Source organism: Pinus tabuliformis, chromosome 7, assembly GCF_031772625.1.
Source record: "Pinus tabuliformis cultivar Carrire ecotype Pingquan chromosome 7, CPIR1, whole genome shotgun sequence".
NCBI lineage: Eukaryota > Viridiplantae > Streptophyta > Pinopsida > Pinales > Pinaceae > Pinus > Pinus tabuliformis.
In genome coordinates this window covers 1,658,019,947-1,658,164,125 of record NC_142293.1, presented here as the reverse complement: position 1 = coordinate 1,658,164,125, position 144,179 = coordinate 1,658,019,947, and the positions used below count along the sequence as shown (strand labels likewise).

General features: G+C 38.8%; 1 protein-coding gene across 1 annotated transcript; it reads right to left on the bottom strand.

Moving 5' to 3' along the window:
* Positions 1–36,162: 36,162 nt before the first annotated feature.
* On the bottom strand, positions 36,163–131,913 carry LOC149254819 (thiol protease aleurain-like). The gene is made up of 8 exons (XM_089457124.1): positions 131,665–131,913; positions 131,323–131,441; positions 38,432–38,547; positions 37,899–37,972; positions 37,486–37,750; positions 37,197–37,328; positions 36,698–36,836; positions 36,163–36,443 (listed from the first exon to the last, which is right to left on the bottom strand). Exons 1-8 carry the CDS (start codon positions 131,853–131,855, stop codon positions 36,406–36,408), a joined length of 1,074 nt encoding a protein of 357 aa, XP_089313250.1. The 5' UTR covers positions 131,856–131,913; the 3' UTR covers positions 36,163–36,405.
* Between the last annotated feature and the right edge of the window lie 12,266 nt (positions 131,914–144,179).

The window sequence follows — 144,179 nt, the reverse complement described above, 5'->3', positions numbered from 1 at the left end:
AGGTAGATCAAGAATTTCCTTAACCTTCAAGGGGTCGAGTTGAATTCCTTCTTTGGACACTATGAAACCAAGCAAATGACCAGAACCAACACAAAACACACATTTATGTGGGTTGAGTCAAATTTTTTAGTGTCGGCACCGTAAAAAGATGGCTCTCAAATGTTGCGAGTGATCAGCCCATTTCCATGAATGAGAAGGTAAGTCATCTAGACACGGTTGAATGATGTGTTTCATGTCGTGGAAGGAATAATTCATTGCCCTCTGCAAATTTTCCCCAACACTCTTCAAACCAAAAGGGAGTTTCCGATATGTGAATGTGCCCCAAGGACAAATAAAGGAATTTTTAGATTGGTCTTCTGGGCGGATATTGATCTGATTATAGTTGGAAAATCCATCCATAAATGAAAATATTTCACATCTGGCACATTCATCAATTATCTGGTCGATAAAGGGAGTGGGATAGTTGTCTTTTGGGCAAGCATGATTAACATCCCTATAATCAACACACACTCGTATTGTTCCTTGTTTCTTCATAACAGGAACAATATTGGAAACCCAATCAGTTAGAGGAACATTGTATATGAAACCAACATGAAATTTTTTTTCAACTTCTGCTTTTATGGCAATAGCCTTCTTCGGATGAATAGGGTGGAGCTACTATCATACTGGCTTAACATCAGGATACATTTTAATCTCGTGTTCAACTATACTAGAATCAATACCTGGCATTTCCTCATATGACCAAGAAAATATATCACGTAATTCACAAAAAAGAGCACAATAAGTTTCAAGTTTCTATGGAGAACAAGATTTGCCAACATGGATGTTTTCTACAATTCCAATTTTGGTCCAAATATCGATAGAAATGGTTTCTTCGATATTCAATAAGTTTCATTCGGAATCGACTATGTTTATAAATACATAATTTGAAAGGAAATCAACAATTGAAGGGTGATTTAGTTCATTTGGAATATCTTCTATGTGATCTGGAAGATGGGATCAATGATGATAATCTACCCATGGTTCTTCTTCTGTCATCATTGATTGGATGATTCCTTCATCAATAGAAAATGTACGTGAAAAAGGATCAGAGGAAGTACCATATTCTAACGAATGATCAACCCATACAATCGATGCTGATGGATTTGGATTTGTTGCGCAAGCCAAAAATATTTATTGCTATGTGAGCTCAATTGGGCTTAGCACATGGTTTCATTACGCATATCAACTTCAAAATTATTGGAAATATTCCATGAGTCAGATGAAGTGGAAGATATCATGTTACAGGCCTCAACTTTTCTAACTTCCACCATTTGTGATGGTGATGGTAGTGAAAAGGTGCCCATTAGGGAAGAATATTTGAAGAGTCCTACTCCAATGTTCTAACGAGATAGCAGACATCTGTGAACTAACGAAACACTTCTAGTTGCCTATGAACTAGAGGCGAATAAGGCGAGTTGATCAATTACTCTGATTCCACCTTTTTGAGGGAAAGCAATCATTCGAAAGTATGTCGAAATGACAGTAGCCATAGCGTAAACCCACGATCTTCCTAGTGAAATATTGTAGCCAAGTGGCCCGTCAATGACCTCAACTTCAACAGTTATAGTTTTTTCCCATAGTTCTATTTGCAGGTTACTTAAAATTCCACAAGGTGTATAAGTGCGACCGTCAAAAGCTTTTAACGTCGTAGGTGATCATGACAAAGGTGGCGAGCCAAGTGTTTTCTAGCAATTCATTGACATGATACAAGTATATGCACCTTCTTCAAAAATGGTTCAGTGAATGAGGTGATTCAAAGCATTTACTTGGATCAAGAATGAAAACTGTGCTGGTAATTGTGTCGTATAACCTGCATGGTTAAAACCTACGAGGTTGCAATCCGTTGGATCAATTCCACCAATTGCTGACAATTAAGCATGATTTTGGGAGGAACAATTTTGAAGCACCTCAAGCGTCAACATAGCAGAAGGTGATTGAACCAAATCTTATACTATATTATAATTTTGCATTGCTCGAGCTCGAGGGTTGAGTGTAGATTTATGAACAACTCCCTTATGTGGTTTATTGTTAACTCTGGTGCAATGGGTGGTGGAATGGAGTCATATGAAGTCGAAGTCGAAGTATTGGGTTGATCTATAACCTGGTTATTCGGGGATGATGGTGGATTACCATAATATTTACTTCATGTAGTCACCAAAACATTAGTCTTAGGATTAGTGGCAGATATCATAAGCACTTGTGAAGTGGAAACATGATCTATAGGAACCAAATGAGTCTCTGGGTTTGGAAAAGGGTTTGTCAACATAGCGGAAGTACTCGAAGTCTTAAGGAGTTTTGAGACTTCAAAGCAATGAGGACAGTCTCGCATAAAGTGCTCCTCATTACAAATTAAACATGGGTAATGAGGTTTCCTAACTAGAGAAGAGGAATCAGATGATTTCTCTTGAGGGGGAGAATTTTGTTTCTTTTTGGTTTTCCCCTTTTTCTTGCTTCCAAGTTGCTTTTCATTTTTACCTTTGTCAGATGACACGGCATTTATTTCAGAACAAAGTTTATTAGAGTTTTGATTTGAAATAGCAAGTTTTTGGCTAGATGGTCTACTTGTTGTTTGAGTGCTTGAAGAACCTATCACACCGTCACCGCATGAGAGTCCTTATTGGATGGAGGTAGTGGAATAGTAAAATTTGGTCTAGGTACATTTGGAATCTTATCATAGAGCATGTCAAACAGGGTGTAAATCAATTCTAAGTATTGGGCTTCAGAAATTACTTGCTCTTCAGTAACAAGTCCTCCTTTAGCCACATCCTCAGTGATAGATGGCAACAAGGATTTAATAAACCACTCGGCTAAAAGCTGACCAGGAACAAAAGTTTTGACCATTCGACGACAACGACGCCACTCATGAATATGATCAGAAATGTGAGTAGCAGTGGTTTGTTTAAAGTTGGTCAATAGTTCTGTTCCAGTTTCATATTTGATGGGTAACTAGAAGTGGTTTAAAATGTAGTGGCTAAGGATGTGAAGTTGTCAAATGAAGCTCGTGGTAATTCAATATACCACTTTGCAGCCGAACTAGTGAGCGTTCACTGGAAAAGATGTAGTCTTACTGAATCATCATTTAGGGAGTTGGATGAACACCATAAATGAAAAGTCATAACATGATTGGACAAATCTTCTCCAGGGTTTCCATTGAACTTAGGAATATCATAAGGCAATTTGTGTGGAATCATCGACCACCAAGCTGAATAAATAATGGGATCATTGGTAAGCTGATTTAAATATGGTAATTCAAGTGTTGCGACAAAAGGAAATTGTCGGTTTAGGTCGGGTTGAGTGTAACCAAGGTAAGATGGAATTTCTTGGGAAATAGGCCTTTGCATACCAGCATAAGGAATATGCTGTTGGTAACCTTGATAGGGGTAGGTTTGTTGAGCATATCTAGTATAAGGTTGTTGTTGGGAATCAGGATAGATTTGTTGTTGACCAAACCCAGCATAGGCTTGTTGACCAAGTCAAGGATAAGTTTGGTACTATTGGAATTTTTGTTGTTGGTATTGTGACTGCCACGGTTGTTGATACAATGGTTGTTGCCCACCAGTATAAGTTTGACTAGGCTGTGGATAAATTGGGCCAGTATAAGTCTGAGTAATCCCAGTTAATGATAAACTAGCCTGAGGTTGATGGATTTCAGACACAAACGGTCATTGTAAAATGGCCTAAGAAGACTTAGTCTGTAGACCTAAAACTTGAGGGTAAGAGGTTAAAGGATTGGCTTGCAAAGGTTGAGATACAATCAACTGAGCTTGCGACTATGGTAAAGTCGTAACAACAGGTGTAATACATATGGATGAAACAGGTTGTATTGGTTATGATGAATACACAAGCCTTGGTTGAACAGGTATTGTAGGTTGTCATTGACAAACAGTCATTCCAGAATAAGTTGGACCTAAAGGTGATAGTATACTACCATATGGTGGCCCCCCAGAGTATGGAGAATAAGCAGATTGGGCATATTGTTCTCCATATGGAGGTAATCTAGTGTTAAGTGGATACATTGGATGGTAACCAGATGGACTAGCTTGATATTGACTTGATGGATCAAACTGTTCAGTATCCGTAAGTGAAGAACCAGGTAAAATTCCTATGGACGACATGGGTGAAGACCATGGACTAGAAGAAACACTGGAGTGAGTTCCAGATAATGATTGGTAACCCAATGGGATGGATAGACCACCATACAGATGTGACTCAGGTGTTGTGGTAAACATCGAAGAAGTAGTGACAGTAGATGTTGTCGTAGTTGTAACAGATGATACAGTCTGGGATGTTGTTTCAGCCATAGTCAAATGACCCAATAAATTTCCTAATGAATCTATGGGAGTTTGAAAGTAAACAAGATCAAGAGGAGTAGTATAAGTTAACCAAGGAAAATAAGGATAAAGATAAAGCCCTGGTCCAAAACGAGTTGGAGTTCTAGGTGAAGTTTCTTCTTCAAATTCCTCTTCAATAGAAATCAAACCGGGTGGAAGGATTTCACCGTCAGGTCTGTAATAAATTTCTAGTTCTTGACTCTGTGGTAAAGGAGAAGTCTCAATAGTTATAGATGTCTAAGGATAAACCGGTCGATTGTCTTCTAGTATGGGAACAACTTCTGGTTGTTCAACTTCGGGATCCAAGTGTTCTGGTAAAAGAACAATGGGTTCAGGATGAATTTCTTGAACAACTTTTGGTTGAGGATCAACTTCTTGTTGGACAACTTCAGTTACCATTTCACTAAGTTCACTTTCAGTGTCCTCAGGTAATTGTAAAGGTTCCACTTCAGTAGTAGATAAACCAATAATAGTAGGAGTAACTGGAATTGTAGTATGTACTGGTATAGGTGACTCTGGTAAATCAGATGAAGAACCAGAAGTTTGTGATGTATTGGACTCAGTTAAACGAGACCGCTTTCGCCAACTAGGTGTAGCTTCAAGCGGTAAAGGTAGTTTACTCACTGTCCTATGTGAACAATGAGGTAAAGGTTGATTTTCTTCTGTGATTGCTATTTGATTTTATTATAAAAAAAATAAACAAAAAGAGGGTAATCTAGGCAAAAGAATTACCAAGTAACTGTGAACTGTAATATACCTTCTTAGAGGAGCGAAGGATTTAACATACATGCAAGCAATCTCCCCGAATATTGTTTTCGGTGTATCATAGTATACAAGGTGGCCGACTCAATTACATATAGATGTATAGAAACCTAATGTAGTCCTCCCAAATATACCCGAAAGTACGTGGAGGCCCAATCCGTGTTAGCGCTTTCTAATGTGAAACCGCATAGTGAGAGCATTCCCTTATACTTTTCATACTATAACATCACCCGATATACCCGAAAGTATGTGGACAAGCTACGATATACTTATGTACATGGAATGAGGTATCACACTCAGAATGTATTGTAGACCATTAGCAACAGCTGCTATGTTTAATGATGCCAGAACATGTCTCTAGCCTAGACCTCTAAATGTTATGCGTTAAGTTACAATGCTCCATTAGGTTGATTGAGATAAACTTTAGTTGATATCATTTAAAATTTTACCTTTTATGTTCACCACATGATGTTTCTAAAACTCCTAGAATGCAACTAAGACGGAAATATTCTTTTCATTTGATTTAAACAATGAAAACTGTAACTAAAAGGGATAGAGCAATCAGAATCTCTAAACAAAGAGCATAGAGAACATCTAATGCAACTTTCCCTATACCATTCCTACAAGCACACACAAACTTCTAAATGCATTATGCATGTTTTTATTTTCATTCCTTTAATTTTTAGATGAACATAAAGAAACTAAATTCACAAACGATCAATCAATGTTTTTCAAAAGAAACAAAGACTTTACAACAATTTCTTTTTCAAAGAAATGAAGACTTTACGACAATTATTTTTTAGAAAAGTAAAGACTAATCAATGTAAGCTAACTTTGGGATTGATTCGACAATGATAAAGAAACATAAAGAAACATTGAACAAACAAAGCCAAAGTGGGCATGGAAAAGAAATGCTAATTTGGACTTCAGGGACAGAGAAACATTGACCATTCAACAAACAAGATGTGAAACAGTTTGGAAAAAATCAAGAAAAAAGATGGGTTTTTGGCTTGATAGGGACTAGCACAGCCCTGAGTGGGAGATAGTGCATTGCAGAGCACTGTCTCTAGGCTAAGGCTACTCTGAAACGTGCTGTGTCAAAAACAACAATACATTGATGTCAGAGAGCACTATCAGCACTCAAATAAGAAGACATTTTCCCAAACAAGCTTCAAAATGACTGAATATAGGTAAATGAACTCAAGAAATGTCTATTGGTGCTGATAAGACAAGGGATAACTACAAGGAACAACGGTAGTTCCCTAGCGGAGTCTCCAATTTGTTATACAGAATTTATACCTATGGATAAGTATGTCTTCCCTAAGTGGGTAGTTACACTTAGAACAATTGAAGTAAAGATGTTTAACCTTTTCCCTACTATAAACATATAAGATAAAAGAACCTACTTGTGATCCTTTGCTCCCTTTGATCTCCTTTGAGTTGCTCCTGTCGCTCCCACTCAAACTTAATTCACTCAATTGGTAGTTGCCAACATAAATAGAAGATGACAAAAATAAAAGCATATGATATATTTATTGTAAACAAATGGAATAGACAACATTTGAACATACATTCATCATAGATATAGACAAAAGTATTGGAAAAGGAACAAACAACTTTATTGATTGATAGAAGGAGAAGTTACACCCAATGTGGTTCGATCTCATCTCACTCATCCAACTTAGTCCAAGCCCTCATCACACCAATAGAAACATCAATATAGTAGCATAACATTACTTTGACAATGATTTCAAGTCTCTAAACCAACAATATTTCTCTATAATATCCTAGCCTCTTGGCTCTATGATGGGAGGCTAATTTATAGATGAATGTAAGTGGTTTTGTCATTAATATGGCATTGAATGGTTTTCCATAATTGGATGATTAGTTTCCATGTTCAAAGGGATGAGAGGATAGAGGATTAGATGATCCAAGGCTATCCAAAGTTGAGCTCATCTTGATAGGATAGGAGTTGGGTTCCTTCTAGAAGACTCTAGAAAGGAGGAATATACTTAGGATCCAATGGAAATTTTGAGGATTCTAACCCAACGCAGGCTTGAGTGGGCTTAGGTACTTTGTAATGTAGCCTTTAATGGGGCTACCTACTCTGCATAGCACTTACCCCTGACTAGGGGTGTGCTGGTGACCCAAGGAAGCACTTCAGCAGGGTTTGAAGTCAGGAAACTCTCATGGATGAAAGCACTCAATGAGGTGGCATGTCTAGGGCATGTAGTAATTGAATTAGAGTTTGATAGCCCCTGTTTACACTGATTTGATCGTCGGGAGTGATGTGCTCAAATAGACTTGTAAGAGACAGGTACCCAGCATGATGTGATACCATAGTGGCGTGACATGTGGTGGAAAGATATGGCATTTTGATGTGGCAAAGTGATTCAAATTCAGGTGACACAGGGTGCTCCTAAAAGATGCCACATGGATAGGATGACATAAGCATGACATCATCTTAGCAGTTCAACAAGGGTGGAAATGATAAATAGATGAGGTTTTGTTCCAAGATGAAGAAGTTTCCTATCAGTTAACATGGAGATTTCCTTCATGGTGATGTCATCTTTGGTGTTTCCCCTAGGTACAAAATGAAAATGGTGATATTTTTATGTCCTAAGACGGGAGAAGAACTCATGCCAATGACGAAAAATAATCAACATTCCATTGACTAAAGAGATAAAGTGTCATGTGGGAACCAAGTGGGTGTTATGTGGTAGAGCCTCATGACATAGTAAGAGGTTATTGCTTGGATATTTAAATGGGAATATCTTTTGATCTAGAAGTCGGTTTGAGGAAAAATGTATATCATTGTAATTCCCTCTACGAGACGATGTAATGGTGATGTTTATTTTAGGTTTTGAGGAGTTTGAAAATGGAAAATTTTAAGACCCCATTTCTGTGATAGGACTATGGAGGTCGAGTCAATGATAGTAACACTTCCTTAGACCCTTAGGATGGGCTAGGTGGTGGAAGAGGGTATGTTACAATTGCCTCTACTAAGAACCCTTTTTCTAACTGTAAGGGTATTGATGTAAATAGGAACCTTTCTTGTACCCCAAATGAGAAAGGAGGTTTAAGAATCATTAAGCTACATATACAAGACTTGGAACCTTGCATGAAATGGATTATTCAATCTAAGAAAGGAATTAATCCCAAGACCTTATTCTATGCAACTAAATCCTACTTAGGTACACCATATGAAACCCATGTTAGAATTGAAGATTCACTTGCACCTAAAAGAATATGGAAGCCCTAGGAAGCCATTAAACCTATTATTTTTTGGAGAGACCAAATGAGAAACATATGTTTCATGAATGAACATTCACTTTGGTGATCTCGTGTTCTTGAGGGAGAAAACATTGTAGGGACCTTCCCAAGCTAGGAAACCTTTTCTTGATGTAGGTTGCGCCAAGAGGTGACCTAGCTTGGGAGGGTTCCAATGATAAATCATGCAATCAAACGTTTGCCTCTATCCCTAGAAAATCATGTCATAGAAACAAAACCCTTAGGATATCTCTTATAGTGAAAATCTATACAAAGGCCATCTATGGAATTCCTCAACCTCGGAAAAAAATATTTACAATTGATTAATGGTATTTCACTGATTACCTCTTCTACACTATTAAAGAAAATGAAGTTTAGCATGTGAATATCATTGAGGGCTTATAAAAACTTTCTAGCTTTCCTTTAGTTCCACCTTTTAGCTGGAAACAACTATCAACAAACCCTTGACCTACAATAGATAGTTAGGGAACATTATTTCTTAGATATTCCTTTTGGTTTTGAAAATTCTCTTAAATATCTCTAGTAGCTAATGGTGTAAAGAGTAGAATGACATGTGGTTAAATAGATTACCAAAACCCTTTTCTTACCAAGCTACTACCACATATGCCCCAAGGTACTAGAAATCACCCAATTTTATTATTCCACCTATTTAGCACGATAAACTAAAATACAAAAAAATATAAATCCTTGATTTGAGTGAACTTTGAGGGAAAAATCAATTTCACTGTGAAAACCAAAACCTTTGTTCTCAACCAAATAAGCAAGGAGTTTTGAGAATCATTAAGGTACATGTGGAGACCTTAACACTTTGCATGCAATGGATGTACTTGATCTTGGAAAGGAATGAGATCCATTGCTCCTCATATGCATAATATGTGACCCCATATTAAATTGAAGGTTCACCTATGTCCAAATGTATGCAGAAACCTTGGTAAGTCATTAAGCCTTTCATTTCATGGGAACGAGATTTTTTCATGAATGATTATTCACTTTGGCAGTTTCAAGTCCTCGTTGACAAGTGAATTATTGTTGGACCCCTCCCAAGGTGGGTGAATTTCTCTTGTGAGAGGATGCACCAAGAGGTGAACTAGCTTGGATTGTTGTACTTTGAACAAGGAGGAGCACCATGGACAAGTCAACCAACATTTTATTGTATCAATATGAAAATTTAATAGCCACCAATGTTTTATTGTATTAGTGAAGAAAATATGACACGTAGCATACATCACTTCATCTATTAGCTATATATTCTCATTAAAGAATAGATATGTGAAAACAACTAAAATAGTATTGAATGGTTTTGCACTTGAAGTTAAATAGCAATTAATTTTGGAATTAAGATCTCGACAACCTTAATGGTGAGATTCATTATGCATAGAAAGGGAGATATCCTCATAAATGTGAAAAAATTGAAAACGTCAATTCAACCTTATGTATATCAAGGCCACAACTACATAAGTTATTACAAAACAAGACAAGACGGTATATTGCAAGAAGTATCTCTCTTGAAAGAGAATCTTATATGCCTTCAAAAAAAGGTGGTCAAGAAATTTTACACAATTCAAATGAAAGTGTTTAGGATAAATTCACATTATCTATTTTTATTTTGAGATGGTGAAGAAAATGTCTCAAAAATAACTTGGTGCTTATACAAGCATTCTCACCATGGCTAGCAAGGTCTGCTTGTCACATACAAAATTTTGGATTGTTGCAGTTAACTCAGTCACAATTCCATTCATCATAGTGCAAGTGACCAAGTCCATTGTCCAAAACACCTCTCTTATAAAATGATGAGAATGTTAAGAGCCATTTATATAACCACTATGTGCCCTAAAATAAGCTAGGCCTTACCTCTATGGGCCTCAATTATCAAGTGTCCAAATCCTTAGGGCTATTAAGAAAACCATTGAGGAAACACATGGAAATGTGTGGGTATGTTTCAACAAAATTCAAATAAATTATTGCAAATAATAAAATAGTCCAATTCCATTTGATTTGACATGAATTTTTTGTTAATAAATATATCATTAGCCAAGTTCCTACTGGACAGATCCATAAGGGATCTGCAACAAACATTCCCATTGAGATATTGAAGCTAAATTGTATAGAAAAATAATTCCAAACTTGAAATGGTTGCAAGAATATATAGCAGAGGAAATGAATTCTCTTTCACATACCTAAGCACAAGTTCCCTAATCCCTATTTCAAGAATTGGGAAACTTCAATTAAATTTTTTAATTGTGAACATAGTGCAATTCCACTAGATTTCCCATGATTTTTTTAAATAAATATATGTTAAGCGTTATATATTCCCCATGTTATCCCAAAAACCCCTTATTAAGTCCTAGATATTGAGTGATTACATTTCTATTGTTATAATGTTATGTATGCTAGAACCTCTCATGGTCCCAGTTTATTATATTTGTATCCTTTGTCTCTGTCTCTCTTTCTCTCTCAAACACAAAAAGAGACCTAATCTTAGGATCACAAAATATTGTCTTGTTCATTGTATTTATTTTAAAAGGAGGATTCCCCCTCAATTTGAACTATAATTATTGGTTTCTTATCATTTCTAAGGGTGCAAGGATCATAAAATTTGGTACCAGAGCTCTTGATCCTAGGGTTTTTCTTTCTCAAACAGGTCACCTTGGAATTTTCATTATATCTACACCACACACACACACACACACAACACACACACACACACACACACACATATACACACACATATATATATATATATATATATATATTATATATACATATATACATATACATAATACATCTAACACACACCACACACACACACACACACACACACACACACACACACATATATGTATGTATGTATGTATGTATATATAATATATATATATATATATATATATATATATATATATATATATATATATATATATATTATATATATATACATTATATATATATATATATCTATATATATACATATATATATATATATACATACATATACATATACATATATATATCTATTATATATATATGTATGTATGTATGTATGTATATATGTATGTATGTATGTATGTATGTATGTATGTATTTTACTGGAGGTTTCAGATAGTGAAACATGGAGAATATTCAGAAAACATCTCAAGAAATATCTGGTTCAAGTTTCAGATCTTGGTTCACTATATTTTCAAAGATATGGTCGAAGGAAGTTAGGATTTCTAAATGCTCCCAAATTTTGTCTCAAGCAGGTTAGTTCAAGTTTTTGTCTATAAATTTTTTTATGTGAGGCTTAAGATCATGAAACTTATACCATGTTGAGGAAAAATCATCATGAACATATGGTACAAGTTACATAATTTGGTTCACTGTATTTTCAGATATATGCACCAAGGAAGTTAGGTTTTTGTATGCTCCAAAATCCAGTCTCAAACAAGACAGTTTAGTTTCTGTACTATAATTATATATATATTTTTCCCGTAAGGCTTCATAAAGTGAAACTTGGACCATATTAAGTAGAAATATTGGGGAATAGTTGGTTCCATTTTTAGAATTTGGTTCGCTATACTTTTGAGAGCTATGCCCTATGGAAGTTAGGGTTTGTGAACAATCATGAAATAAATTTTAAATAGGCCATATTGGTATTTTTTCTATATCTTCTTGTCTGTAAATTTTTAGACCGTGAAATCTTCAAGAATTTTAGGAGACATATAGAAGTACCTTAGGTACAGGTTCCAAAATTATATTTCAATAATTGGACACATGGAACACTATATACAATTTTTCTCGTGGGAAGAGGCAAAAAATCAATAAGTTTTGGGAAAGTTATTACAACTTTCAGTTGGCACATCAAACTTAGTTTACACTTTTGAGATTACAGCAAAAACATATTGTAATATCGCAGAACAAATTTTTAGTTCAATAAGGCCTCAAATTTTATAGATATATCAATAAAGCTTCAGTCGTTCTGATAATCTCCAAATTAAGGTACAATACTTATTAGTGACTTAATTTTTCATTAGAAGATGCCATATTTTTTGTTGAAATAAAGAGGAGGAATATTATTAGTTTCCAACATGCCTCCAAAGAAATCTATTGCACCAATTAAATCTAATGAATGCCCACCCTTGACTCATGAATAAAGTGAAGACTTATAATTTAGGTTGTCTCAATTAGAGAAGATAGTTAACGAAATTGATGGTAGTATGTTGAAAAAGATGGATTTATCAAGATCTTGAGAAAAACTTAAAAGATAAATGCAAAAGAAGATGAATGAAAATAAGGAAGAAATACAAAAATCCGTGATTGCTATGGAAAATATTCTCTTGGAGAGGCTTCTTAAAAGGCATGTTGAGATCCAAGGAAATCATGAAAATAAGGAGAATAATGTTGTTGAGAATCAATCTCATATGGGGAGTATGCTATCATAATTGGAGAGCACAAATGTTGAATCGCATAACCATAATTAATAATTTTCAATCCAAGATCCATATCATCAGGGCTTCAAGTCAACACCAAGGAACTACTACATTTTGAAGATTGATATGAGGAAATTTGATGGTAATGATCTTGTAACATGGATATTTCAGATGGAGCAATACTTTTATCTACACCAAGTGGCATTCTTACAAAATGTAAGTATTTACATCCATGCTTTTAGAATAAGTACATGTATGTTATCAATGGTTTTGTGAAAGAAAAATAATTATGTTATATCTTTGTCCATTTTTGTATAATATTTGATAGAACATGATGGGAATATTAAGAGCAGAATATTCTTTAGTCAATTAGTAAATATTTGACAAAAAGGTCTTGTTACAGAGCACATTCAACAATTCCAAAAGTTGAGTCTCGGAATAAAGAATATTTCATAGGATAACTTGTTAGACCTATTTATGGGTACTTTAAAGGAAATAATCCAACATGAGGTGTGTCTCTTTGAACCTAAATCTCTAGAGCATGTTTTTAGTCTGAAAAGGAAAGTTGAAAGTAAAGATATGACCACTAGAAAATTGGTCACTAATAACTATAGAGAAAATCATGCACCCTTTCTTAAACCAACAAAGTTGAATCCTCAACAAATGGAAGAAAGAAGAGAAAAGGGAATATGTTTCAATTGTGATAGAAAGTATAGTAAAGGGCATAAATGCAATGAGAAGAAATTATTCTACATAGGTTGTGAAGATCAAGAAGTGAAAACTTCACAAGATCTAGAGCTAGAAGAAACTACTCCAACAATCTCTTGTCATGCATTGGTCAACATCAATACTCCACAAACCCTCAAGATAAAGGATATATCAAAAGGAAAAGGGTAACAATATTGATTGATTCAGGTAGTACCCATAACTTCATCAATTACAAATTGGAAAAACTTCTTAATTTCTTTGTATATCCAACACCAAAATTTCAAGTGATGATTGCAGATGGAGGTACCATAAATTGTTCAAGTGTAATAAGATTAAGCTAAATGGGGGATTATTTATTGGTTATTCCCATGATTTCAATCCAAATGGGTGGTGCTAATGTTGTATTATGGGTCCAATGGTTACAATCATTGGGAATAATGGCCCTTAATTTCCAAGATCTTTTCATAATATTTTTCTCAGAAGGAAAGGAAATTGAGCTTATAGGTATCCAAGGGAAACCTAGTAAAGTGATAAGCTCTAATAACATGAAAAAATTGCTAAAAATGGACACAAACATCTATGTCCTTTTCTCTAGTACTGGACTTAAAAAAGTTATCAACAATCATGCTAAGGTATTTGGAGAAATGACTAAGGGTCTTCCACCTGTTTGAGATCATGATCATGTTATTCATTTGCAACCTAGAAGTGTACCACCTAACATTAGGCCTTATAGATATCCACATGCAAAAAATAGTGAGATTGAGCATATGGTTCAAGAAATATTAGAGGTGAGCATGATTCAACCTAACCAAAGTGATTTCTCTTCACTAGTGGTAATGGTCATAAAAAGGATGTTTTGTGGCATATGTGTCTAGACTACAAACAACTTAACAAAATGAAAATCAAAGATAAGTTTCTTATTCCTATCATTGATGAATTATTAGATGAATTGCATGGAGCAATTTTCTTTACTAAGTTGGATCTCTGTTTTGGATATCATTGAATCAGAATGAGGCAAGAAGACATTCCAAAAACAAAATTTAGAAACATAAAGGTAATTATGAATTTTAGGTTTTTCCATTTGGACTTACAAATTCAACTTCAACATTTCAAAGCTTGATGAATTTTTTTTTCAAACCCTTAGAAAATTGTGCTAGTATTTTTTGATGGCATACTAATTTACAACAAATCTTGGGAAGAACATGTACAACATGTTGACAGGGTCTTGACACTATTGGAAGAGAAACAACTATATGCAAATCCTTCCAAGTGTGCCTTTGGAGTTCAAGAAGTGGAATATTTGGGTCATATTGTATCACATATGGTGTCAAGGTGGAATACAAAAAATAAAAGCTACGAGGGAATGGTCAATCCCAAATACCTTGAAGAAACTTAGAGGATTCTTAGGATTGATAGGATATTACCACAAATTTGTCAATAATTATGGTCAAATAGCAACACCTCTAACAAAATTATTAAAGAAGGAATAATTTTCTTGGACTAAAGAAGTAACCAAAGCATTCAAAGAACTTAAAGAGGCTATGTGTAAAACTCCCAAGGCTTGGTGACACCTGACTTCACAAAAATAAAACTGATGTAGTAGAAATATTTACATGGAAAAATGATTTGTTATGGTATAAATATCGCTTATACTTATCTAAAAATTCTCAAATTAAACAAAAAGTCCTATTGGAATTACACACTTATTCGAAAGGAGGACATTTAGAGTTCTTCAAGACATACCATAAGATCAAGAAATATTTTTTTGGGAAGGTCTTAAAGAAGATGTGCAAAAATTTGTGGTGAAATGTGGTATGCCAACAAAATAAAGGAAAGACTATCAAGCCCCTAGGGCTCCTTCAACCATTAATCATACCAAGTAGATGTTGGGAAGAAGTTTCAATGGATTTTATTATAGGTTTAACCAAATATAAAGGAAAGAGTGGCATCATGGTAGTGGTGGATCGAATGACAAAGTATGCCAACTTTTCCTCTCTTTCTCATCCTTTTAAGGAAATTGTTGCAGTAGAAGCATTCATGGAAACAATCCAAAATATACATGGAATACCAAATATTATTGTAAGTGACAAAGATCCAATTTTCACTGAAAATTTTAGGACTAGATAATTTTATTGTTTGGGTACTTACTTGGCTCACAACTCTATTAATTTTGGCAATTGTGGTAAAATTCTACTTTGGACATCTCAAATTACTGTTACAAAATAGCTTGCTTTAGGTGATTGCTGTTGCTGACTGTAGCAACTACGGAGTTGCTACTTCTGGTGTTGCAGCAACTGCGTAGTTGCTGTTTCTGGTGTTACAGCAACTGCGTAGTTGTTGTTTTTGGTGTTACAGCAACTATACATTATAATTCCTGCAAGCTTAAGGCAATTACTTGACAGTTTAGTCAGCGTTTCCAAGGATAAGTATAAAGATATTCACGAATATGAAATAAACAATTAAACATAGATATGCGGGAGGTTACTTCGTACCTTGGGGTCATTATGTCATTATAAAATAAAAGCTTTCAACTTATGACTGCAAAAGGATAATAATACGGCAAAAAGATAAGGTCAAAAATAGGTCAATTCTGAGTCCCAACATCCCCCCCAACTGAAGAAATTGCATGTCCCCATGCAATGGCTACTCTGAGTCTGAGTCGGAGAACTGGGACGAACAATGCAGATTACTAAGACAATAGCTGTAGGGAGTAACATCAAACTTCCTTCTGAAACCACAAACAGTTTGTATATGCTTCCATGCTGCCGCTTCTTCTCTGTTAGAAAGTCCAAATTGGCCCTTATACTGATCACCAGACAACCATAAAAGTGGGAATTTAAATTTATAACCCATCCAATTTTCAGCACAACGCTGCATGCATTCAACATACTGAGGTACCCTTGAAAGTGCTACCTGTAGATTTGATGGGTTATACGGGTGATATTCCTGCCTTTCTGCAGGGCAGTTTTCCCAAAACAGTTTATTTGCTTTAACAGCCAAGGATGCTTTGGTCTTTACATAATGCTGACAGTCTGTTAGGACCTCTGTTTGCAGTCTCATGACATGATCCTTCATATCAGGATCGCTTACCATTTTTAAGTGTTGTGAAATGAAAGTGGCAGCGTTCTGTGGTTCAGCTCGAATCCACAGAAGACAATTCTGTTCGTTCTGATGGGCTGAGACATAGGCATTCTGCCAGGTAAGTTGATTAGCCAAAAAGGAGATGAAGGCTCTCAATTGAATGTCACCAACTACAGGTATCATGTTCATGTTCCTTTCTTCAGACACGGCCTCATTATGGAGGTATAATTCACATAGCAGGTTTTGATCGTTTTTGGATGCCTCTGCAAAGGTCTGCATAAACTGCTCTGCTGTGACCACTTGATGAGGCCTCCCTTCTTTGACAGCCTTCAGCTGTATGAATGCAAGTCTTTCCCTCAAAAATGTAGCATAGTTAAAAGAGGGTTTCCTTGTGGCAAGCATTCTTTGACATAACTCAAACATCTGGGACATTCTGTTTTTCAGTTCCTTGATTTCTTTATACTGGGCCCTACACTGTTCCAGTGCTTCCCAGTTCTTATAAGCATGATCAAACCAGGTCCCCTTTTGTTGTTCGAATGCTTTGCCTTGAGACTGCTGATATTCTCTCCACCACCTACCTTTTAATTCCTGTAAAACTTTCTGTTTCTATACATGCATCACTAACAGTGGGGAGTTCTGTTTGTATACAGGCGTCAATCAGGGTCATCTGCTCTGTTGAAGTGGGCTGGGATGATCCAGCATCTTTCTCTTCATCTCTGACTAGAGTTTCCTCCTCCTGTTGGACTAATCCATTTTGCTCCAAAGTAATTTTGGTGGACCGGGGCGAATCTGTCCCTTTTTCTTCGACTTCTCCTTGCTCCTTGGCAGTTTGACTGAGGCTGGGCGAATTCAATTCTTCTTTGTTCCCTTCTGAAACTATTTTCTCTTCCTCCATAATAATCTGGGTAGGCCGTGATGAGTCTGTATCTTTTTCTTCTTCTTCTAGCTCCTTGGCAACTTGAATAGGGCTAGGTGAGTCCAGTTTTTCTTCATTTTCTCCTGAAATTATTTCTTCTTCCATAATAATCTGGGTAGGCCGTGATGAGTCTGTGTCTTTTTCTTCTTCCTCCATAATACTCTGGGTAAGCCGGGGTGAGTCTGTACCTTTTTCCTCATTTTCTTCTATGTCTTTTTCTTGTTCCATAACACTTTCAGTGTTTCTTTCTTCATTTCCTGGTTCTTGTGTAGCTTCTTCTTGCATAGCAGATTGGGTAGGCCGGGGTGAATCCTTGTTCTCCTCTTTCTTTTCTTCCTGTGTAGTATCAGCAAGCTCCTCTGTTTGTTCCTGTGCAGTCTCTGAAGAACTTACTGGTTCTTGTGTGTCAGTAAGCTCCTGGTCTTGTGCAGTTTCGGGTGAACTTACTGGTTCTTGTGTGTCAGTAAGTCCTTGATTTTGTGCAGTTTGAGGTGAACTTACTGGTTCTTGTGTGTCAGTAAGTTCTTGATCTTGTGCAGTTTGAGGTGAACTTACTGGTTCTTGTGTGTCAGTAAGTTCTTGATCTTGGTCCTGCATGTTCTCTGGATGGCCTGTTGGTTCTTGTGTAGCAACAGGTCTCTCTGACTGCACTTCTTCTGAAGATCCTGTTGGTTCTTGTGTGGCAACAGGTCTCTCTGTCTGCACTTCCTCTGAAGATCCTGTTGGTTCTTGTGTGTCAACAGGTCTTTCTGACTGCACTTCTTCTGAAGATCCTGTTGGTTCTTGTGTAACAACAGGTCTGTCTGTCTGCACTTCTTGTGAAGATCCTGTTGGTTCTTGTGTAACAACAGGTCTCTCTGTCTGCACTTCCTCTGAAGATCCTGTTGGTTCTTGTGTGTCAACAGGTCTTTCTGCCTGCATTTCTTCTGAAGATCCTGTTGGTTCTTGTGTGTCAACAGGTTTTTCTATCTCAGCAGAGAATTGTGGGATTTCTATTTCTGCATCAGCAGACTCCTTTGTTTCATTTTCAGCAGCGGAGGCTTCCTTCATTGGTTCTTGTACTACCTTATATCCTGCCTGAGTATATATTTCACCACAATTTGTACACATATATTCGTTATCTTTACTTTTCTCTGCTGCAGACGCTACTCTTGCTAAAACATGCAGGCTGAATTCTTTCTGATATGCTTCCCTGACCCTTATTATCTCTTCCTGATAGTCCTGAATCTGAGATTTCAGAAACTCAATTTCTTCTTGTAGGGCGGGTATAGTAGGCTGATCCTGTGGGACAGTAGATTCCAGTGGAGGCAGAGGTTGTGCTTCGTCAATTTGATCAGTATTCCCCACAGGTGGTTCTTGTGTATCACCTGGGGTAGTGGCTGTTTCTTGTGTTGCAGCCACTTGGTCACTATCACTCTGGGTGTTGGCAGCTGGTTCTTGTGTATCAGCTGTCTTAAGATATGATGCCACGAAGCTATGAACACTCTGCATCTCAGCCTCTGTGGGTGAGGGAGAGGAGTTTCGAGGAGTGGCTGGAGTGCGGGTTCTTAAAGCGATGGGTGGTGAACTGGAGGAATTAGGGGATTCAACTACTACCGATTTTCGTTTTGGTAGGGAAGCAGGGAATTGAGGTGTTTTTCTCTTCCTGCTGGCCTTTAAGGTAGGGACAGTAGTCGGGGTAGTAGGTGCTTTGGTTGAAACCCTAGTTCTTCTTTTTTTGCTGGGGTTTTCTTTACCTGCTGCATTTTTCGTTTAAGCTGAGTAATTGGGATATTATCGTCGGAATCATCAGTAGAAATACTGAGTATGGGAGCAGAAGGATTGGTTCTTTTGGGAGATGTGGTTAATTCCGCTGCTGCTTGTTCATTCTCAGTAACATGCAGGGGTGTTTGCTGGGGTTGTTCGGGAATATGCTCTGTTTGCTGAGGGTTTTCCAAAGGGGTTTGTTCAGGCATGTCGTCCATTTGTTGAGGAAGCTCTTGGTCTTGCTGAGGTGTATCCTCAGTTTGACGAAGAGTTTCCTCTTCTTGATGAGGACCTTCATGCTCAGGCTGTGGAATTCCTTCCTCCAGATGGGGATTAATGGGGGGTGGAGGGATGTTTAGAGCGAGAGCTCTGTTAATCAGCAATTGGGCTAAGCGATGATGTTTTAGGGAGAGAACTGGATGCTTCGCTTTCATAGCATATCGTGACATATTTTTGAGACAACCCAGCAAATAATATGGCATGTTCAATAATTGACCATTTCTTAAGTGATTTAACAGGACGAAGTCGTGCTGGTAAATTACCTGGTAACGACCTTCGCATGTCAGATATTGCTTGACGAATTCCGCGACTTTTGGCCATGGTTGAGGTAACGACCGCAGTGCTACACCTCTGCCCTTGGTTTCTACTTCCTCGCCCGGTCGGAGAAAGTCTTGCTGTGCATTCAGAATCAGGTGCTTTCTGCTGAACCACCATGTGCCAGTGGCTGGTAATCCGGTGACCTCAGCTATGATTTCTTCCGTAACTGGAACTTGAATTCCTTGGACGACAGAGAATCCTTCTGTCAAATTGCATGTGAATTCCAGGACTTGCTGCTCGTCAAAGTCCGGAAGTCTCTTGAAATACTCTATCCATCTAGCTTGTAAGAAAATTTGGTAAATTTCCGGAAAGAGTTCCAGGACTGCTGTCGTGCCTGGTTCATGAGTAATGAGGGTTCCTCCCATCGCTGTTGTCTCAGTGAATCTTCAGAATTCAGAGCCGAGCTACCGATTTCAACTCAGAGTATACATCGCAAATGGTAACATGCTGTAGCTTTTACATACGACCGGGAGAATTAAGGGTGGCGGTGGTTGGCGTGGTTTGTCATTATGAGAATTGCTTTGGTAATCCCCCCCCTTCCTACATGTAAATGATATGATTGGGAATGCAATCATTTGATGGACCTATCAACCTTTTTCCGCATTATCTATTATTTAATGCTCATTCATAAACGTGCGTACCTTCGTACTTTACCTTTTTGATCGCTGCGTCAAAAAGTCTTTTCTTGTCTTCTGTCAAATTATAATAATTACCGCGGATCTGAAAGGGAATATGGGTGATTTGTAATGATAATGACGGGAAGTGATAGTAAGGTGCTGTAATCATCACGAGAGGTGGTATATTTTATCAGGATTTGTTCGTGAGGGAATTTTGCTGGGAAGGATATTTCGTGACCGGGAAGCAATATCGTGGCACCGGGACTGGTGTTGCAGCAACAGAAAATTACCGTTGGGGCAACAGGGATTGGGGAAAGATGTTTGTGAAAACGGGGAATGTGCTGGAGTAATGGAACTAGTGTTGCAGCAACAGAAATGGTGTTGCAGCAACAAGGATAGTGTTGCGGCAACGGGAAATGGTGTTGCAGCAACAGGGATGGTGTTGCAGCAACGGGGAATGGTGTTGCAGCAACGGGAAGTGGTGTTGCAGCAACGGGAAGTGGTGTTGCAGCAACGGGAAGTGGTGTTGCAGCAACGGGAAGTGGTGTTGCAGCAACAGGAAGTGGTGTTGCAGCAACGGGAAGTGGTGTTGCAGCAACAGAAATTCGGAGTCCACACAGTAATTCCTTTCGAGACTTTTGTTCTCAGCTATTTCCCAATGCTAACACCTGCAAAATACTGAGATGTAACATCGCAATCCTTGGCAGGATTTATTAGTTTCTAAGAAAAAAAAAGAATGTCTAATCCTAAAGATTACATAAATAATAGAAATTCAAGTGCTTTGAGGGACAGCAAGTTCCCCTGGAAAAGAATACTGTTTTATTGCCATGCAAGTGGCTTTAAAGTCCTCTTTGGAAACCGGCCGCTGATATAACCGAAGTCGGTAGCCATTCACTAACAGTGGTGTTCTGCTTCCATCAATTGTTAAAAGTCTAACCGTTCCATTTGGGAAAACAGTATCCACTTCGTACGGCCCTAACCATCTTGTTCTCAGCTTCCCTTGAAAATTCTCGAAACGTGAATCATAAAGTAGAGCCCAGTTACCTTTCTGGAACTGCTTTTGCTTGATGGTTCTGTCATGCCATCTGCTCCTTTGTTGCTGTATCATAGTTGTTTGATGGACGGCATCCAATCTTTTCTCATCCAATTCCTGCAACTGCTGCAACCTGGCTGTCTGTGATCAGTTAAATCAAGGTTAACAGCTAAGGCAGTTCTTAAGGTTTTAATCTCAAACTCTATAGGAAAAATAACATTCTTTCCAAAAACCAATTCATAGGGTGAAAATCCTGTTGTGTTTCTCCAGGTAGTTCTGTAGGCCCAAAGAGCCTCGGGCAAGCGCTGGAACCAGTCCCTTCTATTCTCCTTTATCGTTTTTGTTAAGATAGCTTCTATGACCTTGTTGGTGCTTTCCACCTGCCCATTTGCTTGGGGGTGGTATGGTGTGGTCATCTTATGCTTGATATGATATTTTTGGAGCGTATCTTTGAAACCATGAGAATTGAAAGGAGGTCCTCCATCAGTGACTAATTCTCTGGGTAGTCCAAATCTAACAAAGATTTTCTCAAATAAGAATGTTAGTACTGCTTCTTCATTAGCTTTAATGAGTGCTTTGGCTTCTACCCATTTAGTCATGTAATCTGTACATACTAAAATATAAACTCTTTGATTAGATGGAGGATTAATGGGACCTACGAAATCTAATGCCCATTTCTCAAAGGGTTCGAGAGTTACCTGGGGATTGAGTGGCATTTCATCCCTATGATTGGGCTGGCCCATTCTTTGACAGATGTCACAAGCCTTCACATATTTTCTAGCATCTTTAAAAAGTGATGGCCAGTAATAACCCATTCTAAGTACCTTGTGAGCTGTTCTTTTATCTGCAAAATGTCCTCCACAAGGACCATCGTGACAAGCTTTCAATATATCATAAATCTCGTCTTCCCCAACGCATCTCCTAATTTCTTGATCTATTCCTGTGTGGAACAGACACCGCTTATCCAGCTGTACCTAGCACTTTGCTGGATGATCTTCCTTCTTTCCCTGTGTGATAGGTGTGATGGTAATTTTCCTGCAACTAGATAATTGGCAATGTCTGCATACCAAGGTGAGTGAGCAGATACTGCAAATAGATACTCATCAGGAAAAGAATCATCTACTGGAACATTTTCATCAGTTTTTAAACGAGAAAGAAAATCAGCAACTACATTTTCTTTTCCTGGCCTATCTACAATTGTGATATCAAATTCCTGTAATAGTAATAACCACCTGGTGACTCGAGCATTTGTAATTGATTTATTCATTAAATGCTTGATGGCCGAGTGGTCAATATGCACAAAGGTAGTATAGCCAGTAATATAATGCCGAAATTTATTAATAACATAAATAACTGCTAAAAATTCTTTCTCAGTTACTGTATAATTTAGCTCGGCTGGTGTCATGTTTTTGCTGATGAAATAGATAGCATAGGGGAGATTGTTTTTCCTGACCCAGGACAGCTCCAATTGCCGTATCTGAGGCATCAGAGGAAATATGAAAGGGTAATGCCCAATCAGGTCCTCTCAAAATAGGAGCTACGGACAACTGATGCTTAAGTTTATTGAATGCATTCTCACAGTCATCAGTCCACTTGAATTCAACATTTTTCATTAACAACACAAACAAAGGAGAAGCTATTTTAGAAAAATCCTTAATGAATCTTCTGTAATATCCTGCATGTCCTAAAAAACTTCTCCTTAGTTTGTGTTTTGGGGATAGGAAGGTTCTGAATCACCTGAATCTTGGCTGGGTCGACTTGAATTCCTAAAAATGAAATGAAATGACCTAATACAATACCCTGATTCATCATCATATGGCACTTTTCAATGCTTAAAGCAAGGTGTGCTTCTATGCACCGCTTAAGTACTTTTTCAAGGTTTTGCAGAGCATCTTCAAAGGTCACTCCATAAGGAGTAAACTCGTCCATGAATATTTCTAATGAATCATTTAACATATCAGAAAAGATTCCTATCACCGCTCTTTGAAATGTCGCTGGAGCGTTACACAACCCAAATGGAAGTACTCTATAAGCAAAGGTTCCCCATGGGCTGGTAAATGTGGTTTTGTCCTGATCCTGGGGTGCAATCCTAATTTGGTTGTATCCACTAAACCCATCCAAGAATGAGAAGAATTTCTTACCTGCTAAATTGTCCAATACTTGATCAATAAAAGGTAAAGGGAAATGATCTTTCTGGGTTGCTTTATTTAATGATCTATAGTCTACACATACTCGCCATTTCCCATTCTTCTTTGGTACAATTACGAGTGGAGAAACCCACTCACTGTCAGATATTGGATATATAAATCCTGCATTTAAAAGTTTTTGGAGTTCCTCCTTCACAATTTCTCTAAGGTTAGGGTTCATTCTTCGCTGGGGTTGACAGACTGGCCGGGATCCCTCCTTAATATAAATACGGTGAGTACATAATTCAGGGGAGATCCCTTTCATGTCTGTGTAGTCCCATGCAAATGCCTCTTTGTTTGCTTGGAGTAACTTTATTAATTTCTGTTTTTCATCATCAGTCAAATCAGGATTTATATTCAGCGTTTTACCAGGTTCAATTTCAACTGTTGTGCTCTTGGAAGGGTTGCCTAATGCTGTCTGGCATAAGTTTTCATCTTTCATATTCTGCTGGGATTCAGGTTCTAGGATTGCAGCGAAGTGGTTAAATGTTTCTGGATTAATCGAAGAGGGTTCAGAAATAAAACTGCTAATTAGTTCATCTTCGGTGGAGTCTTTAAAAGTCAAAGCTTGTCCAATAGTTAATATCGGTTGGGTTTCCTCATCCTCATAGTCTACCCATACAGAATTGTCGCTATTAATCATGGGAGTGGCATGAGGATAGAGGGTCAGCTGTTTAGTTTCTTGTCCATTGGAGATGGTCATTGATCCAGATCTACAGCTAATGAAAGCATCTGCTGTAGCCAACCAAGGTCTCCCTAGAATCAACGGATGACCCCCCAACTTTGTTTTAGTTGGTAATACCACAAAGTCAACTGGGTAATTCCAGGATTCTACAGAGATTATAAGGTCTTCAATGACCCCTTCAGGTTTAATCGTAGAACGGTCAGCTAATTCTAAGATAGTTGGAGTTTCCCTGATAAAGTTTTTTAGCTGGAGCAATTGAGCTGTTTCGAGTGTCATGATATTTATTGCAGCTCCTAAGTCTACTAAGACTTTAGAGATAAAGGTTTTTCCGACCTGGACTGTTACTGTAGGGTGACCAGGGTCACCATACTTCACAGGATAATCTTTTTCAGTCATTAAGGCAGTTAATTCCCCCATCACATGAAATGTGAGGGGATCTTTAGCCTTCCTTCCAGGTTTTTTTATACAAATGTCTCTAATAGTTCTAGCATATATAGGAACATCCCTTAGTGCTTGCAATAATGGGATTTTGACATACAAGTTCTGTAGCTCTCCTAAAAGATTGAAGGTAGGTTGTTTAGGTGTTTTAGTGAGAGTCAGCCTTTCAGGGAATGGCGGATCTATTGTTTGATCATTATTGTTAGGTGCTGATTCTGCTGTTTCAGTACTATGGTTAGCTGGTTTCTCTTTTCTAGCCTCTTCTTTGTCAGAGTCCGTGATATCGTCTATAATAGGTTCGACTATTCTCCCTGAGCGAAGGTGAATATCATTACATTGCAGGGGAGAGATAGGCTGATTTTGAATGTCAATAACTTGCAGGGCTTTATTATTATTTGGATTGGGGTTAGGTTGTACAGGCAGTTGCGGTCTCATTGCCTGATTATTCGGAGGATTATTAGATGGTAAGGAAAGAGATTGTTGTTGTTGAGGAAAAGGTATCTGTTGGGCTGCCCAGTTTGGATTCCATTGATTAAAGTATGGTTGCTGGGGAGCCCAAGGATTCCATATAGTAGGGTCAGAAAAAGGAATATTTGGTTGCTGCATAAGTGGAAAGTTCATTGTGTTGAAGGGTGGGTATTGCATTTGATTCATGGGTGGGTAAAAAGGAGAATTATTATTCCAACGATTGAATGTTGTATTAGAGCTCATACCTTGTCTTTGCGGCCATTGCCTCCTCTGTGTCATCAGGTACACTGCTTCAGCTTCTTCTTCAATTGCCTTCAGTGCTGTTTTGATTCCAGGCAGAGAGGGGCATTGCTGTGTTTCATGATCCTTCTCGCAGATTGTGCATATAGGTATCTTGTCCAGTGGGCATTCTCTGAGTGGATGTTTTTCTCTGCATTTTGAACAGAAAATTGCCAGAGCAGCTTCTGCTTCTGCCTGTTTTTTCTTAACCTGCAGAGCATCAATTTGTGAAGCAAAGGAACTTAGCATTTCAGTTTTAAATTCTTCTAATAAGTTACCTATCTCAGCTCTTGTTTCTCCTCCACTGGCTGACTTCTGAACCCTTGAATACACATTATCTCTGCTTTTTGATCTACCTGCCACTCCCTTGAACACCGCATGCAGAGCTTAATAATTTCATCAAAGGGTTGTTTGGAAATGTCCCCTTTCCCAAGCATGTTCAACATGTCCAGGCAGTCATCTCTTACCCCTTTCAGCAGTATGGTCTTCAAAATATCTTTACTCATATTAGGATGATCAGACCGCTGCAAATTATACTGTAATCTTTCCACGAAATCTTCCAAATTCTCGTCCTCCTTCTGGACCATTTTAAACAATTCTTCCTTCCTTTCTCTTGTCTGGCAGTAGTCTTGATACTTGGCCAGAAATCCCTCTTTCATCTGGTCCCAGGTGGTGATTGCCTGAGCTCCTAAGCTCATAAACCACCTCAATGCGTTCCCTTTTAGTGTTGCTGGAAACGGCTTCAGCTTCTGATTAGGACTTATGTAATCATAGCTTCTACACAGTATGTCGAATTCAAAGAGGAATTCGTCCGGGTCTTCGGAGGATAACCCATGAAAATTGGGTAATGCCGAGAGTGGGATGTTTTTCATGGGGGTTGTTCCTCTCGGGAGCTCCCCAATAGGGAATTCCAGGGTAGAGAGCGAGTTTTCCCCTCTCCCTTCTGTTCTGTTATCCTCCATTGGTCTTTTCCCTGAATCACTCGCTTTATCTTCTGTGTCTTCTGTTTCTTCAGGTTCTTCTACCAGTTCCTCAGTGTACTCTGGTGCTTCCAGCTTCCTTTCAGGTCCTATTACTTCCTCCGTCTGTTGGTCTGTTTGTGAGGAGTATTGGATCTGAGGTCTCCGGGAACTCGTCCTCTGTGATGCTTCGGCCTTAGAGATGATTTCGTCGATGTAAGTCTTCCTTCCTCCTTTGCCGCCTGTAAAATTAGGTTTCTTGCATCCTCTCATACACCTGTTATTTTCATAAAGAAACCATTAATGCTTTTACAATTCTTTAGTTGCCTTCCCCGGCAACGGTGCCAAAATGTTGGCTAGTTGAATTGTTTATGAATTAAACATTCAAGTACTAGATTAATTGTCAACCAGGGAAAGTCTTTTTATTCCAAAGGCTACTGCGTATTGTATGTACTTAAAATCTAAAAGCATTGAAAAGCTGTAGTATACGTGATTCTTACGCTATGTCATTACAGTACTTGTTAAAATAAAAGTAATTAATTAAAACTACAAATCTGGAAAGCGAAAGGATGGATGCTCTGTTGGCAGAGGATTAGGACCCTATCCTCCAGGTGGGGACGTTCAACACCTGCCCCTGTAATCAGATTACTAATGCACACTGCACTCTCATTCACCGGTGAGAAACAAACTCAAATGATTAATGAAACAGAGTACTAGCAAAACAGAGAATACCAGAGGTAATGCTATCAAATCCAAACAGAGTACCAGAAAGAAACTATTGCACACTTACACACTTGACAAGAAAGTAAATGGGTGAATCTTGTGAGGAAGGTGGGCCCTGTCCCTCTCACAAGATTCCCCAGGAAAACGAAGACTGGATTAAGTGCTCAAAACAGTTTTATATTCATCTGCCAAAAAGGTTTGAATACAATAAAGTTCAGACTTGCTGATGTTCTCAAGATCTCTTCTTACAGACTGACCATAGACACTGACTAATCCCCTTTTCATGTAGATGTCTCCTCTTTATAGAGGAGACATCTATTACAATAAAGTATTACAGCCCATTCAGTTAACCCATCTTATAAAAAATAAGCAATTCAGAATGCTGTTACAACAGTATGATAATACGTTCTTTCTTGAGCTCTGGCTGTTACACAGCGGGTAACTGACTTCGACCGTCTTCTCGGGATCTTCATATTCCTTTGCCATTTCCCCATGCTGTTCCTGATTTAGGCCATGCTGACTGTTTTCTTCTTGCTTGATTATGCCATGTCAGGGTTCTTTAAATAGTTGCCATCTGTTATTCGCGGCTGTTACAAAATAGCTTGCTTTAGGTGATTGTTGTTGCTGACTGTAGCAACTACGGAGTTGCTGCTTCTGGTGTTGCAGCAACTGCGTAGTTGTTGTTTCTGGTGTTACAGCAACTGCGTAGTTGCTGTTTTTGGTGTTACAGCAACTATACATTATAATTCCTGCAAGCTTAAGGCAATTACTTGACAGTTTAGTCAGCGTTTCCAAGGATAAGTATAAATATATTCACGAATATGAAATAAACAATTAAACATAGATATGCGGGAGGTTACTTCGTACCTTGGGGTCATTATGTCATTATAAAATAAAAGCTTTCAACTTATGACTGCAAAAGGATAATAATACGGCAAAAAGATAAGGTCAAAAATAGGTCAATTCTGAGTCCCAACAGGTGTGACTTGATATAATATGATATTGTGTTCATAATATTTGAGATATGATGTTGCATCTATCTATTGCTTTGAGCATAATCACTTGATGAAATATTGATGTCATGATGATGATAACCATAATAGATATGTGTTTATGATCTAATAGATCTAGGAGATTTCGTCTCTAGTCACACACATGCTAAGGCCTAGACAATGTCCAAGTAGCTAAGGTCGCTCCCATGCTAACTTGAAGAGAGTGACCAGAGGTTTGACTATTTTTGACCATCATTTGAAGTTGTCTAAACTCTGAATCATGATGTTCCTAACATATTCTGCCACTGATAACTGATTTTTGAAGTTATTGAGTTAAATTGTTGATCATATAATGAAGTATTGTGCATGAAATGAGATAGTCACCTAGAAGATATCAGGACCACAGATGTATTGCAGATAACAACAATATCTACTAATAGGAAAAGGTTGAATGTTTTCCATAACATGAACATGTAGACTAAACTTGTGTTTGCAGGTGACTGGGACATACATATAGATATATCACTATGTTTGTGCTACAAGAGGTTGGCATGATTTGGCACTACTAGTATATACGAAAAGTGTTTTATCATGATGTTTGATAATAACTTTGAATTAATGATTGAGATGTGCTTTGACTATATATCTCTCTACGATAGAATTTGGACTTGACCTGATGTCTAGTGATTTGACTTGACGATTGTTAATTTTCCCTGATATCAATACTATGTGGGCATGATGACTTATTTGGAGATTGGCCTCCTTATTCTTATCACAATGGTTTAAATAATGATAATTGTGATTTGGCATGAAAAATGGAACCTGTATGACTTATCCTTAATGTATGAATTTGCACCTAGTGACGAGATTACTTATATTATGATTCTGAGAATTATTTAATCAAGTTCGGATTGATAATGCATGACTTGTTCGCATGATGAAGTCATGATTTGATATGAGCTACACCTATCCCCTGGTTGAAAGTATTAATACTATGATACTGATGACTTTGATAATGGTCATGATTTGGATTATAAACTTTGATGAGTTGCCCTTGTTGATTGTTGGTATAACATTGAGTTATGTAAAAGATAATTATGGTGGCTTAGCAAGGCATGTCACCTATAGAGAGCTTTGCATGAAGAAAGCTCCCCAATCCAGATATGTCAAGATTTGACAATTATCTGATGAAGTCTGGATGATGTGTTCCAAGGTATGGCTTTGAAATTGATTATGGTTTTGGTTTTATATCTTGATGATCTACTTGTGACAGGTGATGAGCATCTGATGTTCTAAATCAGAGGGAGATGACCTATGAAGCCCAAAATGATGTATAATGGCATCTGACGCTTGAAGCATTGATGTTCCATTTTGAAAATCCATTTGTATATGTATGATGTGCATAGAACCTTAATGAATTCATGAGTGAGTTGCTTCACTCACATAGAGTTGCCACCAAGAATGCTTTGAAATACCTTCATGGGATATTTCTCCTATGATATGTATCTGCATAGATGTATTGTTGATGTTTGATATTATTGTTGATAAGCACCTTTGGATGTTGCTTCAGTATGCGATCTACCATGATATCTTGGACGAGAGTTCCATTACATGACCGAGGTTGATCATGATGTTGCTAGCATGGCTAGTTGTGAAGCATGATACAAAAGCTCCTTAAAGAGTTGTTTGAGCATGATCTGGATATGACATGGATACCATGGATATATTGTGATGATCCAATTGGCAGTAAGTTAAATATTTATAGTTGGGACCAAGATACTCTCATATATTGAGATAGTGTAGATGTCTGAAACAAGCTTAGGCTTGTGGTTGGTACCTCCTTGAGAGGGAGGATGATTATGGTATCCTTTTGTGATTTATGTGATTATATATGATCTGACATGATATTTGATGCTCTATATGAACAAGAAACAACTACTATTGAGACAAGCAGATGGAAGATATTCTCTCAAAGGCATCTTGGTTTTTAGAGAGCATCCCCTCCAAATGAGTGACAACACTGATCAAGGACATTGAGCGAACTCTTCCTACCCTGTTTGAGCTCCCAAGGTGAGGAATTGAGGGATAAGGGCTCTTGGAGTTGAGGGAACTCTAGACAATAGGGTGTTACCCCTATCTGTTACCCATAGGGTTGAGGGTTTTACTCCCCTTTTTGGTCTTCGTAGAGTATACCCCAGTTGGCATCATAACCACAAGAAAGGCTTGTTGGGACTATTACTCCTTGTTTGGCCAACGAGTTTAGGGTGTACTTCAAGGTGTACATCCCAATGATATTATGATGCAGGTGTTCTACCACATGACTACTGAGAGTAATTGTTAGGAAGATTGGTAGGCGATAGGATTCTGGGTTGAGGGTAAAGCTCCCTAAAGAAATTACGGGTTGAGGGTAAAGATGCCCATTGAAATTCTAGGGTCGAGGGTGTACTCCCCTGTGTGATCCAAGGTTGAGGGTTTACTCGCCTATGTGATGAGTTATCCTATTTCTTGGTATAAGTGGAAGCTATTTCTCCCTGATATTATCCAAGGTTGAGATGTGCTCCCTGATTATATGCTCTCTGATGATGATTGATGATGATCCGGGTAGCAACCCACCAACAGTGATTCCAGATAGCATCTTGATGAATATAGGGTGGTAGCTTGAGCTCACCTTCGGTATCAAATTATTCTTCTTCTGGATCTGAGAATGTTCAGCATATGAGCAGGAATAATGAAGAGATAAGCAAAAATATGCAAAGGATAGATCAATATGTACAATGATGATTTTTTATCATAAGACACTTGAGATGGACATGGCACAATGACTACATTACATAGATGATCTGTTATGATACGTGATGACACTCTAAGATTCCAGAATGGCATATTGTTTGATAGATATATATTGGTAGGTAGAATTCTTCTTAGTTGAGAGGGAGTGATAATTTTGGCAACTGCGGTAAAATTCCACCTTGGACAACTCAAATGACTGAGATAATGATTTCACTAGATTCGTCTTTTCAAGAGGACCAAATACAACCTAAAGATCACCTAATTCGGTTAAACAGAAATTAATTTTTTAATTATTTTATTCACGCATACATTATGAAATGGGTCTGCTCTAACCACATGAGTAACTACTTGGGTCAATCTTAATCCCAAGTAAACCCTCAAGAAAAAACTATAAAAGGAAGAGAACTCAAGCTCATTTGGACACATTCAATCAAAGACATGTTTTGTTGTTCTATTTTGTTTGGGCTCGCACATGTTCATCAATAGAAATTTGTATTGAGTCTGAAAGTATAGGCATAAGGTTCACTCTAGGTTTGGGTAATCTAGATCTTGGCCACTGTCACAGACTAGAAGTTTTTCATCCACAGTAGTAGGCATAGAGTGGTCAAGAGAGCGCATTTGGCTCTGTAGTCACTCAGACACAGTTTAGAGGGAGAGAACTTGAGTTCTGAAGGGTTCAATCCTTGGTTGCTCTCACCAAGAAGCCCTGGGAGTGACTCTGATAGTACGGTCGCTGGTACAGTTCAACCAGAGAGTAACTTTTCCCCTTCTGGTCACTCGCACAACTCCTTAAGGGTGCGAATGTGCATTTTTACAGTCCGGAGCCAAGGTCACATGCACAATGACCTCCTAAGAGCGATTGAGTAGTTACAGTCGCACACATAAAATCTTCATGAGAGAGATCATGAAGTTTAAGTCATTCGTAGACAATGTTTATAAGGGAAACCTAGTCCAGATCTAAGTTTTCGTCATCTCGACATCATTTATCTTCAGTGATCTGCTAGATCTGAGTTTCTTTGTTGTTATTACAGATCTGTAGATATGTATATCTGATATATTGTTTTCCACTGCAAAACATATGTATTAGGCTCATTGACAATGACAGTAGTACTCAACAGTGTTCAACACAGTTATAGAAAATGAAATCAGTTTGTGATAGCAGATTATAGTCATCAGTATGAGGGTTCTGATTCCTAAATTTATTACAACTGTTTCATAGATATCATTATTGTGTTGCTGCATAGATAAAGTGATGGATAATTGTACTCTCTTTTGCTGCATCATTTGATGATGATTTAAGAAAAAGAAGATTTGCAAGGGTTTTACCCATAGTGAGTTTTGCCTTGGTCTCAAACCAATCTAGTGTCTCTATGTGTGTGCACACTTTCTTCTATTGTCCCTTTTATATTCCGTTGCATGAGTGATGTTGTTTCTTCCTATGTAATTGCATATGTTGATGTATAATGGCATAGATCTAAATAATGTAATGATGAAATGGGGTGAAATTAATGTATTAATTATGAAATGCTTGGGGAGCTTTTCCTAATTCTCAAATAAGGGGGTACTAATTCCCTTATAAGAGGCTGATAAAAAAAGCCAATACTAACTTCCAAAAGGTGTTGGCGGTTTGGGTCAAGGGCCTACGATGGGTGATTCGATTTCGAAAGTCCCGGCGGCAGTCAACTTGAATAAATGAAGGGAAAGGCCAAAAATAGCATGGCCGTGTTGGGCTGGCATTTGGGGAAAGGGAGCCTGCCTGCTCGCTAAGAACGAGAAAATGAAAGAAAAAGGTTCGTAGGTCTTGTCCTTCCTAGGGCAAGCATCTTTGGTAAGGTTAGGGGATGTTAAGGGCAATCACCTTACTGTACTATCATAGCAAAGAACAATGTCGCCTTAAGAAAAATTAACAAACTTGTCTTACCATCCTCAATCCGATGGGAAAATTGAGTTTGTGAATAAATGTTTAGAAAGATATCTATGTTTCTTTGCATCTAATAAAAAAACACAATGATTCAAATGGTTTCCATTAGCAGAATGGTGGTACAATAGATATTTCCGTACTTCATAAAAAATAACACCATTTATAGCACTTTATGGATATCTCCTCCATCCATCACATTACCTTTGTCAAAGGGACTATAAAGGCTCAAGAAATAAAGGACTGCATCCAACACCAACAAGAGGTTCTCAAACTATTAACGAAAAACTTGGTTATGGCACAAAATAGGATGAAACAACAAGCATATCAATATCATAGTGAAAGGGAGTTTGAAGTGGGAGATTGGGTATTTGTGAGACTACAATCATATAAACAAATGTTCCTCAAGCAACAAAAGAAGGACAATAAATTAGATCCAAGGTATTATGGCCCCTATAAGGTGTTGCAGAGTATTGGAAGTATGACCTAAAAATTGAAGCTACCTCCATCTTCACATGTACATCGAATATTCCATGTTTCTTGCTTAAATAAGGTAATTGGTGATAATATCCCAATCTAAACTCTTCTACTAGAGATTAATTAAGAAGGAAAAATAATACTATAACTATGAAAAAAATTGAAACAAGGACTAAGCAACCGAGAAATCAAGAAACCACCGAGTACCTCATCAAATGGAAGAAGCAACATGGGAAGATGATTTTTTCATGTAGAAACACCCACAAATAGTCAAGTGTTGAGGACACCACTTGTTTGAAGTGGAGGGGCTTGCTAAGCCCTATATAAGCCCCATGTCAACCCAAGAAACCCTTATTAATCCCTATATAGTGAGTGATAACATTTATTGTTATATCGTTATGTAGGCTAGAACATCTTATCTATATATATATATATATATATATATATATATATATATATATATATATATCTTGTTCATTGTATTTATTGTAAAAGGAGGTTCCCCCCTTGAAGTAGACTGTAATTATTGGTTTTTTTTCATTTCTAAGATGCAAGGACCATAACAATATATCATTGGCCAATTTCCTGTTGGAAAAATTTGTATGGGATCTGAAACAAACCTTCCCATTTAGGAATTGAAGCTAAATTATATAGCAAGATAATCCAAAACTCGAGATGGTTGCAAGGATATATTCTAGATGAAATGCAATCTCTTCATGTCAATTCATCAATTGTCCATCAAGTTCAGGCAGTGAAAGGTAGGCTTCACGAAAGTGGTGTACTTACCAATGTGTGCCTATTGTGGGACCCTTGATAGATTGAAACATATTTTATAGAATTCCCTGCTACAAGGAATTTGGGATGTATATATAAGCATATATTTGAAATAGTTTCAATAGAAAAGTCAAGATCTAGAACAATAGGTCCTTAGTTCTAAAGAAATAGTTCCTTGGTTCTAAAGAAGAATATTGGAAAGATCCATATGGTATCTGAAACAAGCCCTCCCATTGAGGAATTTGAAGGAAATTAGTATAGCAAGATAATCCAAAACTAGAGATGGTTGCAAGGATATATTTTAGAGATTTTATATCAATTCATGAATTGTCCATCAACGTCCAACAGGGAAAAGTAGGCTTTATGAAAGTGGGATACTTGCTAATGTTGCAAGGATATATTTTAGATATTTTATATCAATTCATGAATTGTCCATCAACGTCCAATAGGGAAAAGTAGGATTTATGAAAGTGGGATACTTGCTAATGTGTTCTTGTTGTGGGACCCTATATAGATTGAAACATATTTTATAGATTTCCCTGTTACTAGGAATTTGGGATGTATATATAAGCATATATTTGAAATAGTTGTAATAAAAAAGTCAAGATATGAAGCAATAGTTCCTTGGTTATAAATGAGAATACACCATTCAAGTAATAATGCTGTGACATATTAAGAAGACATCTTATAAATCTTAGATAGACAAAGTTCTATGAATTTTCTAAGCTTGAGATATATTGGTATCTTCTTCTAGAATTGATTTTCAGTTTATTGTTTGGGATATGTTGTTTATTTAGTCAAAAATATGATTATTTTGTCAATGGGGTTTCCATGGTTGAAGAAAGCAGGGCATTGTTAATGCAACACTAGCGTCAAGTCTTCCCAACACGTTTCTCTTTATGCTTGCACTTGTGTGTGTTTTCCTATGGAAAAAAATATCATTTAAAAAATACAACAATTGTTTAAACATTAGGCTTAAACAACAACATAACATGGAAGGCTCACAATCATAAGACTTATCGTTCTTAGTATACCTATTTCATATGTGCATACTTGTCCATATGTATACATCATAAAGATTATTATCATGAAGAAATTGTTATTATACTTAGAGGTATGTTTCGAAAATATAAAGCTTTTGTTCTTAGGAGAGGATTCACAATGTACCTATCAATTCTTCTAACTAATATATTTAGTAATTTTAAATAAAAAATTGAATATTTTCACACCCAATAAATATCCTTATAAATTAAAATGCTTTAAACTTTAGGCGATCATTATTTTTTAATTATTAGAAATGAGAATCTATAGATTTCCTTTAAATTTACTTTTATAATAACAAATCTATCAATCAATAAAAGAATCCCATATACATAGGTGCTAAAGAATGGAGTTCACCTATAAATTTTCAAACTATGATAAAATAATAGAGAAAAAAATGAACACCTAATTTTTCTTGCGATAGAACATATTTTTTTTCACCAACACCACATTTTAATTTCTACCATAAAGCATAAAATGTTTCATGCACCAATGGTATAATGTTTACATAAACAAAACAAATGGTTGTGTTAAGCCCCCATGTTAACCATAAAATCACTTATTAAGCCCTAGATATTGAGTTATTACATTTATATTGTTATGTAAGCTACAACATTTTATTGTACTCATTCATTATAATCATGCATTTTGTCTCCTACATACACATACACACACCAAGGAAGCTTAATCTTAGGATCATCATATCTTGTTTTGTATTGTATTAATTGTAAAAGAATGTTTTGCCCTAAAAGTGAATTGTATTAATTGACTTCTTATCATTTCTAAGACTCTTGATTCAAGACACATTGATTCACCACTATTCCTCCATCACTTAGAATATATCAAAATTAATTAAAATACAGTTTTCAAATCCAAAACATGTATTCTTTGCATTTTATTCAGCATACATAAAGCAACATTCAACGGTATAGAACCTAATCATATGATTACTAACAACCAAACAATCTTGATATAAAATTTTCAAAAGCAGTCATGGCTCTAAAAGACTGAAACTTCCACAAATAATTCGGATATTACATATGTTCCGCATTACTTCACAACCTTGAATGTCCATTCTTTCTTCTTTTGTATATCCTACCTGAAAAACCTTTCAAATCTTGATCAATACATATTTACTACTCGAGGCTCTAAGAAAGAATAGGGTATGAAGCACAAGTTGCAACACCTGCAGAAACACAATCCAAAATTGTGTTATCACGTTTTCTTTTTCATGTGCAACCTTTCAAATCTTGATCAATACATATTTACTACTCGAGGCTCTAAGAAAGAATAGGGTATCAAGCACAAGTTGCAACACCGGCAGAAACACATTCCAAAATTGTGTTATCACGTTTTCTTTTTCATGTGCAAAGCCTTTGAAATGCAGATTCTTGAACAAAAGAATACAATATATAAACAAAAAGGCATAAAATAACTTACCACACATATTCTTCCCCATCTCTATCTTGAAGAATCCATCAGCACCCCAACTCTCTCCCCAAGAATTCTTCATGATCCAGTATGGAGTCCCCTCCTCACTAACACCATACCCAACGGCCAAGACTGCATGATTGACATCCTGCAAATAAATTTCACACCCACTTTAATGCTTTCACATACAGTGGCCCCGCAAGCATTTCATCAAAGCCTCACGAGGTAAAAAATTGGGAAGTTTTAGACACAGAGACAGTCCACAAATGCTTCGGACATCCTTTATTTAGATCGAGGATTTCACATCAGGATTATAAACTTAACAATTGATCATCCAATGCCTATTTTTGTTATAGTTTGGATGTTTCAATAAAATAAAGCAATGGAAAATCAGCTTCGACGTATTTAGTTTTCTCTAAATTTGAATCTAGAACTATACTTTGTTTGGAATAATCCTTTTGAATAAAAAAAAATACTTTTTAAACATTAGCGATGAATTTCCCCGTACCATTGTGCTTTGACCACAAGTTGGGTGGGTGAAGACTCCTTCCTTGTAAAATCGAATTTCATTAATAGCATTGAATGCCACACTGACAGGGCGAACTAGACCCACAGCGGCTTTGAGTTCATCCTCTGCCCCCTGTACATCATTTTTCCAGCATAAAATTCATTTACTTCACCAAATGTATTAATTGAAATAGTTGCATATATTAGCAAATAGAAAGTTTGAACAAAATGTAAAGCAAAGTTACATTCTCAGCAATGAAGGAAAATCTGATGAGGGAAATAGAAGTTACCAAACTGATGTTGACACTATCAACAACCTTTACACCGACATTGGTTGCATCATATTTACAAACACCGTCTTTAGCTTGGTAAGGATAAGCTTCCTCAGTGTCAAGCCCTCCATTGTATTTGATATACTCAAATGCTTGGGATGGCAGACCACCACTGCAACCAAAGTTGTTAAAATCTCCAGCACAATCAACCAGTTGTTGTTCAGACAAGATGACAATCTTTCCTGTAGCCTGAGTATAGGCAGCCTCTAGTGCTCCAGTAGTGCTGCAATATTCAACCAAATGTCAACTTGATTTTGGTCTACTAGAGTTCTGAGTGGATCATAAAATTAAGTTGTGGATCATAAAATTAAGTTGTTTCTGAATCATTAACTTGATCTATAGAAAGTAAAAAAATAGAGTGGAGCATCTACCTGAATGTCCAGCAGGATCCACAACTGGCTTGGTTTTTTATAGGACTCACTATGCCTTCTTCTCTCCAGTCTTTCTGTTAGCACAACAGTACAATTAAGAAATAACACATATTAAAATATTAAAAAAAAAAAACACTTAAATATTTTTATGATTCCTCAAATTACAATTGCCAAAGAAGGAAGAGAAGATTAATCCAATCATCTAATACATAGTTGAAAGGGTGTATCCAGGCATAATAACATTTTATTGACCTTCTTGTGCAAAAAAAGATGTCATATTTTGTATTCACCAATATCTTGAAATTCCTTTCCTTTATATCCTTTTCCCATGGGGTGAAATTATTTCCTAAAGAAATAGGTTGCTTAAAAAAGGCATGAAATTCATGGAAGACTGGAAAATTCTAAACAGAATTGTATGCTTTATATGTCTACACAAAGTTAGTAAGACTGAGATACAAACATAAAGAAGCTTTGAAGACTTTCATTACTCGCAATGAGTTTATTTAGTATCATTAAGAGGATTATTGTATTACCTTCGCAGGAGGCTTGGCAGAGGTCAACTTATGATTACTGTAGGCAGCAGCTGAACAGTTTTGTGAAGCACCCAAATATTGTCCATGGAATTCCTCCCATGATATGTCAGCAAACTCTGCAAAACATTGTTCAACCTACTTTATCAGTTCCAACTCCATTTCAGCTTTAGTGTGATCAAAGGTAAGCCCTGATGAACCCAACAAACAAATTTCATAGCATGAGTGCATTGTAAAATTTTATATTGTTCCACAAAATCTTTTTTTAAAGTTCCCTTATTTCAAACTTTGATTTTTTGTAGTGTCTTTTCTAATGACCTACTCATTATTCTTCTTTTGTTTGGTTGTCATGTGTTACCTCTATCAAGCATGTTCAACTCTTTCCTTCCATCTTTCGCAGACTTAGGTTCGCAGATTTTAATACTTCCCCTACTTACATCTACTAAATGTTGGACAGCTTGGAAATAATGTCATGGTATCCTAGCACTCGAGTGAACTGATATTCTACTTATATATAACCTAGAGCTTTGAGAAAAATGAACTAGGGAACTAGTTAAGCCCATTGTCATAGTCAGTGAAACCCATGGAAGTATTGATAGAGACCATAGATAATTAAAAATGGAAGGTGTGATCAGTAATAAAATATAAAATCTAAACAAAAATTCGTATTATAAGAAAAGATGAAGCCACGTGGGTGTAACAGTGAAGCAGTTACAAACCCATGAAGCTGCTGTCACAACCAGACATAGGCAACAACTGGATATGACATCCTTGCTGCCACCAGCCTGGGCAAGATAACTGTTTATCTCTGTAACTAAAACTCTGTATATTGTTCTCCAGTTGAATTAATTTTAGAGCAATTTCTGAAATCTTCTTGTGATGAATCTTATTGATAAAACTTCTGATTTACACCGTTTATGACTCTTAGAATTAAAATTGCTGATGTAATTACCTGTTTCATTTCGATAGAATTCACTCTTAAAAAATTAGCATACTAAGACTTTTAAGGAAAATTGTAAATATATTTAATTATTGTTAAAAAAAGGAAACAAAAAAATTGATTCACTTTATATTTATTAAAATAGCAAAATTACATATCAATTAGTTTTAGATCACCAAGAACCTGTTATTTCATACATCATTAAATAGAGAAATTGAGCCCAAAACACATCTTTACAAAATGTAAAAGAGACACTGCAATTAAGACTCAAGTGAAAAGCACTAAGAGTTTTGATATGAACTACACTGGATGGTTTGAAACACGTCTACAAAATTCTGATGATGTGATTTTTACAGAAAATTTTCTCACTTTTTAAAACAGCGTATTTTCAAAAAAATATTAACATAAAATTTCAATTTTCAGAACCGTATATTTTCAAAAAAATATTAACATGTAACATCCCTACCGCGTCATAATAAATCATATGAAATATTTACGGGTCGGTTGTAAACCGAAGTTACATAGTAACTCAGCGTGATTAGCAGTTGTGAATGGTTATTCAGTTTCGGAACTGATCTTTAACCTCCGGAACTGATTCTTGATATTAGAATGGGATAAGATCGAATGGGGGAAAGTTTTACTGGACAGCTGGTTAATTCTCCATTACCAAATCGCTGGAACCGTTATTAACGGAATCTGTTTAACCGCATTGGGATGGGTATGCGCAAGGGGAAAGATACCTTAGTCCCACGGGCCTAGGTGGCAGTTGTTGGGAAATATGAGTGGTTGCGAGCAAAACAAGAAAAGGGTGTGTTGCATGGATTAATGGGGTGTAACTGTCGCAGACCAGGGATGGAGATTGGGTGCCAACCAAGAACGTGAGACGGAAATTATCTCGACAACGATGACGATTATCGTTCATTCATTAACGACCATGGTTTACGGATTATCTGTACCTACTCTTCGCAATTTTCATCGATAATGGAGGCTCGGCGAGGAGCTTTAGGATTATAGCTCAGAGGAAAATTCTCTCATCTGTCATCCTCATGCTTCATGACAGCGATAATTATTCCTGCTCGGCTAGCTTAGGGTTAGTAACCTCTGTTAAATCATCTGAATTGATTTGATCCATGGCATTCTCCGTCATTGGGGAATTCCACAGTAAACTTGTAGGTTGAAATTGAACTACAATTCTGCGGCTGTTCATTGGTTCTAGTACGAGGTAGGATTTGGCATGTGAATTCGTGGCAAGATTTAGAGATCCGAGGATGCCGTCTTCTACTTGAGATATAGGTGCCTCCTAGGCACATTTTCTTCACTGGTTCTATCAAGCGGGGAAAGGAGTACAACAAAACGCTAACCAATTTGTTTTGTGGGTCTATCGTTACTTCACCGGGCTTCCTTTCCTTACCACTCGGCATTCAAAATTTTGCTGTCAATAATACTGTTCACAGCCAAGAGTTTTAAAATTATAAAACCCTCAAGTTTTACATCGGCTCTCGCTCGCCCAAGGGTTTCTGGGCTTGATTTGTTGCAGTTCTCAAAACGTAGAGTTCTTGCGTGTTATATTTGTTGCAGTTCTCAAAAGATTTACGATACATCGATGAGGATCGTCATGTGGGCTCCAATCCAAGTTTTAGGACCTGAACATGCGCTATGGCGACGAAGAGAGATAAGTTGACCTCACGAAATATTCTTTGTGTGTGTGCTGTAAACATTCTTGTGTGTGTGCTGTAAAAGAATGTTTAGATTATATGTTTTCTTAGTAGAAAACTTGTTAGTGCATGCAGATAGAAATGCTTATTTGATATATTCTTCTTGGTGAAGAAAAACATACGATATTGCATGCGGTGAAAGATTAGTCAGCTTGTTTACTTGAACAATGGTCTTAGTTCCCTGCTCTTTTAATCTGATCTATGGCTACTCCTGTAAGGAGGTGCTTCGGAAAAGTAACAGAAGCTTAGCCCGAAAACACATGCATGTAGTTATGTTGATAACTGCTTTGACAGGAAAGGAAACGATGGCAGATGGTGCCAAGGAAAGTGATGTTCGGCATTATGGCACGAAAAAGGATTATTCGTCCATGCAGATGAAGTCAAGCTGCAGTATTGTCCAATGCTAGAACAATTATGCCACAAGGAATGTTGCATGTGGCGGTATGTAAATAAGAGATTACATGTAAGCTGTATTAGCTGTTAGCTAGTTATGTGATAGCTTAATAATAATTCATTGTAAAGATTTTAAGACAATGGTTAAGGGATGGAATCCCTTATAAACCATTGAGTGAGGGGTGAAAACCCTCACGAGCGTTTAATAAGAAGATTAAACGTTTGCTGGTTTTCACCCTACGGGGTTTCCAGGGTATATCCGTGTTCAATGGTGTGATTGATGTGATTGCTTTATGTGTCCATTGTTGATGATGGGTCCTTGATGATGATGGTTCTTTATTTGTTGTTGACAAGCATAATGTCTTAGTGCATGATTATTTAATATGGTTAAGGATATCAAGTAATGGATACAGGGATTCATGAGACAGCTTATGTCAGAACACTACCACATGGATGGTTAACGGTTATGAAAATGGATATATAACTTATTGTCTTTCACTGCAATTTACTTGATGTATTAGTAAATTTTATATCCAATGGTTAGTGATGATTTGTGGAGTTGTTAATTGATTAATTATTCGTGGTAATTGTATAAATTAACTCTAACTCCCTACTTTTACCTGCGAGGTTACCGGGGTATGTGACAAGTGGTATCAGAGCTAAAGGTTGCAGCACTGGCGCCTTTGGGAATTGGTAAGCGGAAAGGATATTGAGGTACGCCATCAGTAGGCATTAACTCAGGTATGAGTTTAATCATTCGCATATTCATTTATGTCGTACACTACTTTTGGCATGACGGGTGTGATTCATGTTTATAACTTCTTTGAGAAGTAGGTAATAAGTTGTTGCATAACTACATTCATAACATTGGATTCCTGATGAGGAAAAGACAATGAAAACTTTTGTCGCACTTAAGAACAATATTGAACACTCATTGAGGAAGTGACAACCAACTACCAACTTTTGATTTGCACATATGGCAATAACAACAATGCATATATTGAACTAGATTGAAATTACAATGAACGAAACTTAATAAGCCAATGCATGAATATAAATCAGGGGGAACATCCTTGAATAGGATGAAAAATTGTTTTAAAAAGGACATTAGAAGAACCCCTTTAGATATTGAAAAACATGCAATGAGTCAAGCAGCGAGACTTGATCGTCATAACTAACTTTGATTCGGTCTTGTCATGGATGCATGAAGACGATTGGTAGTTGAGATTGGTTAGTGTTGTATGACTAACCCATAGAACTTATATGCATTAATTGAATTGGACTTAAGATTATTACAATTTGTAAACAAGTGAAGGTTGGTTGATGTTACGAATGTGTGTATGAAGATTCTTACTCTCCTTGTGCTATAGTTCCGGTTGTTTATGAGAAGAGTTCTTAACTTTATTCACCATGAGAATGCATGATGAATAGTATATGCTTATGTCTTCATAGATTTAATGATGTTACCCTTTAATTAATCGAAATTCACTAGCATGATATGTGTTTATGTTAATCATTACTTGTCGGGAGATAAAAATCATTCGAGCTTCGATTTAATGATGGTTGAATTTATCTCTACTATGGGAATGATGGATTTCTTATGCATGTTGCATTCCAGTGTGAAGTTAATTGTAGAAGCATGTTCAGTGAGTAACATTTCTTGGACCCATTCATGGTATAATTACATGTGATAATTATTCATAAATAGACTACCTGTGTTAATACAGTTGTCAGTAAACTCTAACTACCTTCCCCAGCTATAGATGCTTCCAAAGGAAAAGGAAGCAAGGAGAAGGAAGAAGACCGTGCTGCAGGGACAGACGGAGATGGGAAAAGAAATCGCTAAGTCTGGTGATGACCAGATAGCGCCAGCTTTGGGTGTCAGAATCTTGCAAAAGACTCTAAGTCTGGGAATGATTAGATAGCGCTTGATGTGCATGTGAGTATTCCCTTGACCATGCTTAAGAAGTTGGAAAATGATAACTATAGTGTATTGATGTTAATGATTTTCGTAATGTCTCCTTGAAGTCATTATTCTGAAATGGATACATAGTAGTGTTATGATATTTGTTGCATCTAGCATCAAGTGGTAACTCTGGTGCATGTGTGACACTTAGGAGATTATGTTTCTAATTGCATAAGTAGAGCAATTGCTTCCGGTAAGGGTGGTTTAATTTGTTAGTTATGCATGTTGATCCAAGGATAAGATAAGTATCTTGCTCACTTTCTTGAAGAATACATATGAATGTTTATATGATTTCTTAGTAGAGGAAGTATTTGAATGCATGCAATGAAAGAACAGTTCTTTTCTAGATTTTCTTGGTAAAGAAATGTGTTAATGCATGCAATTAAAGATTGATTATTTTGTATGCTTTCTTAATAAAGCAAATAAGTAGTTCTTATTGGGAAGACTCCACGTGAGTCTTGTATGTGAAATGCTTGTCTCTTGTCTATAAAATCCTTGCTAAATATGGCCAAAGTAACTTCTTGAGGAAAGAGTATATTACATATATACATAAATATAGTCTCATCCTAAGAGTATGCATGCTTCATGTATGAAGATGCAGGATTTTATGAGAATTTTTTGAAAATAAAAGTAGAGGTTCTTTCCTTAAAGACACATTAGAATAGTGTTCATACAAGAACCAAAATCCTTACTTGTTTCATGAAAAGAACTATGTGCATTGAAGTAAGTAATTGTGTTAGGAGAACACATGTTGCATATTGGTAGCTATTGTGACTTTGGAATTATAGTCTGTGTGTACTTAAAGAAAGTGGTCATGTTAGCTTCCTCGAAAAATAATAATCTCTTGGAGAGATTGTCTTGTTGGATGAGCTGTGTCGATTGCTTGATTTTGATACATAAAGGATAAGTAAACTTTGTTTTTGTATCTTGATTTTTATGCCTAAAGATAGATATCTTTAATAATTTCTTGAAAGGGAATCTGGAGAAACCCTCACATCGGAAGATAGAGAAATGAGGATTAAAATGACTTCCTTTAAGTAAGAGGTATGTGGTTTGTTGTATGAAATGCTGGTAGTATTCTAGTGAAAGGAATATGGGTTGTATACATTAAAGAAAGGCTTATATGATAAGCAATGGTATGCACAAAGATTAGTCATTATGATATAGAGTTATGATCTTTGTATGTTAGAGAGATTATGTTTAATTACATTAACAATGCATGACCCAAGCTAGCCATAGTAAACGTGAGATAATACTCCACTAATGATGGTTGAAATTGGAACAACAGACTATGGAAAAATTGGGAATGCTGAGAGTATTAACTCAAGTGTTGTTGACATTTATACATTAATGAGTATTTGCATATGCTTTTATACATGACAATATTGTATGCATGAACATTCTTGGAAATGGAATACGTGTTAACTGATGTATATTTATAACTAACGTTGCTGATGGGATTAAGTAGTGGTAGCTTAATGGCAACAAGAAAACTCATTACATAAATTGCTGCAATGTGAAATGCAATTATAAATGAGAAAGAATGATGTTATATGATATGCATGAATTATGTTAATTGGAAAATTTGCATGCATACAACGTGTATGATGGATATGTTTCCCATCAATCTTGATGTTGTGGACCCATGTTGGGGGTTAAGTGTAAATGCATGGTATACATGCATGTTTGTTGTGCTAATGATAATGTTCATATGGTTCATTGTGTAAATTACTTTGAGAAAGAGTATTAAAAGAGAAATATTCATGCTATGTCTGGTTAGGATCAGATGGCATAAGAGGAAAGAATTTCCTGTGTACGCTATGTCTGGTTAGGATCAGATAGCGTTTACTGGCGAGACCAGTGTAATTGCGGTCGAGTAGGACCTGCAAGTGCTTGGGTTGATGGCAGTACCTGCCCGGAGGGGTTGATGGTACTTGTCTGCCCGGAGTTGGGTTGATGGCAATTACCTGCCCGAAGGGGTTGATGGTACTTGTCTGCCTGGAGTTGGGTTGATGGCAGCTACCTGCCCGGAAGGGTTGATGGTACTTGTCTGCCCAGATCTCCTCTCCCTAGAATTCTTGAGCTGGTTGGCCAGTGGGATTCTATGTTAGACCTGGTAAGGTCTCTATCGAAGAAACTGTCTAGATGTGAAAATGACTCGGTTTGGTTGTGGAAACCAGTTCCCATGGGCTGGGAATTCTTTAGTCCATTGTGGTCTCATGGCTAAAGAAATGAATGAATCAGCTATATGATATGTTGAAAATAAATTCTATATATAGTTGTGTGAAATATGTTATGCACATTTAACAAGAAATGAGCTTAGTGCTCAATAAGGAGCAACTGGAAATCTTAATTCCTTTATTGTATTATTAATGTTGTAAACATTTTAGTGGGAACTAATACAGTTTTTGCTTGATGCAGTGATTGACTGTTTTGATGATTAGTATTAGTGCTCTTTAAGTACTGGTAAAAGTACTGTGATTTAAAAAGTATCTAACATTGCACAAATGATTGCTAGTCAAAAGTATCTCATTTGACTCGAAATATAGTGACTAATGTGATTGAATTTGTTAGTCATATGTTACAGGAATTACTTACCGTGGAGGAATGAAGAGTTTCCAACCGCTATTAAAAATACTTACATGAAAGTATTCATGGTTTTCAAAATAGATGGTAAGTAATGGTAAGTTGACACAGAGAATTGATTATCATGAATGAATAAGGGCCAAGTGGTGGCGATTAGAAGTTGCATATTTTTGCAATTACGAATGCTTATAACTGATGATATTTCTTATGACTATATCATTACTATTTTGGTTGTTGTCCTTAATTTGAAGGGAAAGGATCACATTTTGTGTGGTTTAGATGGTATATCAATGAGTAAAATCTCAAGTTCTCAATGAAAGACGAACACCGAGGACGGTGTTCCTGTTAAGGGGGGGAGTATGTAACATCCCTACCGCGTCATAATAAATTGTATGAAATATTTACGGGTCGGTTGTAAACCGAAGTTACATAGTAACTCAGCGTGATTAGCAGTTGTGAATGGTTATTCAGTTTCAGAACTGATCCTTAACCTCCGGAACTGATTCTTGATAAGATCGAATGGGGAAAAGCATTACTTGACAGCTGGTTAATTCTCCATTACCAAATCGCTGGAACCGTTATTAACGGAATCTGTTTAACCGCATTGGGATGGGTATGCACAAGGGGAAAGATACCTTAGTCCCACGGGCCCAGGTGGCAGTTGTTGGGAAATATGAGTGGTTGCGAGCAAAACAAGAAAAGGGTGTGTTGCATGGATTAATGGGGGTAACTGTCGCAGACCAGGGATGGAGATTGGGTGCCAACCAAGAACGTGAGACGGAAATTATCTCGACAACGATGACAATTATCATTCATTCATTAACGACCATGGTTTACGGATTATCTGTACCTACTCTTCGCAATTTTCATCGATAATGGAGGCTCGGCGAGGAGCTTTAGGATTATAGCTCAGAGGAAAATTCTCTCATCTGTCATCCTCATGCTTCATGACAGCGATAATTATTCCTGCTCGGCTAGCTTAGGGTTAGTAACCTCTGTTAAATCATCTGAATTGATTTGATCCATGGCATTCTCCGTCATTGGGGAATTCCACAGTAAACTTGTAGGTTGAAATTGAACTACAATTCTGCGGCTGTTCATTGGTTCTAGTACGAGGTAGGATTTGGCATGTGAATTCGTGGCAAGATTTAGAGATCCGAGGATGCCGTCTTCTACTTGAGATATAGGTGCCTCCTAGGCACATTTTCTTCACTGATTCTATCAAGCGGGGAAAGGAGTACAACAAAACGCTAACCAATTTGTTTTGTGGGTCTATCGTTACTTCACCGGGCTTCCTTTCCTTACCACTCGGCATTCAAAATTTTGCTGTCAATAATACTGTTCACAGCCAAGTGTTTTAAAATTATAAAATCCTCAAGTTTTACATCGGCTCTCGCTCGCCCAAGGGTTTCTGGGCTTGATTGTTGCAGTTCTCAAATCGTAGAGTTCTTGCGTGTTATATTTGTTGCAGTTCTCAAAAGATTTACGATACATCGATGAGGATCATCATGTGGGCTCCAATCCAAGTTTTAGGACCTGAACATGCGCTATGGCGACGAAGAGAGATAAGTTGACCTCACGAAATATTCTTTGTGTGTGTGCTGTAAACATTCTTGTGTGTGTGCTGTAAAAGAATGTTTAGATTATATGTTTTCTTAGTAGAAAACTTGTTAGTGCATGCAGATAGAAATGCTTATTTGTTATATTCTTCTTGGTGAAGAAAAACATACGATATTGCATGCGGTGAAAGATTAGTCAGCTTGTTTACTTGAACAATGGTCTTAATTCCCTGCTCTTTTAATCTGATCTATGGCTACTCCTGTAAGGAGGTGCTTCGGAAAAGTAACAGAAGCTTAGCCCGAAAACACATGCATGTAGTTATGTTGTTATAGATCTGGTTGCAAGACCATGTATTTATGTTCTGGTATCTATGCTAGTTAGCTAGTATGTTATGCGTGCTCATGCATATGAGTAGATGTTAAAAGATCTTTTTAGATGTTGATTATTGTTGGAATAATAATGTAACTAATCTTGTTGCCAAGATTGTTGATAACTGCTTTGACAGGAAAGGAAACGATGGCAGATGGTGCCAAGGAAAGTGATGTTCGGCATTATGGCAGGAAAAAGGATTATTCGTCCATGCAGATGAAGTCAAGCTGCAGTATTGTCCAATGCTAGAACAATTATGCCACAAGGAATGTTGCATGTGGCGGTATGTAAATAAGAGATTACATGTAAGCTGTATTAGCTGTTGGCTAGTTATGTGATAGCTTAATAATAATTCATTGTAAAGATTTTAAGACAATGGTTAAGGGATGGAATCCCTTATAAACCATTGAGTGAGGGGTGAAAACCCTCACGAGCGTTTAATAAGAAGATTAAACGTTTGCTGGTTTTCACCCTATGGGGTTTCTAGGGTATATCCGTGTTCAATGGTGTGATTGATGTGATTGCTTTATGTGTCCATTGTTGATGATGGGTCCTTGATGATGATGATTCTTTATTTGTTGTTGACAAGCATAATGTCTTAGTGCATGATTATTTAATATGGTTAAGGATATCAAGTAATGGATACAGGGATTCATGAGACAGCTTATGTCAGAACACTACCACATGGATGGTTAACGGTTATGAAAATGGATATATAACTTATTGTCTTTCACTGCAATTTACTTGATGTATTAGTAAATGTTATATCCAATGGTTAGTGATGATTTGTGGAGTTGTTAATTGATTAATTATTCGTGGTAATTGTATAAATTAACTCTAACTCCCTACTTTTACCTGCGAGGTTACCGGGGTATGTGACATAACACCAAATTTCCGCACAATCCAAATAACACAGAGAAATGAACCATCAATACACAAGAATCCACAAATGTGTTCAGAGAGAAAAATCTATCGTGAGAAATTTTGTAGCAATTTCTGAAAAATATACCAGTACATTATGTAAGTATCATTATATAAACCAGTATTTTTTCATCTGAAAAAATAAATATGTTGAAAACCAAAATAGACCATCACAACAATAACAAATTTGATTTTGCCATTAAATAATAATTTTAAAAATAAAAGTTTTATACAGATGGAGATGTAGCTATAAGTAAAAGAGTACCATTTTATTTCCATGAGTTATGAGTTTTTGGAATTATTGAAAATCCTTGAAATTTAAAAATTTGTGTAAGTATTTAATTGTTTTATTAAGAAAGATTATTTTTATTTTATAAAATAAAATATTTTATTTTGATGTTTTGTAATTTTTAATGTTTTTTATAAATTATATAAAATAAAATAAAATTATAAATAAGATAATTAAATATTTTAAAATTAAAATAAATTTTATTAAAAATTTAATATTAAATATAAATAATTATAATTTGGTTAAGCTAAATTATACATCAAAATTCAATTTACCAGAAAACATAAATAAAATACTAAATCTAAATACAATATTTCCTAATTCATATATCAATATTTAATTTCTTTGGAAACAAAAGATTATTGCAAATAAAAATTATAATTTCTATTCCAATAATTTTTTATATATATTTAAAATATTCACTAAACTTTTATATCAAGTATAAATTTTTGAAATTATAATTTTACAATAAAAACAATATCATATTAAATTATATATCAAAATTCAATTTCCAAAAAAATATAAATAAATAACTAAAATTAAATATAGTATATAAATTTTAAATAATTTTAATTAAAAAATACACCTCTTATCATAATAACTTAATATTATATCAAATTATTAAAATGTGTTTTGTTTTGGTAATTGTATCTTTTTTTTTCACATGTAAAGATGTTTTTACAATGTCTCTATATCATACTAAGTTAGAGAGTACCTCAACTCAATAATTCAAAATAATATATATTAAAAAAATGATTTTTTTTTTTTTTTTTTAATTTCTAACCTGGGGAATAGCTATATACCCTCCCTCAACAACACCACAACAAAGTTTATGGCATATGGGGAATAGCTATATAGCCTCTCTCAACAACACCACAACAAAGTTTATGGCATATGAAACTGTTAGACGTACATGGAATCTAAAGAGACATGAATGATACAACAATTAATTGCCTTTACTATTAACATAGATTTATATTTATAATACATTATTATGATTGTTGGATTCATCTTCCAATGTTTCTTGGGCTCCTTTGACCATTCATCTCCCACACCAAAACCCTTGAAGGCTTAGGTGTCCAACATTCTCCCCCCACCGCCCTTTAACCCGAACGGGTATGTATGAGTCTAACAAAAGAGTTGTAATACAAAATGTGCAAAATTACATGGCAACCCTAGGCTGAATGTGCTCCATGAAATGTTGGTATAAGGGGGTGGTTTAAGGATAACCACAAACACTGTAATGCTTAATGCAGTTCCCGGAACTCTTCCAAGTCTGGCAAGAAGTTGAAATCTTCTGCTAGAGGAAGTGTCCCTAATGCTTTGGAGAGGGAGACCTTCAACTTGGAGAATGGGACATCTATAACCTACGGTGGTTTAAGGATGACCAGCAACTCTGGAATGTTTAATGAAATTACTTGAACTCTTCTAAAACTGGCAAGAAGCTGAAGTCTTCTACTAGAGGAAGTTTCCCTAATTCTTTGAAGAGGGAGAAGCTCAACCTGAAAAGGGAGGTCTCACCCTGCATAGATGGTTTAAGGCTGACCACCAACCAATGGCATGCTCGGGGGCATCTTTGTCTCTGGATACAACTCCAAAACTGATATGATAGGTTGTGGCTCAAGCTCGCTTGATGTGGCTTTCAAGCTTATATATGACCATCACTTCCCCCCTGTCAGATACAAGGTGAGAAGTGTTGGAGCAATCAGTGGGCAGCTTAACAAAATACAAGCAACAGCAGATCAAACACATCACAAAAGAGACACAGGAGTTTTACGTGGTTCACCCAACCATTCTGGGCTACGTCCACCAAACATAGGCATCGGCAATCTTATTATCAAAATAGAAGATTACAAGAGAATCAATTTCCTCTCAAACGCTCACATTCTCAACCCAATCCGTCTGGACACCTGTTTTATAGCTAAGAGGATCTAACTGCCTCATAAATCCTCCTACAGCAAATATAGGATGCATTAACTCACTCCCAACAAAATAGAGCTAATATAGCAACCAAATCAGATTGTTGTTACCTACTGAGATTTTTTCCTATTTTATTAAAACAGAAAATCTCAACAATCTCCACCTTGACAATAATTAGCCTGATGCCCTATTTCTTTATTATTTACTTTTTTTGCAAGCCAAGAGAATCCAAACACCAATGCAGCTTCTCCAACAAAACTGGTTTCGTGAACATGTCTGCACAGTTTTCCTTTGTATGCACCTTTTCAAGAGAGACTCCCCTTTCAGTGATAACCTGTCTTACAAAATGGTACTGAATTGGAATATGCTTTGATTTACTATGATAGGCCGTTTTCTTAGCCAAATGTATTGCACTTTGACTATCACAAAGTAACCTGATGTTGTCATGTAACCTACCAAACTCACCAAGCAAACCTTTCAACCAAACCGCCTCTTTGCAAGCATGCGAAGCAGCAATGTATTCTGCTTCAGTAGTGGATAAAGCAACAATGTTTTGTAGCTTTGACATCCAGCTAATAGCTCCACCGGCAAGAGTAAAGACATACCCTGAAGTTGACCTTCTCTTATCCAAATCACCTGCAAAATCAGAATCAACATAGCTACAAACAGATTCACTACTCTTATTGTAAGTAATACAATAACCACTTGTGCCTCTCAAATACCGAAGCACCCATTTCATTCTTGACCAGTGTTATTTACCCGGATTTTCCATATACCTGCTGACAACCCCAACTGCATGTGAAATATCTGGTCACATACAAACGATCGCATACATTAAACATCCTACTACATTGGCATATGGAATTCGAGACATATAATCCTTTTCTTCATCTGTATTAGGACATAAACTGAAAGAAAGCTTAAAATGGGAAGCTAAAGGTACTGACACAGGCTTCACATTGTTCATACCAAACCTCACAAGTATTTTCTCAATATATCTTTGTTGTGATAGCCACAGCTTACCATTTCTCTTGTCTCTAAAAATCTCCATGCCCAAAATCTGTCTTGCTACTCCTAGATCTTTCATATCAAATGTCCTTGCCATCTGAGTCTTTAACCTGTTGATTTCTTCAATGCTTTTGCTTTCTAAAAGCATATCGTCAACATACAACACTAAGATAATGAACATGCCATTACTTAACTGCTTAAAGTAAACACAATGATCATAATCACTTCTTATATATTTTTGAGTCAACATGAAAGAATCAAATTTCTTGTACCACTGTCAAGGCGACTGCTTCAGACCATACAATGACTTCTTGAGCCTGCAGACAAATTTCTTATTGCGATGCTGAACAAACCCTTCCGGTTGTTCCATATAAATTTCCTCATCTAAATCTCCATGTAAAAATGCAGTCTTAACATCTAGTTGCTGTAATTCTAAATCAAGCAAAGCAACTAACGCTAACACAATTCTGATTGAAACTATTTTAACAACTGGTGAAAAAATCTCATGAAAATCTATGCCTGCTTTCTGAGAAAACCCTTTTGCAACCAGCCTTGCTTTGTATCTGTCCTCTGAATCATTCACACCCCGTTTCACTTTGAAAACCCATTTACATCCCACAGTTTTCCTGCCTTTCGAAAGTTCAACCAGATCCCATGTGCCATTCTTACCTAAGGCCATCATTTCTTGCTTCATGGCTGATTTCCATTTGTCACTCTTTGAACCTTCTACAGCTTCCTGATAACACAAAGGTTCATCATTGTTAGCGGTCAAAGCAACTGAAGTAACATAATCATCATACCTTCTCAGAGGGCGTTTGATCCTTGTAGACCTCCTTAAGGATGTTTCTGGTGCTTCCACAATTGGCTAACTACCATCTGTAGGAACTTCTTCATGATCACCATCTGAGACCTGTTCATGACCTACATCTGAACCCTGTTCATAATCTGATTCTAAAACCTGTTCATGACTAGAATCTGAACTATGGTCATCATGACTATCATCAGAAGTGCTGTCAAACTGAATGTGCTGGAAATCAGATACATCATCTTGTTTCAATTTATTATCTACATCTAACTATACAAGAGAGGATTCATCAAACTTTACATCTCTGTTGATGATGATTTTGCGGGTAGTAGGATCCCACAACCTAAATCCCTTTGTTCCATCACCATACCCAACAAAGATATACCTTTTTGATTTTGGATCTAATTTAGTTCGCTGATGTTTAGGCACTAGAGCATATGCATCACAACCAAACACTCTGAGTTTAAAATAATCACAAGGGTGACTTTTCCATACCTCTTGAGGAATCTTGCAACCTATTGCTGTCGAAGGTGACCGATTTATCACATAACAAGCTGTAGTCACTGCTTCTATCCACAACTCCTTCTGCAAACCAGCGTTACTCAGCATACTCCTTGCTCTCTCCAAAAGAGTCCTGTTCATGCGTTCAACAACTCCATTTTGCTGAGAAGTATAAACAGTAGTCTTATGTCTCTCGATCCCTGCATCCTTGCAATAGTTTTCAAACTCCTTGGAGGTAAACTCACCACCATTGTCAGTTCTTAAACATTTTATAGTTCTACCAGTGATGTTTTCTACCAATGCTCTAAACTGCTTGAAAACTATAAAAACATCAGACTTCCTTTTCAACATGTAGACCCATACTTTCCTAGAAAAGTCATCAATAAACAACACAAAATATGATGAGCCACCATATGAGGTTGTAGGTGCTGGACCCCAAACATCTGAATGGATATAATCAAGTATTCCTTTACTAGTATGTTTGCCTGTTTTAAACTTTTGTTTACTTTTTTTGCCAAACAGACAATGTTTACAGAAATCTAACTTTCCAGACCTTAGATTAGGAAGTAACTTGCGATCAGCCAAAATCTTTAACCCTCTTTCGCTCATATGGCCCAACCTCTGATGCCATGGGCGAATGGAACTACTATCATGTTCAGACACCGTAGACACATGAACTGACCCTGTTCTTCCTTCTAACTGAAAGAGATTTCCTACTTTCTTAGCTTTTATTACTAGTAAAATACCTTTGTAAATTTTCATTACTCCACCTTGAATGACAGTTTTATATCCATTTGTGTCAAGTTCCCCCAGTGAAATTAGATTTTTTCTTAAATCTGGTACATGTCTTACATCAGTTAACATTTTGGTTGTCCCATCAAACATTTGCAGCTGTATACTCCCTATTCCCACAATATTAGATATGACATCATTACCCATGTACACGACTCCATCATTCACTGATCTATATGTCTTAAACCAATCTCCATGAATACACATGTGGTTTGATGCACCAGAATCTAACAACCAATGTTGATCATGATTTGAAAAATTAACTGATAAGACTTCGTCACTCATACCTGAACCAGATGCTGAACCTGTATCAGTCGTGTTCGCTTCCTTATTTTCTGTCGATGAAGCTTCTTTAGAAGTTTGTTGTCTCTTCCAGCAATCCTTCTTCAAATGCCCTGATTTGTCGCAGAACCAGCACTTTACTTTACTCTTCTTTCCTTTCGACTTTGAACGTGAATCGTTGCGCTTCCCAGAGCATCTTTCTCTAGAACGACCTCTAGCCGTCATTGCCTCTGATGTAGAGGTGTCAGCATTCGACTGCTTCCTGGTCTCCTCAGACAACAAAGCTCCGACGACATCATCAAATTCAATGGTTTCGGATGAACTAAGACTTATAGAAGTAACAAAATGATCCCACGACTCAGGCAACGAGCACAATAAAGTTATGGCTTTATCCTCGGCTTCAATTTTACTTCCATGCTTTCTAATTGTACCATTAGAGTATTAAAAACATTCAAATGATCAGTAATGGAAGTACCTTCCTTCATTCGCAGACTGTATAGTTGCCGCTTTAGGAGAATCCGATTTGTCAAGGATTTTGTCATATACAGCTTCTCCAACTTCGTCCACAAACCAGCTGCAGTCTTCTCTGACACGATGTTAAATAAAACATCATCAGCAAAACACAGTCGAATTCCTCTCAAGGCTCTTCCATCCAATTCATTCCACTCATCATCTGTCACGGGGTAAGGCAGTTTGGATCTGCCCAACAACGCCTTCGCCACGCCTTGTTGTACCAACAGATCATGCATCTTTACCTTCCAGATCTCGAAATTATTTTTGCCATTAAATTTCTCGATTTCAAATCGGGCACTCTGAGTTTTCGCCATCTCATCTAAAACAAAGAATCTCCAATTCCAACTTTAAAAAAAAAGAGGTTAATATATTACACTGCCTTTGCTTTAAAAAAAACTTTTTGTTGTGCGAATTACAATACAAAACCGAGTAGCAAATTTTACCAACAAAATTGGTGCATTGGCGCTCTCATCACTCTAGCAAATCCGCGCCGGCAGCAAAATCACTTAGAGTGACAAAATTGGCGCGACTATCACCTTCGGATCCGCGCTAATGAGGAAATGGGCGCATTGGCGCACTTAATAAAACTTTATCTGTGCCTTTCTGATTGTTGGCGCTACTATCTTACCATATTCCGCGCCAATCCCAAAACTTAGAACAAAAATCGTACTCAGTCAACACGCATCAATCTCCTGCGTGTTCTGGCAATCAACACGCGCCAACACTCAATTATTGTCGCAGATTCTATTATTACGCACCAATTTTTTGCCGCACCAATTATCAGATTCACGTGCAGGATTATACGCACGCTAAGGACTATACGCCACCGATCCACAGTCTTCGTCAATACCTGAACCAGATACGCCACGCATTATAGTAACTATTCACTGCAGACAGTTTCAAAACAGGTCTGTGCTTTATAACTAGCGCGTGCAGACAGTTGGGTGCGCGCAGACAGTTTCACGCTGTCACTTATCATTTGAAGCCCCCCACGCAACAATTATTCGAACCACCGCAGGTCCACGCACGCAGCAAAGTTTAGTCCACCCGGATTTATCAACAAACGCTTTCAAATACAGGATGTCCACTGTAAATTAATAATATAGCGTTGAAGATCACGATCACAAACCAGACATAATCACCTTGTTCCGTTGACAACGAGGTAGGTTCCCAATCTTGAGAGACGGGTCAATCCTTTTTTTGGACAGCAAAAAGCAGGACGAAAGTGAGAGCTGCAGGTCCACTGCGCCACGCCGAGCCACCGTATTAATGTGATCAACATGCAAATCGACGTGATACCAGACCACCGCCACGCAGGTACATTCAGTGCGCAGGTAAATTGGCATATGCCAGTTCCAGATTACGCCACTCCTCTGCTGCGCCACGCCTCCAACATGCTCTGATACCACTTGTTGGAGCAGTCAGTGGGTAGCTAAACAAAATACAAGCAACAACAGATCAAACACATCACAAAAGAGACATAGGAGTTTTACGTGGTTCACCCAACCATTCTGGGCTACGTCCACCAAACATAGGCATCGGCAATCTTATTATCAAAATAGAAGATTACAAGAGAATCAATTTCCTCTCAAACGCTCACACTCTCCACCCAATCCGTCTGGACACCTGTTTTATAGCTAAGAGGATCTAACTGCCTCATAAATCCTCCTACAGCAAATATAGGATGCATTAACTCACTCCCAACAAAATAGAGCTAATATAGCAACCAAATCAGATTGTTGTCACCTACTGAGATTTTTGCCTATTTTATTAAAACAGAAAATCTCAACAAGAAGATGAAGAGATCTCAACTGCAAGACTTTTTAATAGTCGAGAACAAATCATGTTGCATGAGCGAAATATCTTCTTGGTTGTTGAAGCCCATCACCAAGAAGTGATCCATCCAAGATTAATCTTTGTTCTTGCAAGAGGCTTGTTTTTGAAGCATTTGTTTGAAGAATGAGTACGCTGACCAGAATTCTTGCACGGATGAAGATAAAAACAATGATCTTTCATATGGCCATCTCTGTCACAATGTTGGCATCTGACATTTTGTTGTTGTTGCTATGGAAGAGGAGTAGAATCTAGAACATGTGAAGGTGAGTTGTCATGAAGAATTCCAACACTCTAAAATTTAATGGGCTTTGAGTAATATGGAATATGAAAGGACACCTCCTTATCATATCCAAGACCAGTTATGTGCTTGTTATGGACAAGCTCTTCCCAAGGTCTGATGATGTGCTTGGGAAGTGAAAGTTGAATTTCTGCATCTGCATGTAAATCTGCTCCTAAAATGGGCAAATGATGGGATTCAAGTTCAATGTTATTGATTTTTCCACTTGTTGGTTGTTGATGGGTTTCATGATGCTTGTGTTGTTGTAACTCATCTCTCTGTAACTATGATTCAAGTTGCAGAAATTCTATCTTTTCATGCGCATTTTGCATACATGTTTGAATGTCTCAGAGAGAGGCTTTGCTTATTTTTATTGTATCATCAACAATATAATGCAACAAAGTTTCCATGAACTCTAATACTTCAGCAATTCAAGCCATTTTCTCCATACTTTATAAAAACATTGATCACAACTATGAACAAATGAAGAAGCAGCCCCTACTCACAATACTATGTCAAGAATCTTCTCTTTATCACTGGAGATTTGGAACTTTGAGTAAGTCAACAGTGCCATCGACTAAGAAATTTTTAGCTTTGGAAAGAGAATAACTTACAGTTCAAGGTATATAATTCAAAGCAGAGAAGACATCATCATATATATACCTCAATGCACATATAATTTTTCATTTGTCATACCAAGCAAGTTGTCAATGCAAAGAGAAGAGCCACCATACCACATACTACTTGCAAAGAATACCATGAATTACACACTCTCCAACATATACATACCACGACCTTCAAAATATATGCTCCATTCACCATCGCACAAAAATAATGCAACAGATAAACCAACACCCATCACAACGCATATATATGGCTTCACCATATATAAAATAAATGCAGCAAACGAAGTTTAGATGACACTAGTACTCACGGAATTGTAAACACATCAATGCACCTTCTTCACCTTCAAACGCACAACACACCACCACATTCCAACACATATTCAATGTAGACAGACATGATTTTAACCAACACACGGTTACGATTGAAATGATACAGGAGTTATCAGTGCACATATCATGCATAAATACAACTGCAAGAAGGTAAACTCAAAATGCAACAACAATACTCGTAGGAATGAAGGTACTAACCAGATGGATATGCATGGGCCATATGCATTTCTAGTGCCAATAAAAGTCTTGCAGTGTTGTTTTAATCAACCTTAATTGACTTAGACTAAAACATTAATTGTCAACCCAGGGTAGGCCTTGTTGTTTCAATGGAGTTCACACTGTCTGTTCCGATACAATCCAACCAAGCATAAGAAAGTGCAGAAAAGTTGTAAAAGATGTCGTTGATCTAAATTGCTAAATCAAACCATGCGTGTAGATACAAAAACACTCTACAGAATTAAATCACAACTCGCAGCTATTGAAGTAAAGGTGCGCCACACAAGAACTAACATTTATTCTAGTTGGTTACTATTACTATGTTGTTTAACTCTGTGTAACATCATAAGATAAATAGAAACAACAGCGAATGCAATCCATGATTTGTATAACAACAATGAGAAACCATAAATCAATGAACTGAACTGAAATGTATACTACATAATCATTGCAATCCCTGCCAAAGAGGAGGGCCCTTCCTCCTCAGCAGGGCATAGGAAGAACACAAAAATTGATTAACGAATCAGTTGGAAAGTAAAAACATCACCATGCCAATTGATATTGAATAAGTTCATGATTACATAAACAGAGCAACGATACTCTTCTATATGTAGTTTGCTAATACATTAAAAGTCGAGTCTTTTATAGTTATTACAACCCAAAAATTAGAAAATAGATCAGTCATGAGAATCTCTCGATTCTCATGCTGATAAAAAATAAAGAAGTTACAACTTATTACTAAATAAATATACATCAGTTGCAACTGCTTGAGTCTTGTTGCTTCAAAAATAAACAATCCTACTACCGACAGTTGTTATGTGGAATAGTACCCACATTTCCAGCTTTGATGCAATAACATTGAGCAAATGGTGGTTTGGGATGACGCAACATAACTGACGACAGCACCGTTGATGTGACGGTGGATCCACGCGAGGTGTAATAGCATTTGATGTGTAACAACAATCTGTAACAACAGCAACCTGTAACAACACCTAGTATATAGCAACGATCTGTAACAGCACTCAGGGTGTAACAACGAACCGTTCTACCCTTTTCTTGTAGTTAATCCTTGCTTCTTGCCTACTTCATAGCTTCATTAGCGTGAGCCAACACCTAAAAAAGATGAACTTCCCAAAATACTCCTTCAATGCTCTCCCAGTTAGCCACAAAAAGGAATAAAGCCTCGTATTATTCGGTAAAATACAGCAAAGTAACATGACACTAAAATGGATTGAAAAGGTAAGAAAATTTTGTGTTTGGTCATATAAGGGCATAGGCTTGGAGGATAGAAAGGTCAAAACATGGGAAAGAATGTGTAGAAAATAGGTAAAAAACCACACCCAACAAGGCTCAAGTCTCAAATATAAAGATGACAATAATATGTGAGCCTTCAACATATTCAAAGTAGCATACAACAGATCTGAGCCGTGGAATTTCAACCTCCCCACTCAATTTCAAAAAATACAATGCCAAGGAGATTGCCTTATGCAATTCACAATGCTCAACATTCAAATTCTCATGCCAATGCACCAATACCCTATGGAGTTCCAGGTTATTTAATATCAGGATATTTTATTCTTTAGCAATTGACAGGTCAAATCGATCCCCCTATAGGAAAAGTCGCAGGATTGTTGCTGCTACATATAATCATCTCAATTTGGTGCTCCAAATGTGTCATGTTTGAATCTCCCAAGGCACGAAAAAGTCGCAAAATTTTGAATTTTTGACCTCATGTTTCATGCCAGGATTTGTGCTCATAAGAGCATGAAAACTGGGGTAATATAAGTTTTTTTTTTTTTTTTGTAAGCACAAGATTTGGAAGAGGATGAAACAGAAAGAAGTTTCCTTTAAGTGGAGCTTTCTCTGGGGAGAGTATCAAGTGCATGTACAACTTCGGTGAGAAGCTCATCAACAATGGCCTTAAGCCACATTATACATATATCATCGCCTGTGTCTGAAGCTTCAGTTAAAAACCTCTCAAAAATGACTTTAGTTTACAGGGAAAACTAAAATGTTTCAGCTAAAGGAGTTGAGCTGCATTTACTAAGTTGGTAACAATTCAAGAAAATGAGACGCAGTTGATAGGTCTGGAGAGATAAATAAAAATGCAGAGGTGTTATTGCTATGGTAGGAAGGTGACAGAGACGTTAGAAAGAGTGTTGGCAATGATCTTTGTGAGGGAGAGGAGTATTTTCTTAACCAACAATCAGGTATGCAAAGAAATGAAACGGTCAAGTGTGCAGATGTTCTCTTTTCGCTGAATATCCTAAAACCTACATACAATCTCCAAGCCAACAAATAAATTGCTCCAATGACAGGATTTCAATGCATGTAAACTATGCAAGGACTTCAACACAGAGAAATATATTTACAACACAATCAACTAACCAACACAGAGATGTTCACGATCCCCCAGATCCATTTTTCAACAACCTTCCATGGGTTTCACAATTTGGATTCCCAACTAGTATACATTCAATCGTTCAAATTGTATACAATTGATGCACTAGTCCTAGAATATAGCGTACAAGTGAGGAATTTAATCATTGTAGAGAATCACATAGGAATCTCTCCAACCAATGCTCACACCAACAAAGAATTAACGCTCCAAATTTTGCATAGGAAATAGCATAGACAACTCTCGGTGGGAGTAGAAACTAGCAGAAGATAGGAGTTACAAAACTAAAATGGGCCCTGTGCTCTGATACCATGTTAGACACACATGGAATGTGAAGAGACATGAATGATAGAACGATTAATTGCCTTTATTATTAACATAAATGCATATTTATAATACATTCTTGTGACTATTGGATTCATATTCCAACATCTCTTAGACTCTGACCGTTCATCTCCCACACCTTAACCCTTGAAGGATTAGGTGTCCAACATAAACCTTTTTTAAAAAAAAACCAAAAATATTGAATTTAAAAAGGTTTTTTTGAAAAACAAAAATCAAAGAATATATTAAAATTGATAACTGAAACAACTTAAGAATTTCCAAATTATTTGGAAATAACTATAATCCTTTGTGTAATAACACCACAACCGAATTAATAATATTATAAACAATGTTACAATTCCAATAAATTATTAAATTTTTTCTATTGAAAATAATATAATTCTTTAATCAATAGAATTTGTTATTAACATGATTTTTGTTATTTAATATGTGTTTTTGAATGTATAAATAGATTCAGTTCTTTAAAAACTTTTGGAACACTTGCATTATATATATTTCCCAACTCAAACTTATGATTCCAACAAAACCAATGAATCCCTATAAAATTTTGGAGAAAATTTATCAAAAATATATTCCCAAAAAAATAAAATTATGAAAGAATTAAACTAGCCCATAAGATTTTGAATGCATGGTGAATAGGTGCATTACTATAGGAACCAATTTTGAGAGAAGAATCATACATTCTCGGCTCATAGGGTATTCTTAAACCAGATGCCGAATATGTTCTTAGATACTAATAACCTATGAATGGGGGGACTACTTACGATGGAGGAAGTTGAAGGAGTTCTGAATTTCAGTGCCAAGGACAAGAGCCCCGGACCTGATAGATGGATGCATTGAACTTTTTATTCACTTTTTAAGGATCTGATGGGGCCTGACATTCTGGCAGCTACAGAGGAATCTAGGACTAATGGATTCAATACAAGGGCAATCAATGCCACAATTATCTCTCTGATACCCAAAAAGGAGCAACCTTCATCTTTTGTGGAATTCAAGCCCATTTCCCTTTGTAATGTTATTTATAAACTTATATCTAAAATAATTTCAAACAAAATGAAATCTTCCTTAGTTAAACACATCTCTCCAGAAAAGTTTGGCTTTCTGGACCATCAACTAATCTAGGACACAGTTTCAATCACTCAAGAATGCCTTCATTCCATCAAGACCCAAAAAATAAAAGTTAGTCTTATGAATATCAATATTAATAAGGCATATGATTTCATAGATTGGGATTCCTTACGATTGGCACTATACAATATTGACATCAACCACCAAAATATACAATGGATTATGGCATGTGTAGCGATTGCAAACTTTTCTATCATCATCAATGGGCTACCTACCACTTGTTTCAACACTTCAAGGGGGTTGTGACAGGGATGTGCCTTGTCACCATTACTGTTCATAATTGTTATGGACGGATTGAGTTGGAAATTTTCAGAAGTAAGGAATAGGGGTTTGATTAAAGGGATTAATGTATCAGAGGACATATATATTACACATTTGATGGTCGTGGATGATCTGCTATTGGGTGGAGAGAATAACATTGAAAATGGAGTTAGATTTATGAGATACTAACTGCGTTTGGTGGGGCTATAGGTTTATACATGAACAAAGGTAAATAAACCCTTATTACAGATTCATAGATGAAACGATTAGTATGGAAGTTTTCCACATCTTTTCAATTGCAAAGATACAAATAGATGAGGGATTTAATTACCTCAGATATACATTGAAACCAAAAAAATATGGAAATAAAGACTGTGAGAAGATTGCTAAAAAAATTTGGGAAGAAAATATTCTTTTGGAAAAATAAGTGGCTTTCCCTGCGAGGTAGACTCGCCCTTATCAAAAGTGTTCTATAGAATATGTTAGTCTAATGGATGCATTTGTATATATTTCCAAAGGAAATTATACATAAGATCAATAAAATATCGGCTAGATTTCTTTGGGCGGGTAAAAGTACAGAAAGGAAATATCACCTAGTTTGTTTGTCCTCTATAGCTTGACTTATTCAAAGTGGCAGATGGGGTATATTGGATATGGAACGCTTGAATAATTCATTGATCACAAAATCCCTTTGGAGGGAACTATATGGCACAAGTATTTGGAAAAATATCATGAAGCGGAAATACCTTTGTCATATTGAATCTACACAGTGGATTAGAGAAGGGGCTAAGGAGTATAAGGGTGCATCATACATTTGGCGCAGTATGATGAAAAATAAATAGTGGGTCTTTGTTGGGATGAGATGGAAGATTAGTGATGGTTATTAGATTCAGGTGGATTTGGATGCTATCAAGGGTATGAATGGTCATCATCCACTTTCTACCCCATTGTTATATCATTTATCCCATATAGGTATTACTTATATCTGGCAGGTGGCGACTGAGCTAAACAACAATTTGGGTACTCGAACATGGCAGAATGCAGAGACTATGGGCTTGTCAAGGAGATCGGGTATAGAGTGGAAGGATTACATCCATTGTTTAATTCATATGAGAACTTTTCTCTCCGACGTAGACGATAAAATGTGTTGGGTGGACACACTTAAAAAGGGATAGATTGCAATCAAAGACATATATTCCAGATTCCCTTTAGATACATATGATGAAAGACTCTAGTGGTATAAAAAAACATGGTATTGGGACATTCCCATGAAGCTAAAATGTTTTAATTGGCTAGTTCTTCACAACAAAGTGCTTACTTGGGATATATTAATCCATAGGGGATTTCAAGGACCAGGCATTTGCTCCCTATGCTTGGAAGCCATGGAGGACACACATCACCTATTTTTAATATGTCCATTTGCAACAGCTATTTGGGATGGAGTTATGACACTACTCAACATCAAAGGAAGGTGGCAACAAGGATCGATTGAGGGATGTCTATCCTCCTAGTTCATCTCACATAAGAAACACTCAACATTACCCTCTATATATTCCGGGGGATACAGAGGTGCAGAAACAAGAAAATATTTAAACATCGAGAACCAGATATCAAGGAAACAATAATAAAGGCTATTAAATACTTCGGGGAGATTGGACCAATTATTAAAAAAGGCCATAGAAGTATCATCAAGTATATCAACATTTGGAAGGAACTCCCAACTAGGTTTTTTTATGGCCGTGTGTGCAAATAAAATGTGGATCTGGGACATATATTGTAATGGAACCTGGCACGTTTTACCACATTTAGTGGGAAGGAGGAAGGGGCACAAATAGCTTGGCATAAGTTATTGCACTATGGGGGACATTACTATGTGCAAAATGGTTGGGTATTGAGACTTTAAAGATTTAATGGGATTCAAAAGTGTCATAGAATGGGTATGTTGTCACTCACTGCATTATGGGTTTCAATTGGTCAAGGTTGCCCAAGAGAATTGAATTTTGGAGCCACTTTCCTAGGCCACAGAAGATCTCAGAGCTTAATCAAACCCACTCCAATTCCTAGTGCTCAGAAAGAGATTTCCAATGGTATATAAAAGTCCAAAAAAATGACTCTTGGATCAGAAGTTAGAGCCTGTTGAAGATTACCTTTGGAAATCCTATAAAACCAAGAAAATGGCTAAGTATGAGGGCATCCCGCAATCCCACATCCTGCAAATCAACAGCCATGTAGTCATAGCAGTCTTGCATGGCCCCCGCAATACCTGTTGGGCCATCCTTAAGGAATTGCGGGGGGGAGGATCGTCGATAGTGTTAAAGCATCGGGGAGGACAGAGGCCAATTTACACTGAAAATCATTGAAAAATATGTCGGGCCTCACCCTTCTCACTCCTCCACGTGACGAAATGTGGTAAATCCCACATCCCACAATCCCACAATATCTGTGGATCAGCAGGGTTCTGACTTAGTAGACCTTGCGGGGGCCGATTCTGCGATACAATGTAAAAGTCCTGAGGGAGGCCGAATTTATTTTACATAGGAAACCTATGAAAAAATATGGATTTGTCACCCCCCTTCTCTCTCCTCCATGTGGTAGTATGATAGTATGGAAAATATCACATGCCACAATCCTGCAATATCGACGGACCAGTGGGCTTTTCATTCCAAGACCATATGGGGGCCGATTTTGCAGTATAGTGTAAAAGATCCAGGAAAGGCTGAAATTCATTGACAAAGGAAATGCCTGCAAAACCAAGGCAGGCGGCCCCCTTTCTCTCTCCTCCATGTGGCAATACGACGAGTGACGTGGTAGTATGAAGGGTGACGTGGCCATACAGAGGACATGTGTCACCCAGTTTCGACGTTTTTAGGGGTGAAATGTCGCCATTTCCAGGTGCCACGTGTCATCACTCATAGGATGACACATGGTAGCAATGACGTCATCTTGCAGATCATCGATTGAAGCCATTAAGGGGAAAATCTAAAGGTAAGGTGCCTGCGATTGCGATATGCGGGGGATCCCCCCAGATACAATACAACATGTGTTATATTGTATAAGGATTTCACATCTAGACTATCGGGCTCACACTAAGGAAAACGGTAAAGGGCCCCCCTCTCCTACAGTGCGATTGTGATGTCCTAGGTAGGCCTAGTCCCGTAGATCGTTGATCGCAGTTGTCTAAAGAAGAAGCTTAAGGTAAAGCACAATAATGGGACAATATGCGGTATTTTTCTTTACAAAAGAAAAAGGCTCCCAGACACGGGTATGATGGCCTTACCACCTAATGGATATGCCCCTAGTTCTATCCCTTGGTCATCTGAGGAAAGCCACACGAGGGGCTATAATAAAGGGGGGCTAAAGGGGAAATCAAAAGTGCTTGTTTCCCTATTTTAGAGGAAAAAAGCCCGCACCTGAGAGACTGTGTTGTTACACTGCAATACATATCACCCACTACATCAAGGCACCAATAGTGTGGGACAGAGTTTTAATGGGCAGATGGGACAGAATCTAAAGAATTAAATGGAGCATGGCACAACAATGGAGCAGTACATGAGACTCAGGAAGATTAATGGCTCAACATGGAGCCCCATCCCTCTACATAGATAAAGATCACAAATACGGGCACTTACAGTCGACCCAAACCCTACTCCACAGAACAAGGCATCCGAGCCATAAAGGCAGAAGTGACGGGGTCATTTGAGTAGCATAAGAGGCCATACCGTGAGAAAATTACAGCCTGAAGTAGAGGCGATCATAGGATGGGCACAAAGACTCTTCATTTACTTTTTTGTCTAGTTATTTACTTATTTTTGTCCTGTAACATGCCTTCCTTTCAATGAGGCTTTTAATTCTGTAATGTTTTGGGCCATAGAGCCATCTCTAACTGAGACAGCTAGTCGACTTGACAGCTGAGTCTAGACTAGAGATATTTTTCTATAATGAATGTTCTTGCTCCTCTCTCTAGATAAATAAGGGAAATCAAGTCTTAACAAAGGTTCAGAAATTCTATAGAAAATAGTACATGCCATTTTCAAAGTATTTTTTCTTTGTAATTCATATCTTTTTCAGAATATCAAGTATATGGTGGAGATTCCCCCTTCAAGTATTACAGTATGTGTTCCTTCTGTTAAATCTCATTTTATGTTCATCTTTCCTCTCTGTATTCTTGAAAATTATAACTGCTAGAAATGTTTCAAGCTTCCTCGTAGATTTATTTGTATTGATATGTGAATGTAAGTGCATGTAATTATTTCAGAGATTCACTTGTCTCAATACTATTGATGTGTATACCCATGTGGGTTATGGAAGTCATATATTTAAATCTGCAACACGTGAATCATAGCATTCTTCCCCTCCTTCACCCATTATTTATGCTTGTAACTCAAATAAGTATAGAAATCCTTAATGCCTCAGGCTCTATGAGTTATGTGTAGAATGCTTGAAGCCTTATGCTCCATGTGATGAGTTTCTCCTTCTCCTTGTCCTCTCTTATATGCTCTTGCAAAAGCTTATTAAATTGTAAGCCCTTGAATTACTCGGCCTCCACTATTTTCATGCATATTTCTAAGATCTGAACTTGTGAGGAAGTACCAAAAATTCATGTTTTATTTCTTTGGATAAATGAACCAGCCCATTTCCTATATATGTGTGTGTGTGTGTGTGTGTGTGTGTATTTAGAAAGCATAAGTGATGTCTCCAGTTTCTTGTAAATAATTTGAGACACACCAATTTAGATGTGCCTAGGCACTGGTCTTGTAAGAAATCCAAGGTTGTCTCTGGGAGGTAAAACATCTTTTGGCATCGTTGTCAGGGGATCTTATTGAAGGATTTTTTCCCTGGGATACAACAAGTTGAACACTCTTTTTATAGGTGAGCAGAGTTTGTTCTAATTGCATTCACATCACCTTGGTGACTCCACACACCCTTCATTATCATTCATAACCCTGTATTTTAAAAGGCCTCATACTCACTCAAATACATCCCAACAGAAAGCCCCATTTGTATCTGACCTAGAAAAGTTAATTTCCAAGAAAATCTAGAAAGAGAAACTCCCCCTGACTATGTTACCATCTCACCAGCCTTTTAATTTCTCTCATCTAGTTCTCAGCCTATTACTGCTTATTATTCAGGACTTAATTCGAAGGCCCTGACATACCCTCCTTCCCCTCCAAACATTGTGGTCTTGATGCCAGTTCCTCAAGAAAACTTTAATACCCCTCCACTAATCTAGATGGATCTTCTAGTATTTTTGCTAAACAAGTATGCACCTATTGATCTACCTCAGCCCTTAAGTGTCATGCCCCAAGATTACCTAAAGCTTCTGCCTAGATTCAATGGGGAAGATGACAACACATCACAGAGACACATAGAAACCTTTTGTGCCTTTGCTAAGAACCTGAATGTGGAATAGCTGGATGTGGTCATGAGACTTTTTGTACAAAATCTTGATGGAGAAGCCAGAAAGTGGTTCAAAGGCCTACAAAATGCCTCCATCACTACTTGGGAGGAGCTGGAAAATGATTTCACCCAGAAATAGGGAGAAAAGAGGAATCATGAGTACCTCTTCACTAAGTTTAATTTCCTAAGAAAAATACCAAAGGAGGATACTTCAGAATTTATCAAAAGATTTAATAAGAAGTACAATAACCTGCCAACTGACATAAAGCCTCCCCTAGCTGCAGCTCATGTGGTTTTCTTGGGAGCCTTTGAGTTTGAAGTTGGTTTTACCCTGAGAGAAAGGAAGTCTCTCACTTTAGACCAACCTTAGATTGATGCTCTAGAAGTAGAAGCAAATATGGCCTCGACAGTGAAGTCAAGGGTAAAGCAAGAACCTACTAAACCCAAAAGAGGGAAAGAAGAGGCATCCTCCTCTGGTCAAGATAGAGAATCATCAGACCTGAAGTGGGATGATCTGGACAAACTCATCAAGAGTTTATCACAAAAGGTTGGAAAGCTTGAAATTGAGAACAAGAACCTCTCCAGACATAATGCTCAAGTCAACAACCAGGGCTATAACCCGCAATATAGAAGACCTCCACTGCAACTACTTCCAAGGGAAAGAAACAAATAACTTGAACATATCCCTCACCCCTTATACTTGGAAGATGGTCCTAACAAACAATCATCAGATACACAGGAGATGCAAGGAAATATATATTCTAGTTTTGCTAAAGAAGAACACGAGAATATGGCTCACTAGGAGGCCAGTTATGATAAAGAAGCAGCAACAGATGAGGAAGATATGGATTATTATTGCAAATAGTGTGCAGAGTTCATGCAAACATAGCCCCAACGTAGGTATAATCTAATATATTCAAGGAAGAGGACGATAGAACCAGAATGGCAAGGGGAAGTTGCTCCCCAATTGGTTCCTCCAACACCAGACAAAGGGAAAGGTAAGCTCCATCCTGACCCACCCAAGATAGAAGTCTATGCAGATAAGGAAAGCAATGGTCCTAAGGGGCACACAGAAAAGGAGGCACCTTTTCTGCTAACAACGGCCAAAGGGAAGGGAGAAGGAATAAAGTTGAGAGATACAGAAAAGGTCCAACCCACATTCAATCTCTAGAAGGAGCTTGAAAAGGTAAAAATTCTTGTTCCTCTGACTGAGCTTCTAAAGCAACCTCATTACAAAGCTCAAGTCTCTCAATTCATGCATCCATCCACCTCAACATCATCCCATGATAGTTTGAACCTCCAAGAGGAGAGGCCCATGGTTGTTTTTGGGCCGCATGTGGAAGAGTTGGATCCTTCTACTGCGCCTTTCTATGTGACTTTCGTGATCCATGACCTTTTGTTGCATAATTTCATGTTGGATTCTAGGGCCTCACACAACCTCATGCCACTATCAATAATGGAACAACTGGGTTTAGAGATCACTAGACCATATAAGGACCTTCACTTCTTTGACTCCAAGAGATTCAAGTGCTTAGGCATGATAGAGGATCTGGTGGTAAACCTATCTCAGATCTCGGTGAAGAGTTTGGTAATGGATATAGTGGTGGTTGATATACCTCCTTGTTTTGGAATGATATTATCCAGATCTTGGGGTCCCAAGGTGGGTGGCTATATCAAGCTAGATCTGATTTATGCCACCAATCCCACTTTTGGAGGTGAGCAAAGGAGGTTGTATAGAGAATCCAGGTTTGTGAAAACCGTGAACCCAGCTAAAGGCTTAGAAAACTCCCCAGTGCCTGGGAAGGATATCGACATCTCCTTCCTATTCTTAGAAGAAGATGAGAATCTCTTAGAAGAAGAATCAATACACTTGACAGGGAAGTTGAAATACCAACACTTAAATGAAAATCAAATATGGAAATTGTACTTCAACGGAGCAAACTAAAGAGAGGGAAATGGAGCTGGAATATTGTTGGTATATCTGGAAGGTAGCATGATACCCCTCTCAATCAAGCTCAAATTTGAGGCGACCAACAATTTGGCGGAGTACAAAGTATTTCTCTCGGGGTTACAAATGGAAATAAATATGAACATTGAATGCATATCATCCTATTGAGACTTTGAGCTAGTCGTAAGGAAGATCCAAGACCAATGCCAAGCCAAACACCCCAGGCTGAGGACATACTGAAATGAAGTGTGGGACTTAATCAAAAATTTCTTCCTCGCCTTTAACATCTAGTTTCGGCCCAGGGAATAAAATAGGATGGCTGACTCTATTGCAGTAGCTGCAAGCACCTTCATGCACCCACAGAATCCACTCCTCAGATATGAGATAGAAGTCAGACATAGACCTTCAATACCTGATAATGTCAAACACTTGCAGGTATTCAAAGATGACGAGTAGGTAAGAGGATTCACAAAATTCATTGGGGAGTTTTCCCACTCCACCATCGATAAAGAAGAAGAAGAAGCAGAACAAGAAGCCACTTCGTGGAAAGACATAGTGGCTAGGTAAAAAAAATTGCAACTAAAAAGGAACACCATCCCTCGTGGACTTGTTCCACTAGAAATACTATTTAATAAAGATTACATAGCTTCCAAACAAATGGCCCTAGATAAGGATGAGCAAGTTGAAGACTGCAACATCGGATCAGAGGAGGAACCCCAGACTATCGAGTTGTCCAAAGGAATCCCCTTACAATACAAACAGAGGTATTTAGATCTATTCAAAACTTACAAAGATTTATTTTCTTGGTCTTATGATGATTTGAAATCATTTGATACTAATATCATTCAACATAAGATTCCTTTGAAGAGTGGGATAAATCCATGCAAATAGAAACTCAGACAGATAAATCCACTCTTACTCCCCTCCATTGAAAAGGAGGTAAGGAAGCTACTGCAAGCCAAGATCATAGTACCTTTAAGGTACTCTGAGTGGGTGGCTAATTTGGTCCCTGTCTAGAAAAAGAGTGGAGAGATAAGGCTATGTGTGGACTTCCAAAATTTAAATAGGGTGTCTCTAAAAGATAACTACCCTCTTCCCAAGATGGATAATATATTGCAGAAGGTAGTGGGTGCAGCCAGAATGTCCATGATGGATGGATTCTCCAGATATAACCAAATGGTAGTCCACCCTGAGGATCAAAAAAATATTTCTTTCACCACCCTATGGGGAACATTTATGTACACCTGCATGCCATTCGGTTGATAAATGTAGGGGCCACATTTCAAAGAGTTATAGACATAGCTTTCGTAGGCAAGAAAGACAAATTTGTGGTAGTATACTTAGATGACATCACAATCTTTTCTAAGATTGATGAAGAGCATATCCTCCATTTAAAGCTCAACTTCAAGAAGTGAAGAAGATATAATCTCTCTCTGAATCCTAAGAAATATCAGTTCACCTTGAGTGAGGGGAAGTTGCTTGGACACATAGTAGGACAGGAAGGAGTAAATATTGATCCTGAATGAGTCAAAGCCATCAGCCATATTCCCTTGCATAGAAACAAGAAAGAAGTCCAAGCCTTTTTGGGGAGGATAAATTTCTTAAGGTGATTCATACCCAACTATGATGAGATAGTCAAAGGTATTACAGACATTCTCAAGAAGGATAATGAAGTCAAGTGGAGCTTTCTCCCCGTGATTCTTTCACTAGAATCAAAGAAGCTTTTTTAGAGGCCCCAGTACTAGTCAGCCCCGACTATTTAGTGCCTTTGTACATCTTTTCTTTCGCCTCTCCACATACCATTGCAATTGTGTTGTTACAGAAAAATAAAGAAGGTTACCAGTAGCGCATTGCCTTTTCAAGCCAAGTCCTAAGGGACGTTGAGTTGAAGTATACTATATTGGATAAATACGCCTATGCATTGGTGAAGGTGATGAAGTCATTTCATATGTATGTGCTGCAATAAAAAATCACAGCGTTCGTCCCAACGACTGCAGTCAAATACATCCTAGTGCAGGGAGACAATGAAGGAAAGAGGGGCCGATGGATAGCTAAAATACAATAATATGAGCTAGAAATAAAGCCTACCAAGCTCATTAAAGGCCAGAGTTTGGCCAATATTTTATTTGAATCCAACTACCAAGCTCTAGGGATAAGCTTGATCACAGAGGAAGGCAAACCATAGGATCACCAGATCGTAATTAAAATAGTTTAGCAGAAGATCTATGCCAAGTATGAGGGATTCCCTAGGTATAAGAACATTGTTCATTACCTCTTATTCCTAAGATGCTCATTGGGACTGGTTAGATCTAAATACCAGAGTCTAATATTGCAAGCACAAAAATACATCATATCCAATGGACTTCTCTACTAGAAGGACCTGGTGGGGCTATTACTGCTATTTTTGGTTGAGGGAGAAACCCATGAAGTGATCGAGGAATTCCATGGGGGAGTCTGTGGAGGACACTACAGTTGGAAGAAAACAACACACAAAATCCTCAAGGCGGGATTCTACTAGCCCACGCTATTTGGATATTTTTATTCTCAGGTTAGGTCGTGCCAGAAATGCCAATTGTTTGCTAAGGGAAAGAAGTTTTATCCTATCCCCCTGATTCTTGTGCACATAGAGGATCCTTTTAGATAGTGGGAATTGGACTTCATTGGAGAAATAAACCCACCTTCTAGTGGCCAACACAAATGGATTTTAACAACCATTGACTATTTCACCAAGTGGGTAGAGGCTATCCCAACTAGAAATGCTACTGACTCAGTGGTGATAAAATTCATGGAGGAGAACATACTATCCCACTTTGAGTGTCCTTTCAAAATTATCACTGATAATGCACAAGCCTTTAAATCTGCCAAGTTCACCAACTTCTGCCATAAATTCAATATCATTATTGGACACCCCACTACATACTACCCTCAAGGGAATGGCTTGGTTGAGTCTTCTAACAAACTGTGGTGAGGGTTCTAAAGAAGACCATCACTGAAAATCAAAGGAACTGGGACTCCCAACTGAAGTTTTCTCTATGGGCTAACCGTGTAATGCCCAAACAATCCACTAGGAAATCACCTTTTGAGCTAGTATATGGCAAGGTTGTTGTCTTCCCGATCCAATTAGCAATGCCAATAGCTAAGTTGCTACAAGTATCTAAGGAATAACTAAGTGCCTTGACTAGAAGGATAAATCAGCTCGTGGAGCTTCACGAGAACAGAGAGCAGGTGGGGACCAAATTGTAAAACTACTAACAAAGGATGAAATCTCTATTTGACAAGAAGGCTAAGAACAAACCTCTTCAGCAAGGAGATTTAGTTCTCTAGTGGGATGTCTAATGAGAATACAAAGAAAAACATGGGATGTTTGACCCACTATGGTCCAGCCCCTTCAAGATTACAAAAGAAAGGGGAAATAACACTTACATGCATGAAAACTTGGATGGTGAAGTACTAGAACTGCTTGTAAATGGTCAGTTCCTAAAATTTTATTTTCAAAATTAGAAATATATGTCTCTTGCTCATTGTAAATATCAGGTGTGTGTGTTGAAATTGTTATTTGAATTTTTCAGTTTATTATAAAAAAATTCCTTTTTCACAGAATTATATTTTGTTTAAGAATAACTCCATGCCCAATGGAAGGAAAGGCTACTAGTCTACAGGTCCTCAGCACATTACCAGCAAGGCGTTGTCCCCAGTTGGAGCCCGTGTTGTCACTCACTGCATTAGGGGTTTCAATTGGTCAAGGTTTCCCAAGAGGAGTGAAGTTTGGAGCCATTTTCCTAGGCCACAGAAGATCTTAGAGCTTAATCAGGGCCTCTCCAGTGCCTAGTGATAAAAAATAACTTTCCAATGGTATATAGAAGTCCAAAAAAAGAACTCTTAGATCAGGTGTTAGAGCCTATTGAAGATTGCCGTTGGAAAGCCTAGAAAACCGAGAAAATGGCTAAGTATGAGGGCATCCCACAAATCGGTAATCCTACAGTTATAGCAGTCGCACATCCTGCAGTCCTGCATGACCCCCGCAATACCTAATAGGCCATCCTTAAGGAATTCCCAGGGAGGGATCACCATTTTAATAAAATATCAGGGACGGAAGAGGCTGATTTACACTAAAAATCAATGAAAAACAAAGGTTGGGCCGCCCCCTTCTCACTCCTCCACGTGGCAAAATGTGGTAAATATTGCATCCCACAATCTCGCAATATCAGTGATCAACAGGGTTTTGACTTAATAGAACTTGTGGGGGCCAATTCTATGATACAATGCAAAAGTCTTGGGGGAGGCCAAATTTATTTTACAAAGAAAACCTATGAAAAAATAGGGTCAAGACGCCTCCCTTCTCTCTCCTCCACATGGTTGTATGGTAAATCCCACATCCCAAAATATCGGTAGATCGGTGGGGTTTTCATTCCAAGACCATGCAGGGGTTGATTTTGTGGTATAGTGTAAAAGTTCCAGGAAAGGCCAAAATTCATTAACAAAGGAAATGCATGAAAAACCAAGGCAGGTGGCCCCTTTCTCTCTCCTCCATGTGGCAGTACAGAGAGTGATGTGCCAGTACGGAGGGTGGCATGGTCGTACAGGGGACACATGTCACCCAGTTTCGATGTTTTTAGGAGTGAAATGGGGCCATTTCAGGGTGCATGTATCATCACTCACAGGGTGACACGTGGTAGCAATGATGTCACTACACAGATCAACGATCGCAGTTGTTAAAGGGAAAAGCTAAAGGTAAGGTGCCTACGATTGTGATATGTAGGGGAGCCCCCGGATGTGATACGACATGTCTTATATTATATAAGGATTTCGCATCCGGATTGTCAACTCGTGCTAAGGAAAAAGGTAAAGGGTCCCCTTCTCCTACAGTGTGATTGCAATGTCCTAGGTGGACCTGATCTTGCAAATCATCGGTCGCAGTTGTCTATGGAAGAAGCTTAAGGTAAAGCATAGTAATGGGCCGATATGTGGGATTTTTCTTTACAAAAGAAAAACGCTCCCAGACACGGGTCTGATAGCCTTAGAGCCTGGGTGCTAAGCCTTGGTTCGAGCCCCCAGTCATATGAGGAAAGCCACATGAGGGGCTATAATAAAGGGGGGCTAAAGGGAAAATCAGAAGTGTTTGTTTCACCTATTTTAGAGGAAAAAATCCTGCACCTGAGAGACTGCGTTATTACATTGTAATACATAGCACCCACAACATCAAGTCACAAATAGTGTGGGATAGAGTTTTAATGGGTGGATGGGCCGACAACTAAAGACTTAAATGGAGCATGGCACAACAATGGAGCAATACATGGGACTAAGGAAGATTAATGGCTCAGCATGGAGCCCCATCCCTCTACACAGAAAAAGATTGCAAATATCAGCACTTACAGTCGACGCAACCCCTACTCCATAGAACAAGGCATCCAAGTAGTAAAGGCAGAAGTGACAAGGTTAGCTGAGCAGCACAGGAGACTATACCATGAGAAAATTACAACCTAAAGTAGAGGCGATCACAGGATGGGCACAGAGACTCTTCATTTACTTTTCTATTTGGTTATTTACTTACTTTTGTCCTATAACGTGCCTTCCTTTCAATGAGGCTTTTAGTTCTGTAATTTTTTGGGCCATAGAGCCATCTCTAACTGAGACAACTAGTCGACCTAACAACAGACTCTAGACTAGAGATATTTTGTTGTAATGAATGTTCTTTCTCCCCTCTCCAGATAAATATTGGAAAGCAAGACTTAACAAAGGTTCGAAAATTCTATAGAAAAGACTACATGCCATTTTCAAAGTATTTTTTCTTTGTAAGTATTAGAGTATGTGTTCCTTCTGTTAAATCTAACTTTATGTTCATCTTTCCTCTCTATATTCATGCAAACTATAGCTGCTAGAAATGTTTCAAGCTTCCTCATAGATTTATTTGTATTGATATGTGAATGCAAGTGTCTGTAATTATATCATAGATTCACTTGTCTCAATATTGTTGATGCATATACCCGTGTGGGTTATTGAAATCATATCTTTAAATTTGAAACACATGAATCATAGCATTTCGCCCCTCCTTCACGCATTATTTCTACTTGTAACTCAAATAAGTATAGAAATCCTTAATGCCTAAAGCTCTATGCATTAAGTGTAGAACGTTTGAAACCTTATGCTCTATGTGATGAGTGGCTCCTTCTCGTTGTCCTCTCTCATATTCTCTGCAAAATATTATGAAGCTGTAAGCCCTTGAATTACTCGGCCTCCACTATTTTCATACATATTTTTTAGATCTGAACTTTTGAGGAAGTACCAAAAATTCATGTTTTATTTATTTGAATAAATGAACTAGCCCATTTCATATATATATATATAGATATATATATATATATATATATATATATATATATATATATATATATATATATATATATATATCTGTGTGTGTGTGTGTGTGTGTGTGTGTGTGTGTGTATGTACTTATAAAGCATAAGTGATGTCTCAGTTTCCTGTAAATAATTTGAGACACACCAATTTAGATGTGCCCAAGCACTAGTCTTGTAAATAATCTAAGGTTGTCTCTAGGAGCTACAACAGGGTACATGGATCTTCTCAATTTAATCCATTCATTCTTACTACATAGATGAGGCACATTTGGATTCTGGAGCAAACCATTCATCAGATCACATATAGGCATGTGTACCATGAACAAAATGGGGTTGCAGAGATGTCAAAAAGGGGAATTACAACATAAACATGTATGATTCACTTTTATGCATATCAACAAGGTTCAGTAGTAAATGAAGGAACTATAGAGATCTTGTAGCACAATGTATACATAATATGCATTTTGTATAAGTTGTAATGATTCTAATTGAGACTATGACATAGATACTATAGAAACAATCAAAGGTTTATACTAACATATATTCAAGTGGAATCATAAGTAGATTTCGATGATATGTTATGTAAATAGAATATTGTATTACACTTTAAATGGAGGTACATCGATAGGAACAAAAATATTTATTTGAGGAAGCAAAGTCTCGTTGCTATACTCACAGGGCCATTTCTTCTCCACTCCCTCTTATTTAACCTAAAAATTTTATAAACTTCACCAACCCAATATATGAATCTATTTATGTTTTACAAACCAATGAGGATAGACATTGGTTCAATTACCCTCTAACTAAATTGTTGCAGAGTCATATATCCATTCTCTGTATGCATATTAAATGGAACTCAAGGGCCTAATTAAATATCATAGTTTGGTGACAACTTATGTTTAAAGTAAAAAGACAAGGTCAAATCTATTTGCGACCTCTGTGGTAGTTACCTTTGTAAGCTCACACCCAGGATTAAAAGATTCGTAGGACCTCTCAAGTGTCTCCGCCTTGCAATCTCAATTCTACACAAAGGATGCATGCTTATTAATGGCCTCATCCGGTTTAGCTATACTGACCAAAAGAATATTCTCCCCTTTTCTGCCCTACTTTTCTAGGTGACAAAGATGGTCTCTTGAATGAATAATGAAGTGTTAACCTCAGTTTTAGTAGAGAAAAGATAAACTGTTTATTTGGATACAACCAAAATTAGCTATCCAAGTGTTAGCTAGTTCATATTGGCAGCTGTGAGGATTCACATGCCATTCTTCCCTGTCCACAAGAAAAAAACACAGGTGGGATTACTACAAATCGATTCCAAACAGCAAGATTCCAGAGGATGGAGTTGGTGATGGGAATTGCTTTCATATTGCTTGTATCCTTCTACACTATGGTCATATGGGTGATGCCTCGAGGGTTTGAACATCGGTGGGATTATTGAAATCGATTCCAAACACCAAATATTCAGAGGCCGGAGTTGGTGATGGGACTTGCTTTCATATTGCTTGTATCCTCCTACACTATGGGCGTATGGATGATGCCTCCAGAGATTTGAACACTGGTGGGATTAGTGAAAATCAATTAAAAACACCAAAATTCGAGAGGTTGGAGTTGGTGATGGGACTTTCTTTCATATTACTGGTATCCTCCTACACTATGAGTGTATGGGTGACGCCTCCAGAGATTTGAACACGGGTAGGATTACTGCAGATCGATTCTAAACACCAAAAATCTAGAGGCTAGAGTTGGTGATGGGACTTGCTTTAAATATTCCTTGTATCCTCCTACACTACGCCCGTATGGGTGATGCCTCCAAATATTTTAACACGAGTGGGATTACTGCAAATTGAATCCAAACACAAAAACTCTAGAGGCCAAAGTTGGTTATGGGACTTGCTTTCATATTGCTTGTATCCTCCTACACTACTAGTGTATGGGTGACGCCTACAGATATTTGAACACGGGTGGGATTACTGCAAATCGATTCCAAACTCCAAAACTCCAGAGGTTGGAGCTGGTGATGGGACTTTCTTTCATATTTCTTGTATCCTCCTACACTATGGGCGTATGGGTGATGCCTCCAAAGATTTGAACACCGGTGCGATTACTACAAATTGATTCCAAACACCAAAACTCCAAATGTCAGAGTTGGTGATGGGACTTGATTTCATATTGCTTGTATCCTACTACACTACAGGCATATGGGTGATCCCTCCAGAGATTTTAACATGGGTGGTATTACTGCAAATCGATTCCAAACACCAAAACTCTAGAGGTCGGAGTTGGTGGCGGGACTTGAATTCATATTTCTTGTATCCTCCTACACTACAGGTGTATGGTTGACGCCTACAAATATTTGAACAGTCGTGGGATTATTGCAAATTGATTCCAAACATCAAAAGTCCAAAGGCCGGAGTTGGTGATGGGACTTTCTTTCATATTGTTTGTATCCTCTTACACTACGAGTGTATGGGTGACGCCTCAAGAGATTTGAACACAGGTGGGATTACTGCAGATCAATTCCAAACAACAAAACTCCAGAGGCCAGAGTTGGTGATGGGACTTGCTTTCATATTGCTTGTATCCTCCTACACTATGGGCGTATGGGTGACACCTCCATAGATTTGAACATGGGTGGGATTACTGCAAATTGATTACAAACACCAAAACTCCAGAGGCCGGAGTTGGTGAAGAGACTTGCTTTCATATTTCTTGTATCCTCCTACACTACGAGCGTATGGGTGACGCCTCCAAATATTTGAACATGGGTTGGATTACTGCAAATCAATGTCAAACACCAAAACTCCAGAGGCTGGAGTTGGTGATGGGATTTTCTTTCATATTTCTTGTATCCTCCTACACTACGGGCGTATGGGTGATCCCTCCAGTGATTTGAACATGGGTGGGATTACTGCAAATTGATTCTAAACACCAGAACTCCAAAGGCATGAGTTTGTGATAGGACTTGCTTTCATATTGATTGTATCCTCCAACACTACGGGCGTCTAGGTGACGCATCCAGAGATTTGAACATGGGAGGGATTACTGCATATCAATTCCAAAGTCCAAAACTCTAGAGGCCGGAGTTGGTGATGGGACTTGATTTCATATTTCTTGTATCATCCTACACTATAGGAGTATGGGTGATTCCTCTAGAGATTTGAACATGGGTGGGATTACTGCAAATCAATTCCAAACACCAAAACTCTAGAGGTCGAAGTTGATGATGGGACCTTATTTCATATTTCTTGTATCCTCCTACACTATGGGCGTATGGGTGACCCCTCCAGAGATTTGAACACAGGTTGGATTACTGAAAATTGATTCCAAACACCAAAACTACAGAGGATGGAGTTGGTGATGGGACTTGCTTTCATATTGCTTGTATCCTCCTACACTACGGGCATATGGGAGACGCCTCGAGAGATTTGAACATAGGTGGTATTATTGAAAATCGATTCCAAACACTAGATATTCAGAGGCCGGAGTTGGTGATGGGACTTGCTTTCATATTTCCTGTATCCTCCTACACTACGGGCGTATGGCTGACGCCTCCATAGATTTGAACATGGGTTGGATTACTACAAATCGATTCCAAACACCAAAACTCCATAAGTTGGAGTTGGTGATGGGACTTGCTTTCATATTGCTTTTATATACCTACACTACAGGTGTGTGGGTGACCCCTCTAGAGATTTGAACATGGGTGGGATTACTGCAAATAAATTCCAAACACCAAAACTCCAGAGGCCAGAGTTGGTGATGGGACTTTCTTTCATATTTCTTACATCCTACTACACTACGGGCATATGGGTGATCCCTCCAGACATTTGAACACAGGTGGGATTACCACAAATCAATTCCAAACACGAAAACTCCAGAGGCCAGAGTTTGTGATGGGACTTGCTTTCATATTGCTTGTATCCTCCTACACTATGGGCATATGGGTGACACGTCCATAGATTTGAACATGGGTGGGATTACTGCATATCAATTCCAAAGTCCAAAACTCCAGAGGCTGGAGTTCGTGATGGGACCTGCTTTCATATTACTTGTATCATACTACACTACGGGAGTATGGGTGATGCCTCTAGAGATTTGAACATGGGTGGGATTACTGCAAATCGATTCCAAACACCAAAACTCCAGAGGCCAGAGTTGGTGATGGGACTTTATTTCATATTGCTTGTATCCTCCTACACTACAGGCATATGGGTGAACCCTCCAGAGATTTGAACACAGGTGGGATTACTGCAAATCGATTCCAAAAACCAAAACTCCAGAGGGAAGAGTTGGTGATAGGACTTGCTTTCATATTGCTTGTATCCTCCTACACTATGGGCGTATGGGTGATGCCTCCAGAGATTTGAACAGGAGTGGGATTACTGCAATTCGATTCCAAACACCAAAACTTGAGATTTCAGAGTTGGTGATGGGACTTGCTTTCATATTGCTGGTATCCTCCTACACTACGGGCGTATGGGTGACATGTCCAGAGATTTGAACATGGGTGGGACCACTGCAAATCGATTCCAAACATCAAAAATCCATAGGCTGGAGTTGGTGATGGGACTTTCTTTAACATTGCTTGTATCCTCCTACACTATGGGCATATGGGTGACACCTCCAGATATTTGAACACGGGTGGGATTACTACAAATCGATTGTGAACACCAAAACTCCAGAGGCTGGAGTTGGTGATGGGACTTGCTTTAAATATTCCTTATATCCTCATACACTACGTTTGTATGGGTGACGCCTCCAGAGGTTTGAACATGAGTGGGATTACTGCAAATTGATTCCAAATATAGAAACTCCAGAGGCCGAAGTTGGTAATGGGACTTCTTTTCATATTTCTTGTATCCTGCTACACTACTAGTGTATGGGTGATGCCTACAGATATTTGAACACGGGTGGGATTTCTGCAAATCAATTCCAAACTCCAAAACTCCAAAGGCTGGAGTTGGTGATGTGACTTTCTTTCATATTTCTTGTATCCTCCTACACTATGGGAATATGGGTGATGCCTCCAGAGATTTGAACGCAGGTACGATTACTGCAAATCAATTCCAAAAACCAAAACTCCAAATGCCGGAGTTGGTGATGGGACTTGCTTTCATATTGCTTGTATCCAAATACACTACAAGCGGATGGGTGATGCCTCCAGAGATTTGAACATGGGCGGTATTACTACAAATCGATTCCAAACACCAAAACTCTAGAGGCCAGAGTTGGTGATGGGATTTGATTTCATATTTCTTGTATCCTCCTACACTACAGGCGTATGGTTAAAGCCTACAGATATTTGAACAATCGTGGGATTATTACAAATCGATTCCAAACATCAAAAGTCCAGAAGCCAAAGTTGGTGATGGGACTTTCTTTCATATTTTTTGTATCCTCTTACACTATGGGTGTATGGGTGATGCCTCAAGAGATTTGAACAGAGGTGGGATTACTCCAAATTGATTCCAAACAACAAAACTCCAGAGGCCGGAGTTGGTGATGGAAATTTCCTTCATATTTCTTGTATCCTCCTACACTACGGGCGTATGGGTGACACCTCCATAGATTTGAACACGGGTGGGATTACTACAAATCGATTCCAAACACCAAAACTCCAAAGGCCGAAGTTGGTTACGGGACTTTCTTTCATATTTCTTGTATCCTCCTACACTACAGGTGTATGGGTGACGCCTCTAGAGATTTGAACATGGGTTGGATTACTGCAAATCGATTCCAAACACCAAAACTCCAAAGGCTAGAGTTGGTGATGGGACTTTCTTTCATATTGCTTGTATTCTCCTACACTACAGGCATATGGGTGATCCCTATAGAGATTTGAACATGGGTAGGATTACTACAAATTGATTACAAACACCAGAACTCTAGAGGCCAGAGTTTGTGATGGGACATGCTTTCATATTGATTGTATCCTCCTACACTACGGACGTCTGGGTGACGCATCTAGAGATTTGAACATGGGAGGGATTATTGCATATCAATTCCAAAGTTCAAAACTCCAGATGCCAGAGTTGGTGATGGGACTTGCTTTCATATGGCTTGTATCATCCTACACTACGGGAGTATGGGTGATTCCTCTAGAGATTTGAACATGGGTGGGATTACTACAAATCAATTCCAAACACCAAAACTCTAGAGGTCGTAGTCGATGATGGGACTTTATTTCATATTGCTTGTATCCTCCTACAATACTGGCATATGAGTGACCCCTCCAGAGATTAGAACACAGCTGGGATTACTGCAAAATGATTCCAAACACCAAAACTCCAGAGGATGGAGTTGGTGATGGGACTTGCTTTCATATTGCTTGTATCCTCCTACACTACGGGCATATGGGTGATGCCTCGAGAGATTTGAACATGGGTGGGATTATTGGAAATCGATTGCAAACATCAAATATTCAGAGGCCAGAGTTGGTGATGGGACTTTCTTTCATATTTCTTGTATCCTCCTACACTATGGGCGTATGGGTGAAGCCTCAATAGATTTGAACATGGGTTGGATTACTACAAATCCATTCCAAACACCAAAACTCTAGAATTCAGAGTTGGTGATAGGACTTGCTTTCATATTGCTTTTATACTCCTACACTAAAGGTGTATGGATGATGCCTCTAGATATTTGAACATTGGTGGGATTACTGCAATTAGATTTCAAACACCAAAACTCTAGAGGCCAGAGTTGGTGATGTGACTTTCTTTCATATTGCTTGTATCCTCCTACACTATGGGCATATGGGTGATCCCTCCAGAGATTTGAACACAGGTGGGATTACTGCAAATCGATTCTAAACACCAAAACTCCAGAGGCTAGAGTTTTTGATGGGACTTGCTTTCATATTGCTTGTATCCTCCTACACTATGGGCATACGGGTGACACGTCTAGAGATTTGAACATGGGCGGGCTTACTGCATATGAATTCCAAAGTCCAAAACTCCAAAGGCTAGAGTTCATGATGAGACTTGCTCTCATATTGCTTGTATCATCCTACACTATGGGAGTATGGGTAATGCCTCTAGAGATTTGAACATAGATGGGATTACTGCAAATCGATTCCAAACACCAAAACTCCAGAGGCCGGAGTTAGTGATGGGACTTTCTTTCATATTACTTGTATCCTCCTACACCACGGGTGTATGGGTGATCCCTCCAGAGATTTGAACACAGGTGGGATTACCGCAAATCAATTCCAAACATCAGAACTCTAGAGCCCAAAGTTTGTGATGGGACATGCTTTCATATTGATTGTATCCTCCTACACTACGGGCGTCTGGGTGACACGTCTAGAGATTTGAACATGGGAGGGATTACTACATATCAATTCCAAAGTCCAAAACTCCAGAGGCCGGAGTTGGTGATCGTACTTGCTTTCATATTGGTTGTATCATCCTACACTACGGGAGTATGGGTGATTCCTCTAGAGATTTGAACATGGGTGGGATTACTACAAATTGATTCCAAACACCAAAACTCTAGAGGTCGGAGTTGATGATGGGACTTTATTTCATATTTCTTGTATCCTCCTACTCTACGGGTGTATGGGTGACCCCTCGAGAGATTGGAACATAGATGGGATTACTACAAATTGATAACAAACACCAAAACTCTAGAGGATGGAGCTAGTGATGGGACCTGCTTTCATATTGCTTGTATCCTCCTACACTACGGGGATATAGGTGATGCCTCGAGAGATTTGAACATGGGTGGGATTATTGCAAATCTATTCCAAACATCAAATATTTAGAGGTTGGAGTTGGTGATGGGACTCGCTTTCTTATTTCATGTATCCTCCTACACTATGGGTGTATGGGTGATGCCTCAATAGATTTGAACATGGGTTGGATTACTACAAATCGATTCCAAACACCAAAACTCCAGAAGTCGGAGTTGGTGATGGGACTTGCTTTCATATTGCTTTTATACTCCTACATTGCAGGCATATGGGTGACGCCTCTAGAGATTTGAACATTGGTGGGATTACTACAAATAGATTCCAAACACCAAAACTCCAGAGGCTGGAGTTGGTGATGGGAGTTTCTTTCATATTGCTTGTATCCTCATACACTACAGGCGTATGGGTGATCCCTCCGGAGATTTGAACACAGATGGGATTACCACAAATCGATTCCAAACACCGAAAATCTAGAGGCCAGAGTTTGTGATGGGACTTGCTTTCATATTGCTTGTATCCTCCTACACTATGGCCGTACGGGTGACACGTCCAGAGATTTTAACATGGGTGGGATTACTGCATATCAATTGCAAAGTCCAAAACTCTAGAGGCTGGAGTTCGTGATGGGACTTGCTTTCATATTTCTTGTAACATCCTACACTATAGGAGTATGGGTGATTCCTCTAGAGACTTTAACATGGGTTGGATTACTGCAATTCGATTCCAAACACCAAAACTCCAGAGGTCGGAGTTGGTGATGGGACTTTATTTCATATTGCTTGTATCCTCCTACACTACGGGCATATGGGTGAACCCTCTAGAGATTTGAACACAGGTGGGATTACTGCAAATCAATTCCAAACACCAAAACTCCAGAGAGTGGAGTTGGTGATGGGACTTGCTTTCATATTTCTTGTATCCTCCTACACTATGAGCATATGGGTGATGCCTCCAGAGATTTGAACATGGGTGGGATTGCTGCAAATCGATTCCAAACACCAAAACTCGAGAGGTCAGAGTTGGTGATGGGACTTGCTTTCTTATTGCTTGTATCCTCCTACACTACGGGCGTATGGGTGACGCCTCCAGAGATTTGAACATGGGTGGGATTACTGCAAATCGATTCCAAACATCGAAAATCCATAGGCTAGAGTTGGTGATGGGACTTTCTTTAACATTGCTTGTATCCTCCTACAGTACAAGCGTATGGGTGACACCTCCAGATATTTGAACATGGGTGGGATTACTGCAAATCGATTCCGAACACCAAAAATCTAGAGGTCAGAGTTGGTGATGGGACTTGCTTTAAATATTCCTTGTATCCTCCTACACTACCGTCATATGGGTGATGCCTCCAGAGATTCTAACACGGGTGGGATTACTGCAAATTGATTCCAAACACAAAAACTCTAGAGGCCAGAGTTGGTGATGGAACTTGCTTTCATATTGCTTGTATCCTCTAACACTACTGGTGTATGGATGATGCCTACAGATATTTGAACACGGGTGGGATTACTGCAAATTGATTCCAAAATCCAAAACACCAGAGGCTGGAGTTGGTGATGGAACTTGCTTTCATATTTCTTGTATCCTGCTACACTATGGGTGTATGGGTGACACCTCCAAATATTTGAACACGGGTGGGATTACTGCAAATCGATTCCAAACATCAAAACTCCAGAGGCCAGAGTTGGTGATGGGACTTGCTTTCATATTGCTTGTATCCTACTACACTACGGGCATATGGGTGATGCCTCCAGAGATTTGAACATGGTTGGGATTACTACAAATCGATTCCAAACACCAAAACTCTAGAGGCCAGAGTTGGTGATGGGACTTGCATTCATATTTCTTGTGTCCTACACAAGAGGTGTACGGTTGACGCTTGCAGATATTTGAACAGTGGTGGGATTATTGCAAATCGATTCCAAGCATCATAAGTCCAGAGGCCAGAGTTGGTGATAGGACTTGCTTTCATATTTCTTGTATCCTCTTACACGACAGGCGTATGTGTGATGCCTCAAGAGAATTGAACACAGGTGGGATTACTGCAAATTGATTCCAAACAAAAAAACTCCAGAGGTCGGAGTTGGTGATTGGAATTTCTTTCATATTGCTTGTATCCTCCTACACTACGGGCGTATGGGTGACGCCTCCATAGATTTGACCATGGGTGGGATTACTACAAATCGATTCCAAACACCAAAACTCCAGAGGCCGGAGTTGGTGGCGGAACTTGCTTTCATAATGCTTGTATCCTCCTGCACTATGGTCATATGGGTGACACCTCCATAGATTTCACCACGGGTTGGATTACTACAAATCGATTCCAAACACCAAAACTCTAGAGGCCAGAGTTGGTGATCCGAAATACTTTGGTATTGCTTCTCCTCCTACACTAAGGGCCTATGGATTACGCCTCCAAAGATTTGAACATTAGTGGGATTACTGCAAGTCGATTCCAAACACCAAAACTCTAGAGGCAGGAGTTAGTGATGGGACTTGCTTTCATATTGCTTATATCCTCCTACAATATGGGCATATGCATGTCGCCTCCAGAGATTTGAACATGAGTGGAATTACTGAAAATTGATTCAAAACACCAAAACTCTAGAGGCGGGAGTTGGTGATGGGACTTGCTTTCATATTGCTTGTATCCTCGTACACTACGAGCGTATGGGTGTTGCCTCCATAGATTTGAACACCGGTGGGATTAATGCAAATGAATTCCAAACACCAAAACTTCAGAAGCTAGAGTTGGTGATGGGACTTGATTTCATATTTCTTGTATCCTCCTACACTACGGGCCTATGGGTGATGCCTCCAGAGATTTGAACACTGGTGGGATTACCACAAATTGATTTCAAACACCAAAACTCTAGAGGATGGATTTGGTGATGGGACTTGCTTTCATTTTTTTTGTATCCTCCTAGACTATGGGCATATGGGTGACGTCTCCAGAGATTTGAACACTAGTGCGATTACTGCAAATCGGTTCCAAACACCAAAAATTTAGAGGTCGTAGTTGGTGATGGGACTTGCTTTCTTATTATCGGTATCCTCGTACACTACGAGCGTATGGGTGACACCTCCAAATATTTGAACACGGGTGGGATTACTACAAATCGATTCCAAACACCAAAAATCCAAAGGCTATAGTTGGTGATGGGACTTTCTTTCACATTAGTTGTATCCTCCTACACTATGGGCGTATGGGTGATGCATCCAGAGAATTGAACACAGGTGGGATTACTACAAATCGATTCCAAATACCAAAACTCCAGAGGCTGAAGTTCATGATGGGACTTTCTTTCATATTTCTTGTATCCTCCTACACTACGGGCGTACGGGTGACACCTCCGAAGATTTGAACACCGGTGTGATTATTGCAAATCGATTCCAAACACAAAAAATCCAGAGGCCAGAGTTGGTGATGGGAGTTGCTTTCATATTTCTTTTATCCTCCTACACTACGGGCATATGGGTGACACCTCCATGTATTTGAACAAAGGTGGGATTACCAAAAATCGATTCCAAACACCAAAACTCTAGAGGCCGGAGGTGGTGATGGGACTTGCTTTCATATTGCTTGTATTCTCCTACACTATGGGTGTATGGGTGACGCCTCGAGAGATTTGAACATGGGTGACCGTGGGATTACTGCAAATTGATTCCAAACACCAAAACTATAGAGGTTGGACTTGGTGATGGGAATTGATTTCATATTGCTTGTATCCTACTACACTACGGGCGTATGCGTGATGCCTCCAGAGATTTTAACATGGGTGGCATTACTGCAAATCTATTCCAAACACCAAAACTCTAGAGGCCAGAGTAGGTGATGATACTTGCTTTCATATTCCTTGTATCCTCCTACACTACGAGCGTATGGGTGATGCATGCAGAGTTTTGAACGTTGGTGGAATTACTACAAATTGATTCCAAACACCAAAACTCTATAGATTGGACTTGGTGATGAAACTTTCTTTAATATTGTTTGTATCCTCCTAAACTATGGGTGTATGGGTGACACCTCCAAAGATTTGAACATGGGTGGGATTACTGCAAATCAATTCCAAACACCAAAACTCCAGAGGTCAGGGTTCGTGATGGGACTTGCTTTCATATTGCGTGTATCCTCCTACACTGTCGGCATATGGGTGATGCCTACAGATATTTGAACATCGATGGGATTACTGCAAATCGATTCCAAACACCAAAATCTAGAGGCTAAAGTTGGTGATGGGACTTGCTTTCATATAGCTTGTATCCTCCTACACTACAGGCATATGGGTGACACCTCCAGAGATTTGAACACGGGTGGGATTACTACAAATCAATTCCAAACACCAAAACTGCAGAGGCCAGAGTTACTGATGGGACTTGCTTTCATATTCTTGTATCCTTCTACACTACGAGCGTATGGGTGACGCCTCCAAAGATTTGAACACTGGTGGGATTACTGCAAATCGATTCCAAACACCAAAACACTAGAGGTGGGAGTTAGTCATTAGACTTTCTTTCATATTTCTTGTATCATCCTACACTACGGGAGTATGGGTGATGCCTCTAGATGTTTGAACATGGGTGGGATTACTGCAAATCAATTCCAAACACCAAAACTGTAGAGGCCAGAGTTGGTGATGGGACTTGCTTTCATATTGCTTGTATCCTCATACACTATGAGCATATGGGTGATGCCTCCAAAGATTTCAACATGAGTGAGATTACTACAAATCGATTCCAAACACCAAAACTTCAGTGGCTATAGTTGGTGATGGGACTTGCTTTCATATTGCTTGTATCCTCCTACACTACGCGCCTATGGGTGACACCTACAGAGATTTGAACATGGGTGGGATTACTGCAAATCAATTCCAAACACCAAAAATCTAGAGGCTAGTGTTGGTGATGTGACTTGCTTTCATATTGCTTGTATCCTCCTACACTACCTGCGTATGGGTGCTTTCTCTAGAGATATGAACATGGGTGGGATTATTGGAAATCAATTCCAAAAACCAAAACTCCAGAGGCCGGAGTTGGTGATGGGACTTTCTTTCATATTGCATGTGTCCTCCTACACTATGGGTGTATGGGTGACACCTCCAAAGATTTGAACACGTGTGGGATTACTGCAAATTGATTCCAAATACCAAAACTCCAGAGGTCGGGTTTGGTGATGAGACTTGATTTCATATTTCTTGTATCCTCCTACACTATGGGTGTATGGGTGACACCTCTAGATATTTAAGCACAGGTGGGATTACTTCAAATCGATTCCAAGCACCAAAAATCCATAGGCCGGAGTTGGTGATGGCACTTGCTTTCATATTGCTTGTATCCTCCTACATTATGCATGTATGGGTGACGCCTCGAGAGATTTGAACATAGGTGGGACTACTGCAAATCAATTCCAACAACCAAAACTCTAGAGGCCAGAGTTGGTGATGGGAATTGATTTCATATTGTTTGTATCCACCTACACTACGGGCGTATGGGTGACACCTCTAGAGATTTCAACATGGGTGAGATTACTGCAAATCTATTCCAAACACCAAAACTCTAGGGATGGAGTTGGAGATGGGACTTGCTTTCATATTATTGTATCCTCCTACACTACGAGCGTATGGGTGATGCTTGTAGAGATTTGAACACGGGTGGGATTACTGCAAGTTTATTCCAAACAACAAAACTCCAGAGGCTAGATTTGGTGATGGGACTAGCTTTCATATTGTTTGTATCCTCCTATACTACAGGCGTATGGGTGATACCTCAAAATATTTGAACACAGGTGGGATTCCTGCAAATTGGTTTCAAACACCAAAACTCCAGAGGCCAAAGTTGGTGATGGGACTTTCTTTCATATTGCTTGTATCCTCCTACACTATGGGCGTATGGGTGACGCCTCAAGAGATTTGAACATGGGTGGGATTACTGCATATCAATTCCAACACCAAAACTCCAGAGGCTGGAGTTTGTGATGGGACTTGCTTTCATATTTCTTGTATCCTCGTACACTATGGGCGTCTGGGTGACACCTCCAGAGATTTGAACATGGGTGGGATTACTACAAATCGATTCCAAACACCAAATCTCCAGAGGCCGGAGTTGGTGATGGGACTTGCTTTCATATTGCTAGTATCCTCCTACACTACGGGTGTATGGGTGATGCCTCCAGAGATTTGGACACAAGTGGGATTAATACAAATCGATTCCAAACATCAAAACTCTAGAGGCTGGATTTGGTGATGGGACTTACTTTCATATTTCTTGTATCCTCCTACACTATGGATGTATGGGTGACGCCTCCAGAGATTTGAACATGGGTGGGATTACTACAAATCGATTCAGAACACCAAAACTCTAGAGGCCAGAGTTGGTGATGGGACTTTCTTTCATATTGCTTGTATCCTCCTACACTATGGTCGTATGGGTGACTGTAGGGCGCGGGATCCCCCAAGGCAAGTTTTGGGGCTTAAAGCCCAAGTTTTGACTAAATCTGATGTAAAGACTCTGTGATTTGTGGGCGTGGAGCGCGAAGTTATAATTGAGTCATAGAGTTGTCCACCCTTACTTTTGTAATGTAATGTCGGCTTGAGAGTTCTACCCATGGTCCACGGACCATGGGATTGTATAAATAGAGCGAGGCTCTCGGTTCTAGAGACATCTAATCTAATCTAGTCGAAGAGAATGAAGATGAAGCATTGATTCTAAGTAGAAGTGTAAAGTCGTGTCTTGGGTCGTAGAGTAGGAGAAGGCTCTGCAGCTGAGTGCGCAAAGGCCTAGTAGTCCACAGTTGAGTGCGCGGACCCCTACAGCTGAGTGTGCAAGGTGAGTTGAGTCTGTAACCGATTGAAGAAGTAATAAAGAGAAGTTCTTATCATTCTGTGTACCTTTTTTCCTGTCTTATGCATTGAAGTATATTGGATATGAATTGCAAGTTTACTGTTTATTTGTTGTGCGAACTTATATGAATGTGTTGAATAGGCTAATATAAGTATCTGTTTATGCGAAGTTAACTAATAGTTATAAGAAGATAAGTAAGATCCGCGGTGGAACTTAGGGAAAGAGTGCAGATCATTGCCTTAGCAGTGCGAAATCACCTCAGCCCCTAATTAGGGTTGTGCGAAGGTGATCGTAACAGAGCATGAAGGCCTCGCAAGTCAGGGAATTGCGTGAAGTGACCTGCACGAAGCTACTCCTAGTTGGACTAGGTTAACACCTTAGACATCTCAAGGATGTGGAAACTTAGTTCCAGCATCTCCCAATGCTGCTTCAGGTGAGACCTCAATCTGCGCTCCGCGGGCTGTTACCGAAAGGGCCAATAGTACAGGGATTTGTTTGGCTAACTAACCCCGAACTTGTGGCATGCCCCATCAAGCCAAAAAATGGTTATGTTGCCGATACCAGAATCTGCATAGAGATTTCTGATGTCATATTATTGGAATCCAACTAAGAAGGAAATTGAAGGTTGGTTGGACAAAAGAATTCATGAGTTCGCAACACAGGAGAACAGGAATTCGTGACTAACAAAAGAAGAGTGGTTAGATTGATACCTGTACATAGAGATCCATGAAATATTCTTCGCATCTTTCCCTACTGAGCTGTACAAGTGGGTTGTGAAGCTAGCAGATAGCCAAGGAAGGTGGAAGCTTGACGGTCCTATTGTGTGGACCCCAGAGTTGGTGTGCAGATTGGAAGCATCGGAAGATAAGATCGTGCACGTTGTTGATCACTGGCTCGATTGGATTATAGGAGGATTCATCACTAAATTCGTAGTAAGCACTTCAGTCAGCTATAGCGAGGCAGAGCGACGCTTCCTCAAAGGACCGTGAGGTAAGTATGTAAATTCCTTGAATACTTGGATTAAAATGTTATTGTGTGAAAAGATGAGTATGCAGCTACATTGATTTCTGGGGCTACGCAAAGTGGAGAAACCTATAGGAATGAAGGAAGTAAGGGACTAGAGAATAGCCCTTTTATTTCACCTCCGCAAGATGAGGGAGAGCTTGCAAAGGTATCTCCACGAAGTGTGATCCATTTGATAAGGTAGAGAATTCCGTGCATACCACCCCCACCCACACCACCACTAGCTTCACCACCATCACCTCCATATTCGCCTGTACCACCTCCACCGCCACCACGAGTCAATATGGCAAGTGAAATAAAGTTCTCTGTGTTCAAGGGATTGGGAAATGAAGATCTGGACCAATTTTGGTTCGTGGTAAAAGATGTATGGGAAGCGTAGGTAGTTACGGATGACAATATAAAGAAAGAAACACTGGTTAGCACTCTGCAGGATCGCGTGCTGACCTGGTACATTAAACAATCAAGTGATAATCCAAATATAGGAATCGCATGTTGGCATTATGACACAGGTGTGGCACTATGGCATAAGTGTTGTCCTTGATGGCAACTCACTCAAGTGGCAAATCAAAGTTCAGGCACTCAAAATGATAGAAAATGAGATACCCGCAGGTGCGTCGAACAAAAGCCGCGGACCCGCAGGTGCTCCGAACAAGAGGTGAAGACATACCCGCAGGTTCTCCAAACAAAAGGTGCAGACATCAAATTCACACACTTTCATGCAGAGAAGCGCGCGCACGTGGGGAATTTTATGATTGATCCATGGTATTTAGTCCGACGTTTTTGATCCTATGGTTTTGGTCCATGGTTTTTGTTTCTAAAGTATTGAACCCCAGTTTTGGGTCCCTTGTATTGGCTTTCTATGGTTTTGGTCCATGGTTTGAGTAAGGGCTTGTCTATAAAAAGGAAAGGAGATCATTTGGCTGTGCACTCATGTGTTGAATATCTTAAGGAGAGCAAGATCTGAAATTCTGGTGATCAGTTGGTGAGTGATAGCTGGATCTGAATCGAGGAGAAACCTGAGCCTTATAAGGCGGATCTACTGATGGGTCGAGATCTCCTTGGAGCATGATCAGATCTGTAAATATGATAGTCTAGGGTATACTTGAAGTCTGAAAAAATATATAACCGCAGGACCGTAGGTGCGACACGGTGCAGGTGCGGAGATCCGCAGGCCAGTGAAGGAGAAAGTTTGGAGATCTGCAGGTCTATCAAGGAAAAGGTGCGGAGGTTTGCATGTTTTGCACACTGCAGGTGCAAAGTTCGCAGGACTGACACAGTGTGAGCGCAAAGACCCGCAGATTACACACAGAGAAGCCGCGGATGTGCGCAGGTTTCTATTGGTGAAGTTGCAGACTTTTCTTGAAATATGTTTTAACTGCTTCTTTCTGTTACTGTTGTGTTCTGGGTTTTGAATTGGTGTCTGGTTACTGGTACTGTGTTATGAGAAGTTATTGATTCCGTATTTGCACAAGGAAGTTGATTAATTGCAGATCTATTTGAAGTTTGATTGATATTCATGGATCCAGTCTAAAAATTCATGAAACATGGTCCTTGAGAGAAAAGAGAAGGTTGTAGCCTTCTGCAGGTTGAATCCTGTGTGCTGGTATAAGACTGCACCAGTACAGAAGCATTGTAAGAAGAAGTTTTTAATTGAAAGAAGATAGAGACATATTGCAACAGGTGGTTTTCACCCACATTGGGTTTCCACCTTATATCTTGTGTTCTTTGGTGTGATTGGTTGTTCTATTTTTCTTGTTCCTGTTTACTGTTATATGTTTCTAACACTCAGATTAATGATCCACATCTGAAGAATATATTAAATTATAACTCTGGCAAGGATAATTTTAGGGGCGAATGTTCGCCCTTTGGCGAAATTAAGGGGTTTTAAATTTTTAGTGGGCGAATATTTTGTATCATAGTACATTTTTACAAATCACCTCAAATAGCCCACCTTATTTTAAGGGAGAGGGTAAAAAAGGTAAATTTAGCCCTTGAAATTAGGACTTACAACCTTCCATTCTCCCATTTTCAAGAATAGGTTTTATTTAAGTGAATCCATTCACCCATTTTCAAGAATAGGTTTTATTTAAGTGAATCCTATGGGCCAAATACCATATTTATAAAAAAGTATGGTAAATTAATAAAAATATAAATAAATGAGAGGTATGGTAAATAAATAAAACATTTTTTATATTTACTCCATAAGTCACCTTATATACATGTAAGGGTGTAAACAAATAAAAATATAAGTAAAGTGGAGGTATGGTAAATAAATAAAACGTCTTTTTATACTTACTCAAAAGGTATGGTAAATAAATAAAAATATAAATAAACTAGACGTATCGTAAATAAATAAAACCTCTTTTTATATTTAGTCCATAACCCTCGTTCTATTTATGAAGGCTCGAGAAAGAGGTTTTATTTAAGTGAATCCTATGGGCCAAATACCATATTTGTAAAAGAGGTATGGTAAATTAATAAAAATATAAATAAACGAGAGGTATGGTAAACAAATAAAACTTTTTTTTATATTTACTCCATAAGTCACCTTATATTTACGAACACTCAAAAAATGGGTTCTATTTAGGTGAAACCTATGGCCAAAATACTATGGGACAAATACCATGGACTAGATTGTTATTAATACCATGCAAAAAACAATTATTAACCCTAATATTAGAATTAATAAAAATAAAAATGGCACATGGTATTGACCCATGGTATTCACCAAAATGGCACATGGTATTGACCCATGGTATTCACCAAAATGGCACATGGTATTGACCCATGGTATTCACCTGGAATGTAGCCTATTTAAATGGGGGAATTAAACCAGCATGTAGCCTATGCTAAGATTCACTAGGACTTTACAAAGTTTTATTATTTAGTAAAAGACTCGCCAAGATCTTACAAGATTTTATAATTGAGTAAAATATTCGCCATGTCTGGTGAGAGATTCGCCAATAAATTATATATACATATTATATTATTGATAAAATCGCCTTCCATTTTTCCTATATACCATGGAGATTCGCCCATTTATTATATTTATAAATTTAGGGGGGTTCTTAAAATTTTCCCTGAACTCTAGAAGGTATACACAAGTTTCATTAGTCAGAACTGCAAATATTTGTATAAATTGAAAAGAGTTTGATAATACTGATTCACCCCCCCTCTCAGTATTATTTCCAAAAATTGGTATCAGAGCAGGTCCTTCAGAAGAAGCTTGATTGCTCGAAGGAAGATCTATCATCATGAGCAAATACGAGAGAGAAGCATCAATCAGGCCACCAATTTTTGATGGGACCAACTTCGTCTATTGGAAGGTAAGAGTCACAGCCTATCTTCAATCTCTTGGTACAGAAGTCTGGGATATCATAGATACAAGGTACACTTTTCCTTCAACAACTCCTATAGATCCGGATAGTAAGAAGCAATATGAAACAAATGAAAAAGTTGTCAATACTCTATTAGGATGTCTATCTCAATCAAAATTCGTCAATGTTATGCAGTACAAATCCGCAAAAGAAATATGGGATAAGACCGTTCTGAGCTATGAAGGAGATGAACAGGTAAAATGAGCAAAACTTCAAACCCTCAGAATTCAATATGAAAATCTCAGAATGTACAATAATGAAAGTGTGGCTAACTATTTCCTATGTATAGATGAGATTGTTAATTGTATGAAAAACTTGGGTGAAGAAATAAAAGAGGTTGTTGTGGTTGAAAAGGTTCTAAGATCTTTGTCCTCTAAGTTTGAATCAAAAGTTTCTGCAATAGAAGAAAAACAGAATCTACAAAACCTTACCATGTCACAGCTGCACGAAATTCTAACTGCTTATGAAATGAGGAAAGGAGGACCATCAGACAGGAGAGAAGCTGCATTCAAGGCTTCAGGCAAAGGAGATTACTATGAGTCAGGACATATGTTAGAAGAAGAGGAAGAATCAAATTTTGTTAAGAACCTTCAACGGGGTGCTGGAAGATTCAGAGGTAAGTTGCCTTTCAAATGCTTTATTTGTGGAAGAGTCGGTCACTATGCTGCCAAGTGTCCTCATAAAGATAAGCTTGACAAAGGTAAGGAACCTGTTAGATGGAACAAGAAACAGAATGTAAATAAGAAAAGCTATTACACTCATGAAGACAGTGATGGACTTTCAAATAGTGATGAAGATGAACAAGGTAATAATTATAGACTTTAATGGCTTTTGATGATGAGGATTTCATGGATGCTATAGATGAAGAAGGTCTTTATGAAGAGATTTCTAAACTCAAAATTTGTTTAGAAGAGAAAAATATGATTATTGATACTCTGCAATGTCAACTGGCTGAAACGGAAAAACATCATGAAAAGTTAGAATGTGAAATTGTGGGACTTAGAAAAGAGATTGAGAAAACTAAAGCTCTTAATCTTAGATTTGTTAAAGGTTTTGAAATGTTAGATGAGATTATCAAAGTGCAGCGTTCTCCACTAATCAAGATAGGTCTAGGAAATAATGAAGAAACAAACCAAGCGCAGAAACCATCTACCTCCAAAAGTTATCTTGATGCAGCAAGGAGAAGTGAACAAAGACCCAATGGAAATCACCAGGTAAATCAGGGACAATTTACCTCAAGAATGAACAAAGACTACCAGGTAAATCGGGGGCAATCTACTTTAAGGACAAACAGAAGCTACAACCAGCCTCAGGTAAAACCTTCTCAATTTGCCTCAAGAATGGATGTCAATAGAAACTACAATCATTTGGCTGGTAGATTTGATAATCACAAGAGTTTATTCAATGGCCAATGTTTCTCTTGTCATAACTTTGGCCACAAAGCAGCTCAATATGTTGCCTATAAGACAATCATGACTAGAGAAGCTCAAAAATAGAGGAGTATGACTGGGATCATGAAAAGAACCTACAATAACTTTTCTGCTCTTGAAAATGAAATAGAATGTTCTATTTGTAACAATTTCAGTCATGAAGACTTTGAATGCAGGAGCAGGTTTCGGCAAACAACTCAGAAGGAGCAAGCCTCAAGTGCAAAAACATGGAGAATGAAGGAACCACAACCAGAGAGATGTGGTATAGCTTTATATGCAGAAGGGCAAGAAAATCAATGGTACATCGACAGTGGATGTTCGAAACATATGACGGGTGATAAAGAAAAACTTCAGTCATATAGTGCCATAGAGAAGCAGAAGAAGGTCTCTTTTGGAAATGACACCCCTGCTCTCATAAAAGGTAAAGGTTATGTTCAGTTAAAGGAAAAGGTCAAAGCTGGAAATGTCATGTATGTTGATGGCTTAAAGCATAATCTATTGAGTGTCAGTCAGATGTGCGATCAAGGAACTGAGGTAATATTTCAATCAAATGGATGTAGTGTTCGTGATCTTGATACAGGAAAAACAATGATCAAAGGCATAAGAACTCCAAATAATTTATACATATTCAAAGAAGGACAACATCAATGCTATCTAAGCAAGAATGATGAACACTGGCTATGGCACAGAAGATTGGGGCATCTAAGCTTCTCACAGATAAGGAAAGCATGCAAATACTAGGCAGTTCATGGTCTTCCAGACAATACAATATGCAAACCATGTCAGTTTGGTAAGAAAACCAGAAATAACTTCCCTAAGAAGGAAGGATCAGCTAGCAGGCCACTTGAACTAGTCCATACTGATGTATGTGGTCCATCTAGGAAAAGGTCACCTCGAGGAGAAGAATAATTTATATTATTCATTGACGAATTTTCCAGGATGTGTTGGATAGGACTTGTGAATCACAAAGTCGAAGCCTTCAAAAATTCAAATCTTTCAAAGCCTTGGTTGAAAACGAATCAAATCACAAAATTAAATGCCTCAAGTCTGACAAAGGTGGGGAGTTTACCTCAAATGAATTTGTCAATTTTTGTGAAGAACATGGAATAAGAAGGGAATTCTCTACTGCAAGGACTCCTCAGCAAAATGGAGTAGTGGAAAGGATGAACAAAACAATTCAACAAATGGCTCGTGCTATGATGGATGAGTCTGGAACTCCCGTAACTTTCTGGGGTGAAGCTGCATTTTCTACAGTTGTTATTCTCAACAAGACAAATGTCTGGGTGAACAGCACTCAAACTCCTGATGAGCTCTAGTATGGTAAGACTCCTACAGTAAAACATTTCAAAATTTTTGGAAGCAAATGCTATATTAAAAACACTGATGAAAATCTTGGCAAGTTTGAACCTAGAGTAGATGAAGGCATTCTCCTTGGATATTCTCCCCACAACAAAGCATACAAGTGTTACAATAAAAGACTTGGAAGAATTGTTGATAGCATTGATGTAGTGGTGGATGAAGAAGGAAACATTCCTAGGCAAGTAAAGTCTGAAGATTTTGAAGATGATGAGCACTATCCTTCAACATCCAATCAGACTTATGATGAAGAAGAAGCTCAAGAGGCACCAGAAGAACAGACAAGGATAGAAGAGAAGACTCCATCTAGATACGTTCAGAAGAATCATCCAGAAACTCAAATTCTGGGGCAGAAAGAGGCAGGTATACAAACAAGAAGAACAATTGCAGAAGCTTCAAGCTATTTGGCATTACTCTCCTCCACTGAACCACAAAATGTAAGAGAGGCATGTAAGGATGAATGCTGGGTCAAGGCAATGGATGAAGAACTTGGGCAGATTGAAAAGAACAACACTTGGGAGTTGGTTCCTAGACCAAAAGACAAGAATGTCATAGGGACAAAATGGATATTCAAAAACAAGTTGAATGAAAATGGGGAAGTTATTCGAAACAAAGCTAGACTTGTTTGTAAAGGATATGCTCAACAAGAAGGAATCGACTTTGAAGAAACTTTTGCTCCCATTGCTAAACTTGAGGCCATTAGAATGTTCCTTGCTATCTCTAGCTTTCATAAGTTCAAAGTATTGCAAATGGACGTGAAATCAGCCTTTCTGAATGGAGACTTAGAAGAAGAAGTGTAAATTGAGCAACCAGATGGATTCATCCTTGGGAATGATACAAATATTGTATGCAGACTAAAAAAGGCTCTCTATGGTCTTAAACAGGCTCCAAGGGCTTGGTACTATCATTTGTACAAATACCTTCATCAACAAGGTTTTTCAAAAGGATCAACAGATAGCAATCTTTATATAAAAATTGAAAATGACAAATTGCTAATACTTGTTGTGTATGTAGATGATATTATCTTTGGCAGCAATGAAGAAGCTATGAGTCAAAACTTTGCCTTGGTGATGCAGAAAGAATTCGAAATGTCCTTGCTTGGAGAGCTGACATATTTTCTTGGTTTACAAATCCAACAAAATGAAGGCGGTATCTTTTTATCTCAAACCAAGTACCTCAAGCAAATCTTGAAGAAGTATGGCATGGAAGATTCGAAACCAATTTGTACCCCTATGGTTACAGGATGCAGCCTCAGTGAAAATGATGGTTCAGTAGCAGTGCATCAACCAACTTATACATCCATGATTGGAAGTCTGCTCTATTTAACAGGTACCCAACCAGACATCATGCATGCAGTGGGAATGGTTGGAAGATTTCAGGCAAATCCAAAGGAAACTCATCTTCAGGCAGTAAAGAGAATTTTCAAGTATCTTCAAGGAACTCAAAACTATGGCTTATGGTATCCTAGAGATACAGATCTCACTCTTCATGCTTATACAAATGCAGATTGGGCCGGAAGCGTGGATGACAGAAAAAGCACTAGTGGTGGTGCATTCTTTATGGGTTCCAGATTAGTATCTTTGTTCAGCAAGAAATAGAGTTCAATAGCACTATCTACAGCTGAAGCAGAGTATGTGGCTACTGTATCTTGTTGCACACAACTTATTTGGATGATGCAAACTTTGCAGGATTTTCAAATCACTTGTACTCCACCTATCTCCATCCTATGTGATAATACAAGTGAAATCAGCATTTCAAAGAACCTGGTCATGCATTCAAAGACCAAGCATATACCTATCAAATATCATTTTCTTCGGGAACAAGTGCTTGAAAAAAAGGTCAAGTTGGAGTATGTTCCCTCTAAGGAACAAGTTGCTAATATACTCACCAAACCACTGCCCAGGGAAACATTTGAATACCTCAGACAAAAGCTGGGAGTAGTTGATGCATCATCTTGCTGTTGAATCTTGTCTGTTGTACGCAAATTTCATATGGGGTATACGCGTACATGGATTGGTCAGAGACCAGTTGGCACAGGTTCAGGGGGAGCATATATTCTTCTAAATATGCATTGTTGGCATTATGGTAGAAGATCTTGGAGGAGCAAGTACAGAAGAAGAACATGGATGCTGATCTGAATAATGCTGCTAATGTTTTGTCTCTATGTCTTATATTTCTTTTGTCAAGGTCATGTAACGGCCTATTTTGGTTTCCCCACTATGCCTGGGATGAATGATATAATGTTCTTGGTTGTTATATGTAAATTTCTGGATGATCCTCACTTGGTTGGGTGATGAATGTATGTATAGAGTCTTTTGGTGATAGGAAGGTCATTCATGATGGATTATGGTTCTTCTTGAAGAACATTTTTTTTGCAGATCTGGCCTACAGTCAGGGGGAGCATGATCAGCACAGCAGAACAGAGTTTTCAACATGTTCTCAGGGGGAGCATAACCCTTTGCCCTTGATGACAAAGGGGGAGAATGACTTTGAGGATCTTGGGGTTGCCATCAAGTCCAAAGGGGGAGATTGTTGGCATTATGACACAGGTGTGGCGCTATGGCATAAGTGTTGTCCTTGATGGCAACTCACTCAAGTGGAAAATCACAGTTCAGGCTCTCAAAATGATAGAAAATGAGATACCCGCAGGTGCGCCGAACAAAAGCCGCGGACCCGCAGGTGCTCCGAACAAGAGGTGTAGACATACCTGCAGGTTCTCCGAACAAAAAGTGCGGACGTCAAATTCACACACTTTCATGCAGAGAAGCGCATGCATGTGGGAAATTTTATGATTGATCCATGGTATTTAGTCCGACATTTTTGATCCTATGGTTTTGGTCCGTGGTTTTTGTTTCTAAAGTATTGAACCCCGGTTTTAGGTCCCTTGTATTCGCTTTCTATGGTTTTGGTCCATGGTTTGAGTAAGGGCTTGTCTATAAAAAGGAAACGAGATCATTTGGCTATGCACTCATGTGTTGAATATCTTAAGGAGAGCAAGATCTGAAATTCTGGTGATCAGTTGGCGAGTGATAGCTGGATCTGAATCAAGGAGAAACCTGAGCTTTATAAGGCGGATCTATTGATGGGTCGAGATCTCCTTGGTGCATGATAAGATCCGTAAATCTGATATTCTGGGGTATACTTGAAGTCTGAAAAACTCTATAACTGCAAGACTGCAGGTGCGACACGGTGCAGGTGCGGAGATCCGCAAGCCAGTGAAGGAGAAAGTGTGGAGATCCGGAGGTCTATCAAGGAAAAGGTGCAGAGGTTTGCATGTTTTGCACACTGCAGGTGCAAAGTTCGCAGGACTAACACAGTGTGAGTGCAGAGACCCGCAGATTACACACAGAGAAGCCGTGGATGTGCGCATGTTTCTATTGGTGAAATTGCGGACTTTTCTTGAAATATGTTTTAACTGCTTCTTTCTGTTATTTTTGTGTTCTGGGTTTTGAATTGTTGTCTGGTTACTGGTACTGTGTTCTGATAAGTTATTGATTCCGTAGTTGCACAATGAAGTTGATTAATTGCAGATCTATTTGAAGTTTGATTGATATTCATGGATCGAGTCTGAAAATTCATGAAACGTGGTCCTTGAGAGAAAAGAGAAGGTTGTAGCCTTCTGCAGGTTGAAGCCTGCGTGCTGGTATACGACTACACCAGTACAGAAGCATTGTAAAAAGAAGTTTCTAATTGAAAGAAGATAGGGACATATTATAGCAGGTGGTTTTCACCCACATTAGGTTTCCACCTTATATCTTGTCTTCTTTGGTGTGATTGGTTGCTCTATTTTTCTTGTTCCTGTTTACTGTTATATGGTTCTGACACTCAGATTAATGATCCACATATGAAGAATATATTAAACTACAACTCTGGAAGGTATACACAAGTTTCATTAGTTAGAACTGCAAATATTTGTATAAATTGAAAAGAGTTTGATAATACTGATTTTTCCCCCCTCTCAGTATTATTTCCAACATCGCAGACATCCAAACTGCGCTAAATAAGGAATTTAGTAGGCCAAAGTCAGAAGTGCAGTCAATCATTGGGTTTAGAGAAATCACAATGGTACCAAGCGAGACTCCTTGGGAGCTGGATCAGAAGCTGAAGTGTATGATTCACGAAGCTAATATGACTTTGAAGAATGGACAACGCCACGAATGGTTTGTAGCATAGCTAATGCCGCATTTGAGGAACGTGCTATCGCAATAGAGGTTAACAACTTAGGAAGATGCCTTGGAGATTGTGATGAGGCTGCATGAGAACCCAATACAGGATCCTAACTTGGGAGTTCAGTAGATCCACGTGCAGTTGAAAAACTTATGCCTTGAATTGAAGAGTCTGAAATAGGACAGGACAACTCAAGCAGAAGTGTGCGAAGAGGTATGGTTCGTTAAATGTAAGGGTCAAGGTCATGAAAAAGGACTAGTGATCGGTGTTCACAAATTACCTTGCGGGAGGGGGACCGATGCCATTAAGGCTGAAAACACAAGCAGGACTTAGCACAGAACCTGCTTTGTGGTCCGCGATTTGTCAAATAGGAGGAAAGCATGTTATGGACAACTTCGATTTGTTGCAGAAGTACACGTAGAATTTGTAGCAATTGTTCTATAATTTATATAGTTCAGTTGGACATGATGAGCACACTTGTAGAAGCTATGAGTTGATGATGGATAGAACTCCCACCTCTAGAGTTTAGGCCAAAACGTGGCCCCCAGACCAGAATGTAGGGATTGCGCGAACCAGATTTCAGGGGAACAGACGAGGCCGAGGTGGAAGAGGACCTAGAAGAGGTCGCGGACAGTTGATATGCTATAATTGCGGAGGGCCAAGACATTATGCCCCACAATTGTACAAATCCAACGCGTCCATCATGTCTATATTGTACCTTGTTTGATCATGAGATGGAGGATTGTCCTACGCTGATAGCTAGGCTACGTGACAAGGGAGTGCTACCACCTCCCCCGACTCAAAACCTGCAGATGATGAGGTCTAAGCTGTGCGAGGAAGACCCAAATGTGAGAATTATGCTCTGAAGTGGAATTACAACGAGAGATGATAAAGGAAAATAGCTAGAAGATAGTTCTTGGGTTCGCAAGTCTCCGACGAAATAAGAGGAGTTTGATTTGGAGCGCACTTGAGAAATCTTTATGGAAGCTAAGAAGAACTTCGCTAATGCCTCCACTTCAGAAAGCAAGGATAGACCGGAGCCAAAGATGGACCCATTGATGCTCATAATGTTCCTAGAAATGTGCATGAAGCTACTGTGTGACAGTAAGGCTGTAAAGGGATTATAGGAACTCATTAACAAATGCGAGGGGACCACGCTAGGAGAACCGCGCATAATCCGAAATATTGGAAAACACAAGACAAGAACAGGAAGATAAATGAGGTTAACCGCGCAGATTGGAGAATATGACATGGACCAAGTAATTCTGGATTTAGGATTAGACGCAAACTTTCTGGCGAAGCAGACGTGGGAGTGCATGGTGAGGCCTACGCTGCAGTGGTCTCCTATTTAGTTGCGCATGGCGAATCAATAGAAGATAGTACTCCTGGGGCAACTGTAGGGAATCACTGTGCATATTGAGGGAGCGAGTGCGCTAGCAGACTTTGAAGTAATAGAGATTTTTGATGACAACAATCCCTACCTCGCGCTTGTAGGAATTGATTGGGCCACTCACATGAATGGGGTGATTAATCTGAAAAAGAGCAAGATGACTTTTGAGAAGAATTATCCGCATAGTAATACCGTTGGACCCTGATGAGGAATCGTGCTACACTGAGCCAATGTGCGACTATGAAAGTGATGACGATTTGGACTGCATATACAAAATAATCATGCAAGAGAAAGACTGGGTAAATCCCACTGTGGATGGATGGATTTCATGGGAGCGTGAGAGCTCCTGTACTTCAGGTTTGGATAAGGAAATAGAGCAGTGGTAGAACCGGTTACACGAGGTAACCACACTTAACTGTAACATGATGACAAGATCGTTGCATTGTGTATCAACGGAAATGAGAGATTTACCTACTTATGATGGATTAGGTGAGGTAGATGCTTTCGTGGACCAATTTGAAAGGGAGTTGCTGGAAAAACAATGTTTCAAAGCCTTGAATTGCGTACTATGCGCTACGCCCGTGATGTGGTGGGGTACGCACAAAGGAAACTTTGATGACTAGCGTGCAGGTAGGAGGATGATGCGCACACAGTTTGGGAAGCATATAAGGCAGTCGGTAGCTAGATACAATGGTCAGGATGGTCTGCGTGTGAATCTGGCCAGATGGGTACAGACCTATGGTAAACAACCTATGCGAATGCACATGAACTTCACGAAGGGAAATATGGAAAATAAGCATGTGTTGGGGGGGGGGGGGGCAAATGCGCGAATGGCTCCTCAATTTGGAATGACATAGTGTGGAAAGAATGAGCACATAGGTGGTTATCCATGTGGAAGCCTTTAACAAAGTGTGCCGAGCACTGAACAAGGTATGTAATGCGCAACGAAGTGATTGGGACCTGCGCACACCAGCAGTCCTATGGGCTTATAGGGAGACGTGCAAGAAACTGATGAGACTGATGCCTTCTAGGCTGGTTTATGAAGCGAACGTTGAAATACCGATGAAGTATATCATGCCTAGTCCACGCATAGCAGCACCCACGGATATGACAGATCGCAAAGCCTTGAAAGAAGGGATCGCGCAGTTGGAAGAAGAAGAATGCTTGGGACCTAATGAAGAGATCCAACAGGGTAATCTTAGGCTCCAAGAACTCATGAATAAAAAAGTTCGTTTGAGGGAGAAAACCACCATGGCGAAAGAAGAAGTCAAGAAGATGGAGGTAGGAATGAAAATGGATTTTCTTGATAAAAATATTATGGTGATAAAATAGGATTCGCACGATTATGTTGATAAATTTGGAGACTACCACCGAGATTTGATCAGTTTGATGCCTTGGATTGGACCGCGTATTACTAAGAGGATCACAAATGGTGGCGTGATGTAGATGGCAAAGTGCGCGATGCAGGTAGTGAAGTTAAAAGGCGAACTTTTCTCAGGAAACATAAACGATAGTCAGTTGAAGCCATATATAGGTAGCGCGACCACCTGACTAGTTGTGGGAAGCATAGTCTTAGTGCTCCAGGTAGTTGAAAGGAGGCATGAGACTATAAATTACTCTGCCTGAGAGCTGCGCGATGTCAGGGGTACGCGCAGGAGTGAAGTGTCACAGGGTCCGCGACAGCGCAAGGTAGCTACGCTGCGACGCAGGTTGGCTGGAAAGTGACCGTTATAGTCATTATTCGTGATGTAATACTTGGTTTGAGACCAAATGGAGTGGGAAAAATGCATTTAAGGCAAGATTTATGGGCTATATTTGGGAAAATTTGCCACCAAGGGAGCATTAATAAAGCGAATTTGGGGGGAACGATCGAATTCGAATTCAAAAGGCGCTATAAATTACAAAGGGCTGCCCAACAAACAACACTTAGTCATTTGAGAATTGAGCTATCGTGCACCCAAAGACGTATAAACTCAGACCTGTTGAGAGCATTGTTTGAGCACCCACGTGAGTAGTTGAGCGATTTCAGAAGAAACAAGGTGGCAGTGTCTATAGAAGCTAGGGATATCAGAGAAATGACCGTAGAAGAGGTTGCGCAGGCCATGACAGTAGAAGATGCCCCTGAGAGCACCGAGATAGTTGTGGAAATCCCTAAATCACTGCGCACACCGAGACCCAAGAAAGATAAGCAACCCATGATTCCAGTGAACGTGTCCTCTCGAAACCTGCTATGAACTAAGTTGACCATGGAAGAAAAGGGCAAAGTGGTTAATTTGGAAACCGATGAGGAGGAGGAATACCTTGATGACATCTTGATAGAAGAAGATGAGGACAAAGACATGAAGGAAGAAATCGAGGGTGTGGACCCTCCAACCAGGTTTCCTGCGTATGTTCCTCCGCAGAAGGGGAAGGCCAAGGTGCCCAAGGAACTGGATGATAGTAAAAGCTCTCTCCAAGATCCATTGCTACTCGACAATATCATTTTTGAAGGAGAGCACCTGGGATAGGTGCCAAGTTTGAAGTTTGAAGATTGGGATCTCGCCAACCAAGAGAAATTCCCTCACTTGGCGACTGCGCAACTCATGAATCCAAAGAAACAAACCGCGGCAGGAGTCATTAAGTTGGAGTCGTGCAAGTGGTTACACGGAGTCAAAAATGCAGGGTTGTTGAACCTGCTCTGGGTGCCGCATTACCATTGTGCCCCAGTGACTATCTTCGTCATCAGGCAGCTGCTCTTCCTGGTGCATGATGGGTGTTTGTGGCTGGAGGAGCCCATCCCCATCATGGACCACCTGATCCATAGAATTACCCGACTCCCTTGTAAAGGGGAAGACCCAACAGACATTTCAGAGGGTAAAAGCAATGATTTGGCCATCGCGGAGGCCATGAAAAAGAAATATAAGCTGGAGAAGAAAAAGAGGGGCTACGCGATCTCTAGTATCAACAACAAGGCAGTCAGAGTTGTGACTCAGATAATGGTAGGTAAGGTCATGCAGAAGTTCCACGCGGATGAGGTGCCCACACCGGTGGTTGCACTTGCTAAGTAGTGCACAAAGGGGGTCCAATTTAACTGGTTCGAATAATTGTGAAAGGAGTTCCTAGATAATTTTCGTGAGGCACAAGAACAGGGGAAAACCTTCCACTATGCATGGCTTCTCCTGTCCATAGTGATGGTGGTTGGGGAATTGCCTAAGGACAGCCAATTCCCCACAATTGCGAGGGATCTCCCAGAGGCTGTGAAGTATGATTTGCTATGGGCCACTATAGACACACACAGGATCCAAGATAGTAAAATATTATGGGTGTTCATGGAGATGAACATTAGAATGAGGATTAACCACAAGTCGCAGTTATCGCCCACTATCTATAATAGTTTACAAAGCTTCGCGGAGTTCAAAGCGGACTTCCATCACGTCTACATCAGGGCGTGCAAGGACCCCATAAAGAAGTGGAATGAACTACCATACCTAGCCACGAATGATGTTATCTTCAATGTACTTGAAGTTTGGCTGTCGAAGTGGCGTGCTCCAGACATCTCCATGGTGGAAGCAGACAAGTCTACTGCATAGAAAAAGAAGGTGGAGGCAAAACTGCAAGTGGCGCAGTTGGAAGAGAAGGGAAGAAAAGAGGTCACAACAACAAAGGCACAGGAGGCGTGGGACACTGTGAAGGCAGTGGCAGAACAACAGAATGCCACAGCAGAAGCATTGTAGGTATCAGAGAAGGAGCACGAGGGCCGGAAGTCACCTTCGCCTGAGTAGGAACAAGAGATGGAGATAGAAATAGAGGAGGGTGGTGCAGACCCACAAATAGCGTCAACACAGTTAAAGCGCCAGTGCCCGAGAGAGCATGTGGGGCCGTGAAAGAAGTCAAAAGCATCTAAGACTTCTTTTGACCCAATCACCCTCACTGAGGGAGATTTGCATGATATAAAGGAGACGGTGCAGGACGTCACCGCGAAGGCCCTCCAGTAGTTCACGGAGGAGAATCAGATTGTGTTGGGGGGCCTTCGGGCACAGATTTAGGAGTTTCTAGTGCGCACTCCTCAGACTAATACTCTCTCAACCAACCTCGTAGTAGGAACAATAGCGGCTGAGGAAATGTTGCGCACCTGCAGGACCAACACAATAGTGCTGCCATAGGGGGCACTGGTTACAAAGAACGAGTGCGACAGGCCTACGATCAGTGCGTTGAAGGGAGTAGGATTCAACATGGCTACACTCCCTCAGGAGATACTCTATGTTCTAAAGGACGAAGTTACTGCAGAACTACGGGCTAGGGAGGGTCGCGCATTACAGGTGTTAAGAGAAAAAAGAATCAACATGGAGAAATTAAACCTACAACGCCACGAGGTAGTGATGCAGTACCGAAAGATGGTGTAGGTGGTTGAGGAGGCCTACCAAATGGTCCCTGAGTTAACCATCCCAGCAGAGGCACCAGCAGAGGCGCGCATCCAGAGGTTAGCAGCAGGAGTGCGCGAGGTGTGAGAAGAGATGACCAAGATTCAGCTGAAGTTGAACCTTCAGATAACCGAGCTTCGGTTGAAGGCATAGCCTTCAACTCCTCCAGAGGTAAGTGAATAGCACGCCAGTGCCATCACAACAGGAATAGAAGAGATTAGCAGTGCAGTGAAGGATTGTACCAAAGTGTTGGAAGAATCGTTCGAGGTCCTCACTGCTCTACAGGAGGACCCGAACATACAACGCTTGGAAACAGAGGCGCGTGAGCTACAAAAATGACATGACAATGTCAAAGGGACCACACAGACAGTGGCCCTTACACAAAGGCTCGTGCGGATGAAATTGGCAAAAGTGCTCAAGGAGCAATTAGATGCGGCGTGAAACAAAGAAGTGGTTTTGAAGGCGCACGTCCAACCAGGGATCAATGAGGCCTTTGCCATCACAACAACGATTGAAGGGAAGCTCATGCAAATGTAGGGGATGAAAGAGCAAATACAACGAAGCAGTTCAGATACCGCGGTCTATGAACAATGCATCCAGGAGATACACCAAGCAACCGCTCAGTGCGTTGCCGACCTTGCAGTGGTCTGAGCAGAGTTGGGAGGTCTCCTCGTGAAGATCTCTACACCGACAGAGTGACTCGAGGGCAAGTCACAATGTTTGTGTGGGGGGCCTATTGGGCGCGGGATCCCGCAAGGAAAATTTTGGGGCTTAAATCCCAAGTTTTGACTAAGTCCGATGTAAAGACTCTGTGATTTGTGGGTGCGGAGGGCAAAGTTGTAGTTGAATCATAGGGTTGTCCGCCCTTACTTTTGTAATGTGATGTCGGATTGAGAGTTCTACCCATGGTCCGTAGACCATGGGATTGTACAAATAGAGTGAGGCTCTAAGTTCTAGAGACATCTAATCTAATCTAATCTAATCTACTCGAAGAGAATGAAGATGAAGCATTGATTCTAAGTAGAAGTGTAAAGTCATGTCTTGGGTCGTAGAGTAGGAGAAGGCTCTACAGCTGAGTGAACAGAGGCCTAGTAGTCCGCAGTTGAGTGTGCAGACCCCTGCAGCTGCGTGCACAGGGTGAGTTGAGTCTATAATCGATTGAATAAGTAATAAAGAGAAGTTCTTACCATTTTGTGTACCTTTTTTCCTATCTTATGCATTGAAGTATATTGGATATGAATTGCAAGTTTAATGTTTATTTGTTGTGCAAAATTATGTGAATGTGTTGAACAAGCAAATATAAGCTAAGTATCTGTTTACGCGAAGTTAACTAATAATTATAAGAAGATAAGTAAGATTCGCGGTGAAACTTAAGGAAAGAGCACAGATCACTAACTTAGCGGCGTGAAATCACCTCAGCCCTTGATTAGGGCTGCATGAAGGTGATCGTAATAGAGCGCGAAGGCCTTGTTAGGGCCTAAATCTACCTCAGGCTGAGAAAGGTAGGTCTAGGGTAACATCAAACCATGCTTAACCTGGTAGCTAGCCCTACCAGGTTGGGAGAGGGCTCTCTCCTTGTCAATCTCAAGAAAATATAGCAAATAAGGCTTGAGATGACCGATGTAAAGAATAATTTTAGGCTAGGTATATGCTCAGAGGAGTTTTATTGAATTTTATGGTTGATTGCTGGCTCAAATGTGAAAGGCAGATTTGGGTCCGGGGAATGGACTTAGTCTTGCAGAGGTTTCTGTGGGGCGAGGTTGGCAAATGATTTAGTACTTTGAAATAAGTGAGATGGAGAGTCTTAAGACTGGTGAGGAGTTGGAGAGGGCATGAAATTCTTAGGGATCCTCTTCAAACAATTGAAAACATAAATAACTAAACAAACCCTAGGTAGAGCACTGCAACATCAATGGATTCTACCTTTATCTTTGATTCATTTAGTTGAGCTGAACAGAGAGAGATGATGGCATACATAAACACATGTAAACTTTGAATTACAGAAGGGAAAATAATACCAAATCAACTTGCCACAAAAATCCCACAAAATTCTACAAATCTTGGTCTATTCCTTTGCCAAACTGCAAAGATGAATGTACAATAATGCTCAAAGCATTCACAAGAGTCCAACCTTTACAAATGATTGAAAAACTACTAGATATAGGCAACAAACAACTCATGCTAGGATTTAGGGCTCGAATTCATGAGTTTAGGAGCTGTTTCAACAAGATCTAAACTAAGAACTGAAAAGTAGGCAGTGGAACAACTTGCCTCTAAAACCTAGGAAACTGATTCATTCAGTTCAAAACTACCTTTTCATGATGTATCTACCTCCATGAGTGAATTTTCAAAATTTTTACATCAAAGTCCATCAATTTACATCAAATTACATCATGATTTTTACTATGAGAGAGATAAAAGTCAAACTGAGAAAAAACCTAGGCGAAAAACAGAGGTTTTTGGCAAAAAAGTCAATTTTCCATCCTGTGCACCGCGCCACTGTCCCTGTGCATAGTTCCCTTTTGCAACTGATTTTGGAGGCCTTCCCGTGCACCAAATTTTCTCCAAGTGGGATTGTTGGAATCTGTCTACTTTCTAGAACAGGTGGAATTTCTGAATTTGGTGTCCATTTACCCCTCCAAAAGTCAGTTCTCCGAACACTGCTTCCTGTGTGGCCAAAAAGGGGCAGAAAGGGCATTTTTGAGGTGTTTTTGACCCTTTTGGAAGCTCAAAACTTGAAAAAACCTTCTAGCCATTTCTATTCATTCATAATTTTGCATGAGGAATCCAAAAATGTTGATTTTTCCTCTAGAGGAGGTCGCTAGCAAAAGCGAGCGCCAGGTGGCACTACGCACTAGACAGAAAAATCTGTGTTTTGCTTCAAAAATTCAAAATTGAAAAAAAGTGTGCCAAATTTCTTGAAATTTGGACTGAGTGGCCTGCATCAAGTACTATGTTGGGTCAAGGAAGCTTAAGCTAAGATCTTGAGCTTATCTTGCTCTTTCTTCCTCCTCAAAGCTTTCCTCAACTTGGCCTTTAAGGTCCTTATTCTCGCTTTGCAAATCTTGTTTCTTGCCAAATAGTGATAGGCCATGTGCCTAAACATATTTTTCTCTTTGTTGGCCTTCTCCAACATCTTCTCCAAGTGCGTGTTTACCCTCTCAAGCCAAGATTCACGATCAACTTCAATCTCTCGCTCTAGCGGTGTCAACATGATTTTCCTCCTCTTCGCTGCTTGCCGGTTTTCCTTTATGTTTTGCAGCTCCATGATAGTCTACTGGTCTTCCAACTATTTGTTCCTTTGCTTAAGATAGTTTATTACCCACTTGGCTCTTTCCAGGTTGAGAGACAAGTCATGAATGTCGACTTCTAGTTCCTGGATGATCTCCTTGAGCTTTGAGCTTTAGGAGCCCAAATTAGAGTCCTCATCTTGAATGAGAATGAAATCCCTCTCTTGACCTTTAGAAGGCTTTTCATCATGCACTAGTTGTTTCCCTTTGTCATGTACCTGCTTTTTGTTGAAGGAAATGAGATCCCTTCCACCCCGGGTGGAGATAGTACTCATTTGGCAGCTGCAAATAATATCCTTGTTCCCTTTTGGTAAGTGACAAACATTGGCACACTGGTGGTTTGAGTCTCATGCACCTCTTGCTAATGTGAAGGCCCTCCTGCCGCATGAAAAACTGATGGTGTCACTTGAGGGCTTGTGAAGACCTCATGTGAAATGAAATCATCCCATGAAATCTCAGTAAACTCAGCTGATACAAAACCACAATCTTGATCAATGCAAAGTGATAGATGTTGTTATATTGCTGATGAGGAGGTTTCCTTTGCACCAATGTGGTCATCTTCTCAAAATTATGGCATATGAAATAGGGGATGTTCATCATCCTCACTCTAGTAAAATGCATCAATAATCTGACATGATAGGTGTATAAGCGAGAAAATCTGCCTTCACAGCCAAAATATTTGATTATGAGTTTCATAAGGGGAGAATATGTGTCCTGTAGGTATCTGAAAGGGAAGACCCTATTGTTATGCCTTTGAAAGCCAGCCTTGATGTAAGGCTCATAATGATCTATGTCCACCAGTTGTCCCTTGTTCCACTATTCGCCCACATTCGAAATACATGTTGCTTTAGCTATAGTCTCAGGTGTCAAAGTGAATGTCACACCTGCCAAATTGACCTGGCCATTGTGAAGATGGAGCACAAAAAGTCTGACAAGCTCATGGTGTTATTTGACTCATTCCACCATCTCACAAAACTGGTAGCAAGTTTGATGTTTGAAGCATGCTACAACAAGAGTACAAGCCAATAGCTCAGTAAGTGTAGTGGGCTCCTCCCAGATGTGTTTTCCTCCCTTGTGAGGCTTCCTTGGTGCATGAATTTCTTGGGAGGACTCACTTACTATTTCCTCATTTCTATCATAAGATGAATCTAGCTCCATGTTTGCCATTGTTTGATGTTCTTTGATGAGTATGAAGAGATTTTGTATGAACAATAGGTGTTTGTTGTTCAATGAAAGGGATTGAGGATGGAGGATAGTGAATGAGGGATTGTGATATTGGTTGTAGGGTTTTCAGGAGTGGCAGAGTTTGGGGAATAAGGATTAGGGTTTATAGATGCTAATTAGGGTTTGGGAGTAGTGGGATTAGGTATTAGGGTTTTTAGTTTTAGGGATAGGGGGATAGGTGAATGTAAATAAAAGAGGGAAGGAAAAATGAGGTGAGTGAAATGTAGTGAGGGGGTGTGAAAATGGTAGAGGGGGATAAGACAACAAAAATTGCAACTTTGCAAACCCTAGGCAGCTTTTCAATTTGACTGTGCAAGGAACTAGGGTTTTATTTTTCACCTATTGAAACACCATGAAAACTGACTAAACCCCTTGCAATGGCAATATGAGATGCTTGACTTACTTGGAAGGAAGAAGTTTACAAGTTTGGAGCTTGGAGGAGGCGATTTGAGTGAAGTTTGGGCTCAGAAGACCGGTGCGTCGCGCCCACTTACAGGTGCACCATGCCTCTCTGGTTCATCATGCCCATTACAATTACAGTGTTAAACTTGCGTTGCATGCGCCGCGCTGACCAGGTGTGGCGCGCCTCGACCCAGGTGCGCTGCGCCTCAAGAATTTTCACAGTTTGCTGCAAATTCACTCCTTCGGCTCAAAAATGACTTAGCTCTTGTTTTTCTCTTCTTTGGAACACAAATGAACTTATTCAACATGAAAAAGACTTTATATATAAAGGATTTTAATTTTACACTTATAAAACCCACTTTTCTAATGTTTTGATTTCACTTTGTCTTTAAAACTTTGTTTTGGCAGTTTGACTTGTTTTTTGCCTTTGATGGACTAAATGCTTTAAATTTTTGGCTCTTTTGTAGGACTTGGAGTGCAAGAGCTTGGCAAGGTGACCAGGGCTGCATCTCGGAATTATTACATATAAGAAAAATGAAATTACATGAAATTTAGTATATGAAATATAGAAAACTCTGCTTTTCCTCAAAACCCTGTTTTGAGGAAAAATCAATCACTGAGCATGTGATTATTGAAATTTTTGTTTCTGAGACTTTATTTGACCTCCTCATGTGCCTGCTAACCATTTTTGAGCTTTTACAAGACTTTATTGACAAAACCCTAGAGCTAATGAGATCTAAAACCCTAAAAATGACTTTTGCAGATGTAAAGACAAAAAATGACAGTAAATGACCTGAATGTATGAAAATGGGCCAGCAGGTAAAGACCATGAGGGAAAATTGATAATATGGCACTACCATCAGATGATCCATGATCCTAATGGAATGCAGTTGATCGGATGAGACACCTAAAATGCAATGCAACAAGAGAATTTTTATCACTGATGGAGGGATGAAGATACTGACACTAATGGGCCTCGCAGGTCAGGGAAGTGCATGAAGTGACCTACGTGAATCTATTCCTAGTTGGACTAGTCAACACCTCAGACATCTCAAGTGTGCAGAAACTTGGTTCCAGCATCCCCCCATACTGCTTCGGGTGTGACCTTAGTCTGCACTCTGCGGGCTCTTGTCGAAAGGGCTAATATTACAAGGATTTGTTTGGCTAACTAACTCTGAACCTGGGTCAGGCCCCATCAAGCCAATAGTGACACCTCCACAGATTTGAACACGGGTGGGATTACGAAAATGGATTCCAAACACCAAAACTCCAGATGCCGAACTTGGTGATGGGACTTGCTTTCATATTTCTTGTATCCTCCTACACTACAAGCATATGGGTGATGCCTCCAGAGATTTGGCCACTAGTGGGATTACTGCAAATTGAATTCAAACACCAAAACTCTAGAGGCTAGAGTTGGTGATGGGACTTTCTTTCATATTGCTTGTATCTTCCTACACTACGGGTGTATGCGTGTTGCCTCTAGAGATTTTAACATGGGTGGGATTACTGCAAATCGATTCCAAACACCAAAACTCCAGAGGCCAGAGTTGGTGATGGGACTTTATTTCATATCGATTGTATCCTCGTACACTATGGGTGTATGGGTGATGCCTCCAAAGATTTGAACACGAGTGGGATTACTCCAAATTGATTCAAAACATCAAAACTCCAGAGGCCAGAGTTGGTAATGGGACTTGCTTTCGTATTGCTTGTATCCTCCTACATTACGGGCGTATGGGTGATGCCTCCAAAGATTTCAACACTTATGGAATTTCAACACTCCGGTTTTCTTTTATGTTTTGCAGCTCCATGATAGTCTACTGGTCTTCCAACTATTTGTTCCTCTGCTCAATATAGTTTATTACCCACTTGGCTCTTTCCAAGTTGAGAGACAAGTCATGAATGTCAGCTTCTTGTTCCTGGATGATCTGAGTCCTTGTCCTAAATGAGAATGAAATCCCTCTCTTGACCTTTAGAAGGCCCTTCATCATGCACTTGTTGTTTCCCTTTGTCATGTACCTACTTTGCTATTGAAGGAAACGAGACCCCTTCCACCCCGGGTGGAGATAGTACTCGTTTGGAAGCTGCAAATAATCACCTTGTGCCCTTTTGGTAAGTGAAAAACACTGGCACACTAGTGGTTTGAGTCTCATGCACCTCTTATTGATGTGAAGGCCCTCCTGCCTCATGAAAAACTAATGGTGTCACTTGACGGCTTGTGAAGACCTCATGTGAAATGAAATCATCCCATGAAACATTCAGTAAACTAAGCTGATGCAAAACCACAATCTTGATCAATGCAAAGTGATAGATGTTGTTATACTGCTGATGAGGAGGTTTCCTTTGCACCAATGTGGTCATTTTCTCAATATTTTGGCATATGAAATAGGGGATGTTCATCATCCTCACTCTAGTAAAATGCATCAATAATCTGACATGATAGGTGTATAGGCGAGAAAATCTGCCTTCACAGCTGAAATATTTGATTATGAGTTTCATAAGGGGAGCATATGTGTCTTGTAGGTATCTGAAAGGGAAGACCCTACTGATATGCCTCTGAAAGCCAGCCTTGATATAAGGCTCATAATGATCTTTGTCCACTAGTTGTCCCTTGTTCCACTGTTCACCCACATTCGAAATACCTGTTGCTTCAGCTATAGTCTCAGGTGTCAAAGTGAATGTCACACCTGCCAAATTGACCTGGCCATTGTGAAGATGGAGCACAAAAATTCTAGCAAGCTCATGGTGGTATTTGACTCTTTCCACCATCTCACAAAACTGGTAGCAAGATTGATGTTTGAAGCATGCTACAGCAAGAGGACAAGCCAATAGCTCAGTAAGTGTAGTGGGCTCCTCTCGGATGTGTTTTCCTCCCTTGTGAGGCTTCCTTGGTGCATGAATTTCTTGGGAGGAATCACTTACTGTTTCCTCATTTCTGTCATAAGATGAATCTGTCTCCATGTTTGCCATTGTTTGATGTTCTTTGATGAGTATGAAGAGATTTTATATGAACAATAGGTGTTTGTTGTTCAATGAAAGGGATTGATGATGGGGGATAGTGAATGAGGGATTGTGATGCTGGTTGTAGGGTTTTTGGGAGTGGCAGGGTTTGGGGAATAAGGATTAGGGTTTAGAGATGCCAATTAGGGTTTGGGAGTAGTGGGATTAGGTATTAGGGTTTTTAGTTTTAGGGATAGGGGGATAGGTGAATGTAAATAAAAGAGGGAAGGAGAAATGAGGTGAGTGAAATGTAGTGAGGGGATGTGAAAATGGTAGAGGGGGATAAGACAACAAAAATTGCAACTTTGCAAACCCTAGGCAACTTTTCAATTTGACTATGCAAGGAACTAGGGTTTTATTTTTCACCTATTGAAACACCATGAAAACTGACTAAAACCATTGCAATGGCAATATGAGATGCTTGACTTACTTGGAAGGAGGAAGTTTACAAGTTCGGATCTTGGAGGAGGTGATTTGAGTGAAGTTTAGGCTTAGAAGACCACTACGTCGCGCCTCTCTAATGCATCGCGCCCATTACAATTCTAGTGTTAAACCTGCATTGTGTGCGCTGTGCCGACCAGGTGAGCCGCGCCAACCAGGTGCACCGCGCCTCAACCCAGGTGCACCGTGCCTCAAGAATTTTCACAGTTTGCTACAAATTCACTCCTTCGGCTCAAAAACAACTTAGCTCTTATTTTTCTCTTCTTTGGCACACAAATGAACTTCTTCAACACGAAAAAGACTTTATAGACAAAGGATTTTAATTTTTCACTTATAAAACCCACTTTTCTAATGTTTGGATTTCACTTTGTCTTTAAAACTCTGTTTGGCAGTTTGACTTATTTTTTACCTTTGATGGACTAAATGCTTTGAATTTTTTACTCTTTTGCAGGAGCTAGAGTGCAGGAGCTTGGCAAGGTGACCAGGGCTGCATCTTGGAATTATTACATATAGGAAAAATGAAATTACATGAAATTTTGTACATGAAATATAGAAAACTATGTTTTTCCTCAAAATAGGGTTTTGAGGAAAAATGAATCACTGAGCATGTGATTATTGAAATTTTTGTTGTTGAGATTTTATTTGACCTCCTCATGTGCCTGCTGACCATTTTTGAGCTTTTACAAGACTTTATTGACAAAACCATAGACCTAATGAGACCTAAAACCATAAAAATGACTTTTGTAGATGTAAAGACAAAAAATGACTGTAAACGACCTGAATGTATGAAAATGAGCCAACAGGTAAAGACCATGAGGGAAAATTGATAATATGGCACTACCATCAAATGATTCTAATGGAATGCAGCTGATCAGATGAGACACATAAAATGCAATGCAACAAGAGAATTTTGATCACTGATGGAGGGATGAAGATACCGACACTAACATTGGCTCCAATGGGGATGGTAGCTCCTTGGAGGTGCCAAGAACTTCATATCTCTGGAAAGCAGACAATCCCTTCTTCCATTGGGCTATGGAGTCAATAACTTCGACAAACCAAAACCAATCTCTTGACTCACGACTGACTCAATTTCAGGACTGAAATCTAACTCAAACTGACTCAATTTCAAGACTGAAATCGACTGAAAACTGACTAAAACAATCCACACCAAAACTGAAATCAAACCTTCAGTTTTATAGCCTTCACTTCGGGCCCCAAACTAAATGAATGATAACAATACACACTTGCAATGAAGGAAATAAAACGGTATGTACAGTGATACATATGACAGCAGAAAACATTTCAAAGATGGTACCGTTTCAGCAGCCGACCATTGACTGGCCCACCTGGACAATCTTCTCCATCCATTTCTTTCAGCAGGAAAGCATTTTGACCTCAATATGTAGCAATCTTGAATGGTCCCTTCCACAGATTCTCGAACTTGCCATGCTTGCCTTTGTCTTCGTTTCGAGCATCCCATTTCAGCACTATGTCTTCAATCTGAAACTTGTTCGCCTTTGCCTTTCGATCATATATTTTCTTGATTCTCTCTTGCAGCCTGAAGGTATTCTGAAAAACCTCCTCTCTCATCTGCTGTAAATGGATCATTTGATTGATTCTTCGTTGCAAATGATCTTCCTATAGAAGTTTAACAACTGGGACTGCGAGAGACATCAGGAACACCATGTCAACACCATACACGATCTCAAAAGGGGACATGCCTATTGATTTTTTCTGACTTACTCTATCTGCCCATAGTGCATTGACCAATTTCTTTTGTCAGCTCTTCTTGTTTGTTTCCAGTAGCTTTTTGATAATATTGACTAATGACTTATTTGAGGATTCTGCCAATCCATTACCTTGTGGATAGTATGTCGTTGAGTGCCCCAAGGTAATTTGATATTTATTACAAAAATCAATCATATTTTTAGATTTAAAAACTGATGCATTATCTGTAATCAGTGTGTTAGGATAGCCAAAATGTGACAAAATATTGTTTTCAAGAAACTGAATGATTACCAAATCAGTGGCCTACCTAGTGGGAATCGCCTCAATCCATTTAGTGAAATAGTCTGTCACTGTGAGGATCCACTTGTGCTGAGCTGAAGAAGTAGGATGGATCTCGCCAATGAAATCTAAACCCCACTGCTGAAATGGAGCACTTACTTCAACCGGCTTGAGTGGTAAAGGCTGTAATTTTCTCCTACCTTGAAAAATATGACATTCGTGGCAGCTTGTAACAGTTTTGTACACATCAGCAAAGAGGGTTGGCCAATAATATCCTGCTCTAAAAATTTTATTAACTGTTGTCTTCCAAAATAGATGACCTCCACAATCTCCCTTGTGAAAATCATCCATGACCTATTTTGCTTCTTCTTCAACCAAACAATTCAGCAAGACACCACTGGGATCTTTCCAATAGAGTGCATTATTCATTATACAAAACTTGGAAGCTTTTAATTTCAGAGTCCTACTTTTGTTCTTAACCATTCTAGGTGGCGCTGAAAGATGTTGGAGCACATAGACAATATCCGAATACCAAAGAGAAAGAAGAAACATTTTTGATACCTAAACGAGCGAACTTTCTTCATCTTCTTCGGACATAGCAGCAATCAGATTTATGTCCAAGGCATGCAAATTAGACTCCGCAATTAGTTTGGCCAGCCCTTGACCCTTGATGAGCTTTTTTGGTTTGATCTTCACATCATATTCTAACAAAGCTGCGATCCATTTGCTTTGTCTCCCTTCCGGATCTATCTGCACTAAGACATCTTTAACGGCAATGTTAGGGACATAAGCAAGGATGTGAGAATGCAGAATATAGACTCGAAAATATTTCAATGCTTTTACTAAAGCGAGATCTTTCTTTTCAATAATGTTGTACTTTAAGGCTGCATCTCTTATTTTTGTGCTGAAAAAAGTAATTGGCTTCTCAAGCTGGTCTCTTTTCTGCATTAAGACCACTACCATAGTATGATCCGAAGTAAATGAAAACAAAATAAAATCTTGGGAATAATCTGCGCTGATCAAAATTGGAGCTTAAGAAAAGGGCCAACTTTACCAAATTGAAAGACTTGATGGCTTCCTCGGTCCACTTCACTACACTATCTTTCTTTAACATGTTTGTGATTTCCCTCAAATGTTCTGCTAGATTTGGCACAAAACGATGTAAGAAGTTCATCTTACCGTTGAATGCTTGGATCTCCTTTTTACTTCATGGGAAATAAATCTTCTAAATGGCTTCCACTCGAGCTAGATCGATGTGGATGCCCTCCTTGGATATGATGTGACTGAGAAGCTTGCCTTCATCCATGGAAAACAAGCTCTTCTTTGGATTGAGAGATATGCCATACTTTCTACACCGCTGAAATACAATCTTCAAATGATAAAAGTGCTCTTCATCTAAATTAGAAAAAACTATCAAATCATCATGATAAACAAATAAAAATACATCTTTCTCATTTACAAATGTGATATCCCTAGCCAGCTGAAAGGTTGCACCAGCATTCATCAATCCGAATGGCATTTTGGCATAATGGAAAGTTCCCCACGGAGTGGTGAACGTTGTTTTGTCCCTGTCATCTTCATGGACCAGAATTTGGTTATAGCCAGAATACCGATCAAGTAGCGAGATACAAGATTCTCCAACTATTCTTTGAAGTATGTGGTCCATCTTTGGCAATGGATAGTTATCTTTCAAAGACACCTTATTCAGATTTCTGAAATCAATACATAATTGAATCTCACCTATTTTCTTGGGCATGGGCACCAAATTAGAAATCCAATCTGAAAATCTTATGGGAATGATTATACCAGATTTGTACAATCGATTCACTTCTTTCTCTATTGAGGGCAGCAACTTTGGATTTACCCTTCTTAGCTTCTATCGGAATGGCTTTTGATTTGGCTTGATCAGAATGATGTGCTGAATTATGCTCTTATCATATGCCTTCAAATATGAATAGTCCCATGCAAATTCATTAGTAAATGAAGACAATAAACTAATGTATTTTTCCTTTACTTGTGGAGGCAACACGTTTGATAACTTCACCATTTTTGGATTGTCTGCTGATCCAATGTTTACATCCTCAACTCCTTTCCGGTTGGCACCAATCTCGGTTTTCGGGCTACATCATCTTGATCAAAAAAATCCTCAAAAGGTATTAGACCGTTAGGAATGACATTTTCCTTCAGTTGCAAAACTTCCATTTGATTTACTTCCATGTCTGCTTCACCATCATCATGCTCTCCATCGATAGAAGTGTCTTTGTACTTGCCTTCATTTTGCAGAAATTCTTCGATCTCTTTATCATCTTGAAACACCTGCCAATATCTTTGATTATTAGGGACAACAAGGTGATGTTTCACATGAATTTCAAACTTATTGTTTGAATTCATCGGAATTTTCAAATTACTTGCAGCTGTTGCAAGCGAATCTGTAATAACATTCTATACATGAGGGACACATGTCAAAGTGTAATCTAGAAACAATCTCAAAATATCTAATATCGCATTATGGTAAGCCCGCATCCAGGATTTTTAGCTTGGTATTCACCTTTCACTTGCTTGATAACTAACTCGGAATCGCCATATACTGAAATTCTTTTAGCATTTAACTTCTTGAGGATTTTCAAACCAGAAATTAAAGCCTCATATTCAGCTTCATTATTTGAAAAATCAAAAGCCAATTTATATGAATAAACTCTTACATTACTTGGAACTTTGTTTGGAAGAAATGTAGGGCTATGTATCCAAATACCAATTCCAGCACCTTCCCTACCTACTGCGCCATCAAAATCCATGCTCCACAAACCGGCTTTGTCCTCCAAATGCTGAAATTTTGTTTTCTCTTCTACTTTTGCTTTTTGTCCATCAATATTTTGTTGTTTTCGGAAGGTTGATTGCTCAGCAGTACTATCAAGCCTTTGTCTTTCTTGATCTAGTATAGCTCTGAAATTTTCAGTGATCTCTGGAATATCTTCTACTTCAACTACTTGACTATTTACATCATTAAAACTATCAGAATACAGAACAAAAGATTCTAAATCAGTATGTACATAATTGATTTGATGATTTAGAGGTTTCTCCTTGCTAGTGATCATGTACTTCATCTTTTTCTCCCGGTATAATTTCCTCAACTGACCAAACACGGGAATAGTAGCATAGGAGAAATCAAGCTGCAATGTCCCGTTGAGTTTTTCTCCCCAAGATCTGGAAAGAAGCATGCCAATTCTGGGAGGAATATCAACCACAACCACATCCATCAAAACATTCTTCACCAGAATTTGATCTAATGTGACAACCAAATATTTAATAAGCCCAATGCATCTGACCCTACCAGAATCAAAGGAATAAAGATCATGGTACTTGTGAGTGATATCTAAACCCAACTTTTCCATGATTGCTTTGGGCATGAGATTATGAGAGACTTCTGAATCAAACATGGCATTGTGCAATACATAATCATGCAATCTAAGGCTGATGTAAAATGGAGCTACATCACTATCCTCAGATTGACCTTCTAATGTCGGACCAAAGATAAGTTCGGGCTGGTCATCCTCCACATTTACCATATCAGATAATGTATCCAAATTCAAAATCTTTGACACATGACCTTTATAGCTGCTATTTTTCATTAATTCAGTCAAAGGAATTGACACTTTTAACTTAGCAATTTCATTTTCTAAGCTAAAGGCTGAAGTTTTTTCTACCTCTTTGACTGGAGCATCCTTCTTTTCAGTCTTGTCCTTTAATACAATTGGCTGATTTGATCTTTCATTTGCTGATTGAGTTTAGCTCGTGGTAGGATCAGCTGCCTCCTTTCCCTTTTTCTGCACTATTGGAGAGTCGTTCTTTGGCGGTGTCACTTCCTTCCTCTTCTGAATTGGATTGATGGGTACCTCTCTACTCCTGAGTGAATATTGTCACTGTTGGGCTGTCAAAGCATTCATGTATCCCCTCTGATATTCATCAAACTCTTCTTCAAGAATTGTTTCATTTGCCAAGATGAAATCTTCATCCTTTTGTATAGCTAGGCTTTCTGAATACTCTTCATCTTCCGTAATATAAATGGGTAGATCATCAGGTGTAAAGAAATGATTCTCCTCACCTATTATGTTCTCATCATCATCTGATTTCGAACCATGTACAAAATTCTGTTGTAAGGGTGTCTTTACTTGCTGTTGTGCTGCTTGGTCTTGTGCTCTTTGTTCTCGTTGCTTGATTCTCAATTGTGGTTGATGTTGACCACGGAAGTTTGGGTTTCTTACTTGTGTTTTAGGTTTATCAGAAATTGTGAGTCTATCAAACATCTTCTCTATCTTTCGAAGCAAATGATCTGAAGAAGAAGCTTGTTCTTTTATGGTCACCTTCTTTTCAGCCTTTGCTCTAGCTCTCTTGGCAAGCAGATTTGCCTCTATGCTAACTGCAATCTTCTGCATGTCCTCCAATGTGGCCGGATCTCTTTCTCTCAATTGATATGCCATGTCGGGATCAAATCCATTAGGAAATTTAATCAAAGCTAGCCCCATAGGTGGCTTTATATCAGCAGGAATTGCATTGTAAACAGTATTGAATCTGACACAATAATCTTGGACACTCTCACCAACATTCCTCTTGATGTTTTCATATTCAGAAATAATTTGAAGAGGGTTTTTCTTTACCTCCCAGCGATCCAAGAATTGTCTCTGAAGAACAGGCAATGTAGTGATACTTGCAACCGGCAAAGCTCTGAACCACTTCCGCACTTCACCTCCAAAAGTTTGTACAAATAGTCTCATAGTGACATTTTCTGCATCAATCTCATGAAGGTCAAAGAAATTGGTCATCTTATCCACATGCTGCTGAGCTGTGATACTTTCGGGGGTGCCATCAAACAATGGAATTTTTCTTTGGTAATCAGCAAGGATGGCATCCAAGTTTTGAGGCAACACAAGACGTGCATATCAGGCAGCCATTGCTCTAGGTGGATTTGAAACTGGCCTCGAGGATGTAGGAGGAGTCAGAACAACAATAGCAGCTGATGTAATTGGTGCATGAGGTGTAGAGGGAGGAGAGGAAATATGAGATGTTTGAGGTGTTGAAGGGGTTGATGGGGGAGAAGAGACAAGAAGTCTCTGATCTGATATGGTGGGCTGCACGGGAATGGTGGGAATGAAAGGAGTTTCAGTAGGAATTTCTTAACCAGATGCAATAGCAGATGAACCAAGGGTTGTAGATGTAGATTCTAAGAACTCGGGAATGTTTGTAGCCACAATGGAATTTTGAAGATTCAAGATGTAATCGTCAATTGATCTATTGGCCTTTTCAAGTTTCAAGATCTTTGACAAACTCCGGATTTAGGACAGTAGAACCAACAACACTTTCAGATTTAGTCTCAAACAACAACAAATCAAAATGTTCATCAAACTCAAGATCTTCAAGATATTCATAAACAACTGGACATGAATGAGATCTGAACACGAGAATCACAGAACTTTCTTGTCGAAGAATTCTTGGGATGAGATTTAGGTTTTCATACACAGGAGGAAGATCAGGATCATGATTGGCCCTGGTGTATCGCCTGGAAGCCAGTGTGTTGAATTATTCCCAAAAATCCAACAAACATTATCAACTTTTTCAGTCTATCAAATTCTAAACTCATCATCTAAAGTCTAGAATTTCTTTAAGATACTGGGGTAATCGTTTAGATCAAATGTTCAGTCTATAAACTAAACCAAAGATTGACTGAAGCAGCATTCATCAACTTTCGATAATGTAAAGCAAGAGCGTTTCGAAGGCTACCTGGCTAACTTCAGTCTCCGTCTATAGTCTACAAAGAAAAACAATGATAATAAACTTTTCTTCCCCAGTACGGTTGCCAATATGTTAGGGCCTAAATCTACCTCCGGCTGAGAAAGGCAGGTCTAGGGTAACATCACACCATGCTTAACCTGGTAGCTAGCCCTACTAGGTCGGGAGAGGGTTCTCTCCTTGTCAATCTCAAGAAAATATAGCAAATTAGGCTTGAGATGACTGATGTAAAGACTAATTTTAGGCTAGGTATATGCTCAAAGGAGTTTGATTGAATTTTATGGTTGATTGTTGGGTCAAATGTGAAAGGCAGATTTGGGTCCGGGGAATGGACTCAGTCTTGCAGAGGTTTCTGTAGGGCGAGGTAGGCAAATGATTTAGTACTTTGAAATAAGTGAGATGGAGAGTCTTAAGACTGGTGAGGAGTTGGAAAGGGCATGAAAGTCTCATGGATCCTCTTCAAACAGTTGAAACATAAATAACAAAACAAACCCTAGGTAGAGAACTGCAACATCAATGAATTCTACCTTTATCCTTGATTCATTTAGTTAAGCTGAACATAGAGAGATGATGGCATACATTAACACATGTAAAATTTGAATTACAGAAGGAAAAACAATACCAAATCAACTTGCCACAAAAATCCCACAAAATGCTGCAAATCCTAGTCTATTCCTTTGCCAAACTGCAGAGATGAATGTACAATAATTCTCAAAGCATTCACAAGAGTCCAACCTTTACAAATGACTGAAATACTACTAGATATAGGCAAAAAACAACTCATGTTAGGCTTTAGGGGTCAAATTCATGAGTTTAGGAGCTGTTTCAACAAGATCTAAACTAAGAATTGAAAAGTAGGCAGTGGAACAACTTGCCTCTAAAACCTAGGAAACTGATTCATTTAGTTCAAAACTAACTTTTCATGATGTATCTACCTCCATCAGTGAATTTTCAACATTTTTACATCAAATTCCATCAAGTTACATCAAATTACATCATGAGTTTGACTATGAGAGAGAGAAAAGTCAAACTGAGAAAAAACTAGGCGAAAAACAGAGTTTTTTGGCAAAAAAGTCAATTTTCCATCCTGTGCGCCGCGCCACTATCCTTGTGCGTAGCACCTTTTTGCAGCTGATTTTGGAGGCCTTTATGTGCACCAAATTTTCTTCAAGTGGGCTTGTTGGAAAGGTCTATCTGTCTACTTTCTAGAACAAGTGGAATTTATGAATTTGGTGTCAATTTACCCCTCCAAAAGTGAGTTCTCCCAACACTGCTTCCTGTGTGGCCAAAAAGGGGCAGAAAGGGCATTTTTGAGGTGTTTTTGACCCTTTTGGAAGCTCAAAACTTGACAAAACTTTCTAGCCATTTCTGGTCATTCATAATTTTGCATGAGGAATCCAAAAATTTTCAGTTTTTCTCTAGAGCAGGTCCCTAGCAAAAGCGAGCGCAGGGTGGCGCTACGCACCAAGTAGAAAAAATTGTGTTTTGCTTCAAAAATTCAAAATTAACAAAAAGTGTGCTAAATTTCTTGAAATTTGGGCTGAGTGACCTGCATCAAGTACTATGTTGGTTCAAAGAAGCTTCACCCAAGATTTTGAGCTGATCTTGCTCTTTCTTCCTCCTCAAAGTTTTCCTCAACTTGGCCTTTAAGGTCCTTATTCTCGCTTTGCAAATCTTGTTTCTTGCCAAATAGTGATAGGCCATGTGCCTCAACATCTTTTTCTCTTTGTTGGCCTTCTCCAGCATCTTCTCCAAGTGCATGTTTGACTTCTCAAGCCAATATTCACGATTAGCTTCAATCTCTCGCTCTAACAGTGTCAACTTGATTTTCCTCCTCTTGGCTCCTTGTTGGTTTTCTTTTATGTTTTGCAGCTCTGTGATAGTCTGCTAGTCTTCCAACTATTTGTTCCTTTGCTCAAGCTAGTTTATTACCCACTTCGCTCTTTCCAGGTTGAGAGACAAGTCATGAATGTCGGCTTCTTGTTCCTGGATGATCTCCTTGAGCTTTGAGCTTTGGGAGCCCAAATCAGAGTCCTCATCCTGAATGAGAATTAAATCCCTCTCTTGACCTTTAGAAGACCTTTCATCATGCACTGGTTGTTTCCTTTTGTCATGTACTTGCTTTTCTGTTGAAGGAAGCAAGACCCCTTCCACCCTAGGTGGAGATAGTACTCGTTTGGCAGCTGCAAATAATATGCTTGTTCCCTTTTGGTAAGTGACAAACACTGGCACACTGGTGGTTTGAGTCTCATGCACCACTTGCTGATGTGAAGGCCCACCTAGCTCATGAAAAACTGATGGTGTCACTTGAGGGCTTGTGAAGACCTCATGTGAAATGAAATCATCCCATGAAACATTCAGTAAACTCAGCTGATGCAAAACCACAATCTTGATCAATGCAAAGTGATAGATGTTGTTATACTGCTGATGAGGAGGTTTCCTTTGCACCAATGTGGTCATTTTCTCAATATTCCAGCGTATGAAATAGGGGATGTTCATCATCCTCACTCTAGTAAAATGCATCAATAATCTAACATGATAGGTGTATAAGTAAGAAAATCTGCCTTCACAGCCGAAATTTTGATTATGAATTTCATAAGGGGAGCATATGTGTCCTGTAGGTATCTGAAAGGGAAGACCCTACTGATATGCCTCTGAAAGCCAACCTTGATATAAGGCTCATAATGATATTTGTCCACCAGTTGTCCCTTGTTCCACTGTTCGCCCACATTCGGAATACCTGTTGCTTCAGCTATAGTCTCAAGTGTCAAAGTGAATGTCATACCTGCCAAATTGACTTGGCCATTATGAAAATGGAGCACAAAAAGTCTGGCAAGCTCATGGTGGTATTTGACTCTTTCCACCATCTCACAAAATTGGTAGCAAGATTGATGTTTGAAGCATGCTACAGCAAGAGGACAAGCCAATAGCTCAGTAAGTGTAGTGGGCTCCTCCCGGATGTGTTTTCCTCCCTTGTGAGGCTTCCTTGGTGCATGAATTTCTTGGGAGGAATCACTTAATGTTTTCGCATTTCTGTCATAAGATAAATCTGTCTCCATGTTTGCCACTGTTTGATGTTCTTTGATGAGTATGAAGAGATTTTATATGAACAATAGGTGTTTGTTTTTCAATGAAAGGGATTGAGGATTGAGGATAGTGAATGAGGGATTGTGATGTTGGTTGTAGGGTTTTTGGGAGTGGCAGGGTTTGGGGAATAAGGATTAGGGTTTAGAGATGCTAATTAGGGTTTGGGAGTAGTGGGATTAGGTATTAGGGTTTTTAGTTTTAGGGATAGGGGGATAGGTGAATGTAAATAAAAGAGGGAAGGAAAAATGAGGTGAGTGAAATGTAGTGAGGGGGTGTGAAAATGGTAGAGGGGGATAAGACAACAAAAATTGCAACTTTGCAAACCTAGGCAGCTTTTCAATTTGACTGTGCAAGGAACTAGGGCTTTATTTTTCACCTATTGAAACACCATGAAAACTAACTAAAATGCTTGCAATGGCAATATGAGATTCTTGACTTACTTGGAAGGAGGAAGTTTACAAGTTTGGAGCTTGGAGGAGGCGATTTGAGTGAAGTTTGGGCTCAGAAGACCAGTGCGCCACACCCACTAATAAGTGCACTGCACCTCTCTGGTCCATCGTGCCCATTACAATTCCAATTTTAAACCTGCGTTGTGTGCGCCATGCCGACCAGGTGCTCCGTGCCTCGACCTAGGTGCCCCGCCCCTCAAGAATTTTCACAGTTTGCTGCAAATTCACTCCTTCGGCTCAAAAATGACTTAGCTCTTGTTTTTCTCTTCTTTGGCACGCAAATGAACTTCTTCAATATGAAAAAGACTTTATATACAAAGGATTTTAATTTTTAACTTATAAAACCCACTTTTCTAATGTTTGGATTTCACTTTGTCTTTAAAACTCTGTTTTGGCAATTTGACTTGTTTTTTGCCTTTGATGGACTAAATGATTTGAATTTTTGACTCTTTTGTAGGAGCTGGAGTGCAGGCGCTTGGCAAGGTGACTAGGGCTGCATCTTGAAATTATTACATATAGGAAAAATGAAATTACATGAAATATAGAAAACTCTGTTTTTCCTCAAAATAGGGTTTTGAGGAAAAATCAATCACTGAGCATGTGATTATTGAAATTTTTGTTGCTGAGACTTTATTTGACCTCCTGATGTGCTTGCTAACCTTTTTTGAGCTTTTACAAGACTTTATTGACAAAACCCTAGACCTAATGAGACCTAAAATCCTAAAAATGACTTTTGCAGATGTAAAGACAAAAAATGACTGTAAATGACCTGAATGTATGAAAATGGGCTAGCAGGTAAAGACCATGAGGGAAAACTGATAATATGGCACTACCATCAGATGATCCATGATCCTAATGGAATGCAACTAATCGGATGAGACACCTAAAATGCAATGCAACAAGAGAATTTTGATCACTAATGGAGGGATGAAGATACCGACACTAACAGGACTCGCAAGTCAGGGAAGTGCGCGAAGTGACCTACGTGAAGCTATTCCTAGTTGGACTAGTCAACACCTCAGACATCTCAAGTGTGCAGAAACTTGGTTCTAGCATCCCCCCATACTGCTTCGGGTGAGACCTTAGTCCGTGCTCCGCGGGCTGTTGCTGAAAGGGCCAGTAATACAGGGTTTTGTTTGGCTAACTAACTCCGAACTTGGGTCAGGCCCCATCAAGCCAATAGTGACACCTCCACAGATTTGAACACGGGTGGGATTATGGCAAATAGATTCCAAACACCAAAACTCCAGATGCCGAACTTGGTGATGGGACTTGCTTTCATATTTCTTGTATCCTCGTACACTAAAAGCATATGGGTGATGCCTCCAGAGATTTGGCCATCGGTGGGATTACTGCAAATTGAATCCAAACACCAAAACTCTAGAGGCCAGAGTTGGTGATGGGACTTTCTTTTATATTGCTTGTATCTTCCTACACTACGGGTGTATGCGTGTCGCCTCTAGAGATTTGAACATGGGTGGGATTATTGCAAATCAATTCCAAACACCAAAACTCCAGAGGCCAGAGTTGGTGATGGGACTTGCTTTCATATTGCTTGTATCCTCGTACACTATGGGTGTATGGGTGATGCCTCTAAAGATTTGAACACAGGTGGGATTACTCCAAATTGATTCAAAACATCAAAACTCCAGAGGCCAGAGTTGGTAATGGGACTTGCTTTCATATTGCTTGTATCCTCCTACATTACAGGGGTATGGGTGATACCTCCAAAGATTTCAACACTTATGGGATTACTGCATAATCGATTCTAAACACCAAAACTCCAGAGGCCGGAGTTGGTGATCGGACTTGCTTTCATATTGCTAATATCCTCCTACACTATGGCCATATGGGTGATGCCTCTAGAGATTTGAACATGGGTGGGATTACAACAAATCAATTTTGAACCCCAAAATTCCAGAGGCCGAAGTTGGTGGTGGGACTTACTTTCATATTGCTTGTAACCTCCTACACTACGGACATATGGGTGACGCCTCCAAAGATCTGAACACGGGTGCGATTACATCAAATCGATTCCAAACACCCAAGCTCCAGAGGCTGGAGTTGGTGGTGGGACTTGCTTTCTTATTACATGTATCCTCCTGCACTACGGGCGTATGAGTGGCACCTCCAGAGATTTGAACATGGGTGGGACTACTGCAAATCGATTCCAAACACCAAAACTCCAGAGGCCGGAGTTGGTGATGGGACTTGCTTTCATATTTCTTGTATCCTCCTACACTACGGGCATATGGGTGATGCCTCTAGAGATTTGAAGACAAGTGGGATTACTGCAAATCGATTCCAAACACCAAAACTCCAGAGGCCAGAGTTGGTGATGGGACTTTCTTTCATATTGCTTGTACCGTCCTACACTACGGGCATATGTGTGACACCTCCAGAGATTTGAACACGAGTGGGATTATTTCAAATCGATTCCAAACACCAAAACTGTAGAGGTCAGAGTTGGTGATGGGACATTCATTCATATTGCTTGTATTCTCCTACACTACGGGTGTATGGGTGATGCCTTGAGAGATTTGAACATGAGTGGGATTACTGCAAATTGATTCCAAACACCAAAACTCGAGAGGTCAGAGTTGGTGATGGGACTTGTGTTCATATTGCTTGTATCCTCCTACACTACAGGTGTATGGGTGATGCCTTCAAAGATTTGAACACGGGTGGGATTACTGCAAATCGATTCCAAACACCAAAACTCTAGAGGCCAGAGTTGGTAATGGGACTTGCTTTCATATTTCTTGTATCCTCCTACACTACGGGCATATGGGTGATGCCTCCAGAGATTTGAACACGAGTGGGACTACTGCAAATCGATTCCAAACACCAAAACTCTAGAGGCCGGAGTTGGTGATGGGACTTTCTTTCATATTGCTTGTATCCTCCTACACTACGGGCATGAGTGAAACAGATTAAAAGACATACAAGTCAAGAAGAAAGGGCAAGAACCCAACTCCTACTTAAGGTCCAACCATCATCCATATTGAGATTCCTTGGATGCTTTTCAATTTTAATGGCCTCTAGTAACTTCCTATGATGAAAGTGATCAATCCTAGCGAGGATTTGAGAGTTCTCAATGCAGACATGATGCAAAGTTTTCTCTGCATGCTCAGCAATAGTTGAGGAACGAGAACGCCTATTTCTGAGGTCGGCAACATGTTCCTGAATACGAAGATTAATGAAGCAACCCATTTCTATTGATTTATTTTTATTTTTATTTTTACTTTTTATTTATGCCATACACACTTAAATTATATAAATATATACGTTCATAAAAAAATTTAATAAAATATATAAAAATCATATATAAATTAAAAAATATTTTAATCTTTCTTTTTTATTTATTTATATATATATGCTTTTTATATATTTTATTTAAATATTACACTTTTATGGTAAGAATTTAATTTATTTAAATATTATCCTTCTATTATATATATATATGAATTTTATTGTGATTTATTATTTTAAATATATTTATATAAAACCTAAATGTAATATTTCAAAAAAAATATAAAAGTTAACTTTTTTGTTTTGTAAGTTTCGTAAGAGTAATGTCTAACTTCTCCCCTCGATCAAGGAATGACACAAGATAATTTAATACCTAATTTTAGTTTCAAACTTTTAACTAAACCAAATGACTTAGCTTCTCCCAACAAGGTTTAAAAAAACTTCCATAACCATAATCCTACTTTTTTTGGAAAACATCCTACTGCTAACCAGATTCAGCACTAACTATTATGATTAATTTCCACCATTTTAAGACTTTTATCCAGATTTTAAGTACAGATGCAAACAACTATAGAAGAGAGGATGGAATTACCATTTATTGCCAAAGTATAAGGAAGCTTCATGCTGTTTCTTGACTCGATCAGCTCCACGTTCTTCACAAAAACATTGAATCTGCGCACAAGCTGATGGACAGAATACCTCTTGCCATACCTGCACAGGATTGAAAGAAAAAACATTACAAACTTTAGCTAAATGCAATTTTTAACTGATCTCTTAAATACCCACATACATAACTATCTATTCCCATTCATATTGCAACATAAGATGCTACAAGGCGGCCATGAATGCGATTCTAATACAAAGCAAGAAAACCCAAGCAGAGACAGAAGAGATCTCAGCTATCAGAACCATTTAAACAAATCACAACACAGACCTGAGAGCGAACTCCGCAAACTGTAGATACTTGGGATTGGTTCCCAAGATTTTAAAGAAACTGGACTCCAGGTCCTGGATCTTATTAGTAACCATATCAATATAATCCGTTTTTTCAAACGACTTGGCAGCAGATACAGATATGGCCAGCGTTAACAAAGTGCTCAGAACAATGGCGAGGACGCGAGCCATGGCGGGCGGGACTCTTGGAACCTCTGAACGCAGCAAAGGGCGAAGAAAGAATGATGTGGGTTCGTTGGAGAGCTGTTGGATTCCTCTTACCTGTTTATATAGCGAAGCTTTCATAGCAGAATCTGCAGGTATAACGATAACTAAGTCTGAAGTCTTCTCGAGTGGGCCATCCGATCATGCGCGCTGTTGCTAACATTAGAATAAATATTTGTTTTACTTAATAGCTTTATGTTAATATATTAGAAAATGAGTTCTAAATGGACACCATAAGTATTATAAGAAACAAGAGACACCACAGGTAAGAAATTATATGATGTTGCATGTTATATACTTATTCAGTGATGGAAGCATTTGTGTACTATATTGCAAGATCATTGCAAAAAGTTGTATGCAGCCATTAAAGTTTTAATTTATTTATTAGAATAAATATTTGTTTTACTTAATAGCTTTATGTTAATATATTAGAAAATGAGTTCTAAATGGACACCATAAGTATTATAAGAAACAAGAGACACCACAAGTAAGAAATTATATGATGTTGCATGTTATATACTTATTCAGTGATGGAAGCATTTGTGTACTATATTGCAAGATCATTGCAAAAAGTTGTATGCATCCATTAAAGTTTAAATTTTTTTTTTTTTTTTTTTTTTTTTGGGAAATAGTGATGTATTTGATATGGATGGAAGGATTTTGCAATTTTGTTGTATTGGAGTTGCATTCTTAATGTCTATTAGTAGGTGGCAAAGTCAAATATAGCCTGCATATTGATTTTCATACTGAAATACAATTTGCAAGATTGCAACAATGGCGAAAGAAATCCACAAATGCTTATTACATCGTTGTTTCATACTATTGCAGATATCTCCAAATGCCCCAACTAATCAACCTCTTTATAATGCATTCTCTCAACAATGCCAACCATCATTATCACAGACATACTATAAGCTTCACTCCAATTGAAATAACAAGAGTCATTTTTGCTAATTATGATAGAATTCCACATGTAAAATTCCTAAATCTAAGTATCCTACCACCATACCCTAATTGAAATCCTTTATGATTAAGGATGAAGAGGCCTTTCCATAATGGTAAGGCTTTTGCTTTATTATGTGATGAAGTCGGGAGTTTCCCATGTAAATTTTAACTCTACATTTCCCTCCAATTTTAGGAGGACCAACTCCACCCTATGACTCCTTATGGACAAATAGTTTATATAGTTTGAAGTAACAGAGAATTTATGCTCTAGGTTATGGTTATTCTTGAGGTGGTCATATGACACCCATGTATAAGCATCACAACATTAACATAGCATTGTCACTAACATAATGCATCACATTATCACTATACCCTACCAAGTATGTGACATTAAATACACCCACTAAGCATACTAAGTACACCATAGCTATTTCTCTACTAAAATATTTTATATATTTTTTCTAAGATGGCAAAACCTAGCGTAACTTAGTTGTCAATTGACAATGGGTACAACCATCATTCCCCACTGTCTAGGTGGTTCATTACCATTGTTCAAAGAAACCACATACTTGAAATAACTCATTGGTGGTCAATACTTAAGGTAGATTTTCACTCTTGCCATATGTCTTTGGATCTTTGGGTCATTGCCCTAATTCCTTACATTTGAGTATGATAAGTTCTTAGTGAATAAAAAACAGATTTAGTTCTTACTCCAAACTAAAATATTTAACCATAATAATAATTGCAAGAAAGTTAACATTCTTTCCGATCTTTTCGTTACCTGAATATAGCTGTTGGAGGTTTTGCTCTATCTATTTAACATGCTATGCCTGATCTGTTCATTCAACTTGTCCTGACGATGAACCACACTGGTTGGTTCGAACGCGTCGACAAATGAAATATCATGTGATTTACGCCAAAAAATCTCTCATAAACTTGATATGGATCACAAAAGCTTCAATACAACAATTCTTTCCAATCATTAATAAAACTACTTCCAATACATAATTTTGTGATCATTGATGAAACTACCTCCAATAAAATTATGTATTTTTAATAATATAAATAAAACCAAATACTACTTTTAATTTTCATATAATATTTTTCTAAAAAATAAAAATATAATAATATAAAATATAGATATATCCGATACATCCATTCTTGAAAATTAGTCTAGATTATAATAAATTTTATCTAGTAATGTATGATCTATGCTTCTTTGCTACGATACACATCCATCCTCAATTGAAAACTACTATAAATTATAATAAGTTTTACCTAATAACGTATGATCCATGCCTCCTTTCGTTTGGTATTTATTAATATCAAAAATAAATGTTAACTAATACTTTTTGTTTGGTATTTAACCATATAAAAAATAAATGTACTTTTTATGTGCGCTAGAATTTTAATTAAAACATCTAAACGGGTGGGCCAATTCGCATATGTCGCCCTCCAGATCATGCATGCTTTTGAAGGCGGGAGGATGTGTGGCCCAACACATAAACTTACAGATATCAACGACAATAAAACACAGAATTATGCGGATTGTAAATAGAAATTATGGCATCCAAGGTGGTGGATGACGTGGTATTTATTTAAACCAACACACACCTATATATAGAAATTATGGCATCCAAGGTGGTGGATGACGTGGTATTTATTTAAACCAACACACACCTATAGATAGGTAGCGATTACCTCAAAATGTGTAAAGAGATGCTGATAAGATTGTTGACATTGTTCGTTCCGTATTGTCATAAATTTTGTATGGTTTAGAACTGTGTTAATGTGTGTAAGTGCATTCACAAGACTAATATGTAATAAGGTAGTACTAAATATTATGACAGACTTTCATTTTCATTGTTAGTTTGAGTGTAAGTTTTGGTTGTTGTGTTCCTTCTCAGAGACAAGTTGCTGAATGTAAGGGAAGTTAGTCATAAACAAATCATGGCAAATGTTGAGATTTAAAATATCAAGCAAATCCTTGGTCTGTAGCATGGAAAGGAATATGACAGTGTCAAATCTCTAAGATATAGCCCTCTGATGATTATTACATATCAAGTACATGATGCATGTTAATAATTGTGTAGTTTCTATTTAAGTTGGAAGGATACATTCAATTGGAAACTGATTGTTTATCATTTGTTTCCTGTAAGATCATGATGGTTCCCACGTCAAAGGATTGTTGAACAACTTCATACACTCTTTATGGCCTTCTCTACTTAAGATTCCTTCTTTTCCCATTAAATTAATCACTCCTATTGTCAAGGTTATTGCTCTCAACATAATCCATGTTCTTACTAAGTGTACAATTCCATTAAAAAAAAATCAACTCCTTAATTGTACCAAGATGTATATTGTTTCAACCCAATGGAGCATAAAGGCGTGCATTTTTTTTTTTGTTTTTATTTTTATGAAGGCAACCCATAAGGATGGAAGGGTATTGTCTTTTTACACCATGCCTGAGTATGAATCATGGAGAAAAGCTCTCGGTGGAGATGCAATTGAGCTAGCCTTTAGCAAGAAGAAATTAGAGGCCAAAAAGAACTTTGTGAACAAGGAACTAACCATATTTTCCATGGTTGACTTGTAAAGATCCATCCCATCCATGGTCAACGGATTGAAACCAGGGCAAAGAAAATTTTTGCTTTGTTCTTTCAAGAAAAAAATTGTCACATAAGCAAAGGTTGCCTCCTTTTACCACAAAATATTTTTTTACTTCCTCTCTTATATTTCACTCTTAAAATTTGAAAACATTTTTTTACCCTTTTCAACAAGTTGCTCGATTCTTAGGTTGTCTCGGAGCATTATGCTTACCACCATGGTGAGAAAAGTCTCGCAAGCACAATTATAGGAATGACACAATATTTTGTTGGAAGAAAAAAAAAATTGTGGGGTTCACGCTGCTTCTGAAATCTTAATGATCTTTATCTCTAGTGTTTCTATGTATATCTAAATGATGCATATCTATTGATGATCATTTCGTTTTTGAAAGGGTGGATAAGATCATGTGAGCACTCAATATGTCTTCACATGTTTGTCACTAATAACACATTTCTTATTCCCAAAGGAAGAAGATGTATTGTTGGACTACTTGAACGAAGATGGCCATAAAGTTGAACCAAAATCCTTACACTACTTGAATTATAGTCTTTAAATTTTTTATTTGATTAAATTTCAACAAAATTAAAATATCCCCAACCGTATTGTATAATATTGAAGTGCACAGAAAATTACATGGAATCCTTGTTTTCTCACAAAATTCGTAGATCACAATGAGCAAGCATAATGACTTGGTCATAACCAGAGCTTAAATATTTAAGCCAACCAATAGGTTTTTTGCGATTTTCTACCCCTTGAGTGTAAAATACTTAAGCCAATGAATGGCCTAGTCAAGAATCTTCTCTTTACAATAACCTCATATAACCCACTTGCAAAATATCATGAAACTTATTTCTTTGAAGAAGCATATATCAATTCTAGACAATATATTAGTTCCTTGTAACAATATCTATATAAAATATACTAGAACATGCTTTCACTCATGCCATGCAAAATAGTTGAGTGATCTACTTGGACTTCCTAATGAATTCATCTAAACAAGTTGCAGTGAACTAACCAAATGCAATGTATCATTGTACTCCCAAAGTCAAACCCAGATTAGCCTTAAAAATAATATATTATCAAAGTTATGAGAAAAAATATTAAATAAGAGATGTTGCTAGATTGGCATGAAATGCATATTGTTAAGCATTGAAAAGCACTTAAATTATATATTATTACCACAAAATTTCATTAATGGCCATTAAATTTCTCTTCATAAATCTACCCATATCATATGGAAAGATTTTAAGGAAAAATATATCAAAGATTCAATTTGTCAATAAATAATTCACTAAGGCAACAAGTTCACATCAGAGTAGCAAACTCAATTGCAAGCACATTTAAAAAAAAAAAAAAAAAACTCAACAATCCATTATTACTTATGAAGTGTACTTCCAAGTCAATGCAGCAATACTTGTAACAACATAACCAGGATAAAGTTGCACAATCTTTAGAAGCTGGAGACAAAGTATACCTATATTTACCCAAAGAACAATCTAAAGACAAATAACAAAATAATATTGTCAGGACTCCCCAACAAAAGGTGACAATCATCCAATCTGTATTACATCAATAAACACCCAATTCTTATATGGCCCAATATTAAAGCAACCTAGCATGAGTTGTCTACTGACATACACTAATATTTTTTAACCAAGAGGTTTTATAAAGGCTAGTTAGAGGAATACAAGTCGAATAGAGTTTCTAGACAATTTAAGTTCCTACTAGATGATTAATGGATTCTTTATCAACAATCACCTTGCAAACCCTCTTCTTGCACTTCCAGCTAGTTTGGAAGACGCCCTGACATTTTTTTCCTCTTTTGGCTCTTCTAACTTAGGAGGTTTGGAGGAGATTTCTCCTCTCTAATTGATGTATGACCTGTCTCTTTTGCTCTATTTTTCATTTTCTATTCCATTTTCCCTTAGCCTTTAGAGTATATTTAGCACCTTCATCCTTTGTAATGGTCTTAACTGATGGGAATTCATTTTGGAGCTAGAACCTGAGACCATTGACATATCTTTCTGCTAATTGCGTTGCATCACCTTGTATATTAGTTCTGATTTGAGCCTCATGAACTACTATGTATAAACTTGGACAGAGTGCTCACTTTCCCTTGAATTCTGGAATTCTCAAAATAATTTATGTTAGTAATTTGAAGGTAAAATCTTCATCCCCAAATGTTTCTACATATTAGGCAAAAGCTTATCCTTTTCCATGCCTTGTCTTTTTATGTGATTTTTCCAATTATCCCATGATATGACTTCAATTTTGACACTGGAATTTTCATTCTTTGTGGTCTTCTTCCTCAGTCCCATTTGTTCTTTTTCCACGATCTTGGTATCTATGATAGAATCTTAAATCACTGAAGCTACCAAACCAAGAATCACAACGAAGCTACTTTGCATAACATAATATAAGCAACAGTAGATATACTAGTGCACAAAATAGACATAGATTTTTACACAATTTTGCACATAACCCAGCTTCGATATATTAAGAAACCTACATAATACAACACTCAAGGGCTCCCGTACTAGGGATAATGAACCTCATACGTCCAATAATAAAAAGATACAAAACTGGGGCTTAGTGTTAATCCATTAACAACCAATCTACCACCAAAAATATACTCTGACCATATGGTTGATGTAGCACGCTCTCTCAGCTCCTCTCGGTCATGCCATGTACCTGTCGAGTCCTTCGGCTCCTAATATGTAGCACTTGCCTCTATCGATGGTCCAAGTCCATCTGGCCACTGAACCTCGATTATCCAATCTTCCTACTAGTTGTTCCTTAGTCCATCAAGGGCACAACACATCGAGACTCATGTCGAGTTGTTCACAACTCCATTTGTCAACAATTCTCATCTGCCCACTGCTACTTCTCAACTACTTAGGGACTTCAGCCCGCTATAGTATTCTTGTGTTGCTCCAATGAAGACTAACATAGGGCATGAAGGGTTGCCACCTATTACTATAAAATGCCCATCTCTCATAATGAACACGGGCTAGGAGGATTGCCCAAATTTTATTGTAGATGTCCTTCTCCACATGGCAAGTCTAGGGCTACTCAAAGTGCTCCTGGATGATTAGACCTATCATCTCTTCTTCTGCCACATCTAAAAATCCCATAGTCCATCACGAGATTTGTTTCTTTGGGCTTGAATCAAGCCTATACAATCCTCCCAAGTTGTTCTTTAGGCTGCTCCAACTCTGCATCATCTAGGCCCACACATGGTCCACTCTCACACTGTCCTCCAATAGATCATGAGCATCCAATACATGTTGTAACATCTACTCACTGGTTAAGGAATCTTCACACTAGGATAACTCTTCTTGTTATCTTCTAAGAAACTCCTCCAATCTTTCCTCTTCTAGGATGCTTATCCATCTAACATCCATCCATCATCAAGATACCATCTGCAACTCCCTATTGCTACCGTCTTTCCTAGGGTTCTATGCTTCTAGAAGACTGATTAAGGAACAACACTAGTGCCAACCCACTATTATGAACTTGTGTGAACTTCTCTCAAAAGTTTGGTCCTTTTGTTGTTCAATAATAGGCACCCAAATTTTTTGTATGGTATGAGGCTCCTCCTCAACGTACCATACAACCCATTGACAATATAACACAACCCCAATACTTATGGAAGACACCCCTATTCTGGCTATGGCCTCCCTTCGTTGACTACGGCTGAGTTAGGAGAGTACTCCTAAGCCTCTCAGTCCATCCAACTAGCCCTCCAACTCACTACTGTAAACACCATACATCTATGTCCAAGAAAAGTGATATACTCTACACCAAAACGCACACAAATAACCCCAAAACCTTACCTCTATACTGTGACCTTGTCTCCACAATATATCTGAGTGTTTTTCTCCCAAAACAAGGGTCTTGACCCTCTTGAATATGCCCTCTCTCAAGCTCAGACCACCTGCAATTTCTTCATATCCTATGTGACCCTCCAATCTGAGGTTGACAAACCCTAAACCACAACTAAAACAGTCAAGAAATCACCCTTTCCTACTTGGCCTGACCATAGATACACTCGGCCTCCAAAACAATCATGAAATATGCTAAAATTAGCCTCCTTTCCCTTTTCTTGGAGTCTACCTTGGCCTGTGGCTAATTTATAGGTATCCTCACCTAAAGCGAGCTCTTTCTCATGCCCAAGGATGTGTGTAATAACCTCACACAATGCCCCTTATATACGATTCTCAAGGACTCCAATGAACTTCTTTCGAGGACTTGGAAACTATCATTAGACCTCTAACAACTAGGTTGAATTGACCTCTCCTTATACAAGCCCGCACTCGTACTTCAAAAATTAATAACTCCATTTCTACAACTCTGATTCAAGTGATTTTCATTGTGTTTGGTTTCTCTCTGAGTCCTCTATCAACTCAAATCATCACATGAAGAAATCTCATCACAGTTTTGGCCCAACAATTTTGGGTGCAAAACCCCAGGCTTGGATTTCAGGCCCACAAGGCCACTTGTGGAGCTCCTTCCTCCAAACCCTTGATCCTCAAGGCTTGGATTACCTCCCAAGATACAAATCTCAACACCATCCATTTAAAAATATATAAGTTATAAAGTCAAACCATAAAAAATTAGGTTGAATTTTCCCTTGAAATTTGATACCTCTATTTTTTGCTTTGTTCCCTTCTGGACAATTACTTTAATTAATATTTCCATGGTATTTTGAGCTTGAATGAGGAGCCCCTTGCACCCCAGGTTTTGTTATTCTCTTGACCTACGAGAAGATACCAGAATACCAAATATGCGAAGAAATATACCCAGAACACAGAACAATAAGAAATGACAATATGTATTTTATTATTCAGAAAGGAAAGCAATGTTCACTTGCCTCTTCGAGGGGGCAACGTCCAATAGAGCTGGGCTCAATTACAAAATAAGACACAACGCTTCTCAAGGGGAGTCTCTATCCTTTATATAGGATTCAAACATGCAATACCATGGGTCAGTACCATGGTTCTTATTAATACCATTTATCTAATACCATGGCCCATTTGCAACTAACTGTGGTCCCTTCTTTAAATGCGGGTCAACCACTTACAATTATTAATATGGGCTTTATTGACTCTTTAACTAACTATAACTATGACTCAACCTTATTACATAAATAAGGGGGTTAGGGTTGGACCCTAACATGCCCTCCCCCATAAAAATAGCCTTGTCCTCAAGGCTGAAGCTATGGAAACTGATGAAGAACAGTGGTTGGTTCCCAGGTCGCATCTTCTAGAGAGGTGTCTTTCCACATGATGAGGACTTCCTTGATCAAGCGGCCACGCAGGTGTTGTTCTCGTGTGTCAAGAACCTATTCAGGTTGGAGCCAAATTGAACCTTCTTCATCCAATTCTAGTACACTGGTTTGAATTTTGCAATGGTTCCCAACCACTTTCTTGAGGCATGAGACATGGAAGACGGGATGGATTTTTGCAGTGGGTGGCAAGGCTAGCTTGTAGGCTACCTCTCTGATGCGCTGAAGTATTTGATACAGTCCATAGAATTTTGGAGAAAATTTCTAACAACCCTTGTCTTTAAGTGATGCTTGCTTATATGGTTGCAGCCTCAAGAATACCTGATCACCTTCTTGAAATTTGCGCTTTGAACGATGTTGGTCTGCCTATTGCTTCATGCCATTTTGAGCTTGATGGAGATTCTCTTTGAGGTGGGCCAACATGGTTGCATGGTTATGTAGGAGTTGATCTACTGCTTGTACCTTTGAGCATCCCTAGATATAAGAAGTAGGTGAAGGAGGGAGTTGACCATAAACTGCTTCATATTGAGTCATTTTGGTGGTGGCATGATCGTTAGTATTATACCACCATTCAGCTAGAGGTAACCATTGTACCCATAGATGTTGCTTTTCTGAAGTGAAACACCTGAGGTAGGTCTCTAGACATTTGTTGACTGCTTCAGTTTGACCATCAATTTGGGGATGATAGGAAGTACTGAGTTGTAGGTACCTTGTAGCCTGAAGAGTTCCTGCCAAAAGTTACTGGTGAAGATCGGGTCACGATCAGACACAATGGAAGTGGGAATGCCATGTAATTTGAAGATCTGGTCCATGAAAGATTGAGCCACCAAAGCTGGTGTAAAAGGGTGGGGTAGGGTGCAAAAATGAGCATACTTAGAAAGTCTATCCACAACCACCATGATGATTAACTTGTTACCTGACTTCAGAAGACCCATAATGAAATCCATAGAAACCTCTGTCCATATTGAGGTAGGGATGGGCAATGGTTGTAATGTGCTTGGGGGTTTGACTATTTCTCCTTTGTGGTGCTAACACACATCACACTCAGCTACAAAAGTAAGAATGTCCTTTTTCATGCCTGTCCAAAAGAATGAATGTCGAATGCAAGCATAAGTCTTCTGAAAGCATGAATGGCCTACAGTGGGAGATGAGTGCAACTCTGCCAAAAATGCGACTTTTGAGGGTGGATGTTGGTGAGATCACTACTTTGTCCTTGCAGCGAAGAATCTCATCCTGCCAAGAGTAGCCCGCTATGGAATTTGGATCCGCCTGCAATTTATTAATGAGTTGGGAGACCAAAGGATGTGAAAACCATTCTTTGCGAACCTATTCAATCCACTCTGGAATGGGAAGAGAGATTGCTAGCAGGGTGCTTTCCTCATCAAATTGGCGTGATAAAGCATCTTCTACCACATTTTCGCGCCCTTTCTTGTAAATTATCTCATAATCATATCCCAACATTTTGGCTAGCCATTTATTTTGTTGTGGCGAGGATAGGCATTGCTCCAAAAAATATTTAAGGCTTTGATGGTTTGTGCAGATTTAGAAACACCGCCCCAATAAGTATGGTCGCTAGGTATCCACTGCATGTAAGATGGCCATCATCTCCTTCTCATAGGTAGATTGTCCCAGATTTGTCCCACTTAGTTGTTGGCTAGTGAAGGCCAAGGGTCAACCTTCCTACATTAAGACAGCCCCAATACCCATACCTAAAGCATCACATTCAATCACAAAAGATTTGGTGAAGTCGGGTAGTGCCAATATGGGAGTGGAACACATGGCATGTTTGAGAGCTATAAATGCCTGTTGCGCTTCATCATTCTAGAGGAATGAATTTTTCTTGAGAAGGTGAGTGAGGGGTCTAGCAATGTGACCATAATTGCAATAGTAGCTGGTGAGACCCAAAAATCCATCTTAGGCTCTTCAAGGTCTTTTGTTGAGGCCAATCCTGCATTGCCTAGATCTTTTTGGGATCCACCCTGACACCTTCACTCCCCACAATGTGGCCCAAATACTCAACTTCTTCCATGCCAAAAGAGCACTTGGACAATTTGACAAATAATTTATGCTTCCGGAGCAGTTACAAGAGCAGATCTACATGCTGGAGATGTTTTTCCCAGGTGAGGCTGTAGATGAGGATGTCATCAAAGAAAACAAGGACAAATTTTCTAAGATATGGCTTGAGCAGGTGCTTCATGAAGCTCTAAAAAGTGGATGGGGCGTTACAGAGACCAAATGGCATGACCAGGAATTCATAATGGCCTTCATGAGTTCGGAAAGCAGTCTTTGGAATGTCTACTTCTTTCATGCGAATTTGGTGATAGCGCGAGTGGAGGTCGAGCTTAGTAAAGAATTGAGCCCCATTTAGTTCATCCAGCAAATCATCAACAACCAGTATGGGAAATTTATCTTTGACCATCAGCTTGTTGAGGGCCCTGAAGTCTGGACACATATGCCATTCCCCATCTTTTTGAGCACCATGACCACAGGCGATGAATAAGGACTAATTCTAAGATGAATGACCCCGGCTTCTAGGAGTTCCTTGATGATTTTTTCAATTTCATTCTTTTGGGCGAAAGGATATGTATATGAGTGCACATTTGGTGGTTGTGCCCCTGGTACCAAAGTAATGCTATGATCATGTTTCCCTCTTGAGGGTGGAAGCTCATGGGGCTTGTCAAAGCCCTGTAGATGGTTGTTTATGACCTGTTGCATCTCAAGATGAATATGAAGGGAAGTGGGTTTGAAGGCCTGGATGGCATTAAATTGGGCTATAACTCCATGGTGGCCCTTTTCTAATAATTTTTCCATCTTATGCGAGCTGATGATAGAAGGAGCACCTGCTTGGGGTCCACGGAGGGTATGTGTGTAGTTATTCTGCTTAAAGATCATATATAACTCCTGGAAATCCATTGTGATTGGGTCAAGTGTGTGGATCCATTCAACACCCAAGAAAATGTCACACCCACCCATGTTGATGGAAAACACGTGGGTCTTTAGGTGATAATGCCCCATTTGAAATTTGACATTTTCACAGCGGCCTTCACATTTCATTGCCCCCCCATCAGCAATTTGGACCTAGAAATTAGAGACTGCTCTGACAAAACAATGCATTGCTTCAGTGACTCTTTGATGGATAAAGTTATGTGTACTACCACTATCAATCAAGACTACTATAGGGCGATGCTTAATAAAACCTTTTATTTTGAGAGTTTGGGGAGACGAAATTCCTGCCAAAGCATGAAGCAAGATAACTGGTTCTTCAGGTGTAGTTGGGAGCTCATTGTCCAGATGGTTGTCCTCATCTTCCTTCTCTAGTCCCTCAAATGGTGGGGATTCCTTAGATGAATTGTGATCAGTAGCATCAATTTGAAATAATTTGGGTTCCTTGCATTTATGCCCCGGGGAGTATTTCTCATCATAGTAGTAACACAATCCTTGCTTTCTTCTTT

Excerpts from the sequence above, each read along its gene's own strand:
- LOC149254819 (XM_089457124.1), bottom strand. The coding sequence starts at position 131,855 with ATGGCTCGCGTCCTCGCCATTGTTCTGAGCACTTTGTTAACGCTGGCC. Across the intron at positions 37,329-37,485 it reads ATAGTGTCAACATCAGTTTG|GGGGCAGAGGATGAACTCAA; the intron begins GTAACTTCTATT and ends AATGATGTACAG. Across the intron at positions 36,444-36,697 it reads GATGGGGAAGAATATGTGTG|GTGTTGCAACTTGTGCTTCA; the intron begins GTAAGTTATTTT and ends GTGTTTCTGCAG.